The sequence below is a fragment of the Salmo salar genome, chromosome 26 (genome assembly GCF_965601325.2).
Source record: "Salmo salar chromosome 26, fSalSal1, whole genome shotgun sequence".
NCBI classification, from domain to species: Eukaryota; Metazoa; Chordata; class Actinopteri; order Salmoniformes; family Salmonidae; genus Salmo; species Salmo salar.
Window position 1 is genome coordinate 174,064 of NC_138316.1, and position 144,179 is coordinate 318,242.

The 144,179-nt window shown below is 40.6% G+C and overlaps 1 protein-coding gene across 1 annotated transcript; it reads left to right on the forward strand.

Annotated features, from left to right (window-relative positions):
* The first annotated feature begins 13,178 nt into the window (after positions 1-13,178).
* Positions 13,179-118,504, forward strand: LOC106603686 (HIC ZBTB transcriptional repressor 2). The gene is made up of 2 exons (XM_045708259.2): positions 13,179-13,463; positions 110,373-118,504. Exon 2 carries the CDS (start codon positions 110,413-110,415, stop codon positions 112,147-112,149), a length of 1,737 nt encoding a protein of 578 aa, XP_045564215.1. The 5' UTR covers positions 13,179-13,463; positions 110,373-110,412; the 3' UTR covers positions 112,150-118,504.
* Positions 118,505-144,179: the final 25,675 nt, after the last annotated feature.

Here is a 144,179-nt window from a genome sequence, read left to right on the forward strand (position 1 = left end):
ATGTTGTTACGTTCTAGCTGCGGGTCCAGCTCTGACACTATGTGTAGGCCTATGTGACGCGACCCCGAATCCCAAGTTTTGGCTCGATAGGTCATTCGGTGCCCGAGCAACGACCTTAATTGGTGCTGACAATCCACTTTTTCAGGGCATTGCTACGGGGTCCTTGAATGAGCTATCAGACAGAAACGTTGGGGTCCGTCTCTATAGGCCGAGGCGGTTTCAAAGCACCTAGTCTTGCGACTCTGGGAAATTTCTAAATGTCGTCATTTTCGTGATGAATCAAAATGAATTGAACATATTGCAAATGTACGAGGCTGTTTCTCATTCTGAGAACCTTCTAGAGCCACATAACTCACCATGCACTATCGACTTGAGCTCTAGAACAGGTTTCTACAGTTTCAGAGCTCTAGGTCTGATGGTTCTTTGATTGTTCGAACGAAGGTAACTATTGCAGGTACTGTATGTCTCTAAGCCCCACACTGTATTACTATGTCCTAGCTGTGTGTGTGTGTGTGAGTTTTTTGCAAATCTGATGGGATAAATGACTGATTTACAGTTCATGAGGGTTATCTAGTCACACATATGAAGTTTTGAAATGATCTGACTTTTTTAACCCTTCGAAACAGCCCCTTTGACCCATATTTAAGGCACTTCCGGTTAGCACAGGAAGCTATAAGTAAACACATATCCTTATTGGGGTATGCTCTTACAGAATCCCGAGTTTAACCTCTATGGGCTAGGTGGGACGCTAGCGTGCCACCCGTGGTGCACTCCATCAACAGCAGGTGCATTTCAAGAGCGGCAAATTTGAATCCAAATAAATGTCAAAATTCAAATTTTTCAAACATACAACTATTTTACACCCTTTGAAAGATAAACATCTCCTTAATCTAACCACGTTTTACGATTTCAAAAAGGTTTTACGGCGAAAGCATAAATTTAGAGTATGTTAGGACAGTACATTTACAAGAGTTGTGTGTAATGTTTTGTCAATTCAAAGACTGGGTCACCAAAACCATAAAACCAGCTAAAATGATGCACTAACCTTTTACAATCTCCATCAGATGACACTCCTAGGACATTATGTTAGACAATGCATGCATTTTTAGTTCTATCAAGTTCATATTTATATCCAAAAACAGCGTTTTACTATGGCATTGATGTTGAGGAAATCGTTTCCCTCCAATAACCGGCAGTCAAGTCAGCGTCACAAATTAAATAATTAAAATTAGAAAACAATGGTAAAATATTATATTGTCATTTAAAGAATTATAGATTTAAATCTCTTGAACGCAATCAACTTGCCAGATTTAAAAAGAACCTTACTGGGAAATCACACTTTGCAATAATCTGAGCACTGCGCCCAGAAAAATACGCGTTGCGATACAGACTAGACGTCATGTTGGGGAGATCTAAAATCGAAAATACTATGTAAATAATCCATTACCTTTGATTCTCTTCATCAGATGTCACTTCCAGGTATCACAGGTCCATAACGAATGTAGTTTTGTTCAAAAAAGCTCATCATTTATGTCCAAAAATCTCCGTCTTGTTAGCACATGATCTAAGCCAGCCGGACTTCTCGTCATGAATTAGGGGAAAAAAATATATTTACGTTCGTTCAAACATGTCAAACGTTGTATAGCATAAATCATTAGGGCCTTTTTTAACCAGAACATGAATAATATTCAAGGTGGACGAATGCATACTCTTTTATAACGTATTGGAACGAGGGTACCCAACATGAACTTGCGTGCCAGGTGTCTAATGGGACATCATCGTTCCATGGCTCTTGTTCGGTCAGATCTCCCTCCAGAAGACTCAAAACACTTTGTAAAGGCTGGTGACATCTAGTGGAAGCAATAGGAAGTGCCAAAATATTCCTCAGCCCCTGTGTTTTTCAATGGGATAGGTTTAAAGGCAATACAACACATCAGGTATCCACTTCCTGTCAGAAAATGTCTCAGGGTTTTGCCTGCCAAATGAGTTCTGTTATACTCACAGACACCATTCAAACAGTTTTAGAAAATTGAGGGTGTTTTCTATCCATATGTAATAAGTATATGCATATTCTAGTTACTGGGTAGGAGTGGTAACCAGATTAAATCGGGTATGTTTTTTTATCCAGCCGTGTCAATACTGCCCCCTAGCCCTAACAGGTTAACCTCTATGGGCTAGGTGGGACGCTGGCGTCCCACCTACGTAACAGCCACTTGCAGCCTGTGGCGCGATTTTCAAAATCTTAAAAATCCTATTACTTCAATTTCTCAAACATATGACTATTTTACAGCTATTTAAAGACAAGACTCTCGTTAATTTAACCACACTGTCCGATTTCAAAAAGGCTTTACAACGAAAGCAAAACATTAGATTATGTCAGCAGAGTACCAAGCCAGAAATAATCAGACACCCATTTTTCAAGCCAGCATATAATGTCACCAAAACCCAGAAGACAGCTAAATGCAGCACTCACCTTTGATGATCTTCATCAGATGACAACCCTAGGACATTATGTTATACAATACATGCATGTTTTGTTCAATCAAGTTCATATTTATATCAAAAACCAGCTTTTTACATTAGCATGTGACGTTCAGAACTAGCAACTTCCGGGGAATTCGCTAACATTTTACTAAATTACTCACGATAAACGTTCACAAAAAGCATAACAATTATTTTAAGAATTATAGATACATTACTCCTCTATGCACTCGATATGTCCGATTTTAAAATAGCTTTTTGGTGAAAGCACATTTTGCAATATTCTAAGTACATAGCCCAGGCATCACGGGCTCGCTATTTAGACACCCGGCAAGTTTAGCACTCACCAGAATCATATTTACTATTATAAAAGTTTGATTACCTTTTGTTGTCTTCGTCAGAATGCACTCCCAGGACGTCTACTTCAATAACAAATGTTGGTTTGGTCCAAAATAATCCATTGTTAAATCCGAATAGCGGCGTTTTGTTCGTGCGTTCCAGACACTATCCGAAATGGTAAAGAAGTGTCGCGCGCATGGCGCAATTCGTTACAATAAAATAATAAATATTCCATTACCGTACTTAGAAGCATGACAACCGCTTTTTATAATCAATTTTTACGCCATTTTTCTCGTAGAAAAGCGATAATATTCCGACAGGGAATCTCCTTTTCGGCAAACAGAGGAAAAAATCACAAAGGCGGGGGCGGTCGGGTCACGCGCATAAGGCTAGAGTCCCTTGATCGGCCACTTGAGAAAGGCGATAATGTGTTTCAGCCTGGGGCTGGAATGACGACATTCTGTTTTTTCCCGGGCTCTGAGCGCCTATGGACGACGTGGGAAGTGTCACGTTAGCCTGTTTGGGCTAGGGGGCAGTATTGAGAATTTTGGAAAAAATATGTGCCCATTTTTAACTGCCTCCTACACCAACTCAGAAGCTAGAATATGCATATTATTGTTCAGGTTTGGATAGAAAACACCCTGAAGTTTCTAAAACTGTTTGAATGGTGTCTGTGAGTATAACAGAACTCCTATGGCAGGCAAAAACCTGACAAGGTTTCATGCAGGAAGAGGCCTGTCTGACAAGGAGTTGTGCGTCTTGCATCTGTTTATTGAAAAGTAAGGATCTTAGCTGTAACGTGACAATTCCCAGGGCTCCAATAGGCTCTCAGGACGCGGGAAAATCATGAAGGTTGACGAGGCAGCCTCAGGCTGAAACAGATTATCATCTTATTCAAGTGTCCCATTAGGTGACAATGGAGTGAGGCGCGTGCGCGATTAGCCCCCGTGGAGTATTTTAATTCGGCTGTTTAGTTTATTGCAGATTCCCGGTCGGAATATTATCGCTTTTCTAAAAATCATTGTCATCCACTGGATGGAACTGGCCATGACCTGACTGCCTTGACCTTTCATACAAGAAGGGAACTCACGTGCGTAAGCCATATGGTCAGTGAGAAAGTCCATATTGCAAATGTACGCTCCCTTACTAGACGTCCGACTACGTCCGATAAATCTGCGGACGGCGTCGGGCCGCTCACAGGGGCCGGATCTTCCAGGAAGTCATCGAACGGAGTCTCTCGGTTTCCGTTTAATAAAATTTTCAAATTTTGGTCATTTCTTTGCAGTTCCGGATAATTCCACGGGAGGGCGAACGGAATGATATTGCAAACGTAACGTATATCACCGACCACGACACGGCTTTTTCTCCTAAACGGAAAAGAATTCGAAGACGAAACTCGGTCAGCGTGGGTTTGGCATAATGGGCAGTTGGCCCCGAACAGGATGGAGTCGAGGCCTTGACGCTTTTCGAGTTAAGGCTATTTTTCTGGGATTGAAAGTCAAACAGGAAAATAGAGTGCTGATTTGACCGCTTCACATCAAACTACATGAGCCTACGGTGTCAGGAGAAAAGGAACCATGCATTTACCAATGTTCATTTCAGAGAAATTGTACAATGGCACATTGGTGATATTCAACAATAGGAGTTATTTTTTCTCAAAAAAGTCACAGATTCAGTTGCAGCGTGTTCAGATGAGTCCGTTAAGGCGGGTTTCGGAGCTCTGTGAGATTTCTGTGATTTTCTGAAACAACACACACTTGTTCAACCCTCTGTAAATAAGTCAGTTCTTAACAGAAAGACCTAAAACTCAATATTCTATAAGAGCCTAACGTTCAGCTTCCTGTGTCAACCAGAAGTGCCTTAACCTCTCTGGGCTAGGCGGGACGAATTCGTCCCACCTACTCAACAGCCAGTTGAATCCTGTGGCGCGTTATTCAAATACCTTAGAAATGCTATTACTTCAATTTCTCAAACATATGACTATTTTACACCATTTTAGAGCAGAGATCCTTAGTAAAAGATAGAGATGGAAAAGAAGTTCAAGAAATGGTCAGAGAGGCCACTTCCTGTAAAGGAATCTCTCAGGTTTTGACCTGCTATTTGAGTTCTGTTATACTCACAGACACCATTCAAACAGTTTTAGAAACTTTAGGGTGTTTTCTATCCATATGTAATAAGTATATGCATATTCTAGTTACTGGGTAGGAGTGGTAACCAGATTAAATCGGGTATGTTTTTTATCCAGCCGTGTCAATACTGCCCCCTAGCCCTAACAGGTTTTTAAAGACAAGACTCTCGTTAATCTAACCACACTGTCCGATTTCAAAAAGGCTTTACAGCGAAAGCAAAACATTAGATTATGTCAGCAGAGTACCCAGCCAGAAATAATCAGACACCCATTTTTCAAGCTAGCATATAATGTCACAAAAACCCAGAAGACAGCTAAATGCAGCACTAACCTTTGATGATCTTCATCAGATGACACACCTAGGACATTATGTTATACAATACATGCATGTTTTGTTCAATCAAGTTCATATTTATATTAAAAACAGCTTTTTACATTAGCATGTGACGTTCAGAACTAGCATACCCCCGCAAACTTCCGGGGAATTTACTAACAATTTACTAAATTACTCACGATAAATGTTCACAAAAAGCATAACAATTATTTAAAGAATTATAGATACAGAACTCCTCTATGCACTCGATATGTTCGATTTTAAAATAGCTTTTTGGTGAAAGCACATTTTGCAATATTCTAAATACATAGCCCAGCCATCACGGGCTAGCTATTTAGACACCCGGCAAGTTTAGCCTTCACCAAAATCAGATTTACTATAAGAAAAATGTTATTACCTTTCCTGTTCTTAGTCAGAATGCACTCCCAGGACTTCTACTTCAATAACAAATGTTGGTTTGGTCCAAAATAATCCATCGTTATATCCAAATAGCGGCGTTTTGTTCGTGCGTTCTAGACACTATCCGAAATGGTAAATCAGGGTCGCGCGCATGGCGCATTTCGTGACAAAAAATGTCTAAATATTCCATTACCGTACAATCTTCATCAGATGACACTCCTAGGACATCATGTTACACAATACATGCATTTTTTGTTCGATAAAGTTCATATTTATATATAAAAACAGCAATTTACATCGGCGCGTGACTTTCAGAAAATATTTTCCCTCAAATGCTTCCGGTGAATCAGCGCCACAATTTACAAAATTACTATTCGAAAACATTTTTAAAATGTAATATTGTCATTCAAAGAATTATAGATTAACAACCTCTCCCTCAACGTGATCAAGACAACGGAGATACACTGGGGCCAAGTTTCATGCCTGCAAGGACCTCTAACCAGGTGGTGTCAGAGGAAGGCCCTAACAATTGACAAAGACTCCCTAGGAATAGACTTTTCTTTCTGCTACCACACGGCAAGCGGTACCAGAGTGCAAAGTCTAGGTCCAAAAGGCTTCTTCACAGCTTCTACCCCCAAACCATGACTCCTGACCCCACTCACATTGTTACACTGCTGCTTCTCTCTGTTTATTTCCTATACATAGTCACTTTACCTCTACCTACATGTACATATTACCTCAATTATCTCTGCTTAACCTGTGCCCCAGCACATTGACTCTGTACCGGTAGCCTCGTTACTGTAATTTTATTGTTATTATTTGTTATTTTTCTACTTTCTTATTTTTTTTCAATTTTCATTTGTATTTATTCATTATTTACTTCAGTTTATTTAGTAAATACTTTCTTAACACTTATTTTTTCTTAAAACTGCATTGTTGGTTAAGGGCTTGTAAGTAAGCATTTCACTGTAAGGTTGTATTCGGCGCATGTGAAAAATAACATTTGATTTGATTTGAACTACTGCTCTAGAGTACATATCAGAATATACATTGTTTTAAAAAGGAAATCCTGATACATTTTTAACTTTGTTTGACCAGTGGTTCTGAAAAGTCAAAAAATATTCATAATATAACCAACTTTGAAAGCATTAGTTACAACTACTGTTCAAAAATCACGCATACTGTGCCATTGCCATTAGAATTTTAGAAGCTTACCATGCAATGGGGCAGCTATGTTTTTGGATTCAGAATTTGGTTAGATAGAGGCACCACATTTCACTCACACCACATTTCACTCACAGCTAGAACAGGATTTTAAAAGGATGTGTATATACAGGGACATCACAGAACTCAAGCATCAACCCCACAGAAGCCTTTATCCAATATGGCCGCCAAACAACTCAATGGGTCTTATTGGACAATTTCACATGATCATACCTGTATGAAATATAATTGTATTATTCTCAAAAATATCTTAAAATAGTGATGTAGAATACACAACCAAATGAGCCAGGTGTGCCAGATATATAGAGATGTTAAATTATTCACAGAATTGTGGTACGAATGTGCCCAAAAAGCTGTCCGAATCACTAATTTGTGAAGTTGATATGATTTGCTATATTTCATCTTCAAACATGTACAATGGATGTGAGCTGATTTAACATGATATTAACAGTTAATAGGATAACACTGTATAAAACAGAGAACTAGAAATGTACAATGTAAAATTCCATAAGAATGGCAATACGTTTTGACCTAATGATGAGAGTAGCAAACCATTACACATAGGCCTATAAGGACACAAGGCAAGACCCAAATGTAGACACAGGAGGCAGATGGTAGCGCTCCAATATTTATTATAACAAAGAGAGTAGGCAAAGGCAGGTCAGTGACAGGCCAGAGTTCATAAACCAGGCCAGAGTCCAAACAGTACCAGACGAAAGTCTCGAGGTCAGGCCAGGCAGGGGTCAGAAACCAGATCCGAGTCCAAAAACAGTAGAAGGGGATAGGCAGGCTGGTAGTCAGAACAGGCAGAGTGGTCAGGCAGGCGGGTTCGGAGTAAGGACAGGCAGGGTCGAAAACAGGAGGACTAGAAACAAACAGAGACTGGGAAAAATAGGAGCAAGGAAAACCGCTGGTTGACTTGGAAAACAAGACGAACCTGCACAGAGAGACAGGAAACACAGGGATATATACACCGGGGATAATAACTGACACCTGGAGGGGGTGGAGGCAATCACAAGGACAGGTGAACCAGATGAGGGTGTGATAAGGCCTAGTTAATCTAAATGAAGATCTATTCTTACTATGGGGCCATAGCAGATTGGTCTGTTACTAGAATACTAAAAGTAATATAATTGGCCTCAAACGGCCCAACATTTGTTTTTACTACATTGTAATTGGGCAGGTTTATCGTTCCCATAATGACAACGGCTACAAGGATAACATTGTATATCATTTTAATCAGCCCACTTATATAACTATTTTCATGTGCATATCTATTTTACATGATTGAAGATGAAATATTGCAATTATTGAACATATAATTCCTCTTATCATAGTCTATAAGTGAAATGGGTTTAGCATAGGCTATCTAAAAATGAAGATAGGCCAATTGATAATATTGAGACTGTGATTTTGCAATCCTCTTTGTGTCTGCATGTTTTAGGCCTATCAGCTTCTCAGAGTAGGAGTGCTGATCTCCCCTTTACAATTTTTTAAATTGTGATCTAAAAGGCTAATCTGATCGTGGATCAGCACTCTTAGTTAGGGACCTCAATTGAGAATGGCGCTCAAGACCAAAAATGTAAAAGTAGGCTATAAAAAAGTAGACTAAAAACATTCCAATCCCGATTAAAATGCAACAGCTATTTAGGGTATTGGTTGAATGGCTTGCTGTAGGACCATGTGGAGCATCGCTCTGAGAGGAGCTGCCAGCCTGCCTGCCTTTCTCTCACTTTAAGAAAGCAGAGAGCAGAGACAGTGCCAGGCAGTTTGCTTTGCAGGTCAGTCGTTTAGGCAGTGCGCCGATTGCTTTGAATTTGATGTCTGGATTTGAACTCGGCCTTGTAAGCCTCACAGCTAGCAGTTTTATGCACCGGTTACTTTCACATTGATGTCGGCATAGGCGGCGCGTCCAATAGGCTAAAGGAAGATAAGCTTCCCCTAAAGTAAATGTAATTAAATTTGCCAAAATGAACTATTTGATTACTTGTGCCTATGCATAAATAAATACAATCATTCAAAATACTACACCAGAGAACATGATTTGGCCACAGAGGACATTAGCTTCTTTTAAAAAATGAGCAGTGGATTGTTTTAAACATGCAATTTGAGACGTGCTTGCGGCAAATAACCTACCCAGTGGTGTAAGGTACTTAAGTAAAAATTGTTTAAAGTACCACATAAGTAGGTTTTTTTGGGTATCTGTATTTTACTTTACTATTTATATTTTTGACAACTTTTACTTTTACTTCACTACATTCCTAAGTAAAATAGTGTACTTTTTAATCCATACATGTCACTCAAAAGTACTCGTTAGATTTGAATGCTTAGCAGGACAGGAAAATGGTCCAATTCACACACTTATCAAGAGAACATTCCTGGTCATCCCTACTGCCTCTGATCTAATGTCTGTGTGTTGCCCCTGGCTATCCATAAGTAAATAATATATATATATATATATATATATATTGTGCCTTCTGGTATGCTTAATATAAGGAATTTGAAATGAATAATAATTTTACTTTTGATACTTTGATACTTACGTATATTTAAAAACAAATACCTTTAGACTTATACTCAAGTAGTATTTTACTGAGTGACTTTCACTTTTACTTGAGTCATTTCTACTAAGGTATCTTTACTTTTACTCAAGTATGACAATTTGGTAGTTTTTCGACTACTGAGCCCCAGGGGCGAAAATCTGATATCAACTTTGGAGGGGACAATTACATTAAATTTTCTCAAGAGCAATTCCTGAGGGGGACACCAAAAGTAGTGCTGTAACACATAGCCTACATTGTAATATGGTAAATGTATATTGAGGAACCAAAGAAATAAGGTGTTTGCCGTACTCCTAACTACCGGTACCAAAAACTACACAACTAATCACAACAGCAATACCATTGCCTTTAACAAATCTTAGTTCAGTCACCAGTTTAAGTTGAGAGTGGGGGTATCCATGGCATCTTCCAATTATGTTCCTATTTTAAAAGTAAAAAAAATGGAGAACCTTTCATAATGTTGCCAAACAAAGACTCAACAAACTTACCTGAGACTCCCTGTCTCTGCCAGTCTGTCCCTGCATATCTGTCCCCAACTCTGCTGTCTGTGTGCCATCTGTTGCCTGCTCTGCCTAATGACATCATTGTGAAACATTTCCATTAGAATTTCATTTCTTTCTTATGAACATTTTATCAACTAGTCTTTGAGATATTAGGCTACTAGGGTTCTTACTATGCGTTTTGGTGTATTGAAAAATACTCTGATGTCCGTCTTTTATTTTTCTGCCATTTTTCTACCTGGCTGGCTACACACACTGTGTGTAGGTTATTTACAGTAGGAGATGGGCTTCTATCATCTTCAATCATTCTATTTGGGCTTCGATCTAAAAGGTAGCTAGCAAATGTGAAACGGTTAAAATGACAAGAGTTGACAGCTGTATGAGTTCCCCATTTACACAACATATGCTGCAACCTTTTGTAATTTTAATAGTTTGTTTCATATTGGCTGGCTTCCAACAATAGCTGAATTTGCAAAGCTAGCGAGCACCAATTCAGTTTCAGTGGTGTTTGCTATAATCTTTGCTACCCGGGTTAAATAAAGGTGAAATAAAATAAATAAATAAAAGTTCACTTGCGACAATTTAGCTTTTGCAACGAGACCATTAAATATATTTAAGACAATGGTAGAAGAGAGTGTAGTTCTGTTCAGTTTGGATTTCAGTTTATCGTTAACCTTATCACAGGGACTTTCAAGCACTAACTTACATCAGCTGCATGCTGATTCCATCTTTGACGACACCACATAAATGGAATAGGTACTAGCTAGCTTAATAGTTAATATTTGCGTGATAGCGCTGCATATTCAGCTAGTGTGTGTGCGCGATTGACTGGATTAACCTCACGTCAGTTACGTGCATTGAGTGCCTTTCAGACAGTAGATACGACCTCTCTGTTACCTAGCAAGCTAAGGAACTGGCAGTGGATCAAACCATTGTGAGGCAAAGGGTGGGGGGGTTGCAATCTTTTGAAACTTAAAAACACGCTATTAAGTGTCTATAATCAGCACAATTGCTTTCATTGCGTATTATTAATATTATTTAAATTACATAGTTATGTTTCAGTGATATATTGGGGGGGACAAATCATATTTTTCCCAGGATGGGGGGGTCGTGCCCCCCCCGTCCCCCCCGGGATTTCCGCCCCTGCTGAGCCCACCAAGTAGCTAATTATTGCATTGCAGTGGTCAGTGAAAAACAGTTAAATACTGTAGGTCTAGGTCTATCGCAATATTTCAAAATACAATCGTAGGAAAAACAGTTTAGAAAGCAAATGGCTATTGATAAAAAGAGAAGACAAAGAAAACACTCTAAACTGTTTCTAGTTATCAGAATTCTCAACTCCCAGTTGAGAAAACAGTAGCCTATCATATTGGCACCAGAGGAGTCCATCCACCGTATCCCGGTGAATGCAATCATATTCACGGTATTTATCATCATTATCTTCCTCAGTTGTTTTAGGAAACTACTCCGACAGGAGGTCGTGTCCTGTCATCAGTGCTTCGTTCGTGGGACTATATAGTTGGATGCAGTTTTAATGGCAACCGTAGAGTGTCAGGAGAGCTTATTGCCTCCGAGCCATAAAATGGGCTAGGCCTGCATGAAAGGCCCTGTTCACTAGGCTACTCCCAAAATGACATTATTGCGGCACCTTCCAAACTTAAAGTCCTTTAAAGTAGCCAATTTTTTCTTTAGGCTACAATACCTATACAGGTCATAAACCAGGACTAAAATTATGAAATGTCTGCAGCTATTCTAAGCAATCACTTATTTCAAACAGCAATGCCACTTTTGGTTTCAGTGTGGCGCAAGACATGTTTTTTCAGGGTGCTTCAGTAATCTGAAGTGGCCATTTGATGTTTTATTTTTCTTTATTTAAAAAAAAAAAACACTTTCAAATTACAATACAATAACAAACAAAAAACATAGGACATCACTACACATATATATTTCTCTAAAGAAACATAAAATAACATTAAAATAAACAAAATCAAGAAATGTTTAAAGTTTCAAAAGTTAAAGTACCTAAAATAATATAAAATCAGGTCAAGGGTTGCAATTGTATAAAACTATGATAGAGTTGTAGTTATTTTTTTGTTATTGACTAATTCTAGAGATTATATATATATTTTACATATATTGCATTTGGGGACAGATTAAAAATATTTGTTTTTGTGTATGTAAACTTTACCAGAGAGAAATTAACGACTAATTCAGTAGTTTTGTTTTCATTTGAATAATAACATATTACATATACATGGGTCTTATTAACGAAAAAAAAAGATTAAGTCACAGTCATTTGATGGCCATTTGATGTGTGCTATGAGGTGAGGCCAATAGATTACCTCACTTCCGTTCAGAACATCTGGTGTCAGGGATTTCCATTGTTGGCTAAAATATTATGTAAGGGACCCTTTACAGACTAAATACTCAATGCGCACGCTATTAAAAAAAACATGCAAAATCAAGGCAAAGTGTCACAATGTTAGAGTAGGCGTAAACTTTGCCTATTGCAATGGCCATTACTATTATATTGGATTATAGGCCTATTTCGGCCATAGTTATGTTATTCTTGGTTTTGTATAATTGCAGGCTATTCTCTGGGTGCTGAAATTTGTGAGCAGTTTGTGATAAAACATAATTTCATGTGACGTTGGAGCTCCAGTCCGCCCACACTAGTGACGCTCAACTCCATTTTAAATCGTGGAGTTGAGTTTAGTCGGCTATCGTTATGTTGGCCTACTATACGAGCTGATATTATTATTGTCTGCAGGCCTACAATATCTCAATAGTGATAAAGAAATTAAACCACACACTCACCAGAGCGGTCTCCTAATCCCAAGCATTCATTCGCTTTTGTCTTGCTGTGTGAAATTGCCCACAAAGCCTGCCACGTTTCCCCTGAAATTGAAAATAACCTAATTTAAACCAACCATGATGACAATATGCATTGATCTATTGGAGACGTTATAGGCCACTAGTCATGCCCTGTCAATATAACACTATTAACGTCTTAATACACATGTACGTTAATTTGCAATTAGGCCTACAAACTATTGCAAAACACAAAAGTATGAAATTGCTTAATGTAAATTGTCTACGGCCTTAGTGTGAGAAATAGAAGACTTGTATTGCTAATCAAGGTGACTACAAGTCGACAGATGTGATACAAAGAAGCGCTGCACCATGGTGGGTGATATGCCTAGACCAGGTTCACAGTATCTTATCGCATGCATATCGGAAACAATTATTAGGCTACGCCGAGCTGCACTGCGAAGGGGCTTCGTGTTGAAAAATCCGACACTCCGCAAACCGCCATGTAACACCGAAGAGGAAAGAGCCCGATGTTGTCTCCTTTCCTCCGCTCTTATTTGGCTTCTATTCAAATTTGGGTCAGGGGTGAGAAAGCCCAACGTCACAAGCTTGCAACATGGCGTCCCGAAGGCTGTGAGATGAGCAAGAGGATGGTAAATTGAGAACGATTCTACCGATGTAAAAAGGTATCTAAGCGTTATTTATCTTATTATCCGATGCGTGGGATAGCATGCTAGTGCAGGTTTATTTTCTGTTGTGAACGGATTGATTGATTGCGCACAGGGGGATGAATCACAAATGATCTTCGCTGTGGTGGTGGCTTTCTATCGCGTGCCAACAAAAAGGGCTTCGCTTATGGTGCCTATACTGGCTCTACCAGCTTGGCAAGATGTCAGCTCCCTTTTTGTCTGCATGAACATCTTTGAAAACCCGCTGTCGATCACAGCATGCATTTTATAACGTTTTTGGTTTTGTAGATACGATAACATTGTTTATATTTATGTTATTTCGCAATGTTGGTTGCACCCGATGATAGCCTGCCACTGTTTAATGCTTGGGTAAACTAGCTGGCAACCTGAAAGAAAGGAGCGATCTCAATGCAATTAGTTTAGCTTGCGCACTACGATTCTCCCTCATTTTAAAAAACATTTGTCTTTATTTAATAATTAAAGGATTTCGATTGTACATGCCATTTAATAGGCATTGGGTTTCTCATGGGAATGCCTTTTTCATATTTGGACTTCGAGTCTATGTTGATCACAACACATTTTATGGTTGCAATTATTTGATTAAGGTAGGCTTCAGTATACATTCATGGTCACGTTCATTTCCTAAATCTTACAATATCGAATTTGGCCAAAATCGAATTGGGGGCAGATTTTTATTTTGACGAGCTTTCTCATTCCTGTTTACATTGTACATTTTATGTAGGCGCATGCCTTACATGATGCTAAACACAGCATTGTTTACCGTATCTATCTTATAGCGCATTTATAGATACAACATTGCACTTTAATTGATGAACGAGAACACATAGTACTCGCAGTGTTGTCTATATAAATAGGCTACACTAGTGAAGCTTTTATGATGATGTGACGGCTCTACAGCTGCATACATCGACTAGCTTTGTGGCAGTCCGCGAATGTATATCGTTACATTGTAGCCAAGCAGGTTCAGTCGTTTTACCGTAGCCAGGCTTATGTTGCATAATGTGTAACCACCCTTTCAGTCAATTAAGTCATTTGAAAAAATGTAAAAAATAAGTAAACAAAACGGGTTGTTTACTTTTTAAATGTTGTTTAATCATAGCCAATGTATCTAGGCTATGTTACCAGTTCTTCTGAGCTGTTTTTGAGGTGAGTAGGCTAATACGTGTACACCGTGAGCCCTGCCTGCTCAGGTGACTTGTGTTGTTAAAGTACCAAGGGGCACAGAGATAATCAATAGCTGGAATGTCAGCTATTGAGTTCTGGTAGCTGTTTTCATTTTAAGCAAACTAAGATTTTGCCTGTCCCAGGTAGACTATACATGGTGTATAGTTGCAACGAGGTATACATGATGTGATCATCTAAAGCTGCATTTTCTGAACAAGAAAATACAATGTAGCTGATGATGCATCTATTCTACAGGCTTACATGCTGATTCTTCATTGATAGTGAGTGGACAGGAAGTTAGGTCATCTCTCCTGAGTAACATAGGGTTATTACTGTGTAGTTATACAGAGGCCCATGAAGTGGCTTTGGTGGGTGGGTGTTGCGTGCGCAAACTCTTCTTGACCTGCTACTGCTGCTAGTACTTTCTGTTTTACCTTACCTTACCTTACCTTACCTTACCTTACCTTACCTTACCTTACCTTACCACAGACAGACAGACAGACAGACAGACAGACAGACAGACAGACAGACAGACAGACAGACAGACAGACAGACAGACAGACAGACAGACAGACAGACAGACAGACAGAGTGTTCGGTGTACATTGTGGTCATGGTTTACAGTGTGGGGGCTATAAGAAGGGGACTTAGGCTATATGTTCTGCTGACATGTTGGCCTGGGACTTATGGATTGTGCTTAGCTGGTGCGTGCAGCACTGTATTTGTTCCTGGCTGGGTCGTGTGGTTTGTTCAGTGGCTAAACCTCCTCAGGGAAGGGTTGTTGTTTAAGGAGAGGAAACAGTCCTTGGAATGTTGTGCTGATTGCCTGCAGGGTGTGCAGTCTTTGAATGCAGGTGAAGGGGAGAGGAATCTGTTAGTGGGACCATAAGAATCTTTACCCTAACATGCCCTCTGTCCCTTACTGTGGATATATCGCAGCGCTGGTCATGCGGGTCAATACACACACACACACGCACACACACACACACACACACACACACACACACACACACACACACACACACACACACACACACACACACACACACACACACACACACACACACACACACACACACACACACACACACACACACATACACAGGCATTAATGTGTAGCGAATACACTGTAGGTATAACGTATGTGAGTAGGTGATCATCCTTTGTCAACTGATTGCAACACTGCATGGATACGCATCAGCTGTCCATTAAATGCATCTCTACTACCTGAATTATTTCTGACAAACTTAAAGGAATACTACACAAAAAGTATATGTTATACAATTCCTAAGAATTGTGTATGTCAGCAGTCAAGTTTTCAAGATAGAGTGAAAACCACCTCAATTATGTGTTTTGCATCATGTGCTATTTACTGTTCTGTGCTTTGTAATAAGTGCGATAGGGCTGAATCTGGCATTATGGTTTTCAGTCTGAGGGATGGCATTCTGCTGAAGACTGGATTCTGAAGCATCAATGTTTTAACTAAGGATTCAGACACACAGAAATCTGACTGCCGACAAGTACTTAGCACCTCTGCCCAGTGTCAGCAGTTAATTGTTGTTGTTCACAATGGTTTTACATCCGATTTGCTTCATTTAAATCAGAGATGTGCAACTGGCACAAAGTTGGAACCCAGACTGAGTTCCTAAAAAAATATTTAAAAAAAATATTTTTTAAAGATGTAAAAAGTGGCGATGTTAAGCGTTTAACCTGTTAGGGCTAGGGGGCAGTATTTACACGTCCGGATAAAAAACGTACCCGATTTAATCTGGTTATTACTACTGCCCAGAAACTAGAATATGCATATAATTATTGGCTTTGGATAGAAAACACCCTAAAGTTTCTAAAACTGTTTGAATGGTGTCTGTGAGTATAACAGAACTCATATGGCAGGCAAAAACCTGAGAAGATTCTGTACAGGAAGTACCCTCTCTGACCATTCCTTGGGCTTCTTGGCTCTGTTTATTGAAAATTTAGGATCTTTGCTGTAACGTGACACTTCCTACGGCTCCCATAGGCTCTCAGAACCCGGGAAAAAGCTGAATGATGTAATTCCAGCCGCTGGCTGAAAAACTTTAGTGCCTTTGGTAAGTGGTCTGTCAGAGGACAATCAGACTGAGGCTCGTGCACGAGGGGATCCCATGTTTTTATTTTCTCTCTCTTTGAACGTAAACACGCTTTCCCGGTCGGAATATTATCGCTTTTTTATGAGAAAAATGGCATAAAAATTGAAAAAAAAAAAAATGTCTGCTGACATAATCTAATGTTTTGCTTTCGTTGTAAAGCCTTTTTGAAATCGGACAGTGTGGTTAGATTAACGAGAGTCTTGTCTTTAAATTGGTGTAAAATAGTCATATGTTTGAGAAATTGAAGTAATAGCATTTCTAAGGTATTTGAAAAACGCGCCACAGTATTCCCCTGGCTGTTACATAGGTGGGACGAAATCGTCCCACTGGCCTTAGAGAAGTTAACTAACTGGCCCTGGCAGTATGGGCTAATGGAGAGTTAATTCAATTATTTCTTCATCTTGCTAGATAGCTAGCTTGGTAAAGCAATTAGTGTTGTGTGCATTGTGCTGCACTTAACACTCCAGTCGTTTCATATGAAGTGTGTGTGACTATCTGGCTCAGTTAGCAAGTTAACATTAACTAGCTAGAAAACTAAAGAGTAGGTGCACATGATCAAAGTGAACCTAACAAAAAAATCCTTCTTCATGAACAAAACTCCTTAGTGCCTTCAGAAAGTCCTCTTGACTTTTTCCAAATGTTGTGTTACAGCCTGAATTTAAAATTGATTAAATTGAGATGTTGTGTCACTGGCCTACACACAATATCCCACAATGTCAAAGTGGAATTATGTTTTTAGAAATGTTTTACAAATTAATTAAAAATGAAATGTCTTGAGTCAATAAGTATTCAAACAATTTGTTATGGTAAGCCTAAATATATTCAGAGGTAGAAATTAGCTTAACATGTCACATAATAAGTTGCATAGACTCACTCTGTGTTGACTAATAGTGTTTAACATGATTTTTTAATGACTACCTCATCTCTGTGCCCCACTTATAAAAATATCTGTAAGGCCCCTCAGTCGAGTAGTGAATTTCAAACCACGAAGACCAGGGAGGTTTAATGCCTCACAAAGAAGGGAACCTATTGGTAGATACCCCAGTATCTCTACTTGCACATTCATCTTCTGCACATCTACCATTCCAGTGTTTAATTGCTATATTGTAATTACTTCGCCACCATGGCCTATTTATTGCCTTAACTCCCTTATCTTACCTTATTTGCACTCACTGTATATAGACTTTTTGTGTTATTTATTTTCTACTGTATTATTATTATTATTATTGACTGTATGTTTTGTTTATTCCATGTGTAACTCTGTGTTGTTGTATGTGTCGAATTGCTATGCTTTATCTTGGCTAGGTCGCAGTTGCAAATGAGAACTTGTTCTCAACTAGCCTACCTGGTTAACCTGTCTGGGCTAGGGGGCAGTATTTTCATGGCCGGATGAAAATTGAAACAGGTTACTACTCTGGCCCAGAAACTAGAATATGCATAGTATTAGTAGATGTGGATAGAAAACACTCTGAAGTTTCTAAAACTGTTTGAATGGTGTCTGTGAGTATAACAGAACTCATATGGCAGGCAAAAACCTGAGAAAAATCCAAGCAGGAAGTGGAAAGTCTGAGAATTGTAGTTCTTCTTTTGATTCTCTATCGAAGCTACAGTGTCTGTGGGGTGACGTTGCACTTCCTAAGGCTTCCATTGGCTGTCAACAGCCTTCAGAAAGTGGTTTGAGCATTCTCCTGTTAATGGGCAGATAATAGGAGCTCAGTTACTGAGTGGTCTGCCTGGCAACAAAGGGATTGGATATGCGCGGTCACAAGAGTGCGCCGTTCCTTCTTTTTCTTCTTGAATGACTATGCTATTGTCCGGTTGGAATATTATCGCAAATTTATGTTAAAAATACCATAAAGATTGATTTTAAACAGCGTTTGACATGCTTCTAAGTACGGTAATGGAACATTTTGACTTTTCGTGTCTGGTTCCGCGCTCGCTCGGTATGCCTTTGGATAAGTGATCTGTACGCACGAACAAAACGGAGGTATTTGGACATAAATATGGATTATTTCGAACAAAAACAACATTTCTTGTGGAAGTAGCAGTCCTGGGAGTGCATTCTGACGAAGATCAGCAAAGGTAAGAGAATATTTCTAATACTAATTCTGAGTTTAGGTTGCCCCGAACTTGGCGGGTGTCTGAATAGCTCACCATGATGGCTGAGCTATGTACTTAGAATATTGAAAAATGTGCTTTCTCCGTAAAGCTATTTTAAAATCTGACACAGCGGTTGCATCCAGGAGGAGTCTATCTATATTTTTTTTAATAATTGTTATATATTTTGTCAACGTTTATGATATACATTTTCTGAACATCACGCGCCAATGTAAAATGCTGTTTTTGGATATAAATATGAACTTTATCGAACAAAACATACATGTATTGTGTAACTTAATGTCCTAGGAGGGTCATCTGATGAAGATCGTCAAAGGTTAGTGCTTCATTTAGCTGTGTTTTGGATTTTATTGACACATGTCCTTGCTTGGAAAATGGCAGTGTGATTATTTTTGTCTATGTACTCTCCTAACATAATCTAATGTTTTGCTTTCGCTGTAAAGCCTTTTTGAAATCGGACAATGTGGTTACATCAAGGAGAAGTGTATCTTTAAAATGATGTAAAATAGTTGTATGTTTGAGAAAGTTGAATTATGACATTTTGTTGTTTTGGAATTTGCCGCGCTGATATTTCACTGGCTGTGTCCCACAGGTGGGACGCTAGCGTCCCACGTAGCCCATAGAAGTTAAATATAGGTGAAATAAATAAAATTTAAAAAAGTAGATGGGTAAAATAAAAAAAGCAGACATTGAATATCCCTTTGAGCATGATGAAGTTATTCATTACACTTCGGATGGTGTATCAATACACCCAGTCACATCAAAGATACAGGCGTCGTTCCTAACTCAGTTTCCGGAGAGGAAGGAAACTGCTCAGGGATTTCACCATGAGGCCAATGGTGACTTTAAAACAGTTACAGAGTTGAATGGCTGTGATAGGAGAAAACTGAGGATGGATCAACAACATTGTAGTTACTCCACAATACTAACCTAATGTACAGAATAAAAATATTCCAAAATATGCATCCTGTTTGCAACAAGGCACTAAAGCAGGGTTTCCCAAACTCTGACCTCGGGACCCCAAGGGGTGCACATTTTGGTTTTTGCCCTAGCACTACATAGCTAATTCAAATAACCAGCTAATCATCAAGCTTTGATTATTTGAATCAGCTGTGGAGTCCTAGGGCAAAAACCCCTTGGGATCCCGGGGACCGAGTTTGGGAAAAACTGCACTAATGTAATACTGCAAAAAATGTGGGAAAGCAATTCACTTTTTGTCCTGAATACATGTTATGTTTGGAGCAAATCCAATAAAACACATTACTGAGTACCACTCTCCATATTTTCAAGCATAGTGGTGGCTGCATCATGTTATGGGTATGTTTGTAATCGTTGAGGACTGGGGAGTTCATCAGGATAAAAAACAAGCTGAATGGAGCTAAGCACAGGCATAATCCTAGAGGAAAATCTGGTTCAGTCTGCTGGGAGATAGGAGATGAATTCACCTTTCAACCGGACAATAACCTAAAACACAACGCAAAATCTACACTGGAGTTGTTTACCAGGAAGACTGGTAAACTGTTCCTGATTGGCCGAGTTAGATGTAGGCACATGCCTTTTTGAGGCATGAACATTTCTTCCAAACTGATTTTGGGGTCAATCAAACAGTCACATACCCCCACATCTCAGATCTGGGTCACCCCTCTGTGTGTGTGAGATAAAAATGGGAGGGGACACACATATTCTTTATTTTCTCGCTGAACCACGTGGCACATCTGTCTGGGGTTACTGATAAGCGGTGATGAAATGGATGGGGCTCTTTTCTTTGCCTGCTCCACCCCGGGCAAGGCTCTGTTTGTGGTGGGCTTCTCTCTATTTGTGTTCATCGTGGCTGACCATATTGAAAACGGGGGCTTAATTGGAGGGGTGTCACCCGGACCAGCGCAGGGGCACTGTAAATGAAGTGATCCCCCCCAGGAGTAAAACACTGAGGTCACTGCACCTGTTCACTAGTATTTATTCTCCCAAATTCTATACAATTCCTCTTAAGGATTTGGATTTTATGAGGGATTTTATAGCCCGTTTACAATAGCCCTCAAATCAAATCAGATTTCATTGGTCACATACACATATTTAGCAGATGTTATTGTAGGTGTAGCAAAATGCTTGTGTTTCTAGCTCCAACAGTGCAGTAGTATCTAACAATTCACAACAATACACACAAATCTAAAAGTAAAAGAATGGAATTAAGAAATATATAAATATTAGGATGAGCAATGTCAGAGTGGCATTGACTAGAATACAGTTGAATACAGTATATACATATGAAATGAGTAAAACAGTATGTAAACATTATTAAAGTGACCAGTATTCCATTATTAAAGTGACCAGGGGTTCTTCTGAACTGAGGTTCAGGACAAGAAGGAAACTGCTCAGGGATGTCACCATGTGGCCATTGGTGATTTTTAAAACAACTACAGAGTTTAATGGCTGTGATAGGAGAAAACTGAGGATGGATCAACAACATTGTAGTGATTCCACAATAATGACCTAAATGAAAAGAACAACACAATTTGGAATAAGTCAAGGGGAATGAATGCTTTCTGAAAGCACTGTATGTACAGTGCTGTGAAAAAGTATTTGCCCCCTTTCAAATTTTACATATTCTATAATAATAGTGAAGACATCAAAACTATGCAATAACACATATGGAATCATGTAGTAACCAAAAAAGTGTAAAACAAATCAAAATCTATTTTATATTTGAGATTCATCAAATAGCCAACCTTTCCCCGATGACATCTTTCTCTCAACCAGCTTCACCTGGAATGCTTTCCAACCATCTTGAAGGAGTTCCCACACAGAGTTGCACATTTTGGGGAATATTCAGAGGTGGAAACTTTCCGTGGGAATTAACAGGAATATATGGGAATTAACAGAAATATATGCTAATTAATATTAATACCATTTACATGCAGATGTTTTTTGCATTGGATATATTTACCATATCATATGGAGACAGAAACATAAACCTTTTACCTTATCATAAGTAGACATAATTGCAAATGATTAAATCCTTCAAATAGAAAAAAAATGTAGTAATGCATTTAACTTTAATTAAATGAGTTGACTCTTCACATGGGATGATTTCACTGAACAACAAAAGAAAGGGAAAATTAAATGATCCCCAATTATCCATCGCATCTCCCAAAAACTTTTTCTACATACATCTGTAAAATGATAGTCCAGAAACAAAAGCTTTGGTTGTCTTCCTCTCAGGCTTCCATGTCTTCTCCCTGGACCTCCTCAATGGCCACCTCTTGAACATCAGACTCTGAGGCCTCATCTTCACTGTCACTTTCCAACCTTGTTGAAGATTTAATTTTTTTATTTGTTATTTTTTTAACCTTTATTTAACAAGGTAGGCTAGTTGAGAACAAGTTCTCATTTGCAACTGCGACCTGGCCAAGGTAAAGCATAGCAATTCGACACATACAACAACACAGAGTTACACATGGAATAAACAAAACATACAGTAAATAATACAGTAGAAGAAAATAAAATAAAAAGTCTATATACAGTGAGTGCAAATGAGGTAAGTTAAGGCAATAAATAGGCCATGGTGGCAAAGTAATTACAATATAGCAATTAAACACAGGAATGGTAGATGTGCAGAAGATGAATGTGCAAGTAGAGATACTGGGGTGCAAAGGAGCAACATAAATAAATAAATAAATACAGTATGGGGATGAGGTAGGTAGATAGATGGGCTGTTTACAGATAGGCTATGTACAGGTGCAGTGATCTGTGAGCTGCTCTGACAGCTGGTGCTTAAAGCTAGTGAGGGAGATATGAGTCTCCAGCTTCAGTGATTTTTGCAGTTCGTTCCAGTCATTGGCAGCAGAGAACTGGAAGGAAAGACGACCAAAGGAGAAATTGGCTTTGGGGGTGACCAGCGAGATATACCTGCTGGAGCGCGTGCTACGAGTGGGTGCTGCTATGGTGACCAGTGAGCTGAGATAAGGAGGGGCTTTACCTAGCAGAGACTTCTAGATAACCTGTAGCCAGTGGGTTTGGCGACGAGTATGAAGTGAGGGCCAACCAACGAGAGCGTACAGGTTGCAATGGTGGGTAGTGTATGGGGCTTTGGTGACAAAATGGATGGCACTGTGATAGACTGCATGCGGTTTGTTGAGTAGAGTGTTGGAGGCTATTTTATAGATGACATCACCGAAGTCGAGGATTGGTAGGATGGTCAGTTTTACGAGGGTATGTTTGGCAGCATGAGTGAAGGATGCTTTGTTTTGCGATATAGGAAGCCGATTCTAGATTTAATTTTGGATTGGAGATACTTAATGTGAGTCTGGAAGGAGAGTTTACAGTCTAACCAGGCACCCAGGTATTTGTAGTTGTCCACGTATTCTAAGTCAGAGCCGTCCAGAGTAGTGATGCTGGACGGGCGAGCAGATGCGGGCAGTGATCGATTGAATAGCATGCATTTAGTTTTACTTGCGTTTAAGAGCAGTTGGAGGCCACGGAAGTAGAGTTGTATGGCATTGAAGCTCGTCTGGAGGTTAGTTAACACAGTGTCCAAAGAGGGGCCAGAAGTATACAGAATGGTGTCGTCTGCGTAGAGGTGGATCAGAGAATCACCAGCAGCAAGAGCAACATCATTGATGTATACAGAGAAGAGAATCGGTCCGAGAATTGAACCCTGTGGCTCACCCATAGAGACTGCCAGAGTTTGGACAACAGTCCCCTCCGATTTGACACACTGGACTCTATCAGAGAATTAGTTGGTGAACCAGGCGAGGCAATCATTTGAGAAACCAAGGCTGTCAGGTCTGCCAATAAGAATGTGGTGATTGACAGAGTCGAAAGCCTTGGCCAGGTCGATGAATACGGCTGCACAGTAATGTCTGTTATCGATGGCGGTTATGATGTCGTTTAGGACCTTGAGCGTGGCTGAGGTGCACCCATGACCAGCTCTGAAACCAGATTGCATAGCGGAGAAGGTACGGTGGGATTCGAAATGGTCGGTAATCTGTTTGTTAACTTGGCTTTCGATAACCTTAGAAAGACAGGGTATGTTTTTGTGCTGGTCAAGGGCAGACAGGTCTGGAGTGAACCAAGGACTATATCTATTCATAGTTCCAAATTTTTTGAGTGGGGCATGCTTATTTAAGATGGGGAGGAAGGCACTTTTAAAGAATAGCCAGGCATCATCTACTGACGGGATGAGGTCAATGTCATTCCAGGATACCTCGGCCAGGTCGATTAGAAAGGCCTGCTCGCAGAACTGTTTTAGGGAGCGTTTGACAGTGATGAGGGGTGGTCGTTTGGTCGCAGACCCATTACGGACGCAGGCAATGAGGCAGTGATCGCTGAGATCTTGATTGAAAACAGCAGAGGTGTATTTGGAGGGCGAGTTAGTTAGAATGACATCTATGAGGGTGCCCGTGTTTACAGATTTGGTGTTGTACCTGGTAGGTTCATTGATAATTTGTGTGAGATTGAGAGCATCAAGGTTAGATTGAAGGATGGCCGGGGTGTTAAGCATGTCCCAGTTTAGGTCACCTAGTAGCACGAGCTCAGAAGATAGATGGGGGGCAATCAATTCACATATGGTATCGAGGGCACAGCTGGGGGAAGAGGGTGGTCTATAGCAAGTGGCAACAGTTAGAGACTTGTTTCTGGAAAGGTGAGTTTTTAGAAGTAGAAGCTCAAATTGTTTGGGTACAGACTTGGATAGTAATACAGAACTCTGCAGGCTATCTTTGCAGTAGATTGCAACACCGCCCCCTTTGGCAGTTCTATCTTGGCGGAAAATGTTTTAGTTAGCAATGGAGATTTCAGGGTTTTTGGTGGTTTTCCTAAGCCAGGATTCAGACATGGCTAAGACATCCGGGTTGGCAGAGTGTGCTAAAGCAGTGAATAAAACAAACTTAGGGAGTAGGCTTCTAATGTTAACATGCATGAAACCAAGGTTTTTATGGTTACAGAAGTCAACAAATGAGAGCACCTGGGGAGTGGGAGTGGAGCTAGGCACTGCAGGACCTGGATTAAACTCCGCATCACCAGAGGAACAGAGGAGAAGTAGGATAAGGGTACGGCTAAAGGCTATAATACCTGGCCCCGTCTAGCACTTTCGGAACAGAGAGTAAAAGGAGCAGGTTTCTGGGCACGATAGCATAGATTCAAGGCATAGTGTACAGACAAAGGTAAGGCAGGATGTGAGTACATTGGAGGTAAACCTAGGCATTGAGTAATGATGAGAGAGATATAGTCTCTAGAGACGTTTAAACCAGGTGATATCATCGCATATGTAGGAGGTGGAACAACATTGTTGGTTAAGGCATATTGAGCAGGGCTAGAGGCTCTACAGTGAAATAAGACAGTAATCACTAACCAGGACAGTAATGGACGAGGCATATTGATATTAGAGAGAGGCATGCGTAGCCAAGTGAACATATGGGGATGGCTTGTTGTCAGGCTCAAAAAGCCTCAAATTTGCCCGGACGTCCACCAATTTTTCAACTCTTGTTCTGGTCAGGCTGTTGAGTGGTTTGGTGTGTGTTCCCAAACAAGGACCAGTTGCGCTCTGAGGCGGCTGGTATTGGTGAGATTTGGAGGATGATGGAGGCAACAGGGGAAAGAGCCTCAGATCCACAAAGTCCCTTCCAGATATGTTGGCACGACTGCCATATTGCATCTCCATCCCAAAGCTCTTGCTTGGAAGTGTACTTCCCTAGACTACCAAGAACCTTGCCCTCATCCAAGCCAAGGTGGCGAGACACAGTGGTGATGACACCATAGGCCTTGTTGATCTCTGCACCAGACAGGATGCTCTTGCCAGCATACTTGGAGTCCAACATGTACGCTGCGGCGTGTATGGGCTTCAGGCAGAAGTCTTCACGCTTTTTGATGTATTTCGGAACTGCAGTTTCCTCTGCTTGGAGCAACAGTGAAGTGGGCAGGGCAGTACAGATTTCTTCTCTTACATCTGTAAGCAGAGTCTGAACATCTGACAGGATTGCATTGTCTCCCTCAATCCGTGCAATGGCTGCTGCTATAGGTTTCAGGAATTTCATGCTGCTTACCACTCTCTCCCAAAATACATAATCCAGGAGGATCCTCTTGATGGGGCTGTTCATATCGGCAGACTGTGATATGGCCATTTCTTGGCGAGACTCCTTCCTCTCCAGGAGACTGTCAAACATGATGACAACGCCACCCCAATGGGTGTTGATGGGCAGCTTCAATGTTGTGCTCTTATTCTTCTCACCTTGCTTGGTGAGGTAGATTGCTGCTATAACTTGATGACCCTTCACATACCTAAACATTTCCTTGTCTCTCTTGTAGAGTGTATCCATTGTTTTCAGTGCCATGATGTCCTTGAGGAGCAGATTGAATGCATGAGCAGCACAGCCAATGGGTGTGATGTGAGGGTAGGACTCCTCCACTTTAGACCAAGCAGCCTTCATGTTCGCAGCATTGTCTGTCACCAGTGAAAATACCTTCTGTGGTCCAAGGTCATTGATGACTGCCTTCAGCTCATCTGCAGTGTAGAGACAGGTGTGTCTGTTGTCTCTTGTGTCTGTGCTCTTTTAGAATACTGGTTGAGATGTGGAGATGATGTAGTTAATTATTCCTTGCCCACGAACATTCGACCACCCATCAGAGATGTTTCCAATACAGTCTGCTTTCTCTATGATTTGCTTGACCTTCACTTGAACTCTGTTGAACTCTGCATCCAGCAAATTAGTAGATAAAGCAAGTCTGGTTGGAGGGGTGTATGCTGGGTGAAGAACATTCAGAAATCTCTTCCAATTAAGGGCTGGGCGATATAAAGAGGTTTTACGATAACGAGTTTGTGTTTTAAAATGCCTGTATCGCAGGAATCAAGGTTCTGTTATAATGTTGTAATGTTTTACATATGCAGCGTCTCACTGTCTCTTCTCTCTTAGCCAAATGTCGAATCATGTCCCAATTGCGTGCCAACACGTGCACAGAGGTTATCCACCAATCACAACCCTAGACAGCCTTTCACAAATTGTAACCATGGCAGAGAAGTGTAGCGGCGGTAAGAGTTTCACCAAAATGGAAAGTGAGGAAGCCAGCTCAAATCAAATCAAATTGTATTGGTCACATACACATGGTTAGCAGATGTTAATGCGAGTGTAGCGAAATGCTTGCAGCTCAGCCTCTCTTGAGGATGAAATCACCCACAAAAAGGGCAGCAATGTTTTTTCAGTAATATGGAAGTGGTTCGGGTTTAAGAGGTATGATGTTCAGCAAACGAATGTCATGTGCAAAATGTGTCGAAAGACAATTGCTATGAAAAGCAGCAGCACAACCAACCTCTTCCATCACCTGCAACTGAAACATGCGGTGGAAAGAGAGGAATGCATGAGACTGCCCGATTCCCAAAACGTCTGCTAAAAGATAAACTACCATAGCCGCGTCCTTTTCAAATGTAATCCCTTATGACAAGAAAAGTTTGAGGTGGAAGGAGCTAACGGATGCAGTGACCTATTACATAGCGAAAGGTATGGTCCCAATCTTTACAGTAGAAAAGCCAGGCTTTAAAGAGCTGCTAGGTACAGTTGACCACAAATATCAGCTGCCAAGCCGCAAGTATTTCACGGAGGAAGCCCTGCCGCGATTATACACTGCTACCCACAAAACAGTCCCAGAGAAGCTGGCAAGTGTTTCTTATTTTTCCACCACAGCCGATCTATGGTCTAGCAGAACGGCAGAGCCATACCTAAGTTTGACAGTCTACTACATAAATGAAGACTGGGAATTGCAAAATGTGTGCCTCCAGACGTCTTACTTCCCCGATGATCATACGGGTGAAGTAATAGCCCAGGGTCTCAATGACTCTCTGGCATCGTGGAAGATGAGGTGTGCATGACTACTGACAGCGGGAGCAACATGATAAAAGCATTGCACTTGAACAACTGGACCCGCCTGCAGTGCTTTGGGTACAGGCTTCACCTCGCCATCGGTAAGTGTGACATTGGATGAATAAAGTGCCTTCAAAAAAGTTATGTTCAGGCCAGCTGTAGACTAATGTGTTAGTAGTTGTGTCATTCTGCCAATCCAATAGCAAATAACCACAGGCAGTTTTAGTTATAATAACAAATTAACTAAATTAATACATTTTCAATCAAAATGATTACATATTCAAACAGCTAGTGGTCAAACATTCCTAAATAATAGAATAGACGTGTGGGTATGTGGTGTTCATTTGTGTTGTTCATATGTTTTGCACAAATAGGCCTCGAGGCCTTGTATATTTTTTTATTTAATAAAGAACATTCAATTAAGAATGACGTCCTAGCCTTTTTTTAATTTGTTTAGAGTAAAACAAGAAATTGAGATATATATATATATTGTGAATCGTCCAAACCCCTAACAATACACATTCCAATACACATTGCCCGAGGTGAACCAGTTGCATACACAGCTCGAGCAAGACATTAATCAGCATTTCTCTGACTACGTTCCTCCAAGAAAACTACTGATTCCAGGAGGACCAATACTTTATGCACTTGGCCAGATGATTCTGCATCGTTGCTATCGATAAGGTGTCTGATTCATCATTTTCACCTCAAATAGAAGTAGAGGGACTTTTGTCAGAGGTTGCTTGTTGTGAGCACTGAGGGAACTTTATGCACTTGGCCAGATGATTCTGCATCTTTGTTGAAATCTTCACATATGATTTGGCACAGTATTTTCAAATGTACACAGCTTTTCCTCCTACATTAGCTGCAGTGAAATATCTCCACACATCAGATAGTGCCCGTGGCATTATCCTGTAAAGATTAGATTTTTTTATTTTTTATAAACCAAATACAATTCCATGTACAGATAAATAGTTAAGCAGTTAGATTAAACACCTCCTTTGTAATATAGAATGTTTTAAAATGAAACATTTATGGAAACAGGTGAATTAACACTCCTCAGTTAGCAGGCTCAAGCAAGGTAAAACCCACATGGTAGCAAAAACTAACTAGTAGAAATTGTTAACAAGTTAGAGATGATTTATACACACTTTGCTGTAGGCTACTATTTACTAGTTAACCTGTTAGGGCTAGGGGGCAGTATTGACACAGCCGGATAAAAAACGTACCCGATTTAATCTGGTTACTACTCCTGCCCAGTAACTAGAATATGCATATAATTATTGGCTTTGGATAGAAAACACCCTAAAGTTTCTAAAACTGTTTGAATGGTGTCTGTGAGTATAACAGAACTCATATGGCAGGCCAAAACCTGAGAAGATTCCATGCAGGAAGTGGCCTGTCTGAGAAGTAGTGTTTCATCTTGGCTCTTTTTATTGAAAACTGAGGATCTGTGCAATAACGTGACACTTCCTACGGCTTCCATAGGCTCTCAGAGCCCGGGAAAAAGCTGAACGATATCGAGGCAGGCTCTGGCTGAAACACTTTATCGCTTTTGGCAAGTGGCCACTCAGAGTACTATGGGCTTAGGCGCGTGCCCGCGTCGACCGAATGCTTTCTTTTCTTTTGTCTGTTTACCTAAACGCAGATTCCTCTGTCGGAATATTATCGCTTTTTTATGAGAAAAATGGCATAAAAATTGATTTTAAACAGCGGTTGACATGCTTCGAAGTACGGTAATGGAATATTTCGAATTTTTTTGTCACGAATTGCGCCATGCTCGCCACCCTTATTTACCCTTTAGGATAGTGTCTTGAACGCACGAACAAACGCCGCTATTTAGATATAACGATGGATTATTTTGGACCAAACCAACATTTGTTATTGAAGTAGAAGTCCTGGGAGTGCATTCTGACGAAGACAACAAAGGTAATAACATTTTTCTTATAGTAAATCTGACTTTGATGAGTGCTAAACTTGCTGGGTGTCTAAATAGCTAGCCCTGTGATGCCGGGCTATCTACTGAGAATATTGCAAAATGTGCTTTCACCGAAAAGCTATTTTAAAATCGGACATATCGAGTGCATAGAGGAGTTCTGTATCTATAATTCTTAAAATAATTGTTATGCTTTTTGTGAACGTTTATCGTGAGTAATTTAGTAAATTCACCGGCAGTGTTCGGTGGGAATGCTAGTCACATGCTAGTCACATGCTAATGTAAAAAGCTGTTTTTTGATATAAATATGAACTTGATTGAACAAAACATGCATGTATTGTATAACATAATGTCCTAGGGTTGTCATCTGATGAAGATCATCAAAGGTTAGTGCTACATTTAGCTGTGGTTTGGGTTTATGTGACATTATATGCTAGCTTGAAAAATGGGTGTCTGATTATTTCTGGCTGGGTACTCTGCTGACATAATCTAATGTTTTGCTTTCGTTGTAAAGCCTTTTTGAAATCGGACAGTGTGGTTAGGTTAACGAGAGTCTTATCTTTAAAATGGTGTAAAATAGTCATATTTTTGAAAAATTGAAGTAATAGCATTTCTAAAGTATTTGAATAACGCGCCACAGGATTCAACTGGCTGTTGAGTAGGTGGGACGCAAGCGTCCCACCTAGCCCATAGAGGTTAACAAAAAATCATGTATGTCATATAAAATATATTCACCCCACCCAGTATTGTAATCAGAACTTACCAGGATGCATGTAGTCCTTGGCTAGTAGTAGTCCAGTGTAGTAGTGTGGGCTCAATAGCGTCTCATTAGTGTGCAAGATATTGAGAATCAGCTGTACATGTGATGGAAGAGTGCAATGCACATGTGATGGAAGAGTGCACTGCACATGTGATGGAAGAATGCACTGTGCATGCAGAGAGAGGGTTGCAATTCCATTGAATTGGGGATAGTTTAACCAAAATATGCCACAAGACCTAGAATTGCCTTATGTGTATCCCACAAAAAAAGTTTCACTGTTATAAGCTAACTTTTTTGATGAATTTAAGCCAAATTCCCCAAATTCCCGAGCTTAACTTCCCATGGAAAATTTCCGGAAAGTTTACGACCCTTTGCAGCCCTATTCCCACATATGCGGAGCACTTGTTGGCTGCTTTTCCTTCACTCTGCGGTCCAACTCATCCCAAACAATGTCAATTCGGTTGAGGTCGGCTGATTGTGGAGGCCAGGTCATCTGATGCAACACTCCATCACTCTCCTTCTTGCTCAAATAGCCCTTACACAGCCTGGATGTGTGTTGGGCCATTGTCCTGTTGAAAAACAAATAATATTCCCACTAATCGCAAACCAGATGGGATGGTGTATCACTGCAGAATGCAGTGGTAGCCATGCTGGTTACAGACAGTGTCACCAGCAAAGCACCCCCACATCATCACACCTCCTCCTCCATGCTTCACGGTGGGAACCACACATGCGAAGATCATCCGTTCACCTACTCTGCATCTCACAAAGGCACTGTGGTTGGAACCAAAAATCTGAAATTTGGACTCATCAGACCAAAGGACAGATTTCCACCGGTCTAATGTCCATTTCTTGTTTTTCTTGGCCCGAGAAAGTCTCTTCTTCTTATTGGTGTCCTTTATTCGTTTTTTGTTGTTGCAGCAATTTGACCATGAAGGCCTGATTCACGCAGTCTCCTCTGAACAGTTGATGTTGAGATGTGTCTTTTTCTTGAAGTCTGTGAAGCATTTATTTGAGTTGCAATTTTTGAGGCTGGTAACTTATCAACTTATCCTCTACAGCAGAGGTAACTATGGGTCTTCCTTTCCTCTGGCGATCCTCATGAGAGCCAGTTTCATCATAGCGCTTGATGGTTTTTGTGACTGGACTTGAAGAAACTTTAAAATGTCTTGAAACTTTCCGCATTGACTGACCTTTATGTCTTAAAGTAATGATGGACTGTCATTTCTCTTTGCTTATTTGAGCTGTTCTTTCCATAAAATGGACTTGGTCTTTTACCAAATAGGGCTATCTTCTGTATACCAACCCTACCTTGTCAAAACACAACTGATTGGCTTAAACGCATTAAGAAGGAAAGAAATTCCACAAATGAACTTTTAAGAAGGCACACCTGTTAATTGAAAAGCATTCCAGGTGACTGCCTCATGAAACTGGTTGATCATGTGTTTTTATGTATATGTTTATTTATTATTTTTTATTAACCCCTCCACCACCCCTCGTTGGAGAACAAAAATATATATTTTTTTACAGCTTTTCTGCTACATATAACATATATTTTACATATACATTTTACATATACATTTTGCATACACATTTTACATACATGGTACTTTTATAGAAAGCAGTCACATAACAATAATTCATTACAAAACATAAGCTCTTTAATTCCAACCCTTAGCCACTCACAGCCCATCCCACCTATCACCATAGACCACCCTTGTGTGGTTTCCATGTTCCATATACTTTTCAATTGTGCTGTTAAGTTTTACATAATTGTTTAACCTTTCTAATCATATAGCATCCACAGATTGTGAGCTAAAGATGAAAACCTTTCCTACGTGTATTATTATGTTATTTATTGACTGACTATGGCTTTCCAAATCGCCCAACACTGCTATTTGTAAGGTTAATTTGAAGTGCATGTTATGATTTTTTAATCCATTCCTGAACCTGTGACCAGAAACAAGCTACGTAGGGGCAATACCAGAATAAATGATCTATTGATTCTGTCTCTTCGCAGCAAAATCTACAGAGCTGAGATTGTTGTACGCCCCATATATATAGCATTCTGTTATTGGCAAGAATTTTATATAATAATTTAAATTTAAAACTGTAAGTGTTGAATTAAGTGTAGTTTTTTTGTACCAGTTCATAAACCTTGTGCCATGGAATTGTAGTGCTGCAATCAGTTGGTTGTAAGTTTGGATTGAGCAGATATTCCCATATATTTTCGATAGCTGCATATGTGACATAACTCCAAGGTTTCTATTCATAATATCATTAATAAATATAATACATTTTTTGTAAAATAAAAATTAGATAAATGTTTTTTTAAATTAATTAGTATATTTGAGTTGAACCATAACATTTGTTGTAATATTTGTTCTATCTTTTCTGAAATGAGAAGTTGTAATCTGTATAAAGACAAAAATGCATTTTTTTAACAAAGGATGAGCCTTTCTTAATAATCTACTGGAGAACCATTTTGGGTTTAAGTATAACTTATGTATGAGTGAAGGGAGAGGTTTAAAGCTTTAATATTTAATAATTTTAGCCCCCCCAATCTCATATTCATTATATAAATATGAGATTGGCTTAGCATTCCAAATAAAATGATTTGCTCATATGATTTAAAAAACGACTCATCTGGAGTAGGCAGTGCCATTAGTAAGTAAGTATACTGTGATTTTTCCCCATAAATAGACAAGTATTTATCTCTCCATGGTTGCAGAATCTTATCTATTTTTGCTAACTTTCTATTGAAATTGATTGTGGTTAGTTCATTTACATTTTTTGAGATGTGAATACCAAGTATGTCTACTTCACCATCCGCCCATTTTATTGGTAAACTACAAGGTAGTGTAAACACTATATTTTTTTACGATCCAATACGTAATATGGTACACTTTTCATAGTTAGGTTTAAGTCCAAGATCTTCAATGAGACTCTGCAGGGATCCAGATTGTGGACTTAAGAAAAAACTACAGTCATCGGCATACATTGACACTTTTGTTTTTATCCCCTGGATTTCTAACCCCTTGATGTTCTTGTTGGATCTATTTTTAATAGCTAACATTTCAATGGCCATATTAAGTAGATATAGAGACAACGGACAGCCTTGTTTTACTCCTCTTAATAGCTCAATACTTTCTGTGAAGTAACCCATTTTTACTATTTTACATCTGGGGTTGCTGTACATAACTTTGACCCATTGCATAAGAGATTCACCAAAATTAAATTAATCCAGGCATTTATATATAAATTCCAGTCGTACTTTATCAAACGCCTATTCAAAATCTGCTATGACGACCAGGCCTGGTATCTTTGATGTTTCATAACGTTCAATTGTTTCAAGTAATTGTCGTATATTATCTTCAATATATCGTCCATGTAAAAAACCTGTCTGATCAGGATGAACAATTTTGTGTATTTTTCACAATTTTACGTCCAATTCGCTTTATTTTTGTAATACATTACACTTCCGAGTCTCAATCTTGCTGGCATCAATAGTAAAAAAAGTATTAATAGGAGACAGAATGCGATTGGACCACCATCTAATTTAAAAAAAAAAAAAAAATATTTAACCTTTATTTAAACTGGGAGTCACACTGAGATTAAAAATCTATTTTACAAGAGAGTCCTGTACACATTACAATAACCTGTTGGGGATCTTATCCCGATATCGGGATTCATTGTCAAGAGACCACGGCGGGAAATTCAAAAACTGCAAGAATCTAATAATTTCAATTTCTCAAACAATCAACTATTTCTCACAATTTGAAAGATAAACATCTCCTAAATCCAACCACATTGTCCGATTTCAAAGAGGCTTTACGGCGAAAGCATAAAGTTAGGTTATGTTAGGAGAGTACATTGAAAATAGCTGTGTGTAATGTTTTGTCAATTCAAACACAGGCGTCACCATAAGCGGATAACCAGCTAGAATTATACACCAACCTTTGACAATCTTCCTCAGATGACACTCCTAAGACATTATGTTACACAATACATGCATTTTTTGTTCCATCAAGTTGATATTTATATCCAAAAACAGCATTTTACCGAAGCGGTGAAAATCAGATTTTTTTTTCTCTCAAATGCTTCCGGTGAACAACGTTACAAATCACAAAATTACTATTCGATAACATTGGTAAATTATATTATTGTCATTCAAATATTCATAGTTTAACATTTCGTAAATGCTACTGCAATGCCAGATTTCAAAATAACTTTACTGGGAAATCACAATTTGCAATAAACCGGGTGCTGTGCTAAGAACAATAGGCTAGGCTATACAGGTTAGCACCATATGTAACCATGTAATATCAAAATTACTATTGTCAATATTCCCTTACCTTTGATTATCTTCATCCATTGGCACTTCTAGAAATCCCAGGTCCACTACAAATGTGGTTTCTTTTGACAAAGTTCATAATTGATGTCCAAATAACTCCAAGTTGTTCCATGTTGTTAGCGCTTCGGTAGGCTACTAAAAAGTAGCGCGGGGGGGGGGGAGTCACGGCGAAAAGTAAAAAAAATAATCTATTTACATTGTTCAAACATGTCAAACGTTGTTTAGCATCAATCTTTAGAGCCATTTTTAACGTGAAACATCAGTAATGTTTCAACCCGACCTCTCCTGTGTCTTGAAAAACGTCTTTGAAAAATGTATCGCATCACATGATTGCGCAGGTGCAGCCAATAATGAAGTGACGACATCCCAGGGAGGTCAACTTCTCTTCATTGCCATCCGGTCTCTGTTCATCATAGACGCTTCAAACAACTTTATAAAGATCGTTGACATCTAGTGGAAGCCGTAGGAGTTGCGAAATGAATCCTTTCTCACTATGGTATCTATAAAACAATGACACTAAATAGTACAGTCACAAAATTCAATTTTTTTTTTTATCTATTTTTCACAGGTTTTTGCCTGCAATATGAGTTTTGTTATACTTACAGACACCATTCAAACTGTTTTAGAAAATTCAGAGTGTTTTCTATCCGAATGTGTTAATAATATGCATATCCTAGCTTCTGAGTTGGTGTAGGAGGCAGTTAAAAATGGGCACATATTTTTTTCAAAATTTCTCAATACTGCCCCCGAGCCTCAACAGGATAAAAACAGAATATTAAAACATACACGTGTATAAAACAATATAATTCAGCACACAATTAACAAAAATAAACATTTAATAAAAGCAATCACATTCAACTACATAGAGGTCCTCAATCAATAATTTAAACTGCCTGAGTGGCACCAGTACATCTAGCTGCAGTGAACTCTGCATATTGTTTCACAAACTGTGGGGCAAAAAAACTAAATGCAGATTTTCCTAAATCTGTGGGGACTGAAGGGATCTCTAGTGTTATCCATTCTTGTGAACGGGTTTGGTAACTAATTATTCTTATCTTAATTAAGGAAGTTACATATGGAGGGAGTTTCTGTAAGATTGCTTTGTAAACATATAAAACAGAATGCAGCTCTCTTCTTACAGACAGAGAGGTCCATCCCACATTTTTATACAGACTACAATGATGAGTCCTAAAATTGTCCCCTGTGATAAAACGTATTGCGGAATGGTAGACTGCGTCCAAGGGTTTTAAAACAGAGGTTGCCGCATGAATGTAAACAATTTCACCAAAATCCAATACAGGGAGAAGCATTGCTTGAACGATCTTTCTCCTATTTTTAATACTAAGGCGTGATTTATTTCGATATAAAAAACAATCTTGGATCTTAGCTTCTTAGTCAGATGTTGTATATGCATTACGAAGGATAACTTGCCATCAATCCAGACACCCAGGTACTTATATTGAGAAACAAGCTCAACTTGAGCTACATTTATAGCGCAAATATGCCGGTTCCCAGGGTCAACATTTTGTGACCTAGGGAACAGCATGAGCTTGTTTTTACTTGAATTTAACACTAATTCAATTCAGAAATCACTTACAGATCTTAAATTAAAGTCATGCTGAAGTTCACGAATGGCCTGCTGCGCTGAGGTGGCACAGAAATACAAAACAGTGTCATCTGCATAGAGATGAATGCTACAAGAATTGACAGTGTTTTCTATTTCATTAATATACAAAGTGAACAATAATGGACCCAAAATCGAACCCTGAGGAACACCTTTTTGAATCTCAAGAAATTCTGATTCAACCCCATCTATCAAGATGACCTGTGTTCTGTTGCTAAGATAATTCTGAAACCATAAAGAGGCTGTATATCCCAGGCCTACTCTTGATAATTTCTTCAGCCAAATAGAATGATCAACAGTGTTGAACGCCTTTGACAGATCAATAAACAAGGCAGCACAGCTCTTATTTAGCATCCAAGGCATTGACAAGATCATTAACAACTAGCGTGGTTGCTGTGGCAGTACTATGCCCAGGCCTAAACCCTGATTGGTTTATATTAAGAATACAATTATCAGATAAAAAGGAATGAAGTTGTACATTAACCAAGGATTCAAGAATTTTAGCTAAACAAGGTATTCTTGAAATGGGCCGATAGTTGTCAAGATCATTTGTATCCCCGCCCTTATGGATTGGCAGCACATATGCAGATTTCCAAGCTTTTGTAATACTTCCTGATAACAATGTTAAATAAAAAATGTGGGTTACTGAGCCAGTAATAAGGGGAGCTGTACACTTAATCTTACATCTAGACGTTCCGCTAGCGGAACACCTGCTCCAATATCCAATGATAGGCGTGGCGCGAATTACAAATTCCTCAAAAATACAAAAACTTCCATTTTTCAAACATATGACTATTTTACACCATTTTAAAGACAAGACTCTCCTTTATCTAACCACACTCTCTGATTTCAAAAAGGCTTTACAGCGAAAGCAAAACATTAGATTATGTCAGCAGAGTACCCAGCCAGAAATAATCAGACACCCATTTTTCAAGCTAGCATATAATGTCACAAAAAACAAAACCACAGCTAAATGCAGCACTAACCTTTGATGATCTTCATCAGATGACACGCCTAGGACATTATGTTATACAATACATGCATGTTTTGTTCAATCAAGTTCACATTTATATCAAAAAACAGCTTTTTACATTAGCATGTGACGTTCCGAACTAGCATTCCCACCGAACACTTCCGGTGAATTTACTAAATTACTCACGATAAACGTTCACAAAAAACATAACAATTATTTTAAGAATTATAGATACAGAACTCCTTTATGCACTCGCTATGTCCGATTTTAAAATAGCTTTTCGGTGAAAGCACATTTTGCAATATTCTGAGTAGATAGCACGCCATCACAGGCTAGCTATTTTGACACCCACCAAGTTTGACCCTCACCAAACTCCGATTTACTATTAGAAAAGTTTGATTACCTTTAACCTCTATGGGACCGGCGGGACGAATTCGTCCCACCTACGTAACAGCCACTGCCAGCCTGTGGCGCGATTTTCAAAATCTTCAAAATCCTATTACTTCAATTTCTCAAACATATGACTATTTTACAGCCATTTAAAGATAAGACTCTCGTTAATCTAACCACACTGTCCGATTTCAAAAAGGCTTTACAACGAAAGCAAAACATTAGATTATGTCAGCAGAGTACCAAGCCAGAAATAATCAGACACCCATTTTTCAAGCCAGCATATAATGTCACCAAAACCCAGAAGACAGCTAAATGCAGCACTCACCTTTGATGATCTTCATCAGATGACAACCCTAGGACATTATGTTATACAATACATGCATGTTTTGTTCAATCAAGTTCATATTTATATCAAAAACCAGCTTTTTACATTAGCATGTGACGTTCAGAACTAGCATACCCCCCGCAAACTTACGGGGAATTCGCTAACATTTTACTAAATTACTCACGATAAACGTTCACAAAAAGCATAACAATTATTTTAAGAATTATAGATACAGACCTCCTCTATGCACTCGATATGTCCGATTTTAAAATAGCTTTTTGGTGAAAGCACATTTTGCAATATTCTAAGTACATAGCCCAGGCATCACGGGCTCGCTATTTAGACACCCGGCAAGTTTAGCACTCACCATAATCATATTTACTATTATAAAAATGTCATTACCTTTTGTTGTCTTCGTCAGAATGCACACCCAGGACGTCTACTTCAATAACAAATGTTGGTTTGGTCCAAAATAATCCATCGTTATATCCGAATAGCGGCGTTTTGTTCGTGCGTTCCAGACACTATCCGAAATAGTAAAGAAGTGTCGCGCGCTTGGCGCAATTCCTGACAATAAAATTCAAAGTATTCCATTGCCGTACGTCGAAGCATGTCAACCGCTGTTTAAAATCAATTTTTACGTCATTTTTCTCGTAGAAAAGCGATAATATTCCGACAGGGAATCTCCTTTTCGGCAAACAGAGGAAAAAATCCCAAAGGCGGGGGCGGTCGGGGTCACGCGCATAAGCTAGTGTCTCTTGATGGGCCACTTGAGAAAGGCGATAATGTGTTTCAGCCTGGGGCTGGAATGACGACATTCTCTTTTTTCCCGGGCTATGAGAGCCTATGGAAGACGTGGGAAGTGTCACGTTAGAGCAGAGATCCTTAGTAAATGATAGAGATGGCAAAGAAGTTCCAGAAATGGTCAGACAGGCCACTTCCTGTAAAGGAATCTCTCAGGTTTTGACCTGCCATTTGAGTTCTGTTATACTCACAGACACCATTCAAACAGTTTTAGAAAATTTAGGGTGTTTTCTATCCATATGTAATAAGTATATGCATATTCTAGTTACTGAGTAGGAGTGGTAACCAGATTAAATCGGGTATGTTTTTTATCCAGCCGTGTCAATGCTGCCCCCTAGCCCTAACAGGTTAAAGTTCTTCATCAGAATGCACTCCCAGGACTTCTACTTCAATAACAAATCTTGTTTTGGTTCCAAATAATCCATAGTTATATCCAAATAGCGGCGTTTTGTTCGTGCGTTCAAGACACTATCCAAGGGTGACGAAGGGTTACACGCCCGAAGCGTTTCGTGACAAAAAAATTCTAAATATTCCATTACCGTACTTCGAAGCATGTCAACCGCTGTTTAAAATCAATTTTTATGCTATTTTTCTCGTAAAAAAGCCATAATTTTCCGACTAGGAGTCGTTGTTTTCGTTCAAAGACGAAATAATAAAAACATGGGGTCGCCTCGTGCACGCGCCTCCAGTCTCTGTTCTCTGATCGACCACTATCAAAATGAGCTAATGTTTTTCAGCCAGGGCCTGCAAAGCCACCATTCAGCTTTTTGCCGCCTTCTGAGAGCCTATGGGAGCCGTAGGAAGTGTCACGTAACAGCAGAGATCCCCTGTTTTGGATAGAGATGATCAAGAAGGCCAAGAAATGGTCAGACAGGGTACTTCCTGTACAGAATCTTCTCAGGTTTTGGCCTGCCAAATGAGTTCTGTTATACTCACAGACACCATTCAAACAGTTTTAGAAACTTTGGAGTGTTTTCTATCCAAAGCTAATAATTATATGCATATTCTAGTTTCTGGGCAGAAGTAATAATCAGATTAAATCGGGTACGTTTTTTATCCGGCCGTGAAAAAACTGCCCCCTATCCATAACAGGTTAAGCAGACCAGGATCCAAATGATCAGCCCCTGTGTATTTGTTTTGTCTAATGTTAACCTGTTATGGCTAGGGGGCAGTATTTTCACGGCTGGATAAAAAACGTACCTGATTTAATCTGGTTACTACTCCTGCCCAGTAACTAGAATATGCATATAATTATTGGCTTTGGATAGAAAACACTCCAAAGTTTCTAAAACTGTTTGAATGGTGTCTGTGAGTATAACAGAACTCAAATGGCAGGTCAAAACCTGAGAGATTCTGTACAGGAAGTGGCCTGTCTGACCATTTCTTGAACTTCTTTGCCATCTCTATATTTTACAAAGGATCTCTGCTGTTACGTGACACTTCCTACATCTTCCATCGGCGCTCAGAGCCCGGGAAAAAACAGAATGTCGTCATCCCAGCCCCAGGCTGAAACACATTATCGCCTTTCTCAAGTGGCCGATCAAGGGACTGTGGGCTTAGGCGCGTGACCTGGCCGCCCCCGTCTTTGTGATTTTTCCTCTGTTTGCCGAAAAGGAGATTCCCGGTCGGAATATTATCGCTTTTTTACGAGATAAATTGCATAAAAAATGATTTTAAACAGCGGTTGACATGCTTCGAAGTACGGTAATGGAATATTTAGACATTTTTTGTCACGAATTGCGCCATGCGCTCGACCCTTCTTTACCATTCGGATAGTGTCTGGGACGCACGAACAAAACGCCGCTATTCGGATATAACGATGGATTATTTTGGACCAAACCAACATTTGTTATTGAAGTAGCAGTCCTGGGAGTGCATTCTGACGAAGACAACAAAAGGTAATCAAACTTTTATAATAGTAAATCTGATATTGGTGAGTGCTAAACTTGCCGGGTGTCTAAATAGCTAGCCTGTGATGGCTGGGCTATGTACTTAGAATATTGCAAAATGTGCTTTCACCAAAAAGCTATTTTAAAATCGGACATATCGAGTGCATAGAGGAGTTCTGTATCTATAATTCTTAAAATAATTGTTATGCTTTTTGTGAACGTTTATCGTGAGTAATTTAGTAAATTGTTAGCTTGTTAGCAAATTCCCCGGAAGTTTGCGGGGGGTATGCTAGTTCTGAACGTCACATGCTAATGTAAAAAGCTGTTTTTTGATATAAATATGAACTTGATTGAACAAAACATGCATGTATTGTATAACATAATGTCCTAGGTGTGTCATCTGATGAAGATCATCAAAGGTTAGTGCTGCATTTAGCTGTCTTCTGGGTTTTTGTGACATTATATGCTAGCTTGAAAAATGGGTGTCTGATTATTTCTGGCTTGGTACTCTGCTGACATAATCTAATGTTTTGCTTTCGCTGTAAAGCCTTTTTGAAATCGGAGAGTGTGGTTAGATAAAGGAGAGTCTTGTCTTTAAAATGCTGTGAAATAGTCATATGTTTGAAAAATTGAAGTTTTTGTATTTTTGAGGAATTTGTAATTCGCGCCACGCCTATCATTGGATATTGGAGCAGGTGTTCCGCTAGCGGAACATCTAGATGTAAGAGGTTAACCTCTCTAGGGGAGGTGGGATGAAATCGTCCCACACTATTCAACAGCCAGTGACAATTCAGAGCGCCAAATTTAAAACCACAAAATGTCATAATTCAAAGTTCTCAAACATAGGACTATTTTACACCATTTTATAGATACACTTCTCTTGAATCAAACCACGTTGTCCGATTTCTAAAAGGCTTTAGAGCGAAAGCAAAACATTAGATTATGTTAGGAGAGTACATAGACACAAAAAACACAGCCATTTCCAAGCAACTAGCAAGCATCACAAATACCCAAAACACAGCTAAATGCAGCACTAACCTTTGATGACCTTCATCAGATGACACTCCTAGGACATTATGTTATACAATACATGCATGTTTTGTTCAATCAAGTTCATATTTATATAAAAAAACAGCTTTTAACATTAGCATGTGATGTTCAGAACTAGCATACCCACCGAAAACTTCCGGTGAATTTACTAAATTACTCACGATAAATGTTGACAAAATACATAACAATTATTTAAAGAATTATAGATACAGAACTCCTTTATGCAATCGCTATGTCCGATTTTAAAATAGCTTTTCGGCGAAAGCACATTTTGCAATATTCTGAGTACATAGCTCGGCCATCACGTCTAGCTAATTTGACACCCACCAAGTTTGGGACAACCTAAACTCATAATTACTATTAGAAAAATGTTATTACCTTTGCTGTTCTTCGTCAGAATGCACTCCCAGGTCTTCTACTTCAACAACAAATGTTGTTTTGGTTCCAAATAATCCATAGTTATATTCAAATAGCTCCATTTTGTTCGTGCGTTCAGGTCACTTTCCGGAGGGTGACGCGCGAGCGCATTTTGTGACAAAAAAATTCGAAATATTCCATTACCGTACTTAGAAGCATGTCAAACGCTGTTTAAAATCAATTTTTATGCGATTTTTCTCGTAAAATAGCGATAATATTCCGACCGGGCAACGTTGTATTCATTCAAATGCTGAAAGAAAAAAATTGAGTAGTCTCGTGACTGCGCATCTCAGTCTCACTGTCCCCAGGCTGACCACTAACAAATTCTGCTGCTGTTCTTTGCCCAGAGACAGCAGACACCCCATTCCACTTTCTGGCGGCTTTAGAGAGCCAATGGAAGCCTTAGAAAATGTCACGTTACAGCACAGATGCTGTATTTTCGATAGAGATGCAACAGAATGACAACAAATTGTCAGACAGGGCACTTCCTGTATGGAATCTTCTCAGGTTTTGGCCTTCCATATGAGTTATGTTATACTCACAGACACCATTCAAACAGTTTTAGAAACTTTAGAGTGTTTTTTATCCAAATCTACTAATTATATGCATATTCTAGTTTCTGGGCAGGAGTAGTAAGCAGATTAAATCGGTTACGTTTTTTATCCGGCCGAGAAAATACTGCCCCCTATCCCAAAGAAGTTAATGAAGCATCCAGGACTTCTTTATCAGTGAATTTCCAAAAAGAAAACACCTGACTAGCATTTTCAGGATCATTCAAAAGATTTTCACCATCTACATCTAAACTACTCTTTTCAGGAGCTGGCTTTGAAATTCATTTAAATATAAAGCCTGCAGAGATAAAATGGTGATTAAATGCATTAATGATATACATTTTGTCAGTAATAGGGTCATAATCTACATTTATTTATTGTGGGAGAGAAGAGGAGATACAACCCTTCAGTGATTTAACAGCTTTCCAAAATTCTGCTGGGTTCCCTGTACATTGTGTATTAACATAATAATCAGATTTTGCTTTTTTTAACTGGTTTTATACACATATTTCTAAACCACCTGAAAGACTGCCAGTCTGGGCCCGAGTCTGTGAATCTAGCTTTGGCCCAGGCAGCTTCTCTGTTGTGTATGCCTTCAGATAGCTCTGGACTGAACCAAGGGCAAGACCGATTTTTAATGGGAGCATGTTTATCTAGAATACACCTGACTAGTATGCCTAATACAATTGAAAACATTTGAGAAGTGGTTCAGAGCCAACTCTGGGTCAGGTATAGATGGAATACAATCAATGTCACCAAAATAAAGGTCACAAAAATAGGCTTGTTCATTGAAATGTTACAAATGTAAAGTGTTGATAAAACAAGGTTTGGATCGAGGCATCCGTATATCCCTGACACATGCAATGGGACAGTGGTCACTAATATCCAAAGCAAATACCCCACTCCCAGCATATTTCTCTAGAGTATTTGTAAATATGACGTCAATCAAAGTCGATTTTGTAGGGTCCTTTAAGTTTGGACGAGTGGGTTTGTAATCAGCTGGGTCACATTTAGTACAAAAATTATTTAGACAAACCAGCGTCCTGCATTCCCCATGTAAGATTAAAATCTCCAGCGATCAACACCTCTGTGGTAATAAAAATGGCAATTAAATCAGTGAGGTCGTTTAGTACACACTTCTTGGTGGAAGGTGCATGATAGATTCCTATAATTGTTATTCTTGAGTTTGAAAACAACTGAAGACTTAACGCCAACAATTCAAATGGTTTAGGACTGGAAGTAGCCTTTAACAGAGACACAGAAAGAGGATTCTTTGTGTAAATAGCAACACCACCAACTTTGCCTTTCCTATCAGCGCTTAACACATTGTAACCATCCATAACAACATTAGAGTCCAGGGTTTTATCATTTATCCAGGTCTCAGATACAATAACAATATCAGGGTCTGCTTGAGAGGCACATGATCAATTTTAGGTAATAAACTACAAATATTAAGAAGTAAAAATGTCAAAATATTTCTGCATTTAAAATCATACAGAGTTTCAATACTTTCAGATTGCAGAACAACAGGATACTCAAAGATTGGATTATACCTATTAGGAAAAGAAAACAAAGTAGGAATAGCAATGACATTTCTCCGGTTAGCACCACTAGTCATGTCACCACTTTCAGATACAACATGTGGAACTCTCACAGTGACCAAAGAGTAGATGGTAAAAATTGACTTACATGTAATACTAATATTGTCCTCATATCAATTTAGTTTACCAACAACCTTTCCAAAGTTTGATGACAACAGCCGGGAGCCATTTTCACCCAGGTGAATTCCGTCTTCCACAAAGTAGCCAGGCCTATTGCAGAAGGAGTCAAAATTGTTGACGAAGGACATGCCCAAGTCCTTGGTCAGACACATTAACCACTGGTCTAGACCAAAGATGGCTAAAACACTCCTTCTAATTTCTGAGCATTCTCCAAGAGTTGTAAAAAATTGTCTCTTAGCTTTACAGATTTCACACGCATAAAATCATTAGACCAAATATGCAACACAACTGTTTTCAGAGCAGGAATATGTTTCTTGATGGTGGACATGACTTCTAATAAATCCAATACCCTAGCTCCAGGAAAACAAAGTGTACAGGTATTTCGGACTTCCACCGATCTAACCATGGTGCTTCCCCTAATAATGGTTGATGGCTGCTGTCCATTTCGAGCCGGAGCCCTCAGCCAACCTTAGCCCCACTAGGGGCTCCTCTAACTCGCCTCCCACAAATGATAGGAATAGCAGAGCCCATTGTAGGCCCTGGTGAAGCAGAACCCACCTTAGTCCCCGGCGATACCATCACAATGTGCTAATACCGAAGGAACCTCCGATGCTTCATGAGAAGATGGGTCCGGGACATCTGGCTCCAGAACAGCGAAGCTATTCGATGTCAGCAGCCCATTCATGAAACCCGTCACCACAGAGGGCTCAGAAAGTGGAGGATGCCGCCCTCAACTTCCGTGATGAACGGCAACGTATCTCCCTGTCCAGCCAGCCAGGTCCAGGAGAGGATCATCCTGCGATTCAGCAACAAAGGTCCCGCGGACTCCATTTTCCATCGGTGAGCGATCACTTCTGAGCAGCGGCCAGTCCACCGAAGATAACCTGCCCGAAGGCGAGACTGCAATCAGCCCAGCGTGATGCATGGCCCTCAGAGTGGAGGAAAATGAGAAAATCGCAGGTCTTGGCTTTCCCAGTGGCCTGTGCATATCAGCTATTTGTATTCCCAGCGTAGCGACTTCTTCTCTGTAGCCCTCCGTGAGCAGGCAATTTTCGCACTGAAAGTCAGGGTGTTCGACTTCATCCCGGAACAAGGCAAAGTATATACAGCTCCTGCAGCGTTGATAGCACAACGAGTCCTCCATCTTACTATACAATTAAACAAATAACCTATTTTATGAAAACATTTTTTTTTAAACAACAAACTGAGTGAAGGCAGGTCACTGTTCTGTTGCAGGTCACTGTTCTGATAATGTCATCAATGATGAGCCTGGTTAGGGAGTGTGTTAGGGAGGGTGCATGCGACTGCCTGTTAGCAACCACAGCTAATTGGCCTTCATATAACTCTTACAGAATTTCCACGTGGACAGGGATATTGGAAATTTAATCAAAGCCTATTTGATGACAATTTGTTCTTAACTAAGACAAAATAATTCATAATTTACTTTTTTTTTGCACAACATAGGTACAGCAGATTCCCTCATTTTATAGGACACTTTTAAATGTACTTTTGGAGGCCATTCAATACAATACTCATCATTAAAACAAAAGCAGTTTAGGTCAAAAGAGACTAATAAAGGAAATAGCGGAAGTAATGACGCAGGTAGATGGTAATGGAAACAATGTTAGAATATTTGCCTACATTTACTTTTCCTCAGCCAACAAGACGAGTAACAAACAGCAAAATCACTAGCCTATTTGAATCTACTATCCCCCTATTCTATTGGTCAGCTTGTTGTTCTGGATGAGCCTATTCCAAACTGACTCTGGGACAGTTGTGGGATGATATATCCCAAATTCATACAACCATTAGGCTTAGGCTACATCCAAAAAACATTAAAAACCAATGAGGCTTATGTAACAGATCAGAACGTTTAGCATAAAATGTTGGTCAACTATTATTTCTTCACATTATAAGCGCAGCAATGCGCACAATGTAATTAGTGGGAAACCACCATTGTTGATTTCATCTGACAGAATGTTAGTTAGACATTTTGAAAAAGGGGAGATCTAAATACAGTGAGGGAAAAAAGTATTTGATCTCCTGCTGATTTTGTATGTTTGCCCACTGACAAAAAAATGATCAGTCTATAATTTTAATGGTAGGTTGATTAGAACAGTGAGAGACAAAATAACAACAAAAAAATCCAGAAAAACGCATGTCAAAAATGTTATAAATTAATGAGGGAAATAACTATTTGACCCCTCTGCAAAACATACTTGGTGGCAAAACCCTTGTTGGCAATCACAGAGGTCAGACGTTTCTTGTAGTTGGCCACCAGGTTTGCACACATCTCAGGAGGGATTTTGTACCACTCCTCTTTGCAAATCTTCTCCAAGTCATTAAGATTTCGAGGCTGACGTTTGGCAACTCAAACCTTCAGCTCCCTCCACAGATTTTCTATGGGATTAAGGTCTTGAGAGATGATTAAGAGATGATCAAGAAGGCCAAGAAATGGTCAGACAGGGTACTTCCTGTACAGAATCTTCTCAGGTTTTGGCCTGCCAAATGAGTTCTGTTATACTCACAGACACCATTCAAACAGTTTTAGAAACTTTGGAGTGTTTTCTATCCAAAGCTAATAATTATATGCATATTCTAGTTTCTGGGCAGAAGTAATAATCAGATTAAATCGGGTACGTTTTTTATCCGGCCGTGAAAAAACTGCCCCCTATCCATAACAGGTTAAGCAGACCAGGATCCAAATGATCAGCCCCTGTGTATTTGTTTTGTCTAATGTTAACCTGTTATGGCTAGGGGGCAGTATTTTCACGGCTGGATAAAAAACGTACCTGATTTAATCTGGTTACTACTCCTGCCCAGTAACTAGAATATGCATATAATTATTGGCTTTGGATAGAAAACACTCCAAAGTTTCTAAAACTGTTTGAATGGTGTCTGTGAGTATAACAGAACTCAAATGGCAGGTCAAAACCTGAGAGATTCTGTACAGGAAGTGGCCTGTCTGACCATTTCTTGAACTTCTTTGCCATCTCTATATTTTACAAAGGATCTCTGCTGTTACGTGACACTTCCTACATCTTCCATCGGCGCTCAGAGCCCGGGAAAAAACAGAATGTCGTCATCCCAGCCCCAGGCTGAAACACATTATCGCCTTTCTCAAGTGGCCGATCAAGGGACTGTGGGCTTAGGCGCGTGACCTGGCCGCCCCCGTCTTTGTGATTTTTCCTCTGTTTGCCGAAAAGGAGATTCCCGGTCGGAATATTATCGCTTTTTTACGAGATAAATTGCATAAAAAATGATTTTAAACAGCGGTTGACATGCTTCGAAGTACGGTAATGGAATATTTAGACATTTTTTGTCACGAATTGCGCCATGCGCTCGACCCTTCTTTACCATTCGGATAGTGTCTGGGACGCACGAACAAAACGCCGCTATTCGGATATAACGATGGATTATTTTGGACCAAACCAACATTTGTTATTGAAGTAGCAGTCCTGGGAGTGCATTCTGACGAAGACAACAAAAGGTAATCAAACTTTTATAATAGTAAATCTGATATTGGTGAGTGCTAAACTTGCCGGGTGTCTAAATAGCTAGCCTGTGATGGCTGGGCTATGTACTTAGAATATTGCAAAATGTGCTTTCACCAAAAAGCTATTTTAAAATCGGACATATCGAGTGCATAGAGGAGTTCTGTATCTATAATTCTTAAAATAATTGTTATGCTTTTTGTGAACGTTTATCGTGAGTAATTTAGTAAATTGTTAGCTTGTTAGCAAATTCCCCGGAAGTTTGCGGGGGGTATGCTAGTTCTGAACGTCACATGCTAATGTAAAAAGCTGTTTTTTGATATAAATATGAACTTGATTGAACAAAACATGCATGTATTGTATAACATAATGTCCTAGGTGTGTCATCTGATGAAGATCATCAAAGGTTAGTGCTGCATTTAGCTGTCTTCTGGGTTTTTGTGACATTATATGCTAGCTTGAAAAATGGGTGTCTGATTATTTCTGGCTTGGTACTCTGCTGACATAATCTAATGTTTTGCTTTCGCTGTAAAGCCTTTTTGAAATCGGAGAGTGTGGTTAGATAAAGGAGAGTCTTGTCTTTAAAATGCTGTGAAATAGTCATATGTTTGAAAAATTGAAGTTTTTGTATTTTTGAGGAATTTGTAATTCGCGCCACGCCTATCATTGGATATTGGAGCAGGTGTTCCGCTAGCGGAACATCTAGATGTAAGAGGTTAACCTCTCTAGGGGAGGTGGGATGAAATCGTCCCACACTATTCAACAGCCAGTGACAATTCAGAGCGCCAAATTTAAAACCACAAAATGTCATAATTCAAAGTTCTCAAACATAGGACTATTTTACACCATTTTATAGATACACTTCTCTTGAATCAAACCACGTTGTCCGATTTCTAAAAGGCTTTAGAGCGAAAGCAAAACATTAGATTATGTTAGGAGAGTACATAGACACAAAAAACACAGCCATTTCCAAGCAACTAGCAAGCATCACAAATACCCAAAACACAGCTAAATGCAGCACTAACCTTTGATGACCTTCATCAGATGACACTCCTAGGACATTATGTTATACAATACATGCATGTTTTGTTCAATCAAGTTCATATTTATATAAAAAAACAGCTTTTAACATTAGCATGTGATGTTCAGAACTAGCATACCCACCGAAAACTTCCGGTGAATTTACTAAATTACTCACGATAAATGTTGACAAAATACATAACAATTATTTAAAGAATTATAGATACAGAACTCCTTTATGCAATCGCTATGTCCGATTTTAAAATAGCTTTTCGGCGAAAGCACATTTTGCAATATTCTGAGTACATAGCTCGGCCATCACGTCTAGCTAATTTGACACCCACCAAGTTTGGGACAACCTAAACTCATAATTACTATTAGAAAAATGTTATTACCTTTGCTGTTCTTCGTCAGAATGCACTCCCAGGTCTTCTACTTCAACAACAAATGTTGTTTTGGTTCCAAATAATCCATAGTTATATTCAAATAGCTCCATTTTGTTCGTGCGTTCAGGTCACTTTCCGGAGGGTGACGCGCGAGCGCATTTTGTGACAAAAAAATTCGAAATATTCCATTACCGTACTTAGAAGCATGTCAAACGCTGTTTAAAATCAATTTTTATGCGATTTTTCTCGTAAAATAGCGATAATATTCCGACCGGGCAACGTTGTATTCATTCAAATGCTGAAAGAAAAAAATTGAGTAGTCTCGTGACTGCGCATCTCAGTCTCACTGTCCCCAGGCTGACCACTAACAAATTCTGCTGCTGTTCTTTGCCCAGAGACAGCAGACACCCCATTCCACTTTCTGGCGGCTTTAGAGAGCCAATGGAAGCCTTAGAAAATGTCACGTTACAGCACAGATGCTGTATTTTCGATAGAGATGCAACAGAATGACAACAAATTGTCAGACAGGGCACTTCCTGTATGGAATCTTCTCAGGTTTTGGCCTTCCATATGAGTTATGTTATACTCACAGACACCATTCAAACAGTTTTAGAAACTTTAGAGTGTTTTTTATCCAAATCTACTAATTATATGCATATTCTAGTTTCTGGGCAGGAGTAGTAAGCAGATTAAATCGGTTACGTTTTTTATCCGGCCGAGAAAATACTGCCCCCTATCCCAAAGAAGTTAATGAAGCATCCAGGACTTCTTTATCAGTGAATTTCCAAAAAGAAAACACCTGACTAGCATTTTCAGGATCATTCAAAAGATTTTCACCATCTACATCTAAACTACTCTTTTCAGGAGCTGGCTTTGAAATTCATTTAAATATAAAGCCTGCAGAGATAAAATGGTGATTAAATGCATTAATGATATACATTTTGTCAGTAATAGGGTCATAATCTACATTTATTTATTGTGGGAGAGAAGAGGAGATACAACCCTTCAGTGATTTAACAGCTTTCCAAAATTCTGCTGGGTTCCCTGTACATTGTGTATTAACATAATAATCAGATTTTGCTTTTTTTAACTGGTTTTATACACATATTTCTAAACCACCTGAAAGACTGCCAGTCTGGGCCCGAGTCTGTGAATCTAGCTTTGGCCCAGGCAGCTTCTCTGTTGTGTATGCCTTCAGATAGCTCTGGACTGAACCAAGGGCAAGACCGATTTTTAATGGGAGCATGTTTATCTAGAATACACCTGACTAGTATGCCTAATACAATTGAAAACATTTGAGAAGTGGTTCAGAGCCAACTCTGGGTCAGGTATAGATGGAATACAATCAATGTCACCAAAATAAAGGTCACAAAAATAGGCTTGTTCATTGAAATGTTACAAATGTAAAGTGTTGATAAAACAAGGTTTGGATCGAGGCATCCGTATATCCCTGACACATGCAATGGGACAGTGGTCACTAATATCCAAAGCAAATACCCCACTCCCAGCATATTTCTCTAGAGTATTTGTAAATATGACGTCAATCAAAGTCGATTTTGTAGGGTCCTTTAAGTTTGGACGAGTGGGTTTGTAATCAGCTGGGTCACATTTAGTACAAAAATTATTTAGACAAACCAGCGTCCTGCATTCCCCATGTAAGATTAAAATCTCCAGCGATCAACACCTCTGTGGTAATAAAAATGGCAATTAAATCAGTGAGGTCGTTTAGTACACACTTCTTGGTGGAAGGTGCATGATAGATTCCTATAATTGTTATTCTTGAGTTTGAAAACAACTGAAGACTTAACGCCAACAATTCAAATGGTTTAGGACTGGAAGTAGCCTTTAACAGAGACACAGAAAGAGGATTCTTTGTGTAAATAGCAACACCACCAACTTTGCCTTTCCTATCAGCGCTTAACACATTGTAACCATCCATAACAACATTAGAGTCCAGGGTTTTATCATTTATCCAGGTCTCAGATACAATAACAATATCAGGGTCTGCTTGAGAGGCACATGATCAATTTTAGGTAATAAACTACAAATATTAAGAAGTAAAAATGTCAAAATATTTCTGCATTTAAAATCATACAGAGTTTCAATACTTTCAGATTGCAGAACAACAGGATACTCAAAGATTGGATTATACCTATTAGGAAAAGAAAACAAAGTAGGAATAGCAATGACATTTCTCCGGTTAGCACCACTAGTCATGTCACCACTTTCAGATACAACATGTGGAACTCTCACAGTGACCAAAGAGTAGATGGTAAAAATTGACTTACATGTAATACTAATATTGTCCTCATATCAATTTAGTTTACCAACAACCTTTCCAAAGTTTGATGACAACAGCCGGGAGCCATTTTCACCCAGGTGAATTCCGTCTTCCACAAAGTAGCCAGGCCTATTGCAGAAGGAGTCAAAATTGTTGACGAAGGACATGCCCAAGTCCTTGGTCAGACACATTAACCACTGGTCTAGACCAAAGATGGCTAAAACACTCCTTCTAATTTCTGAGCATTCTCCAAGAGTTGTAAAAAATTGTCTCTTAGCTTTACAGATTTCACACGCATAAAATCATTAGACCAAATATGCAACACAACTGTTTTCAGAGCAGGAATATGTTTCTTGATGGTGGACATGACTTCTAATAAATCCAATACCCTAGCTCCAGGAAAACAAAGTGTACAGGTATTTCGGACTTCCACCGATCTAACCATGGTGCTTCCCCTAATAATGGTTGATGGCTGCTGTCCATTTCGAGCCGGAGCCCTCAGCCAACCTTAGCCCCACTAGGGGCTCCTCTAACTCGCCTCCCACAAATGATAGGAATAGCAGAGCCCATTGTAGGCCCTGGTGAAGCAGAACCCACCTTAGTCCCCGGCGATACCATCACAATGTGCTAATACCGAAGGAACCTCCGATGCTTCATGAGAAGATGGGTCCGGGACATCTGGCTCCAGAACAGCGAAGCTATTCGATGTCAGCAGCCCATTCATGAAACCCGTCACCACAGAGGGCTCAGAAAGTGGAGGATGCCGCCCTCAACTTCCGTGATGAACGGCAACGTATCTCCCTGTCCAGCCAGCCAGGTCCAGGAGAGGATCATCCTGCGATTCAGCAACAAAGGTCCCGCGGACTCCATTTTCCATCGGTGAGCGATCACTTCTGAGCAGCGGCCAGTCCACCGAAGATAACCTGCCCGAAGGCGAGACTGCAATCAGCCCAGCGTGATGCATGGCCCTCAGAGTGGAGGAAAATGAGAAAATCGCAGGTCTTGGCTTTCCCAGTGGCCTGTGCATATCAGCTATTTGTATTCCCAGCGTAGCGACTTCTTCTCTGTAGCCCTCCGTGAGCAGGCAATTTTCGCACTGAAAGTCAGGGTGTTCGACTTCATCCCGGAACAAGGCAAAGTATATACAGCTCCTGCAGCGTTGATAGCACAACGAGTCCTCCATCTTACTATACAATTAAACAAATAACCTATTTTATGAAAACATTTTTTTTTAAACAACAAACTGAGTGAAGGCAGGTCACTGTTCTGTTGCAGGTCACTGTTCTGATAATGTCATCAATGATGAGCCTGGTTAGGGAGTGTGTTAGGGAGGGTGCATGCGACTGCCTGTTAGCAACCACAGCTAATTGGCCTTCATATAACTCTTACAGAATTTCCACGTGGACAGGGATATTGGAAATTTAATCAAAGCCTATTTGATGACAATTTGTTCTTAACTAAGACAAAATAATTCATAATTTACTTTTTTTTTGCACAACATAGGTACAGCAGATTCCCTCATTTTATAGGACACTTTTAAATGTACTTTTGGAGGCCATTCAATACAATACTCATCATTAAAACAAAAGCAGTTTAGGTCAAAAGAGACTAATAAAGGAAATAGCGGAAGTAATGACGCAGGTAGATGGTAATGGAAACAATGTTAGAATATTTGCCTACATTTACTTTTCCTCAGCCAACAAGACGAGTAACAAACAGCAAAATCACTAGCCTATTTGAATCTACTATCCCCCTATTCTATTGGTCAGCTTGTTGTTCTGGATGAGCCTATTCCAAACTGACTCTGGGACAGTTGTGGGATGATATATCCCAAATTCATACAACCATTAGGCTTAGGCTACATCCAAAAAACATTAAAAACCAATGAGGCTTATGTAACAGATCAGAACGTTTAGCATAAAATGTTGGTCAACTATTATTTCTTCACATTATAAGCGCAGCAATGCGCACAATGTAATTAGTGGGAAACCACCATTGTTGATTTCATCTGACAGAATGTTAGTTAGACATTTTGAAAAAGGGGAGATCTAAATACAGTGAGGGAAAAAAGTATTTGATCTCCTGCTGATTTTGTATGTTTGCCCACTGACAAAAAAATGATCAGTCTATAATTTTAATGGTAGGTTGATTAGAACAGTGAGAGACAAAATAACAACAAAAAAATCCAGAAAAACGCATGTCAAAAATGTTATAAATTAATGAGGGAAATAACTATTTGACCCCTCTGCAAAACATACTTGGTGGCAAAACCCTTGTTGGCAATCACAGAGGTCAGACGTTTCTTGTAGTTGGCCACCAGGTTTGCACACATCTCAGGAGGGATTTTGTACCACTCCTCTTTGCAAATCTTCTCCAAGTCATTAAGATTTCGAGGCTGACGTTTGGCAACTCAAACCTTCAGCTCCCTCCACAGATTTTCTATGGGATTAAGGTCTGGAAACTGGCTAGGCCACTCCAGGACCTTAATGTGCTTCTTCTTGAGCCACTCCTTTGTTGCCTTGGCCATGTGTTTTGGGTCATTGTCATGCTGGAATACCCATGCACGACCCATTTTCAATGCCCTGGCTAAGGGAAGGAGGTTCTCACCCAAGATTTGACGGTACATGGCCCTGTCCATCGTCCCTTTGATGCGGTGAAGTTGTCATGTCCCCTTAGCAGAAAAACACACCCAAAGCATAATGTTTCCACCTCTATGTTTGATGGTGGGGATGGTGTTCTTGGGGCCATAGGAATCATTCCTCCTCCTACAAACACGACGAGTTGAGTTGATGTCAAAGAGCTCCATTTTGGTCTCATCTGACCACAACACTTTCATCCAGTTGTCCTCAATCATTCAGATGTTCATTGGAAAACTTCAGACGGGCATGCATATGTGCTTTCTTGAGCAGGGGGACCTTGTGGGCGCTGCGTGATTTCAGTCCTTCACGGCGTAGTGTGTTACCAATTGTTTTCTTGGTGACTATGGTCCCAGCTGCCTTGAGATCATTGACAAGATCCTCCCGTGTAGTTCTGGGCTGATTCCCCAACGTTCTCATGATCATTGCAACTCCACAAGGTGAGATCTTGCATGGAGCCCCAGGCCGAGGGAGAATGACAGTTCTTTTGTGTTTCTTCCATTTGCGAATAATCGCACCAACTGTTGTCACCTTCTCACCAAGCTGCTTGGCGATGGTCTTGTAGCCCATTCCAGCCTTGTGTAGGTCTACAATCTTGTCCCTGACATCCTTGGAGAGCTCTTTGGTCTTGGCCATGGTGGAGAGTTTGGAAACTGATTGATTGATTGCTTCTGTGGACAGGTGTCTTTTATACAGGTTACACGCTGAGATTAGGAGCACTCCCTTTAAGAGTGTGCTCCTAATCTCAGCTCGTCACCTGTATAAAAGACACCTGGGAGCCAGAAATCTTTCTGATTGAGAGGGGGTCAAATACTTATTTCCCTCATTAAAATGCAAATCGATTTATAACATTTTTGACATGCGTTTTTCTGGATATTTTTGTTGTTATTCTGTCTCTCACTGTTCAAATAAACCTACCATTAAAATTATATATTAATCATTTATTTGTCAGTGGGCAAATGTACAAAATCAGCAGGGGATGAAATACTTTTTTCCCTCACTGTATCCAACAACTAGCATGGGTTACTAATATGACTAGGATTGTGCCTTTGGCTACTGGACAATGAAAGAAATTTGATTTGAAAACCTCTTTATAAAATAGTTGCCTGCTACTTTGGTTGGATTTTGGCTAGGCTACTTTGAAGCAAGATAAGACATGCCTCATAATAAACTACATATACAAAAGTATGTGGACACCCCTTCAAATTAGTGGATTCGGCTATTTCAGCCACACCCGTTGCTGACAGGTGTATAAAATTGATGCCACCTTTCAAAACAAGTCAGTTCGTCACATTACTGCCCTGCTAGAGCTGCCCCGGTTAACTGTAAGTGCTGTTATTGCGAAGTGGAAACGTCTAGGAGCAAAAACGGCTCAGCTGCGAAGTGGTAGGACGCGAAAGATCACAGAACGGGAACAGCAAGTGCTGAAGCGTGTGGTGCGTAAAAATAGTCTGTCCTCAGTTTCAACACTCACTAATGAGTTCCAAACTGCCTCTGGAAGCAAAGTCAGCACAATAACTGTTCGTTGGGAGCTTCATGAAATGGGTTTCCATGGCCGAGCAGCCACACACAAGCCTAAGATCACCTTGCGCAATGCCAAGTGTCGGCTGGAGTGGTGTCAAGCTTGCTGCCATTGCAGTGGAAACACGTTATCTGGAGTGATGAATCACGCTTCACCATGTGGCAGTCTGACTGACAAATCTGGGTTTGGCGGATGCCAGGAGAACGCTACTTGCCCGAATGCATAGTGCCAACTGTAAAGATTTGTGGAGGAGGAATAATGGTCTGGGGCTGATTTTCATGGTTCGGGCTAAGCCCCTTAGTTCCAGTGAAGGGAAATCTTAACGCTACAGCATACAATGGCATTCTAGATGATTCTGTGCCTACGTCTTTGTGGCAACAGTTTGGGGAAGGCCCTTTCCTGTTTCAGCATGACAATGCCCCCGTGCACAAAGCGAGGTCCCTACATAAATGGTTTGTCGAGATTAGTGTGGAAGAACTTGACTGGCCTGCACAGAGCCCTGACCTCAACCCCATCGAACACCTTTGGGATGAATTGGAACGCTGACTGCGAGCCAGGCCTAATCTCCCAACATCAGTGCCCGACCTCACTAATGCTCTTGTGACCGAATGGAAGCAAGTCCCCGCAGGGGTAGACCAACTCAATATTAATTCCCATGATTTATTTATTAGATGTTCGACTAGCAGGTGTCCACATACTTTTGTTCATATAGTGTATATAATAAAACTTTCAGGTTTCAAACAATTAAGTATATGTTTATTTTTACCCCCTTTTTCATGTTATCCAATTGGTAGTTACAGTCTTGTCCCATCGCTGCAACTCCTGTACGGACTCGGGAGAGGCAACGCTTCCTCCGAAACACGACCCCGCCATGCTGCACTACTTCTTGACACACTGCTCGCTTAACCCGGAAGCCAGCCGCACCAATAGTCAGCATGCATGCGCCCGGCCAGTCTCAAGGAGTCGCTAGAGCACAATGGGACAAGGACATCCCGGCCGGCCAAACCCTCCCTTAACCCGGCCAATTGTGCACCACCTCATGGGTCTCCTGGTCGCGGCTGGCTGCGACACAGCCTAGGATATAACCAGGGACCTGTAGTGACGCCTCTAGCACTGTGATACAGTGCCTTAGACCGCTGAGCCACTCAGGAGGCCAAGTATATGTTTTCAAAGTGCATACTGCCTCCAGCTCATTGCAAAGTGGTTTGTAAAGCGCTGAAGACTACCTATTTGCCTATGCAATTTTTTATTTTATTTAATTTTTTATTTATTTCACCTTTATTTAACCAGGTAGGCTAGTTGAAAACAAGTTCTCATTTACAACTGCGACCTGGCCAAGACTAAAGCAAAGCAGTTTGACACATACAACAACACAGAGTTACACTTGGAATAAACAAACATACAGTCAATAATACAGTAGAAAAAGTCTATATACAGTGTGTGCAAATGAGGTAAGAAACGGGAGGTAAGGCAATAAATAGGCCATGGTGGCGACGTAATTACGATATACCAATTAAACACTGGAGTGATTGAACTGCAGAAGATGAATGTGCAAGTAGAGATACTGGGGTGCAAAGGAGCAAGATAAATAAATAAATATAGTATGGGGATGAAATAGTTGGAAGGACTATTTACAGATGGGCTATGTACAGGTGCAGTGATATGTGAGCTGCTCTGACAGCTGGTGCTTAAAGCTAGTGAGGGAAATATGAGTCTCCAGCTTCAGTGATTTTTGCAGTTCATTCCAGTCATTGGCAGCAGTGAACTGGAAGGAAAGGCGGCCAAAAGAGGAATTGGCTTTGGGGGTGACTAGTGAGATATACCTACTGGAGCGCATGCTACGGGAGGGTGCTGCTATGATGACCAGTGAGCTGAGATAAGGCGGGGGCTTTACCTAGCAAAGGCTTATAGATGACCTGGAGCCAGTGGGTTTGGCAACGAGTATGAAGTGAGGGCCAGCCAACGAGAGCGTACAGGCAGGGGCGAAAATCTGATATCAACTTTGGAGGGGACAATTACATTAAATTTTCTCAAGAGCAATTCCTGAGGGGGACACCAAAAGTAGTGCTGTAACACATAGCCTACATTGTAATATGGTAAATGTATATTGAGGAACCAAAGAAATAAGGTGTTTGCCGTACTCCTAACTACCGGTACCCAAAACTACACAACTAATCACATCAGCAATACCATTGCCTTTAACAAATCTTAGTTCAGTCACCAGTTTAAGTTGAGAGTGGGGGTATCCATGGCATTTTCCAATTATGTTCCTATTTTACAAGTAAAAAAATGGAGAACCTTTCATAATGTTGCCAAACAAAGACTCAACAAACTTACCTGAGACTCCCTGTCTCTGCCAGTCTGTCCCTCATATCTGTCCCCAACTCTGCTGTCTGTGTGCCATCTGTTGCCTGCTCTGCCTAATGACATCATTGTGAAACATTTCCATTAGAATTTCATTTCTTTCTTATGAACATTTTATCAACTAGTCTTTGAGATATTAGGGTACTAGGGTTCTTACTTTGCGTTTTGGTGTACTGAAAAATACTCTGATGTCTGTCTTTTATTTTTCTGCCATTTTTCTACCTGGCTGGCTGGCTACACACACACACACACACAGTGTGTAGGTTATTTACAGTAGGAGATGGGCTTCTATCATCTTATCTTTTATCATTCTATTTGGGCTTCGATCTAAAAGGTAGCTAGCAAATGTGAAACGGATTAAAATGACAAGAGTTGACAGCTGTATGAGTTCACCATTTATACAACATATGCTGCAACCTTTTGTAATTTTAATAGTTTGTTTCATATTGGCTGGCTTCCAACAATAGCTGAATTTGCAAAGCTAGCGAGCACCAATTCCGTTTCAGTGGTGTTTGCTATAATCTTTGCTACCCGGGTTAAATAAAGGTGAAATAAAATAAATAAATAAAAGTTCCCTTGCGACAATTTAGCTTTTGTACCGAGACCATTAAATATATTTAAGACAATGGTAGAAGAGAGTGTAGTTCTGTTCAGTTTGGACTTCAGTTTATCGCTAACCTTATCACAGGGACTTTGAAGCACTAATTTACATCATCTGCATGCTGATCTTGGAATACATTGACGATAGCAAAGATTTCACCTTTGACGAGGCCACATAAATGGAATAGGTACTAGCTAGCTTAATAGTTAATATTTGCGCGCTAGCTCTGCATATTCAGCTAGTGTGTGTGCGCGATTGACTGGATTAACCTCACGTCAGTTACGTTCATTGAGTGCCTTTCAGACAGTAGACACGACCCCTCTGTTACCTTGCCAACTAAGGAACTGGCAGTGGATCAAACCATGTTGAGGCAAAGGGTGGGGGGTGTCGCAATCTTTTGAAACTTAAAAACGCGTTATTAAGTGTCTATAATCAGCACAATTGCTTTCATTGCGTATTATTAATATTATTTAAATTACATAGTTATGTTTCAGTGATATATTGGGGGGGACAAATCATATTTTTCCCAGGATGGGGGGGGTCGTGTCCCCCCCGTCCCCCCCGGGATTTCCGCCCCTGCGTACAGGTCGCAATGGTGGGTGGTATATGGGGCTTTGGTGACAAAACAGATAGCACTGTGATAGACTGCATCCAATTTGTTGAGTAGAGTGTTGGAGGCTATTTTGTAAATGACATCGCCGAAGTCGAGGATCGGTAGGATGGTCAGTTTTACGAGGGTATGATTGGCAGCATGATTGAAGGATGCTTTGTTGCAAAATAGGAAGCCGATTCTAGATTTCATTTTGGATTGGAGATGCTTAATGTGAGTCTGGAAGGAGAGTTTACAGTCTAACCAGACATCAAGGTATTTGTAGTTGTCCACATATTCTAAGTCAGAACCGTCCAGAGTAGTGATGCTGGACGGGCAGGCTGGTGCAGGCAGCAATCGGTTGAAGAGCATGCATTTAGTTTTACTTGCATTTAAGAGCAGTTGGAGGCAAAAGAAGGAGAGTTGTATGGCATTGAAGCTTGTCTGGAGGTTAGTTAACACTGTGTCCAAAGAAGGGCCAGAGGTATACAGAATGGTGTCGTCTGCATAGAGGTGGATCAGAGAATCACTAGCAGCAAGAGCGACATCATTGATGTATACAGAGAAGAGAGCCGGCCCAAGAATTGAACCCTGTGGCACCCCCATTGAGACTGCCAGAGGTCCAGACAACAGGCCCTCCGATTTGACACACTGAACTCTCAGAGAAGTAGTTGGTGAACCAGGCGAGGCAGTCATTTGAGAAACCAAGGCTGTTTAGTCTGCCGATAAGAATGTGGTGATTGACAGAGTCGAAAGCTTTGGCCAGGCCGATGAATATGGCTGCAAAGTAATGTCTGTTATTGATGGCGGTTATGATATCGTTTAGGACCTTGAGGTACACCCATGACCAGCTCTGAAACCAGATTGCATAGAGGAGAAGGTGCGGTGGGATTGGAAATGGTCGGTAATCTGTTTGTTGACTTGGCCTTCGAAGACCTTAGAAAGGCAGGGTAGGATAGATATAGGTCTGTAGCAGTTTGGGTCAAGAGTGTCCCCCCCTTTGAAGAGGGGGATGATCGCGGAAGCTTTACAATCTTTGGGAATCTCAGACGACACGAAAGAGAGGTTGAACAGGCTAGTAATAGGGGTTGCAACAATTTCGGCAGATCATTTTAGAAAGAGAGAGTCTAGGTTGTCTAGCCCGGCTGATTTATAGGGGTCCAGATTTTGCAGCTCTTTCAGAACATCAGCTATCTGGATTTGGGTGAAGGAGAAATGGGGGAGGCTTGGGCGAGTTGCTGTGGGGGGTGCTGGGCAGTCGATCGGGGTAAGGGTAGCCAGGTGGAAAGCATGGCCAGCCATAGAAAAATGCTTATTGAAATCCTCAATTATAGTGGATTTATCGGTGGTGACAGTGTTTCCTAGCCTCAGTGCAGTGGGCAGCTGGGAGGAGGTGCTCTTATTCTCCATGGACTTTACAGTGTCCCAGAACAGGATATTTTAATGGCAAATGGGAAGCATTTTTCAATTACCAGTTGAGAAATACAAATAGTAGCTCTTTTTAATCAGGACCATTATTATGATTATTTATTTTATTATAATTTTTTTTTACAGGTGATTGCCTTTAGAATTATTGCTCAATGATTGGGCTTATGTAAGCACATGTATCACTCCAGCAGCAACAAACAGTTGTTTGAACTGTATCAGCTACGTCGACTGGTATTCCAATCAATGAATAGGGAAAAATGCATTTTTTTGCAATGTGATTTTTCTTTTCTCCCGGACATTTGGCTGGCTTTTCATTTTCGGCCAAATTCCATCTATTACCAGCTAACGGAAACCCTGCTTGACTGGTTGCAAGGCGCTAAAGAGGGTAATGAGTATGGCCCAGTGGGGTCAAGCTCCCTGCCATCCAGGACCTCTATAACAGGCAGTGTCAGAGGAAGTCCAAACATATTTTCAAGAACTCCATCCACTCAAGCCATTGACTGTTCTCTCTGCTACCACACGGCAAGTGGTACCAGTGCAAGGCTGGAACCGACAGGACCCTGAACAGCTTATACAAGGCTTGGGTGGTATATTATATATACTATATCCTGGGGTATTTGAAGTTTTTCAATACATTTTAATATTTGTAGCTATTCTTCAAGTAAATACCAGCAGTCAACTTGTGCAATGCGCTAGGAGATAAAGCAGATCACGTTGTTCATTTCCCCTGTCACATTAGTTTACATTATGAAGCTTAAGTACTTTTCCAGAACAGTTTAGCCAGTCACATGTTTGTTTGTAAATAGCACAATGGAAAAAAGCCAGAGCAGGTGAGTCCAGCTGTGTACGGACATGTTTTATATTAAAAATCAACAGGTTTTTTTCTTAAATCGAGTGGTCAGTGACGTGCAACTGTAGCTTTCCTTCACAGAAAATACATTAGTGCAACACATTCGACAGAAAATAGCTTAATTTTCATCAGATGACAGCAGAAATACAACACTATTTTGCTGGCAGCCACACAAGTAAATGAGCTTACAATGAAAAAGCAAGGTATTTTAAAATTAAAATTATCACGGTTAACAGTATTATCACGGTATTTTAAAAATGTGCTGGAAATGTTCAAAAAGTACTGATACACACACTGAAATCATTTCACCAAGTTTTATATCGAAAACCAACAAACAACAAATAAAATTAGCAGCACTATGCACTTTTTGTGTGCATGAACATTAAAATAATAACATTAACGTTAAAGTTGGCACCATGTGGCCATGAGAGGTAAAAGTTTCCCTAGTGCAGGTTTTAATGAACACAACCTTACCTTAAGTAAGCAAATCAAATGTGCATATAAAATCAACACAAGTAAAGCAATGTGCATGTAAGAACAATGCAACCATATGTAAACAATTCCAATGTGCAGGTGTTGACATTAAAATAACAACACAAAATATGTAAACAAATCCAATGAACAGCACTGATTCTATGTCCGCTCTCTCCTTCATAAAGAAATAAGATGCTGCTGGCCTAACATCCTGTATGTATGCATCTTTGTTTACTTGAGATTGAAATGTAAAAATGTCAGCATCTTTACTTTGTCTGAATTAAGTAGTGATATACTAGGGGAGACAATGTGCCCGCTGGCACTGAACACTCTCGCTGAAGGCACTCTGGTTGCTGGGATGCACAAAAGCTTCCTGGCAACCCTGGCAAGGTGAGGCAGCTCTGATGCATGGCCCCTCCACCACACCAGTAGATCCTCCTCTGCTGGAATGGGTGGCAGAGACAGGTAGACCTTGATCTCTTCTTTCACTCTGTCTTCTGGGGTGGTCGGAATCTGACCTTCTTCACCTTTCTGCTGCCTTGTTGAGGTAATCTTTCTCAGCAACCCAGCCAGGCCTTTCCCCACCGATGCCGCTGTGGGCTTGTTGGTGCTGCTGGTGCTTTGTGGTTCTTCCCTGTCTTGTGGAGCTGCCAGCTTTAAGGCCTCCTGGACACAGCTGTCAGTGTCAACCTTTGCAGCCTCAGGCTCATCTAAAAAGCTCCTTTTGAAGTGGGGGTCAATGAAACAAGCCATGTGCATGACTCTCTTTGCTTTCTCCGTGTATCTGTTGTTAAGGTCTTCTTTGATTTCCCTTTTCATCTCCTTTGTCAGGGATGGCTCCGTATCCTTTTCCACCAGAACATCACTGGTGATGAGGTCCAGGACAGGCTTGATGGCTGACAGTGTCACTCATGTCTCTGAGGCAAGTGCATCTGTAAAGTTGCTCAGAGGTTAAAGGAGCTGGCACAGTTTCTCCATGACACTTATGTCGGCATCCTTGAGCATCAGATGCCATGTTCCTCTTTCTCCAGCCAATGTCGCACAGACTGGCAGCTGTTGGCTGAGGAAATGCTCAAGTATCTTGTGTGTAGATCCCTATCGGGTCTCCACATCATGGATAAGAGCCTTTTGTGGCATGTTGAGAGCAGCTTGCTTTTCTCTCAGTTTTCTCCTTCTCTTCCAGCTCCGTGAGAAGCCTTGGACCAGATCACGGCAGGCCTTGACTGCTGTGTCAACTCTCTGAATTGTCAGAGCCTTTGAGATGGCCAGGTTAAAATGATGGCAAAGTACCCAAGCCACAGATCTGGGAACTCTTCAAAAGCCTTGATTTGTTTGTTGCGTTGTCTGTGGTTATGCAGACCAGGTCTTTCTTGTTGATCCCCCATTCTTCCATCATATTCTCAAAAAACTCTCTGGTGTTGTGAGCCGAGTGACCTTCTGGGAAGAACTGTGTTTCCAGGCAGTTTGATTCCAGTTGCCAGTCTGGGGTGAGATAATGGATAGTAAAGCTGTAGGGTTCGGTTGACCGCCCCCGCTTTCACTGGTCCAGAGGTCAGTACTTGCAACAAACCATGTGCCTTGAACCAAACTTTTTCCAACATCAGCTTTAACCTGGTTGTACAGGTTTGGGATTTCAGTCTTGAAAATAATATTTGCGATGGCACTTTGTAGTGAGGCACGGCAACCTTCACCAGCCTCAGAAAACCAGGCCTCTCAACAATTTGAAATGGAATCATGTCCTTTGCAATGTAATATGAAAAGGCTGCAGTGAGGTCTTGAGCATTTTTTGATGTGGGTGCAAAATCAGCCTGCCTTTTAAATGCTTGCTCGAGTGTCTGTGTCACAACTGTAAATGAGGAGGGACCAGTAGCATCACTGGGTTTGCCTGCTGCACGCCCACTCTGTAAACAAGAGAATAGCATATGTATTATTATTATTATTGGTGTTGTTACATTATAATAGAAATTATTCTCTCTCTCACTCACTTGCATGCACACACGCACGCACGCACGTGCACACACACACACACACACATACACACACACACACACACAGTCTATCTTCTGTGTTGCATTTGAGTATATGCAATGACCCCATGCACAATTTACATAAATACAAATGAGTCTTAAGAAGACAGTGATAGTAATTGCAATGAGCCCAACAATTGACATAAATACAGGAGACTTGTATCGCAGTCTATAGTGTTTCTCCTGTTGGAACACTTTTACAACCGGATTAACCTCCCTAGTCAACAGCCAGTGGAATCGCGTGGCACGAAATACAATTACCTCAAAAATGCTATAACTTCAATTTCTCAAACATATGATTATTTTACACCATTTTAAAGACAAGACTCTCGTTAATCTAACCACATGTCCGATTTCAAAAAGGCTTTACAGCGAAAGCAAAACATTAGATTATGTCAGGAGAGTACCCTGCCAAAAATAATCACACAGCCATTTTCAAAGCAAGCATATATGTCACAAAAACCAAAACCATAGCTAAATGCAGCACTAACCTTTGATGATCTTCATCAGATGACACTCCTAGGACATTATGTTATACAATACATGCATGTTTTGTTCAATCAAGTTCATATTTATATCAAAAAACAGCTTTTTACATTAGCATGTGATGTTTAGAACTAGCATATCCACAGCAAACTTCCAGTGAATTTACTAAATTACTCATGATTAACGTTGACAAAATACATAACAATTATTTTAAGAATTATAGATAAAGAACTCCTTTATGCAATCGCGGTGTCAGATTTTAAAATAGCTTTTCGGCGAAAGCACTTTTTGCAATATTCTGAGTACATAGCCCGGCCATCACGGCGAGCTACTTTGACACCCACCAAGTTTGGCACTCACCAAACTCAGATTTACTATAAGAAAAATTGGATTACCTTTGCTGTTCTTCATCAGAATGCACTCCCAGGACTTCTACTTCAACAACAAATGTTGTTTTGGTTCCAAATAATCCATAGTTATATTCAAATACCTTTTGTTTGTGCGTTCAGGTCACTATCCGAAGGGTGACGCGCGAGCGCATTTCGTGACAAAAAATGTAAAAATATTTCATTACCGTACTTCGAAGCATGTCAAACACTGTTTAAAATTACAAATTCTATGCTATTTTTCTCGTAAAATACCGATAATATTCCAACCGGGCGATGTTGTATTCATTCAAAGGCTGAAAGAATTTTTTTTAGAATTCTCATGAACGCGCTTCTCAGTCTCACTGTTCCCAGGCTGACCACTCACAAACAGAGCTGCTGTACTTCGCCCAGAGACTGCAGACACCCCATTACACTTTCTGGCGCCTTCTGAGAGCCAATGGAAGCCTTAGAAAATGTCATGTTACAGCAGAGATGCTGTATTTTCGATAGAGATGCAACAGAAGGACAACAAATTGTCAGAGAGGGCACTTCCTGTATGGGATCTCAGGTTTTGGCCTGCCATATGAGTTCTGTTATACTCACAGACACCATTCAAACAGTTTTAGAAACTTTAGAGTGTTTCCTATCCAAATCCACTAATTATATGCATATTCTCGTTTCTGGGCAGAAGTAGTAACCAGTTTAAATCGGGTACGTTTTTTATCCGGCCGTGCAAATACTGCCCCCTAGCCCCAACAGGTTAATATATTTAAAAATATATGTTGGCTGGGTGACTAAACTATATAATGTGTTATAGTGTGCAATGGGCAAATAGAGTCTGCAGACTAGAGGTTGACCGATTATGATTTTTCAACGCCGATACCGATTATTGGAGGGCCAAAAACCGTTACCGATTAATCGGCCGATTTTTTTGTATATATTATTTGTAATAATGACACTTACAACAATACTGAATGAACACTTATTTTAACTTAATTCAATACATCAATAAAATCAATTTAGCCTCAAATAAATAATTAAATATGTTCAATTTGGTTTAAATAATGCAAAAACTAAGTGTTGGAGAAGAAAGAAAAAGTGCATTATGTGCCATGTGAGAAAGCTAACGTTTAAGTTTCTTGCTCAGAACATGAGAACATATGAAAGCTGGTGGTTCCTTTTAACACGAGTCTTCAATATTCACAGGTAAGAAGTTTTAGGTTGTAGTTATTATAGGAATTTTAGGACTATTTCTCTCTATATGATTTGTATTTCATATACCTTTGACTATTGGATGTTCTTATAGGCACTTTAGTATTGCCAGTGTAACAGTATAGCTTCCGTCCCTCTCCTCGCTCCTACTTGGGCTCGAACCAGGAACACATCGACAACAGCTACCCTCGAAGCAGCGTTACCCATGTAGAGGAAGGGGAACAACTACTCCAAGTCTCAGAGCGAGTGACGTTTGAAACGCTATTAGCGCGCACCCGCTAACTAGCTAGCCATTTCACATCGGTTACACCAGACTAATCTTGTGAGTTGATAGGCTTGAAGTCATAAACAGCGCAATGCTTGAAGCACAGCGAAGAGCTGCTGGCAAAACGAAAGTGAGGTTTTGAATGAATGCTTACGAGCCTGATGCTGCCTACCACCGCTCAGTCAGACTACTCTATCAAATCATAGACTTGATTATAACATAATAACACACAGAAATACGAGCCTTAGGTCATTAATATGGGTGAATCTGGAAACTATCACGTTTATTCTTTCAGTGAAATACGGAACCGTTCTGTATTTTATCTAACGGGTGGCATCCCTAAATCTAAATATTCCTGTTACATTGCACAACCTTCAATGTTATGTCATAATTACTTAAAATTCTGGAAAATTAGTTTACAACGAGCCTGGCGGCCTAAACTGTTGCATATACCCTGACTCTGCATGCAATGAACGGAAGAGAAGTGACACAATTTCACCTGGTTAATATTGCCTGCTAACCTGGATTTCTTTTAGCTAAATATGCAGGTTTAAAAATATATACTTCTGTGTATTGATTTTAAGAAAGGCATTGATGTTTATGGTTAGGTACAGTCGTGCAACGATTGTGCTTTTTTCGCAAATGCGCTTTTGTTAAATCATCCCCCGTTTGGCGAAGTTGGCTGTCTTTGTTAGGTAAGAAATAGTCTTCACAGTTCGCAACGAGCCAGGCGGCCTAAACTGCTGCATATAGCCTGACTCTGTTGCAGAGGTGACACATTTTCCCTAGTTAAAAGAAATTCATGTTAGCAAGCAATTTTAACTAAATATGCAGGTTTAAAAATAAATACTTCTGTATTGATTTTAAGAAAGACATTGATGTTTATGTTTAGGTACAAGTTGGCGCAACGAGTGTCCTTTTTCGCGATTGCGCACCGCATCGATTATATGCAACGCAGGACAGGCTAGATAAACTAGTAATATCATCAACCATGTGTAGTTAACTAGTGATTATGAATGATTGATTGATTGTTTTTTATAAGATAAGTTTAATGCTAGCTAGCAACTTACCTTGGCTTCTTACTGCATTCGTGTAACAGGCAGGCTCCTCGTGGAGTGCAATGTAAAGCAGGTGGTTAGAGCATTGGACTAGTTAACCGTAAGGTTTGAAGATTAAATCCCCAAGCTGACAAGGTAAAAATCTGTCGTTCTGCCCCTGAACAAGGCAGTTAACCCACCGTTCCTAGGCCGTCATTGAAAGTAAGAATGTGTTAACTGACTTGCCTGGTTCAAAAATATTTATTTAAAAAAAAATATTAAATCGGCAAATCTGTGGCCCAAAATACCGATTACCGATTGTTATGGAAACTTGAAATCGGCCCTAATTAATCGGCCATTCCGATTAATCGGTCGACCTCTACTGCAGACACACGACGCATACAGCAGCAGAACAACATGTAGTGATTTTATTGACAAGCTATTAGCAAGTTAGACAGACAAACAATGACATTTCCCCCATTCCGATTTCACCACATCATGCATTGAGCTAAAAGTTAACTTACCTTGCATTCACTATAAAGTAGTTGGTGGTAGTCACGAAGATGACTCAAGAGTTTTGAAGTGTTGGGCCCTTTCGTAGCATTTTTTTTGCATGTTCTGCACACAGGGTGACCATCTTCGATTAAGTTTCCCTCAGAACTCTTATAAAACCCAAAATACAACCACACTTCAGATTTGATCCTCTTAGAAGGAGGCATGGCAACCTTCACCAGCCTCAGGCAACAGTCTGTCGCTGCCTTCCGCCATGTTTTCACACAATACAAAACCCACGTTGCATGCTGCGTCAGCGTCAGACTGTTGCTAACTTTGGTTGATGCTGGACAGTATTTACCGTGAGTAATCAAACGTGGTTTTAATGAAAGTTAAAATTTGAAACAGTAATACCAACCTTCGGGAATTTTACTGTGGTTTATCGTGAAACCGTTAACTTCTATGAGCTACGTGTCCCGCATAGTGCTGCGGGACACAGCCAGTGAAATATCAGGGCGGCAAATTCAAAAACAACAAAATGTCATAATTCAACTTTCTCAAACATACACTTCTCCTTGATGTAACCACATTGTCCGATTTCAAAAAGGCTTTACAGCGAAAGCAAAACATTAGATTATGTTAGGAGAGTACATAGACAAAAATAATCACACTGCCATTTTCCAAGCAAGGACATGTGTCAATAAAACCCAAAACACAGCTAAATGAAGCATTTTTTTTACATTTTAGTCATTTAGCAGACGCTCTTATCCAGAGCAACTTACAGTAGTGAATGCATACATTTCATTTCATAAATTTTTTTCTGTGCTGGCCCCCCATGGGAATCGAACCCACAACCCTGGTGTTGCAAACACCATGCTCTACCAACTGAGCTACAGGGAAGGCCTGACCTTTGACGATCTTCATCAGATGACACTCCTAGGACATTATATTACACAATACATGTATGTTTTGTTCGATAAAGTTCATATTTATATCCAAAAACAGCATTTTACATTGACGCGTGATGTTCAGAAAATGTATTCCCACCAAAACGTCCGGTGAATGTGCACATCAATTTACAAAAATTCTCATCACAAACGTTGACAAAATATATAACAATTATTTAAAGAATTATAGATAGACTACTCCTGGATGCAACCGCTGTGTCAGATTTTAAAATAGCTTTACGGAGAAAGCACATTTTTCAATATTCTGAGTACATAGTTCAGCCATCACAGCAAGCTATACAGACCCGCGCCAAGTTCAATCTTTATGGTATTTTTAACGTAAAATTGCGCTAATATTCCAACTGGACAATAGCATATTAATTCAAGAAGAAAAAGAAGGAACGGCGCGTTCGCGGGATCGAGCATATCCAATCCCTTTGTTGCCAGGCAATCCACTCAGTAACTGAGCTCCTATACTCTGCCCAGTGACAGGAGAATGCTCAAACCACTTTCTGAAGGCTGTTGACAGCCAATGGAAGCCTTAGGAAGTGCAACGTGACCCCACAGAAACTGTAGTTTTGATAGAGAATCAAAAGAAGAACTACAATTCTGACCTTCCACTTTCTCAGGATTTTTCTCAGGTTTCTGCCTGCCATATGAGTTCTGTTATACTCACAGACACCATTCAAACAGTTTTAGAAACTTCAGAGTGTTTTCTATCCAAATCTACTAATAATATGCATATTCTAGTTTCCTGGCAAGATTAGTAACCAGTTTAATTTGGGTATGTTTTTTCATCCGGCTGTGAAAATATTGCCCCCTACACCCCAACAGGTTAACCGTTTCATCCCTACTGGCTACACTGAGAAAAGTACTGGAGAAAAGTAGCTGCACATCAGTCAGAGCGCAGTCTGCTGATAGATTGCTCATTCTGATGCTGAGCAGAAATTACAATAAGAAGCATTTTAGATCTGTGTTTACAAAACGCAGCAAGATATTTCTAATGCGTTTTATCTGTTTTTCCTGCCTGAAAAACACAGAATTCTGCTTTAACTTGCTATCTAAGTAAGTCTGATAGCCTAGTGGGTAGAGCGTTGAGCCAGCAACTAAAAGGTTGGTGAATCAAATCCCCCAGCTGACAAGGTAAAAATCTGTTGCTCTACCTGTGAACAAGACATTTAACTCACTGTTCCTAGGCTGTCATTGTAAATAAGAATTTGTTCTTAACTTACTTGCCTAGTTAAATAAAAATGTATAAGGTATCATATGTGACCCGTTTCAGGAAACTAGGCGTTTGTTGCTGATCACTACTTCACAAGAGAGCCGTTTGAACCTAGACTTGTATTTTTTATCAAAATGCGTTTTTTTTGGCAGAATTGCCTTCTCGAACGTGTGAACTTTCATGTGCCTTAATAACAAACTTGTATGCAATCTGTAAATATTAATAAAATGGTTAAATTACGAGTGTAGTTGGTTTAGCCACAGAAAAAGCAGGCAACCTTCCCGCTAGCCATGATTGGTTGAGATAATGTGTTGGCTGGACGTGCCGAGAGATGAGTTTGGATTGGTCTGCCATATAGCACACTTCTGTCTATTTCAGCTGGTCAGTATGTGTTGGTAATCCTGTCTAACGCTGCTTTTTTTATGTATCGCGTAGTACAACTGCATAAGTGTTGCTCTCCACTTTCTGGAGGCCAGAGTTCAGTGGAATTTGAGTATGATAGCTAAGGAAATGGAAAAAACACCTGTCTCCAGATTACATCTTCAAACTAAGGGCAACCATGGCATCCATGACAGGAGACGCATCGATCTATGATGTACATGGGTAAGAAAGTGGTTTAATTTCAAGTTAAAGTGTACTGTTAGCTAGCTAACATTAGCTAGCTGGCTTGCTAGCTAACGTTACGTGTATGATCTCATTATTCGTATCTCAGAGCCATTTGCTTGCCTATCTTACATTGAGTTGTGATTATGGTTAATTGTTTCGCTAGCTCGTTACATGTCTTAACAAAAGACTCCACTTTGCAAGTATCCATTTCAATAGAATGTCACTTTGACAACTGTTGATCTGCAGGGTAGTAATGTCATGAGTTGTGAATATGGTTAGTTGTTTAGCTAGCTAGCTACATGTCTTAACAAAAGACTGCACTATGCAAGTAACCGTTTCGGGTGCGTTCGTAAATTCAGTCTGGCCATCTACACCGATTTCAGAGCACTCTCGTCTGAGTGTGCCAGAGCGCAGAATAACTGATGAATTTACAAATACTCAACACCAGTTGAATATGGCCGGTGTCAGCTCAACACCAGTTGAATATGGCCGGTGTCAGTAAACGTCGGCAAAAAAGCATAATGAAATTGTTGCCATTAGCACAGTTACAGTCACCAATGCTCTGGATAACATGAAAACATCCTAAACAGCTCTGCTAGGGCGAGTAAAATGGTCAGGGTGGGGTGTTCTCTCATTATGTGTCTGGAAGTAGCTAGCAAGCTAGCCTAGGGCTGGGCGATATGGCCAAAATATAACATTACGGTATTTAAAAAAAAATTGCGGTATGAAGGTATTTGACAGTATTTTTAGTTTTTGAATAATAAAAGTTCTACATTTGCTTTATGAGTAGTGAGTGATCCTAGGGTGGCAACACATACACATACATACTAAGTGATTTCAATGAGTCTTTCTCTGTTCTGATTGTTTTATACTGTTCAATTCAACTTCAACCAAAACAAATTTCAGCACTTTTATCATTTCTGCATTTCCTGCACTTAACTGCAGTGGTGGAAAAAGTACCCAATTGTTATACTTGGGTAAAAGTAAAGATAAGTTAATAGAAAATGACTCAAGTAAATGTGAAAGTCGCCCAGTAAAATACTACTTGAGTAAAATTCTAAAAGTATTTGGTTTTAAATATCCTTACGTATCAAAAGTAAATGTAAATGATCAAATGTACTTAAGTGTCAATAGTAAAAGTATAAATAATTTAAAATTCCTTATATTAAGCAAATCAGATGGCACCATTTTCTTGTTTTTTTATTTACAACTAGCCAGGGGCACACTCCAACACGCAGACATAATTTACAAACAAAGCACTTGTGTTTAGTGAGTCCACCAGATCAGAGGCAGTAGATGACCAGGGATGTTCTCTTGACAAGTGCGTGACTTGGACCATTTTCCTATCCTGCTAAGCATTCAAAATGTAACGAGTACTTTTAGGTGTCAGGGAAAAGTACAGTATTTTCTTTAGGAATTTAGTGTAGTAAAAGTAAAAGTTGTCAAAAATACAAATAGTAAAGTACAGATACCCAAAAAACGAGTAGTACTTGAAAGTATTTACACCACTGCTCAATTTAGATAATTTCCACACTGCCACGTAGGGCTGTATGATATGAGCAAATAATCTGGGACTTATTTTTGACCAAATGTTGCAATTGCGATTTGACTTGCAAATTAGAGCAAAACTGTTGGAATCATGGAAATAGAATGAATATTCTAATTCTGTAGTTAGAATATAATAGTGGGCACTTTGAATACAGTGTTGTTTGAGATGACAACGAATTAAAATGCCAGGGAGGAGTAATTGTCACATGGTAGGAACTAAATTGTTGATAAGTGTTTCCTAGGAGAACCTATAAGCTATGACTAAATTGCATGTTCTCTCTTATCTACTTCATGTAGCTAACATATTCTTGCTTTCCATATTCCTCTTTGATACTGAAGATACTGTTGCACAAACAACATGCTGATTTAGGTCTACACCAACACTGGTATTATCAGGCTGTATTAGCTTGCTACGTTTGCTCTTACTCAGTACATTTATTAGCTAGCTAGCTATTAGCATGAACGGCTAACAATTAGCGTCTCACAAGATTTAGGGCAACTTGCTAAGAAAAGACAAACTAGCTGTTTGCTGATGTAAGAAACACAAACTAATAGTGTCATTATTGAACGCTAGTGGATTTATATTAAGAAGCAAAGAGAACAGCATTGTTGTCATCAACATTGTTGCATGTGCTGCATTGACCATGCAGACTGAACGCAAGTGTCTCATGGTTGAAGAACATCAAATGCACTCCTTGAGTGAAAGGGGGCGTGGCTAGGTCTGTGTGGAAAGTGGCACGGAGAGAAAGAGCGGAGAGAGATGACTCAAGTAGTGAAGTAAACTATAAAAATTGACATTACACATGGCGTATCACATTTAACAAACCAAACATTCAAATACCGGTATAGAAGGTAAAGTAAAAACCCAAACCGGTCCCTGCATCAATACCGGTATATCATAAAATACGGTATACGGCCTAGCCCTAAGCTAGCCAATGTTAGCCAGTTAGCTTGGGTGCTTGACTGCCATTGTGAGGTCAGAACTTTCGGATCAACCAGTGAACGCTCCGAGAGCGAAACGCTCTGAATTTAAGAACGGACAATCTGACAGCACAGTTGCAGTCACCAACGCTCTGGATAGCATAACAGCCTAACCAGGTCTGTTAGGGCGAGTAATGCTCAGTGAGCTGTTCTCTCATTTGTGTCTGGAAGTAGTAGCTAGCAAGTTAGATTGGGTGCTTGACTGCTTTTTTAATGATTATTATTATTATATGAACAAATCAAATACAAAAACAGAAATATACAAACAAGAGTACATAAACCTAATAGACAGGGGTATTACATATCGAGATACATTTTCAATTTGTCAAAGTTTTATGGTACGTATTTCTTTTTTGTTTTTACAATTACTGATAATTTCAAAATAATATTTCAATTCTATCTTAAACAATGTGAAAAGGGGTTTGTTCTCCACCCACTTAATTTTATGGAAAAAGAATCTGCCATGAAAATAAACAAATTAACAATGAAAGTTAAATCAGGGTCCATATAATTTGGATCAAAATAAAACATAATATCAGAGTCTTTCAAATTAACATAAGAACAGTCCCAAAATAAATGGTCAAGAGTCCCTGGGTCACAACCACAAAATACACATTTGTTATCAAAAGCTATTTTGAATCTGTGTATAATAAAGGGGTGCTTAACTGTTGTTGTTAGGACAGAACGCTCAGATCAACCCTTAAAGAGATGGGTGGGGCTAAAGCTTAAGAGGGTATGAATGATGCTGAATGGGTGTAGACAAAGAAGGGCTCTGCAGTAGTAGTACCAAAACATTCAAAGGCAATTTTTTGAGTTTACAACTTTCAAAGCAAAATTACTTTCCCATTGTTCCTCAAATGCAGTGTATGATATACCATTATGTAGCTCTGAGTCCCTACTTTTATCCAATGTAAAAAACACAATTTGGTGAAGTAGACATACTTGGTATTCACATCTCAAAAAATATAAACTTACCACAATCAATTTCAATAGAAAGTTACCAAAAATAGACAAGTTTCTGCAACCATGGAGAGGTAAATACTTGTCTATTTATGTAAAAATCACATTGATTAACTCTTTGGTCCTATCACAGTTTACTTTCTAATGGCACTGCCTACTCCAGACGACAATTTTTTTTAATCATATGAGCAAAAAAGATTTCATTTTATTTGGAATGCTGAGCCAGACAAAATTAAACGTGCCTATTTATATAATGAATATGAGTTTGGGGGGCTAAAATTATTAAATATTAAAGCTTTAAACCTCTCACTAAAAGCGTCACTCATACTTAAACTCAAAATTGTTCTCCAGTAGATTTTTAAGAAAGCCGCATCCTTTGTTCAAAAATGGCATTTTTGCCTTTATACAGATTACAACTTCTAATTTCCGACTAATTGAAAATGAAATGTTGTTTAAAGTATCGCCCTTTCTTAAACAAGCCATACAAAGCTGGTTACATTTTTAGTTTTATCCTCCAGAAAAGATAGAACAAATAATAAAAAAAATGTATGGTTAAACTCAAATATTCTGATTAATAAAAAAAACTTTCTTTATGGATTTTTTTATTTTTTAAACTATATTTATTAATGAAATTATGAATAGAAACGGAGGAGTTATGTCACATACGCAGCTAGAGCTGGGTGATATGGCCAAAATCTCATATCCCAATATAGGTAATTTCATATCCCAATAACGATACATATCACAATATTAAGCATGTAACAAAATATAAAATATTAATGTATAAAATTTAAAAAGGTAAATAGAAAACATCTCAACTATAATGGAATACAAAATAAATATAGGCCTAATATATATATATAGATATCTATATATATATAGATACCAAATGCAAATTGATATGTGACACGTATTAATGTCAAAATAACATGCAAAACAGGCAAGCCCCCATATATATACATTGGGGAGAACAAGTATTTGATACACTGCCGATTTTGCAGGTTTTCCTACTTACAAAGCATGCAGAGGTCTGTAATTTCTATCATAGGTACACTTCAACTGTGAGAGACGGAATCTAAAACAAAAATCCAGAAAATCCATTGTATGATTTTTAAGTAATTAATTTGCATTTTATTGCATGACATAAGTATTTGATCACCTACCAACCAGTAAGAATTCCGGCTCTCACAGACCTGTTAGTTTTTCTTTAAGAAGCCCTCCTGTTCTCCACTCATTACCTGTATTAACTGCACCTGTTTGAACTCGTTACCTGTATAAAAGACACCTGTCCACACACTCACTCAGACTCCAACCTCTCCACAATGGCCAAGACCAGAGAGCTGTGTAAGGACATCAGGGATAAAATTGTAGACCTGCACAAGGCTGGGATGGGCTACAGGACAACAGGCAAGCAGCTTGGTGAGAAGGCAACAACTGTTGGCGCAATTATTAGAAAATGGAAGAAGTTCAAGATGATGGTCAATCACCCTCGGTCTGGGGCTCCATGCAAGATCTCACCTCGTGGGGCGTCAATGATCATGAGGAAGGTGCGGGATCAGCCCAGAACTACACGGCAGGACCTGGTCAATGACCTGAAGAGAGCTGGGACCACAGTCTCAAAGAAAACCATTAGTAACACACTACGCTGTCATGGATTAAAATCCTGCAGCGCACGCAATGTCCCCCTGCTCAAGCCAGCGCATGTCCAGGCCCGTCTGAAGTTTGCCAATGATCATCTGGATGGTCCAGAGGAGGAATGGGAGAAGGTCATGTGGTCTGATGAGACAAAAATAGAGCTTTTTGGTCTAAACTCCACTCGCCGTGTTTGGAGGAAGAAGGATGAGTACAACCCCAAGAACACCATCCCAACCGTAAAGCATGGAGGTGGAAACATCATTCTTTGGGGATGCTTTTCTGCAAAGGGGACAGGACGACTGCACCGTATTGAGGGTAGGATGGATGGGGCCATGTATCGCGAGATCTTGGCCAACAACCTCCTTCCCTCAGTAAGAGCATTGAAGATGGGTCGTGGCTGGGTCTTCCAGCATGACAACGACCCAAAACACACAGCCAGGGCAACTAAGGAGTGGCTCCGTAAGAAGCATCTCAAGGCCCTGGAGTGGCCTAGCCAGTCTCCAGACCTGAACCCAATAGAAAATCTTTGGAGGGAGCTGAAAGTCCGTATTGCCCAGCGACAGCCCCGAAACCTGAAGGATCTGGAGAAGGTCTATATGGAGGAGTGGGCCAAAATCCCTGCTGCAGTGTGTGCAAACCTGTGGTCAAGAACTACAGGAAACGTATGATCACAATAATTGCAAACAAAGGTTTCTGTACCAAATATTAAGTTCTGCTTTTCTGATGTATCAAATACTTATGTCATGCAATAAAATGCTAATTAATTACTTATAAATCATACAATGTGATTTTCTGGATTTTTGTTTTAGATTCCGTCTCTCACAGTTGAAGTGTACCTATGATAAAAATTACAGACCTCTACATGCTTTGTAAGTAGGAAAACCTGCAAAATCGGCAGTGTATCAAATACTTGTTCTCCCCACTGTATATATATGGGGGCTTGCCTGTTTTGCATGTTATTTTGACATTAATACGTGTCACATATCAATTTGCATTTGGTACCTTGGGTTGAGTGTTAGCACCAACTCACGAAACCCCCATTTCTCGACCATGTAAATTGGGGCCATGTTGTTGCAGATGTAAGTTGTAACGGCAGCTGTTATCTCCTTCCATCTTTGTGATTCTTTGCTATATGGTGTGCCACGGGCAAAAGCCTCTTGCAACGTCTGAGTCGGGGGTTTGTTTTGAGCACTCGACTGTACTTTTTTGGGTCTCATCCGTAGACTCTCTCTGTACTGTTTCACATGGTTCTTCCGTAGGTGGTGAAAGAGGTTAGTGGTGTTTGAGCCTGTTGTCAGGACAGGATGGCGGTATATTTTGCAGAGGACGGTTTTCTGGTCCGTGTCAGACTTTTCATAACCAAACCACGTCCATGCGACCTAAGTAGCCCCTCTTTTAGGTATGAGCTCTGTATCTCCGTGCTCTTTGTCATGTTCACTCTCCTCCATGTTTGTTTGTGTTGCAAATTTCCTTCCACATGGCATGTGTGCTCAATCCAAACTTACAACCAATTGATTGCAGAATTACCACAAAAATGGCATAGGCAAGTGGAAAATGGAGAAGGTAGGGAACTTGTTTGCCTGCCATATATCAAAGACACAAATTGGCTGAAAAAAACTGTCATGAATAGAAAAATATACCAGTTTCATTTGACGACAAAAATGTTGATAGCTGCGCCATACAGGTTGGAAAATAAATGGGAAAAGATTTTCAAAGTACCAATTCCATGGCACAAGATTTATGAAGACGGTACAAAAAAACGACACTTTATTCAACACTTAGAGTTTTTCAATTATTATATAAAATTCTTGCCACTAACAGAACATTATATATTTGGGGCATACAACAGTCTCAGCTCTGTAGATTTTTCTGCGAAGAGACAGAATCAATAGATAATTTATTCTGGTATTTCCCCTATGTAGCTTGTTTCTGGTCACAGGTTCAGGAAAGGTTAAAAAGTCACAACATGTACTTAAAATTAACCTTAATAATAGGAAGTGTTGGGCGATTTGGAAAGCCATAGTCAGTCAATAAATAAAATAATAATACTTGTAGGAAAGGTTTTCATCTTTAGCTCACAATCTGTGGATGCTATATGATTAGAAAGGTTAAAAAAGTATGTAAAACATCACAGCACAATTGAAATATTTATGGCACATGGAAACCAAACGAGGGTGGTCTATGGTGATAGGTGGGATGGGCATGAGAGTGGTTGAGGGTTGGGATTAAAGAGTTTATGTTTGGTAATGTATTATTGTTATGTGACTGCTTTATATAAAAGTAACATGTATGTAAAATTTGTATGCAAAATAGTACACTACCGTTCAAAGGTTTGGGGTCACTTAAAAATGTCCTTGTTTTTGAAAGAAAAGCACCTTTTTTGTCCATTAAAATAACATGAAATTCATCAGAAATACAGTAATACAGTGTAGACATTGTTAATGTTGTAAATGACTGTTGTATGATCACCCTGTCTAGCTCCTTGCCAACTTAGTAGTATTTCTGGGGTGTTATTTCTTACGGTATTTGCCCAGAACTTTTCTTTGTATTATTATCTAGAGCCGGACATAACTTTTGGATAGGGGATTGGCTCGTAATCCATGATCGGATCTTTTATTTCTGATGCTATTCATGAGTGTGCAAATTCTCTCTATCTTGCGGGAATTTGGGACTTCACTCATGTTCTTATGCCAGAACTGGATGACATACATATTGGTAGTTAAATCAAAGTCACTAAGCAAAAAAACAACAACCAAACATCAATAGCCATTACAATGTCAAAACATGATTTCAGTACCATTTGCTTGATTTTTTCAGGACCCATGACTATGATGTATCAACAATAGCTAGCTAACGCTTGCAATGCTAGTCAATATAGGCTGCTACCTAGCTAGCCAGCCTAGCAAGCTCTATTCTAAGAAACTGATGCAACCCTGTGGTCTAACAGCTACCTAGGTGACCAGTGGTGACAGTCCTGTCCCTATAAGATTCAAGGCTTTAATAAGTGCCTTTGTGCATAAATAGCAAATCAAATACTGATTGATAAGCTAGCTAAGTTAGCTAGCAAGATAGCTGTGACAGTTACCAGCGTGCATGCACAAATACATGCCGACACATTGTATCAAAGTCAGGAGGACATGCAGAATGAACTGCCTCTCTGGGACTGGACTGCCCTAGAGGGCTACAAAAATGCTGGTACACAGATTTATAGCTCATACAATTATATTTTGTTCTAGTCAATGACAGTCTATGTTGCAAATTAAATACCCGTGTCAAATGCCTTCAAAAAGTATCCACACCCCTTGACGTTTTCCACATTTTGTTGTGTTACAGACTGAAATTAAAATGGATTCAATTGAGATTGTGTGTCACTGGCCCACTCACAATAATGTCAAAGTGTAATTAAGTTTTTGGACAGTTTTTCAAATTATTTAAATTAAAAGCTGAAATGTCTTGAGTCAATAAGTATTTATGGCATGCCTAAATAAGTTCAGGAGTAAAAATGTGCTTAACAAGTTACATGGACTCACTCTGTGTGCAATAATAGTGTTTAACCCATAAGACTCTAAGCCTTGTCTAAGCCGGGGGAGGGGCGTTCTACTAAGCTATATGGAATTGTTTTTCTAAGGTCATACCAAGGATAATTTTGTTATTTAATTTAGAATATATATATATATATATAATTTTTTTTACATGCATTTAACCCTTTAATTTTTTACTATAAACAGCCTCCATATATATACTGAACAAAAATATAAACGCAACATGTAAAGTGTTTCATGTTTCATGAGCTGAAATAAAAGATCCCAGAAATGTTCCATATGCACAAAAAGCTTATTTTCTCTCAAATGTTGTGCACAAATTTGTTTACATCCCTGTTAGTGAGCATTTCTTCTTTGCCAAGATAATCCATCCACCTGACAGGTGTGGGATATCAAGAAGCTGATTAAACAGCATGATCATTACACAGGTGCACCTTGTGCTGGGGACAATAAAAGGCCACTCTAAAATATGCAGTTTTGTCACACACAACACAATGCCACCAATGTCTTAAGTTTTGAGAGAGCGTGCAATTGGCATGCTGACTGCATGAATGTCCACCAGACATGTTTCCAGATAATTGTTAATTTCTCTACCATAAGCCATCTCCAATGTCTTTTTAGAGGATTTGTCAGTACGTCCAACTGTGCTCACAACCGCAGACCCACGTGTATGGCGTTGTGTGGGCGAGCGGTTTGCTGATGTCAACATTGTGAACAGAGTGCCCCATGGTGGCGGTGGGGTTATGGTATGGGCAAGCAAGCATAAGCTATGGACAGCGAACACAATTGCATTTTATTGATGGTAATTTCAATGCACAGAGATACCATGACGAGGTCCTGAGGCTCAATGTCGTGTCATTAATTCGCCCTTGTCACCTCATGTTTCAGCATGATAATGCACAGGCCCATGTCGCAAGGATCTGTACACAATTCCTGGAAACTGAAAATGTCCCAGTTCTTCCATGGCCTGCATACTCACCAGACATGTCACCCTTTGAGCAAGTTTGGGATGCTCAGGACGGACATGTACAAAAGAGTTTTCCAGTTCCCACAAATATCCAGCAACTTCACACAGCCATTGAAGAGGAGTGGAACAGCATTGAATAGGCCACAATTAACAGCCTGATCAACTCTATGCGAAGGAAATGTGTAGCACTGCATGAGGCAAATGGTGGTCACACCAGATACTGACTAGGTTTTCTGATCCACACCCCTACCTTTTTTTTAAGGTATATGTGACCAACAGATGCATATCTGTTTTCCCAGTCATGTGAAATCTACAGATTATGACCTAATTTATTTATTTCAATTTACAGATTTCCTTATATGAACTGTAACTCAGTAAAATATTTGAAATTGTTGCATGTTGTGTGTATATTTTTGTTCTGTGAATATTTGAAGGGTTTAGTTCCTAACCAACATAAATTAAAATGTCAAACATTTACAGTGGGGGAAAAAAGTATTTGATCCCCTGCCGATTTTGTACGTTTTCCCACTGATAAAGAAAGGATCAGCCTATAATTTTAATGGTAGGTTTATTTGAAAAGTGAGAGACAGAATAATAACAAAAATATCCAGAAAAACGCATGTCAAAAATGTTATAAATTGATTTGCATTTTAATGAGGGAAATAAGTATTTGACCCCCTCTCAATCAGAAAGATTTCTGGCTCCCAGGTGTCTTTTATACAGGTAACGAGCTGAGATTAGGAGCACACTCTTAAAGGGAGTGCTCCTAACCGCAGCTTGTTACCTCTAAAAAAGACACCTGTCCACAGAAGCAATCAATCAATCAGATTCCAAACTCTCCACCATGGCCAAGACCAAAGAGCTCTCCAAGGATGTCAGGGACAAGATTGTAGACCTACACAAGGCTGGAATGGGCTACAAGACCATCACCAAGCAGCTTGGTGAGAAGGTGACAACATTTGGTGCGATTATTCGCAAATGGAAGAAACACAAAAGAACTGTCAATATCCCTCGGCCTGGGGCTCCATGCAAGATCTCACCTCGTGGGGTTGCAATGATCATGAGAACGGTGAGGAATCAGCCCAGAACTACACGGGAGGATCTTGTCAATGATCTCAAGGCAGCTGGGACCATAGTCACCAAGAAAACAATTGGTAACACACTACGCCGTGAAGGACTGAAATCCTGCAGTGCCCGCAAGGTCCCCCTGCACAAGAATACATATACATGCCCGTCTGAAGTTTGCCAATGAACATCTGAATGATTCAGAGGACAACTGGTGAAAGTGTTGTGGTCAGATGAGACCAAAATGGAGCTCTTTGGCATCAACTCAACTCGCCGTGTTTGGAGGAGGAGGAATGCTGCCTATGACCCCAAGAACACCATCTCCACCGTCAAACATGGAGGTGGAAACATTATGCTTTGGGGGTGTTTTTCTGCTAAGGGGACAGGACAACTTCACCGCATCAAAGGGACGATGGATGTACCATCAAATCTTGGGTGAGAACATCTTTCCCTCAGCCAGGGCATTGAAAATGGGTCGTGGATGGGTATTCCAGCATGACAATGACCCACGGCCAAGGCATCAAAGGAGTGGCTCAAGAAGAACCACATTAAGGTCCTGGAGTGGCCTAGCCAGTCTCCAGAACTTAATCCCATTGAATATCTGTGGAGGGAGCTGAAGGTTCGAGTTGCCAAATGTCAGCCTCGAAACCTTAATGACTTGGAGAAGATCTGCAAAGAGGAGTGGGACAAAATCCATCCTGAGATGTGTGCAAACCTGATGGCCAACTACAAGAAGCGTCTGACCTCTGTGATTGCCAACAAGGGTTTTGCTAAGTCATGTTTTGCAGAGGGGTCAAATACTTATTTCCCTCATTAAAATGCAAATTCTTTTATAACATTTTTGACATGCGTTTTTCTGGATTTATTTGTTGTTATTCTGTCTCTCACTGTTCAAATAAACCTACCATTAAAATTATAGACTGATCATTTCTTTGTAAGTGGGCAAACGTACGAAATCAGCAGGGGATTTAATACTTTTTCCCCCCACTGTAACTACTGATTCAAGGGTTTTTCTTTATTTTCTACATTGTAGAATAAAAGTGATGACTTTAAAACTATGAAATAACACATATGGAATCATTTAGTAACAAAAAAGTGTTGAACAAATCATAATTTTTTTTTATTTTAAATTCTTCAAAGGAGCCACCCTTTGCCTTGATGACAGTTTTGCACACCCTTGGCATTCTCTCAACCTGGAATGCTTTTCCAATAGTTTTGAAGAAGTTCCCACATATGCTGAACACTTTTTGGCTGCTTTTCCTTCCCTTTGCAGTCCAACCATCTCAATTGGTCGGGTGATTGTGGTCGGGTGATTGTGGAGGCCAGGTCATCTGATGCAGCACTCCCATCACTCTCCTTCATGGTCAAATTACCCTTACACAGCCTGGTGGTCTGTTGGGTCATTGTCCTGTTGAAAAACAAATGATAGTCCCACTAAACACAAACCAGATGGGATGGTGTATCGCTGCAGAATGTTGTGGTAGCCATGCTGGTTAAGTGTGCCTTGAATTCTAAATAAATCACAGACAGTGTCACCAGCAAAGCACCCCCACACCATCACACCTCCTCCTCCATGCTTCTCGGTGGGAACTACACATGCGGAGATCATCCATTCACCTACTCTGCGTCTCACAAAGACACGGCAGTTTGAACCAAAAATCTCAAATGTGCTCATCAGACCAAAGGACAGATTTCCACCGGTCTAATGTCATTTGCTCGTGTTTCTTGGTCCAAGTAAGTCTCTTCTTCTTATTGGTGTCTTTTAGTAGTGGTTTCTTTGCAGCAATTTCACTATGAAAGCCTTGATCGTGCAGTCTCCTCTGAACAGTTGATGTTGAGATATGTCTGTTAGAGGCAACTCTGGGTCTTCCATTCCCGTGGCGGTCCTCATGAGAGCCAGTTTCACATAGCACTTGATGGTTTTTGCGACTGCACTTAAAAAACTTTAGATATCCCAACAGACTTGCAAAAACTATAGTTTGTTAATTAACAAGAAATTTGTGGAGTGGTTGAAAAACGAGTTTTAATGACTCCAACCTAAGTGTATGTAAACTTCCGACTTGAACTGTATATAAATTACCGTTCAAAGTTTGGGGTCACTTAGAAATGTCCTTGTTTCTGAAAGAAAGGCAATTTTTTTTGTCCATTAACCTGTTATGGCTAGGGGGCAGTATTTTCACGGCCGGATAAAAAACGTACCCGATTTAATCTGATTATTACTCCTGCCCAGAAACTAGAATATGCATATAATTATTAGCTTTGGATAGAAAACACTCCAAAGTTTTTAAAACTGTTTGAATGGTGTCTGTGAGTATAACAGAACTCATTTGGCAGGCCAAAACCTGAGAAGATTCCATGTAGGAAGTGCCCTGTCTGACAATTTCTTGGCCTTCTTGATTATCTCTATCCATTACAGGGGATCTCTGCTGTTACGTGACACTTCCTACGGCTCCCATGGGCTCTCAGAAGGTGGCAAAAAGCTGAATCGTGGCTTTCCAGGCTCTGGCTGAAAAAAGTAGCGCGTTTGGATAGTGGCTGGTCACAGTACTGTGAGACTCAGGCGCGTGCCCGCGTCGACCCCATGCTTTGTTTTTTCTCGTCTGTTTACCTAAACGCAGATTCCCGGTCGGAATATTATCGCTTTTTTACGAGAAAAATTGCATAAAAATTGATTTTAAACAGCGGTTGACATGCTTCGAAGTACGGTAATGTAATATTTAGAAATCTTTTGTCACGAAATGCGCCATGCTCGTGACCCTTATTTACACTTCGGATAGTGTCTTGAACGCACGAACAAAACACCGCTATTTGGATATAACAATTGATTATTTTGAACCAAACCAACATTTGTTATTGAAGTAGCAGTCCTGGGAGTGCATTCTGACGAAGAACACCAAAGGTAATCAAACTTTTCTAGTAGTAAATCTGACTTTGGTCTGGGCTAAACTTGGTGGGTGTCTAAATAGCTAGCCGTGATGGCTGGGCTATCTACTCAGAATATTGCAAAATGTGCTTTCACCGAAAAGCTATTTTAAAATCGGACACCTCGATTGCACAAAGGAGTTCTGTATCCATAATTCTTAAAATAATTGTTATGTTTTTTGTGAACGTTTATCGTGAGTAATTTAGTAAATTCACCGGAGGTTTGCGGGGGTATGCTAGTTCTGAACGTCACATGCTAATGTAAAAAGCTGGTTTTTGATATAAATATGAACTTGATTGAACAAAACATGCATGTATTGTATAACATAATGTCCTAGGTGTGTCATCTGATGAAGATCATCAAAGGTTAGTGCTGCATTTAGCTGTGGTTTTGTTTTTTGTGACATTATATGCTAGCTTGAAAAATGGGTGTCTGATTATTTCTGGCTGGGTACTCTGCTGACATAATCTAATGTTTTGCTTTCGCTGTAAAGCCTTTTTGAAATCGGACAGTGTGGTTAGATAAAGGAGAGTCTTGTCTTTAAAATGCTGTGAAATAGTCATATGTTTGAAAAATTGAAGTTTTTGTATTTTTGAGGAATTTGTAATTCGCGCCACGCCTATCATTGGATATTGGTGCAGGTGTTCCGCTAGCGGAACATCTAGATGTAAGAGGTTATTAAAATAACATCAAATTGATCAGAAATACATTGTAGACATAGTTAATGTTGTAAATGACTATTGTAGCTGGAACTGGCTGATTTTTAATGGAATATCTACATAGGCGTAGAGGCCATTTATCAGCAACCATCACTCCTGTGATGAAATGGCATTTTGTGTTAGCCAATCCAAGTTTATCATTTTAAAAGGCTAATTGATCATTAGATAACCCTTTTGCAATTATGTTAGCACAGCTGAAAACTTGTGTTGCTGATTAAAGAAGCAATAAAACTGGCCTTTAGACTAGTTGAGTATCTGGAGCAACAGCTTTTGTGGGCTCGATTACAGGCTCAAAATTGCCAGAAAAAACGGACTTTCTTCTGAAACTCTTCAGTCTATTCTTGTTCTGAGAAATGATGGCTATTTCCATGCGAGAAATTACCAAGAAACTGAAGATCTCGTACAACGCTGTGTACTACTCCCTTTACAGAACAGAGCAAATTGGCTCTAACCAGAATAGAAAGAGGAGTGGGAGGCCCCGGTGCACAACTGAGCAAGAGGACAAGTATATTAAGTGTCTAGTTTGAGAAACAGATGCCTCACAAGTCCCCAACTGGCAGCTTCATTAACCTGTTATGGCTAGGGGGCAGTATTTTCACGGCTGGATAAAAAACGTACCCGATTTAATCTGATTATTAGTCCTGCCCAGAAACTAGAATATGCATATAATTATTAGCTTTGGATAGAAAACACTCCAAAGTTTCTAAACCTGTTTGAATGGTGTCTGTGAGTATAACAGAACTCATTTGGCAGGCCAAAACGTGAGAAGATTCTGTACAGGAAGTACCCTGTCTGACCATTTCTTGAACTTCTTTGCCATCTCTATCCATTACAAAGGATCTCTGCTCTAACGTGACACTTCCTACGTCTTCCATGGGCGCTCAGAGCCCGGGAAAAAGCTGAATGACGTAATTCAAAGCCCTGGCTGAAACACACGAGCGCTTTTGCTAAGTGGTCTATCAGAGGACAAAGGGCTTAGGCTCGTGCACTGTGCCGCCCCCGTCTTTGTGTTTTTCCCTCTATTTGCCGAAACACAGATTCCCGGTCGGAATATTATTGCTTTTTTACGAGAAAAATTGCATAAACATTTATTTTAAACAGCGGTTGACATGCTTCGAAGTACGGTAATGAAATATTTAGAAATCTTTTGTCACGAAATGCGCCATGCGCGCGACCCTTATTTACCATTCGGATAGTGTCTAGAACGCACGAACAAAACGCCGCTATTTGGATATAACAATGGATTATTTTGGACCAAACCAACATTTGTTATTGAAGTAGAAGTCCTGGGAGTGCATTCTGACGAAGAACAGGAAAGGTAATAACATTTTTGTTACAGTAAATCTGATTTTGGTGAAGGCTAAACTTGCCGGGTGTCTAAATAGCTAGCCCTGTGATGCCGGGCTATCTACTGAGAATATTGTAAAATGTGCTTTCACCCGAAAAGCTATTTTAAAATCGGACATATCGAGTGCATAGAGGAGTTCTGTATCTATAATTCTTAAAATAATTGTTCTGTTTTTTGTGAACGTTTATCGTGAGTAATTTAGTAAATTCACATGAGGTTTGCTAGTTCTGAATGTCACATGCTAATGTAAAAAAGCTGGTTTTTGATAGAAATATGAACTTGATTGAACAAAACATGCATGTATTGTATAACATAATGTCCTAGGGTTGTCATCTGATGAAGATCATCAAAGGTTAGTGCTGCATTTAGCTGTGGTTTTGTTTTTTGTGACATTATATGCTAGCTTGAAAAATGGGTAGTCTGATTATTTCTGTCTGGGTACTCTGCTGACATAATCTAATGTTTTGCTTTCGCTGTAAAGCCTTTTTGAAATCGGACAGTGTGGTTAGATTAACGAGAGTCTTGTCTTTAAAATGCTGTAAAATAGTCATATGTTTGAAAAATGGAAGTTTTCGGATTTTAGAGGAATTTGTATTTCGCGCCACGCCCATCATTGGATATTGGAGCAGGTGTTCCGCTAGCGGAACGTCTAGATGTAAGAGGTTAAGGTGCCCCAAAGCTTTTTACTATCATTCTTTATATCATTTATCTTTGTTTCATAGTGTAGTTTCTTTTTATTTAGTTAAGTCACATGATTTCTTCATTTGCAGTACGTTTGCCAATCAGTTGGGCTGCCAGACTTAATTGCCATACCCTTTGCCTCATCCCTCTCAAACATAACATTTTTCAATTCCTCATCAATCCAAGGGGATTTAACCTTTTTTACAGTCATTTTACAGCTGTTTTTACAGTTCTTATTAGTAACTGGAATAAGTAGTTTCATAAATGCATCAAGTGCAGCGTCTGGTTGCTCGTCCTTACACACCACAGACCAGCAAATATTCTTTACATCATCAACATGTGAATCACTACAAAACACTTGTATGACCTCTTATACACTATATTAGGACCAGCCTTTGGAACTTTGGTTTTCCTAGAAATGGCGATTATATTGTGATCACTACATCCTATGGATTTGGATACTGCTTTAAAGCAAATATCTGCAGCATTAGTAAAAATGTGATAATAGATGTTGATGATTTCATTCCTGTGCTGTTTGTAACTACCCTGGTAGGTTGACTGACAACCTGATCCAGGTTGCAGGCACTGGTTACAGTTTGAAGTTTTAAAAATATACTTGTCTGTTGATATCACATACATTATCAAGCATTTCACAGGCCAGGTCATCTGATGATGCACTCTATTACTTTCCTTGGTCAAATAGACCTTACACAGCCTGGAGGTGTGCTTTGGGTCATTGTCCTGTCTGACCTTTAGAGTCTCTAGTACTGAGATGCAATGCGTTAGACCACTGCGCCACTCAGGAGCCTCACATCTTTGAAGTGCGCCTTGGAATTCAATAAGGTAATAGAATAGGTAAACTTTTCTACTTTGGGGGTAGTAGATTAACATAAACTAGTTGCATCTACAATATCGGCGTTGCATCTACAATGTGTCTGTCTTTACTTGTACTTCGCCATTGTGAGGCCTGTGAGAAGGACCCAATCACGTGACTGGCATTGGTTAAAAAGAATTCAGATCGTTGTGAGAGTCTCACCTTTACACGGAGGGGTCATATTAGTGTGTAGCCCAAACTGTTCGGATGCTACAGACAGAAGTTGGCAGATCGGCTGTACCGACTTCAGACGAGTCCCAAGGCTCTTCTAGGGTCGTAGAGCAAAACGGAGAACACTACCGTGTTTGTGAGCGTCTCATCTTTCCATAGAGGGGTTGTTCATAATAGTTTGTAGGCCAAACCGTTCGGACGCTACAGACAATTTTGTGAGCAGACCGATTTTCAGGATGTCTCATGGTCTGACAAACACTGCTCTAGCTCTGTCTCCTTTCACTGCAGATGCGGAAGGTTGACATAGGTTTATGCGGTGGATTGAGACACATCCAATGCAAAAAAAAAACAGTCACAGTATCTCTAGCTTAAAATAGCAGCTTTTTGTGGGGATTTTTTTTATTATTATGCTAATTAGATTTTCCCTGGCAGCAGGTAGCCTAGTGGTTAGAGCGTTGGGTCAGTAATCAAAATGTTGGTGGATCGAATCCCCGAGCTGAAAAGGTAAGAATCTGTCGTTCTGCCCCTGAACAAAGCAGTAACCCACTGTTCCCCGGTAGGCTGTCATTGTAAATAATATTTTTTCTTAACTGACTTGCCCAGTTAAATAAAGGTAACATTTAAAACTGTAAAAATGGTGTAACTGCCTAGTTTTTCCCTCTGATGGCTACAGGAAAAAAAGCGCGTGATGATGTAGCTTATTCAATTTGTTTTATTCGGTGGGTAATGAGCACATAACATAGCAGTAGTGTTAGTTGACTTGAAGGATTCTCTCCAGCAACATAAAACAGTCTGAGGAGAAAAGTCAAGGGGTGCAATACTGCTGCAATACAAGATGTCACTAAACACACATGAATGTAAATCCAGGTCAACATGAATTCAAACATCATTTCAATAGCTAGCTATGTAGCTATGAAATCCACCTTGGGGAACTCTGTTACACTGGGTCAAAAGACAGGAGCCCTGTACCAAATAACTGGAGTAGAGAAATGTGATTCATGTAGCTAGGTAGCAACCGATGTTGGCTGTGGAAATAAGGGCTCCTTTCTGCTGGTAGTGGCTTGCCTATGCGTTTGCCTACTCCTAGCTGTCTACGACACAGTTGCCTGATGAATGTTAGCCAAGGTCTTAGCTAGCTAGTTAGCTAGCTATCTAGCTAGCTGGCTGGGGTTGTTAATTACTAGCTAGCTAGCTGGGGTTGTTAACTACTAGCTTACTCGCCAGCCATCTAGCTAATGTAAACTCACTCACTTTTGTACATCGCCTTGGTCCGTACAATTGACCTTATTTTAGCGCCCCAAAAATGTAATACTTCCAGATCAACTGTAATGTCAATACCGTTGTAAAGCACAATTTCTCCCCTTTCCAACAGAATTCATGCCGAGACCTCCACGCTGCCCATTTCATCATGATTCAAGAAGGCAATGATCTCCGTCAGATCGTTTTAAAAATGGCGGGTGGGGATGCAAAACTAATGCGTGGTAGTGAGAAGGAGAGATGTGTGGGAAAACTGTTTTTTTCACTCGATCTGTCCAACTTATCATCTTATCGCCTCTAAAAATTTAAATAAAACACTATAAAGTGTTTATATAATGTGTCATTACATACCTATTTGAAGGTTTGTGTCAAATTTGAATCGGGTTTTTAGGGCGGTGCTGAAGTGATCTTCAGTGATGATGCAAAAAAAGACTAGGTATCCCCCCCTTACCCCCGTCGCTGTCCATTTCTTGTTTTTAAATTATGAGAGAAGTGCTACACCTGGTGGAGAGAAATTGTAAGACAGAAATAGTTGCTTTATACGTGCTGTACGTTACGGCATGACACGTCACGATGTAACAGAGGGTCAGTTTTTTCAACTTTTCTCCAATACTATAGAGCCATTACCATGTCGATCAACGCTTGAATAGAAACGTAGTTCACACCCCAGATTTTGAAGTCAACACAGTCGCTACAGTCCCATTAGTTTTCTTTGCAGCCTCGTTTGGATGTTGCGATTGCGCACATTTGTACGGAATGGGGTGAGTTTACGTTAGCTAGCTTCATCAACAAATGGAACTCCCAGACAAACACTAGTTAACTAGCTAGCAACAACCCTAAACTCCTGCTAGCTATAAATACCTTTTATTCATCCCTGCTGGTTAGCTGATATTAGCTAACGTTAACTAAATCAGTAGCTAGCCAAAAGTTAGCTGGCTAGCTAGCTAGCTCTCTACATTCAGATGGAGTGCAAAACATGTAAATGTACAACAAACATTAGATGTTCAGACATTAGACTTACTGTATACATTGTTAGCTTACCTTATCAAACCATGCTGCCTGCTAATTATCTATAAGCTATGTTTCAACTTTATTTTTAAAGATTTTTTTTCATTGAACAGTTTGAAATGATGTGCGTTCTGGCTCATTAATTCACATAGAAGTAGCCCATATCACTGTGGCGAACAATTTACGTTTGAGTCATGCTATGCTATTGTACGGCGTGGATTCGCTAGATGAGCAGGAAAATCTTCGATGAGAGCCCAACCATTTTTTACATTTACATTTTAGTCATTTAGCAGACACTCTTATCCAGAGCGACTTACAGTAGTGAATGCATACATTTTTTTTTGTACTGGCCCCCCCGTGGGAATCAAACACACAACCATGGCATTGCACACACCATGCTGGCATTGCAAACACCATGCTCTACCAACTGAGCCACAGGGAAGCACTCCCCCAGTGTTTCCCAAGGTCAAGTATGCAGACATTTGCCCATCTCCAGTCAGAACAGAACAGAACAGATACTAATAATGACTTTGTACATGTGTGCGTTCCTATCAAAATAGGTGCTTTATTACCTTATCATAATACAGTTTCTGTATATCGTGTAATGTCATTTCTACTGTAGCACACCGTATTTATGGAGCCTAATGTATTTTGTGTGGCTGCCTTTACAACCACGGACACGCAAGGTACTAATTTCATAACCTTTATGGTGTTATACACAATTGTTCTTATGTAGCTACATTCTTCTATTAGTTCTGTAAAACAATGCTAATGGTGTTAGCTTGTGTTATATCTTTTGAAGCTGCCCTGGCATTATCATGATCATTGCATTAGCCTGTGTATTCATTTGGCCTGTTTAGCATACTTCTGCCCCCTTGTGGAGCTCTTCAGTTATCATTCACAAGTGTCATATTGTCAATGCAACGTATTATTTTATGTTACTTCCTTATACTATTGTTTTATTGCTATATACTGATTGTATTTTAATTACTAATAGTTTTTCTTATGTCTGTACTTTCAGATACCACACACACAAACAATATTGAACATAATTTGCCCACATCATAACTGGAACTGGATACCTTTCTTGCTGAAGATTGAAGCCATGTTTTGTATGCTAGCAACATACTGTGAGAGGGATTGGGGAGGATGAGGGAGTGGAGAGGATGATGAGGCAGTGGGGAGGTGGGTGATATATTGTCAATATAATTGCATATTGGAGCTGTATTTGATTTGTATGTAAACTGTATGTCAAATTACAAAACACCTAGTTCAGTAATCATCTCACTTGTTAGCTGGCAGTGAACTATGCGGTCATTGAGGGCAGCAGTGTTGATCAGATGGAAAAATATTTTCTTATACCACTTGGTGGTTTTCCGAGCACATACAGTTGAAGTCAGAAGTTTACATACACCTTAGCCAAATACATTTAAACTCAGTTTTTCACAATTCCTGACATTTAATCCAGTTAGGATCACCACTTTATTTTAAGAATGTGAAATGTCGGAATAATAGTAGAGAGAATGATTTATTTCAGCTTTTATTTCTTTCATCACATTCCCAGTGGGTCAGAAGTTTACATACACTCTATTAGTATTTGGTAGCATTGCCTTTAAATTGTTTAATTAACTTGGGTCAAATGTTTCGGGTAGCCTTCCACAAGCTTCCCACAATACGTTGAGTGAATTTTGGCCCATTCCTCCTGACAGTGCTGGTGTAACTGACTCAGGTTTGTAGGCCTCCTTGCTCGCACACGCTTTTTCAATTCTGCCCACAAGTTCGGCCACTCCAATACGTTTACTTTGTATCCCTTAAGCCATTTTGCCACAACTTTGGAAGTATGCTTGGGGTCATTGTCCATTTGAAAGACTCATTTGCGACCAATCGTTAACTTCCTGACTGCTGTATTGGGATGTTGCTTCAATATATCCACATAATTGTCTTGCCTCATGATGCTATCTATTTTGTGAAGTGCACCAGTTGTGAAGTGCAGCAAAGCACACCCACAACATGATGCTGCCATCCCCGTGCTTCACGGTTGGGATGGTGTTCTTCGGCTTGCAAGCATCCCCCTTTTTCCTCCAAACATAATGAAGGTCATTATGGCCAAACAGTTCTATTTTTGTTTCATCAGACCAGAGAACATTTCTCCAAAAAGTATGATCTTTGTCCCCATGTGCAGTTGCAAACCGTAGTCTGTCTTTTTTATGGCGTTTTTGAAGCAGTGACTTCTTCCTTGCTGAGCGGCCTTTCAGGTTATGTCGATATAGGACTCGTTTTTACTGTGGATATAGATACATTTGTACTTGTTTCCTCTAGCATCTTGACAAGGTCCTTTGCTGTTTTTCTAGGATTGATTTGCAATTTTCGCACCAAAGTACATTCATCTCTAAGAGACAGAACGCGTCTCCTTCCTGAGCGGAATGACGGCTGCATGGTCCCATGGTGGTTATACTTGCGTACTATTGTTTGTACAGATGAACGTGGTACCTTCAGGGTTTGGAAATTTCTCCCAAGGATGAACCAGACCTGTGGAGGTCTACAATTAATTTCTGAGGTCTTGGCTGATTTCTTTTGATTTTCCCATGATGTCAAGCAGAGGCACTGAGTTTGAAGGTAGGCCTTGCAATACATCCACAGGTACACTTCCAAGTGACTCAAATGATGTCAATTAGCCTATCAGAAGCTTCTAAAGCCATGACATAATTTTCTGGAATTTTCCATGCTGTTTAAATTCACAGTCAACTTAGTGTATTTAAACTTCTGACCCACTGGAATTGTGGTACAGTGAATTATAAGTGAAATAATTTGTCTGTAAACAATTGTTAGAAAAATTACTTGTGTCATGCACGAAGTAGATGTCCTAACCAACTTGCGAAAATTCTAGTTTGTTAACAAGAAATTTGTGGAGTGGTTGAAAAACGAGTTTTAATGACTCCAACCTAATTGTGTGTAAACTTCCGACTTCAACTGTACCATAAAGCTGTTAGTCATGTCTGCCATATCCACTGCCCCCACCAGCATCTTCAGAGGGACCTGGGACTTCGTCGGTGGGCAAGGGGTCCTCAGATTCAGGGTTCTCAATATCCACAAATTTGGAGGCAGCTCCACTGTCACTTTCAGAATCGGATTCCTCACTTTCGTATTTAGACTCATTCAGAATTTACAAAAATCTCCAGATTTTTCTGCATTTCCACTATCTACACACAGTACCAGTCAAATGTTTGGACACACCTAATCATCCCAGGTTTTTTCTTAATTTTTACTATTTTCCTCATTGTAGAATAATAGTGAAGACATCAACACAATGAAATAACACATATGGAATCATGTAGTAACCAAAAAAGTGTTAAACAAATATAAATATATTTTATCTTTGAGATTCTTTAAAGTAACCACAGCTTTGATGACAGCTTTGCACACACTTGGCATTCTCTCAACCAGCATGAGGTAGTCACCTGGAATGCAATTCCATTAACAGGTGTGCCTTGCTAAAAATTAATTTGTGGAATTTCTTTCCTTCTTAACCTGTTATGGCTAGGGGGCAGTATTTTCACATCCGGATAAAAAAACATACCCGATTTAATCTGATTATTACTCCTGCCCAGAAACTAGAATATGCATATAATTATTAGCTTTGGATAGAAAACACTCCAAAGTTTCTAAAACTGTTTGAATGGTGTCTGTGAGTATAACAGAACTCATTTGGCAGGCCAAAACCTGAGAAAATTCCATGCAGGAAGTGCCCTGTCTGACAATTTCTTGGCCTTCTTGATTATCTCTATCCATTACAGGGGATCTCTGCTGTTACGTGACACTTCCTACGGCTCCCATGGGCTCTCAGAAGGCGGCAAAAAGCTGAATCGTGCTGCATTTAGCTGTGGTTTGGGTTTATGTGACATTATATGCTAGCTTGAAAAATGGGTGTCTGATTATTTCTGGCTGGGTAGTCTGCTGACATAATCTAATGTTTTGCTTTCATTGTAAAGCCTTTTTGAAATCGGACAGTGTGGTTAGATTAACAAGAGTATGTCTTTAAAATGCTGTAAAATAGTCATATGTTTGAGAAATTGAAGTAACAGCATTTCTAAGGTATTTGAATAACGCGCCACGGGATTCCACTGGCTGTTGAGTAGCCCATAGAGGTTAATGCATTTATAGCCAATCAGTTGTGTTGTGACAAGGTAGGGGGTACACAGAAGATAGCCCTATTTGGTAAAAGACCAAGTCCATATTATGGCAAGAACAGCTCAAATAAGCAAAAAGAAATTACTGTCCATCATTAATTTAAACTCTACAGGATCAGTGTCCCCCCCCCCACGGGACGATTAAGCTAACGTTGGCTAATGTGACAAGTAACATGATTATTTCCCAGGACAGACATATCTGATATGGAGACTGGCTAGGCCACTCCAGGACCTTAATGTGCTTCTTCTTGAGCCACTCCTTTGATGCCTTGGCCGTGTGTTTTGGGTCATTGTCATGCTGGAATACCCATCCACGACCCATTTTCAATGCCCTGGCTGAGGGAAAGATGTTCTCACCCAAGATTAGATGGTACATCCATCGTCCCTTTGATGCGGTGAAGTTGTCCTGTCCCCTTAGCAGAAAAACACCCCCAAAGCATAATGTTTCCACCTCCATGTTTGACGGTGGAGATGGTATTCTTGGGGTCATAGGCAGCATTCCTCCTCCTCCAAACACGGCGAGTTGAGTTGATGTCAAAGAGCTCCATTTTGGTCTCATCTGACCACAACACTTTCACCAGTTGTCCTCTGAGTCTCTGAGATGTTCATTGGCAAACTTCAGACGGGCATGTATATGTATTCTTGAGCAGGGGGACCTTGCGGGCGCTATGGTCCCAGCTGCCTTGAGATCATTGACAAGATCCTCCCGTGTAGTTCTGGGCTGATTCCTCACCGTTCTCATAATCATTGCAACTCCACAAGGTTCTTTTGTGTTTCTTCTATTTGCAAATAATCGTACCAAATGTTGTCACCTTCTCACCAAGCTGCTTGGCGATGGTCTTGTAGCCCATTCCAGCCTTGTGTAGGTCTACAATCTTGTCCCTGACATCCTTGGAGAGCTCTTTGGTCTTGGCCATGGTGGAGAGTTTGGAATCTGATTGACTGATTGCTTCTGTGGACAGGTGTCTTTTATACAGACATTTACATTTACATTTTAGTCATTTAGCAGACGCTCTTATCCAGAGCGACTTACAGTAGTGAATGCATACATTTCATACAATTTCATAAATTTTTTTCTCCCTTTAAGAGTGTGCTCCTAATCTCAGCTCGTTACCTGTATAAAAGACACCTGGGAGCCAGAAATCTTTCTGATTGAGAGGGGGTCAAATACTTATTTCCCTCATTATAATGCAAATCTATTTATAACATTTTTGACATGCGTTTTTCTGGATTTTTTTTGTTATTCTGTCTCTCACTGTTCAAATAAAACTACCATTAAAATTATAGACTGATCCTTTCTTTGTCACTGGGCAAACGTACAAAATCAGCAGGGGATCAAATACTTTTATCCCCCACTGTATATTCAAATAGCTCCGTTTTGTTCGTGCGTTCAGGTCACTATTCGAAGGGTGAGTGCATTTCGTGACAAATAAATTCAAAATATTCCATTACCGTACTTAGAAGCATGTCAAACGCTGTTTAAAATCAATTTTATTGCTATTTTTCTCATAAAACCGGGCAACGTTGTGTTCATTCAAAGGCTGAAAGAAAAAAATGGAGAATTCTCGTGAACACGCATCTCAGTCTCACTGTCCCCAGGCTGACCACTCACAAACAGAGCTGTTGTACTTTGCCAAGAGACAGCAGACACCCCATTCCACTTTCTGGCAGCTTTAGAGAGCCAATGGAAGCCTTAGAAAGTGTCACGTTGCTGTATTTTCGATAGAGATGCAACAGAAGGACAACAAATTGTCAGACAGGGTACTTCCTGTATGGAATGTTCTCAGGTTTTGGCCTTCCATGTGAGTTCTGTTATACTCACAGACACCATTCAAACATTTTTAGAACCTTTAGAGTGTTTTCTATCCAAATCTACTAATTATTTGCATATTCTCATTTCTGGGCAAGAGTAGTAACCAGTTTAAATCGGGTACGTTTTTTATCCGGTCGTGCAAATACTGCCCCCTAGCCCCAACAGGTTAATCTAGTAGGCATTGATTACCTTTCCAATATCCTCTCCCTCGCGGAAATTCTGGAAGAGTAATGTGTTTGATGGTCCGACCGCATTCTGTCCGCTATCAACACTCTTAACTTTTGCTGCCAGCAAAAAAGGACATAAGAAAGTAGTCAAGACGACTAGCTTGATTGAGCCTCCGCCATGTATATTTCACTAGGCCAGGAAATTTAAGTCTCCATATACCCATAATATTCTGAATTTCCGTAAGTGCATGAGGGTGATCATTTGAAGCACAATTTCCTTTACTTACAACTGTATTATAATCTATCACCATAATAATTGAGTCATGTATTGCCTAAAAACTTTTCAAAGAAGCATGGATCATCATTATTTGGACCGTATATGTTAATGAGCCAATTCTGTTTATGGTTCAATAGCATATTTAAAAGGATCCACTTTTCTTGCGGATCTGTTTGAACAGTTTGCACATTCGGATGAAAATTAGTATTAATATCAGCACTCCTTTTGAGTTTCTTTGCCCATACAACTTTGTCTAAAGGTGTAGAATTAATTGCTATGTTATATTCCTTCTCTTTTAGCCAGGTAAAGACTGATCATCTTTTCTAATGATCCCCTAAGCCATTACAACTAACTATACTTATTTCACCACTACCACTATACTTATTTCGCAATACCGGCGGTCACAAGTCATGCTGTCAGTCAAATTTCACCTGACTGTTTAGTCATGGTAATTAGGCTTCTCCAAGCTCCGATGCTGCTGATGGTCATTAGTAGCCTACCAAACTTGCTAACTGCACAGTACTCAGCACCTTGTTGTCCCTCTAATCACTCTGGCATCAATGCATGTGTAATCGAAAATCTAATCAAACACTTCATGAGAGCCCATGAGCTTATGTTGAGCAACATTTCTATAAGCTATGCAATTGCGTGAGAAAACAGAGTGACGTCCTCTATTAAAAAGAGGAGGATCCCATCAGCTTTCTGTAGGCCTGGCCTACTATATTTATTTCTCAATTTTCCTAATATTAAGCACATTGCTTATCTTTACAACAGGAGTATAGCCTACCTGTCCGGCATGAAAATGAACCATGGGAAAAGTGCCGTCCATTCGCTGTTTAAGTGCATAGATGACATCTATTTTTTCCCGTTGCCCCTGTTTCCAGACAGGTGCATGATAATGGTCCATTCTAAATCAAAACAAATTTCACACATATATTATTTAGTTTATGTAAAGACAAGATTCAATTAAGAATAGTCTGATGGGTGACAATATTAGCCTATCACTTGTGAATGATATATTTTCACTTGTGAATGATGCTCAGCGTAAGGCAAGAAACAATGCCTGTTTTGTTTTACTTTTTCGAATCATAGTCGCGCACCTCATGTAAATTAGCCCATAGGTTTATATGTTTTGATAAGATTTGTATCACCACTAAAGTTCCCAAATAATTTCTTAAAATTAAGCACTTTAATCCACTTTACAAGGGGTGTAGAGCCTAAATGGCATAAATAAGCAGCACATGAGTTTCAAGTTTGGGGAAGATAATTTTCGCCATTAAAATGCACCTTTATAATAAAAGCATCACATGCATAATCGCATTTGTGAAATGCTCTGAATTTACGAAATGACAATCTGACAGCACGGTTGCAGTGTGGATAACATAACAGCCTAACCAGCTCTGCTAGGGCGAGTAATGTACAGTGAGCGGTTCTCTCATTTGTGTCTGGAAGTAGCTAGCAAGTTAGTTTGGGTGCTTGGCTACTCTCCTTTGTACAGAACGCTCGTATCTCCCCTTAATGAGATGGGTGGGGCTAAAGCTTAAGAGGGTGTGAACGATGCTGAATGGGCGCTCCAGTAGTAGTACTAAAACATTCAAAGGCTATTTTCTCAAAAGTGAGTTTACAAGTTTATCAACATTCAAAGCAGAATTACTTTCCCATTGTTCCTCAACTGTAGTGTAGGATATACCATTTTCTATCTCAGTCTCTACTTTTATCCAATGTAAAAAACACATTTTAAAATGTTCTACATAAGACCGATTTGAGCCGGTCGGTCACATATTACATGGATTTATTTGACTTTTTAAAATGTAAATGTTCCAAAGGTCTGCATCAGTGGATTGTAGTCTATGTGTGGAAGCCAGGAGAAGCCAAATGTGTTTATTTTAATTTCTGGTCAATTACCGTGAGACCGACAGTTATTTGCTTGACAATCACCGGCTGACTAAATTTCGTGACCGCCACAGCCCTAGCTACGACTAAGGAAACCTCTAATTGTCCTCCAATATTCCACCCGCTAAAACCTCCCCCCATCCCAAGTTGTTTTGTCATTCCAGTTACTGGATAACCATCCCTGTACACATGGATCCTAGGGCCTTTAAGAGATAGTAGCCCCTTTAAAAAGAGTCCATGGTGCCACCTACAGTACAGAACCAGATCCGCATCCAACATCATTTAGAGCGCTTTCGCCTCAGTTTTACTGCATCTAGTTATAAAACAAATATGCAGTACCAGTCAAAAGTTTGGGGACACATATTCATACGAGGGTTTTTCTTTAATTTTACTATTTTCCACATTGTAGATTAATAGTGAAGACATAAACTATGAAATAACACACATGGAATCATGTAGTAACCAAAAAAGTGTTAATCAAATCAAAATATATTTTATATTTTGGATTCTTCAAAGCATCCACCCTTTGCCTTGATGACAGCTTTGCACAATCTTGGTATTCTCTCAACCAGCTTCATGATGAATGCTTTTCCAGCAGTCTTGAAGGAGTTCCCACATATGCTGAGCACTTGTTGGCTGCTTTTCCTTCCCTCTGCGGTCCAACTCATCCCAATCCATTTATATTGGGTTGAGGTCTGGTGATTGTGGAGGCCAGGTCATCTGATGCAGCACTCCATCACTCTCCTTCTTGGTCAAATAGCCCTTACACAGCCTGGATGTGTGTTGGGTCATTGTCCTGTTAAAACTAATGATTGTCCCACAAAGCTCAAACCAGATGGGATGGCGTATCGCTGCAGAATGCTGTGGTAGCCATGCTGGTTAAGTGTGCCTTGAATTCTAAATACATCACAGACAGTGTCACCAGGACAGCACCCTCATGCCAGCACACCTCCACCTCCATGCTTCACAATGAGAACCACACATGCAGAGATCATCCAGATCATCCATCTCACAAAGACACAGCGGTTGGAACCAAAAATCGCAAATTTCGACTCATCAGACCGAAAGGGCAGATTTCCACTGGTCTAATGTTAATTTAAATGTTTTTTTTCTTATAATTTGTAATACAAAAATAAATAAAGGTTACATTTAAAATAATGTCCATTGCTCGTGTTTCTTGGCCCTAGCAAGTCTCTTCTTATTATTGGTGTCCTTTAGTAGTGGTTTGTTTTCAGCAATTCGACCATGAAGGCCTGATACACGCAGTCTCCTCTGAACAGTTTATGTTGAGATGTGTCTGTTACTTGAACTCTGTGAAGCATTTATTTGGGCTGCAATCTGAGGTGCAGTTAATTCTAATGAGCTTATCCTCTGCAGCAGAGATAACTCTGGGTCTTCCTTTCCTGTGACGGTCCTTGTGAGAGGAAGTTTCATCATAACACTTGATGGTTTTTGTGACTGCACTTGAAGAAACTTTCTAAGTTCTTGAAATTTTGCGGATTGACTGACCTTCATGTCTTAAAGTAATGATGGACTGTCGTTTCTCTTTGCTTATTTGAGCTGTTCTTGCCATATTATGGACTTTTACTAAATAGGGCTATCTTCTGTATACCACCCCTTCCTTGTCAAAACACAACTGATTGGCTCAAACGCATTAAGAAGGAAGGAAATTCCACAAATTAACTTTTAACATGGCACACCTGGTAATTGAAATGCATTCCAGGTGACTACCTCATGAACCTGGTTGAGAGAATGCCCCGAGTGTGCAAAGCTGTCATCAAGGCAAAGGGTGGTTAATTTGAAGAATCTCAAATGTAAAATACACTGCTCAAAAAAATAAAGGGAACACTAAAATAACACATCCTAGATCTGAATGAATGAAATAATCTTATTAAATACTTTTTTCTTTACATAGTTGAATGTGCTGACAACAAAATCACACAAAAATAATCAATGGAAATCCAATTTATCAACCCATGGAGGTCTGGATTTGGATTCACACTCAAAATTAAAGTGGAAAACCACACTACAGGCTGATCCAACTTTGATGTAATGTCCTTAAAACAAGTCAAAATGAGGCTCAGTAGTGTGTGTGGCCTCCACATGCCTGTATGACCTCCCTACAACGCCTGGGCATGCTCCTGATGAGGTGGCAGATGGTCTCCTGAGGGATCTCCTCCCAGACCTGGACTAAAGCATCCGCCAACTCCTGGACAGTCTGTGGTGCAACGTGGCATTGGTGGATGGAGCGAGACATGATGTCCCAGATGTGCTCAATTGGATTCAGGTCTGGGGAACGGGCGGGCCAGTCCATAGCATCAATGCCTTCCTCTTGCAGGAACTGCTGACACACTCCAGCCACATGAGGTCTAGCATTGTCTTGCATTAGGAGGAACCCAGGGCCAACCGCACCAGCATATGGTCTCACAAGGGGTCTGAGGATCTCATCTCGGTACCTAATGGCAGTCGGGCTACCTCTGGCGAGCACATGGAGGGCTGTGCGGCCCCCCAAAGAAATGCCACCCCACACCATGACTGACCCACCTCCAAACAGGTCATGTTGGAGGATGTTGCAGGCAGCAGAACGTTCTACACGGCGTCTCCAGACTCTGTCACGTCTGTCACATGTGCTCAGTGTGAACCTGCTTTCATCTGTGAAGAGCACAGGGCACCAGTGGCGAATTTGCCAATCTTGGTGTTCTCTGGCAAATGCCAAACGTCCTGCACGGTGTTGGGCTGTAAGCACAACCCCCACCTGTGGACGTCGGGCCCTCATACCACCCTCATGGAGTCTGTTTCTGACCGTTTGAGCAGACACATGCACATTTGTGGCCTGCTGGAGGTCATTTTGCAGGGCTCTGGCAGTGCTCCTCCTGCTCCTCCTTGCACAAAGGCGGAGGTAGCAGTCCTGCTGCTGGGTTGTTGCCCTCCTACGGCCTCCTCCACGTCTCCTGATGTACTGGCCTGTTTCCTGGTAGCGCCTCCATGCTCTGGACACTACGCTGACAGACACAGCAAACCTTCTTGCCACAGCTCGCATTGATGTGCCATCCTGGATGACCTGCACTACCTGAGCCACTTGTGTGGGTTGTAGACTCCGTCTCATGCTACCACTATAGTGAAAGCACCGCCAGCATTCAAAAGTGACCAAAACATCAGCCAGGAAGCATAGGAACTGAGAAGTGGTCTGTGGTCACCACCTGCAGAACCACTCCTTTATTGGGTGTGTCTTGCTAATTGCCTATAATTTCCACCTGTTGTCTATTCCATTTGCACAACAGCATGTGAAATTTATTGTCAATCAGTGTTGCTTCCTAAGTGGACAGTTTGATTTCACAGAAGTTTGATTGACTTGGAGTTACATTGTGTTGTTTAAGTGTTCCCTTTATTTTTTTGAGCAGTGTATATTTTGATTACTCCATGATTCCATGTGTGTTATTTCATAGTTTTGATGTCATCACTATTATTGTAGAAAATAGTAAAAATAAAGTAAATCCCTTGAATGAGTTGGTATGTCCAAACTTTTGACTGGTACTGTATGTAAATGTGATATTTCAGTTTATGTTTTAATAAATTAGCAAAAATATCTAAAAAGCTGTTTTTGCTTTGTCATTATGGGTTATTGTGTGTAGATTGATGAGGATTTTTTTTTAATCAATTTTATAATAAGGCTGTAAAGTAACAAAGACACTGTATATACATAAAAACTCTTGCATATCTTCATTTATTCCCAGAATTGACAGATAATATGTGTAATAATATAAGCACTTCTACAAGGGATTGTTACCCATAACAATGTCCGGTAGTAGGAATTCTACATTTTCTCAACATATGTGGGATGCATACGCTCACTCACCCCACCCCTGACACACACACATGCACGCACAAGCACAAGCTTAAATTTCCAACAGTTGTTCCGTCCCCGAGCCCAAGTCAAGAGAAGACTTGTTGTGTGAATGCGTATATTTTGGCTGTTTAACCTGTTGGGGGTAGGGGGCAGTATTTACACAAGGCCGGATAAAAAACCTACCCGATTTAATCTGGTTATTACTACTGCCCAGAAACTAGAATATGCATATAATTATTGGCTTTGGATAGAAAACACCCTAAAGTTTCTAAAACTGTTTGAATGGTGTCTGTGAGTATAACAGAACTCATATGGCAGGCAAAAACCTGAGAAGATTCCTTACAGGAAGTGCCCTCTCTGACCATTCCTTGAGCTTCTTGTCTCTGTTTATTGAAGACTGAGGATCTTTGCTGTAACGTGACACTTCCTACGGCTCCCATATGCTCTCAGAGCCCGGGAAAAAGCTGAATGATGTAATTCCAGCCCCTGACTGAAAAACATTATCACCTTTGGCAAGTGGCCGATCAGAGGACAATGGGCTTAGGCGCGTGCACGAGTCGCGCCATGCTTTATTTTCTTTCGTCTTTTTACCTAAACGCAGATTCCCGGTCGGAATATTATCGCTTTTTTACGAGAAAAATGGCATAAAAATAGATTTTAAACAGCGGTTGACATGCTTCGAAGTACGGTAATGGAATATTTACAATTTTTTTGTCACGAAATGCATCGTGCTCGTCACCCTTCTTTACCATTCGGATAGTGTCTTGAACGCACGAACAAAACGCCGCTATTTAGATATAACTATGGATTATTTTGAACCAAACCAACATTTGTTATTGAAGTAGAAGTCCTGGGAGTGCATTCTGACGAAGAACACCAAAGGTAATAACATTTTTCTTATAGTAAATTGGACTTTGGTGAGTGCTAAACTTGCTGGGTGTCTAAATAGCTAGCCCTGTGATGCCGGGCTATCTACTGAGAATATTGCAAAATGTGCTTTCACCGAAAAGCTATTTTAAAATCGGACATATCGAGTGCATAGAGGAGTTCTGTATCTATAATTCTTAAAATAATTGTTATGCTTTTTGTGAACGTTTATCATGAGTAATTTAGTAAATTTTTTGTAAATTCACCGGAAGTTTGCTGTATGCTAGTTCTGAACGTCACATGCTAATGTAAAAAGCTGGTTTTTGATATAAATATGAACTTGATTGAACAAAACATGCATGTATTGTATAACATAATGTCCTAGGGTTGTCATCTGATGAAGATCATCAAAGGTTAGTGCTGCATTTAGCTGTCTTCTGGGTTTATTTGAAATTATATGCTAGCTTGAAAAATGGGTGTCTGATTATTTCTGGCTGGGTACTCTGCTGACATAATCTAATGTTTTGCTTTCGTTGTAAAGCCTTTTTGAAATCGGACAGTGTGGTTAGATTAACGAGAGTCTTGTCTTTAAAATGCTGTAAAATAGTCATATGTTTGAGAAATTGAAGTAATAGCATTTCTAAGGTATTTGAGTAACGCGCCACAGGATTCCACTGGCTGTTACGTAGGTGGGACGATTTCGTCCCACCGACCCTAGAGAGGTTAAGAAGGCATGCCAAATTACCAAATTGAGCAGGAATGTGAAGATTTGATTAACCAATATCTAGTACTAGCTGATGGAGCTCCGATAACCCTCTTCACCCTAACACCCACACACGCTGGTCCCCCATTGAGACCCATCTTCCCAAGACCTCTGTGCAGTCAGACCGTTTGATTATTCTGTGCTGCCAGGGCCACAATAATATGATATGCCCCCTCTCTGATTGTCAGAGTGTGACCTCCTCCCCATGGGTTACTGCAGCCAGTGTTACCAGCACTGCCACTACCTGGGTGGGATACTCCACCGGAACTCCTACCGGCTAGGTACGAGGTCATCAAGGTTCTCATTAGCAGCTTTGAGAAAATCCTTGTATATTATGCTCACCCATCTGGGGGCTTTGGCTTTTGGACCAACCTTGCCAGGCAGGCGGTGCTGCTTTGTGGGTCCTGACCACGTTCACCTTTCTGTCATGGATGCGTAGACTACTTGCAGTAGACCTATAAAACAAACTTCTCCTTAATAGGTAGGTCGCTCAGATCGGTGTCTAGGATATGGGGTTGGCACCGTTCCATCATGATAGGACAAAAATAAACAAACTATATATTTGTATTTTAATCTGAAAATGTAATTCGCGCCGGCGCGTATCGTGACAAAAAAATTCTAAATATTCCATTACCGTACTTCGAAGCATGTCAAACGCTGTTTAAAATCAATTTTTATGCGATTGTTCTCGTAAAATAGCGATAATATTCCAACCGGGAGACGTTGTATCCGTTTTAACACTGAAAGAAGTAAAATGGAGTCGTCACATGCACGCGCGCACCAGTGTCATTGTGCTCAGAACGACCACTTTCCAAAACCCCTACTGTTTTTCGCCCAGGGACTGCAGAGTTATCATTCCACATTGTGGCGCCTTCTGAGAGCCTATGGGAGCCTTAGAAAATGTCACGTTACAGCAGAGATCCTGTATTTTCGATAAAGAGGCTATAGAAGGACAAGAAATGGTCAGACAGGGCACTTCCCATATAGAATCTTCTCAGATTTTGGCCTGCCATATGAGTTCTGTTATACTCACAGACACCATTCAAACAGTTTTAGAAACTTTAGGGTGTTTTCTATCCAAAGCCAATAATTATATGCATGTTCTAGGTTTTGGGCAGGAGTAATAACCAGATTAAATCGGGAACGTTTTTATCCGGCCGTGAAAATACTGCCCCCTATCCTAAACAAGTTAACCTCTATGGGCTAGGTGGGACGCTTGCGTCCCACCTACGTAACAGCCACTTGCAGCCTGTGGCGCGATTTTCAAAACCTTAAAAATCCTATTACTTCAATTTCTCAAACATATGACTATTTTACAGCTATTTAAAGACAAGACTCTCGTTAATCTAACCACACTGTCCGATTTCAAAAAGGCTTTACAACGAAAGCAAAACATTAGATTATGTCAGCAGAGTACCAAGCCAGAAATAATCAGACACCCATTTTTCAAGCCAGCATATAATGTCACCAAAACCCAGAAGACAGCTAAATGCAGCACTCACCTTTGATGATCTTCATCAGATGACAACCCTAGGACATTATGTTATACAATACATGCATGTTTTGTTCAATCAAGTTCATATTTATATCAAAAACCAGCTTTTTACATTAGCATGTGACGTTTAGAACTAGCATACCCCCCGCAAACTTCCGGGGAATTCGCTAACATTTTACCAAATTACTCACGATAAACGTTCACAAAAAGCATAACAATTATTTTAAGAATTATAGATACAGACCTCCTCTATGCACTCGATATGTCCGATTTTAAAATAGCTTTTTGGTGAAAGCACATTTTGCAATATTCTAAGTACATAGCCCAGGCATCACGGGCTCGCTATTTAGACACCCTGCAAGTTTAGCACTCACCATAATCATATTTACTATTATAAAAGTTTGATTACCTTTTGTTGTCTTCGTCAGAATGCACTCCCAGGACTGCTACTTCAATAACAAATGTTGGTTTGGTCCAAAATAATCCATCGTTATATCCGAATAGCGGCGTTTTGTTCGTGCGTTCCAGACACTATCCGAAATGGTAAAGAAGTGTCGCGCGCATGGCGCAATTCGTGACAATAAAATTCTAAATATTACATTACCGTACTTCGAAGCATGTCAACCGCTGTTTAAAATCAATTTTTACGCCATTTTTCTCGTAGAAAAGCGATAATATTCCGACAGGGAATCTCCTTTTTGGCAAACAGAGGAAAAAATCACAAAGGCGGGGGCGGTCGGGTCACGCGCATAAGCCCAGAGTCCCTTGATCGGCCACTTGAGAAAGGCGATAATGTGTTTCAGCCTGGGGCTGGAATGACGACATTCTGTTTTTTCCCGGGCTCTGAGAGCCTATGGAAGACGTGGGAAGTGTCACGTTAGAGCAGAGATCCTTAGTAAAAGATAGAGATGGAAAAGAAGTTCAAGAAATGGTCAGACAGGCCACTTCCTGTAAAGGAATCTCTCAGGTTTCTACCTGCCATTTGAGTTCTGTTATACTCACAGACACCATTCAAACAGTTTTAGAAACTTTAGGGTGTTTTCTATCCATATGTAATAAGTATATGCATATTCTAGTTACTGGGTAGGAGTGGTAACCAGATTAAATCGGGTATGTTTTTTATCCAGCCGTGTCAATACTGCCCCCTAGCCCTAACAGGTTAAAGGATGCAAATGTGTCAATGATTGGGCACTCGTATCGCTGTCCTCTCTGTCCAAAACAATGTATGCATTCAAGTTTAATTTGGTCAACAGTGTCGCCTGGAATCTGTAGTGCTTTAACCATGAATACTTTCACCACTCTCTCTGGATCTTCATCCTCTTTAATTCTGGAAAGCACCAGATTTTTTTTGCATTGATCTAGTCTGTATATCAAATAGGTATTCTCTTAACAACTTGTTCTCTCCTTTAACCTTTCTGGGCCCGGGGGCAGTATTGAGTAGTTTGGTGCCCAAATTAAATTGCCTATTACTCGGGCTCAGAACGTAGGATATGCATATCATTAGCAGATTTGATAGAAAACACTCTGAAGTTTTTAAAACTGTTTGAATGATGTCTGTGCGTATAACAGAACTCATATGGCAGGCAAAAACCTGAGAAAAGAATCCTACCAGGAAGTGGATTGTAGTTTTTCAAGACTGGGCCTATTCAGTATACAGTGACGTAGGGTTCAATTTGCACTTCCTAAGGCTTCCACTAGATGTCAACAGTCTTTAGAAAGTGTTTCAGGCTTTTGCAGTCACGTGAGGGGTAGCGCGTTCACGTGAGGGGTAGCTGTGTTCCATAACGTTTTTCAAGACATTGGAATCGTCCGGTTGGAATATTACTGAAGTTTTACGTTAAAAAGGCCCTAAAGATTGATGCTTTACAATGTTTGACATGTTTCAACGAACATAAATATAACTTTTTGTCTTGACATTTTCGGCGCGCTTCCTAGATTTGGAGTAGCTTACTGAACGCGCAAACAACAAGGAGGTATTTGGACATAAATTATGGACGTTTTCGAACAAAACAACATTTATTGTGGACCTGGGATACCTGGAAGTGCCTTCTGATGAAGATCATCAAAGGTAAGTGAATATTTCTAATGCTATTTATGATTTTAGATGACTCCAAAATGGCGGGTATCTGTATTGCTTGATGTCTTTTTCTGAGCGCCGTACTCAGATTATTGCAAAGTGTGCTTTCCCCGTGAAGCTTTTTTTTAAATCTGTCGTCACAGCGGTTGCATAAAGGAGATGTTCATCTATAATTCTTTGAATAACAGTTTAATATTTTATCAACGTTTATGATGAGTATTTTTGTAAATTGTTGTGCTAATTCACCGGCAGTATTGGAGGCCAAATATTTTCTGAACATCACCCGCCAATGTAAAATGGGGTTTTTGGATATAAATATGAACTTTATCGAACAAAACATACATGTATTGTGTAACATTGAGTCCTAGGAGTGTCATCTGATGAAGATCGTCAAAGGTTGGTGCTCTATTTTAGCTGTATTTCTGGTTTTTGTGAACCTTCTCCTGCTTGGAAAATGGCTGTGTGGTTTTTCTTGTGTTGGCACTGTCCTAACATAATCTAACTTTATGCTTTCGCCGTAAAGCCTTTTTGAAATCGGACAATGTGGTTGGATTAAGGACAGGTGTATCTTTAAAATGGTGTAAAATAGTTGTATGTTTGAGAAATTTGAATTATGACATTTTGTTGTTTTGAATTTGCCGCCCTGATATTTCACTGGCTGTGTCCCGCAGCTAGCGTCCCACGTAGCCCATAGAAGTTAAGTTCATTAACGTCAGTGTCGATTACATTGACTGTACCCTTCAGCTTTATTGTTTATTTTTCCTGTGTCGCGGCTTTCTCATCACTCATTTCAAGGCTTACCTTCATCTTATCTTTAAGGTCTAACTCAAGCATGCCTAAATTATAATTTATAGATTTTAGCAGTTCGGTTTCCACGCTTACTGTACAGGGTGGAGAAAATAGGTAATCCGTGTCAATCGAAAAGTCTTCGTTTTCTTTTAGAGTTCGGTTCTTCATTCTTTCTGTGTTTATTCTCTGCCATATTTTTTTTTACTGCATTGGTAGTGGTCATCTATAAAAATCTCTAGCCTTACAAGTTGTTTTGAGTTATTATCCAGTTTGAATGTTGTTGCCCACGAGTGAGCAGATCAGCGTAAATGTGCTATTATTTGGACATGTTTTGGGGACATAAATGTCTACCCTTTTTCACGAGGCATTCTGCACTGCCATTTTGTTGTTAGTGTACATGGATTTTATAATGTAATATGTTTTTATAATGTACGCCTTAATGGCATCCGAAATTATATCAGGTGTCGGCTTTTTTTTCTGTCCTCTGTCTACATTTGTAATGGTAAAGGTTTTATTTTTTCATTTACGTATTTAATACATTTTGGGTCCAGAAGATGTACTCTGTTCATTCCCCAAATTCTGTTGCTAAGTGTATTTTCTATTGGTGTAATAAAGTAATCTAATCACAGCCGTTTGAGTAGACGCTGCAGGGACCACTGTAGAATGATCACACCCATGTTCTTGTACGCGTCAAAGGGTTAAATCAGAACATGCGTAGAAGCACCTTTAGCCTTTTCTGGTTAAGTCTCTAAGAGATTTCCACGCCTGGATTGTGCAACATTTACCCGATATTCTTTAAAACATTCTTCCAGCTCTGTCAAATTGGTTGTTGATCATTGCTTGACAATCATTTTCATGTCTTGCCGTTTTCAAGTAGATTTAAGTCAAAACTGTAACTTGGCTACTCAGGGACATTCACTGTATTCTTGGTAAGTAACTCCAGTGTAGATTTGGCCTTGTCTTTAAGGTTATTGTCCTGCTGAAAGGTGAATTAATCTCCCAGTGTCTGGTGGAAAGCAAACTCAACCAGGTTTTCCTCTAGGATTTTGCCTGTGCTTAGCTTCATTCCTTTTATTGTTTATCATGAAAAACTCCCCAGTCCTTAAAGATTACAAGCAACACCCATAACAAGATGCAGTCACCACTATGAAAATATGGAGAGTGGTACTCAGTAATGTGTTGTATTAGATTTGCCCTAAACATAACACTTTGTATTCAGGATAAAAAGTTAATTCCTTTGCCACATTTTTTTCAGTATGTGCCTTGTTGCAAACAGGATGCGTTTTGGAATTGTTTTATTCTGTACAGGCTTCCTTCTTTTCTCTCTGTCATTTAGGCTATTATTGTTGAGTAACTACAATGTTGTTGATCCATCCTCAGTTTTCTCCTATTACCGCCATTAAACTCTGTAACTATTTTAAAGGGACCATTCCTCTCCGGCAACTGAGTTATGAAGGACGCCTGTATCTTTGTAGCGACTGGGTCTATTTATACACCATCCAAAGTGTAATTGATAACTTTACCATGCTCAAAGGGATATTCCATGTGTGCTTTTTTTGTTCTGTTTCTTTGGCATTGGAAAACCTCCCTGGTCTTAGGCCTATTTTTGATAACACTAACACGCCTCTCTCTCTCTCTCTCTCTCTCTCTCTCTCTCTCTCTCTACTTCAGGTGTTGCTTGTGTAGGAAGAGAGAGAAAAGGAAGGTGGAAATGGAACTGCCAAATCATGCCAAACAAATACTACTGCAACTCAACCAGCAGAGGGCTAAGGGCTTCCTGTGTGACGTCATCATCGTGGTGGAGAACGCTCTGTTCCGAGCCCACAAGAACATCCTAGCAGCCAGCAGTATCTACTTCAAGTCCCTGGTTCTCCACGACAACCTCATCAACCTGGACACAGAGATGGTGAATCCCTCTGTTTTCCGACAAGTCCTGGACTTCATCTACACGGGGAAGCTTCTGTCCTCATTGGACCAGAGTAGTGAGCAGAACTACAGTGCCCTCTTGACCGCAGCCAGCTACCTCCAGCTCCATGACCTCGCCGCGCTGTGCAGGAAGAAGCTCAAGCGAAGCGGTGGCAAGCCTCTGCCGGGTAAACTCTCTACCTCGGGTCCCCTCAGCCGACTGCGCCACAACAACGAGCGCCTCTCATCCTCCACCCTCACCGCCTCCCACAACCACTACATCCTCGCCCCCTCCGACGCAGACCAGCCCGATGACGGCCTCCGGGACAAGCTCTCGGATGATGAGATGTTCATCGGGAGCACCGCTGGGAAGAATGGGACCTGCGGGAGTGGTAGTAATGGAAACCTCAGTAATGGTTTGAGCGGCAGGGAGACAGATCTCGGGCTGGACCTGTCCAAGAAGAGCCCTCCATCGGCAGGCACCACAACAGACGCACTCAGCCCTCACAGCAACTCCCAGGGCTCCCCTCAATCTGCCTCAGTATCCACAACCAACAGTGCCTCACTGGATGATTCCACCACCACTCTGCCCAGTCTGGACACCACCGGCCCAGAGCCCATGGAGCTCATACCCACCCCCAAAGCCCCTGAAGACAGTCAGGCCCATCCAGACGCTCCCCCGCCCCGCAAGAGCTCCCGCCAGGTAGCCCGCAAGAAGGAGTGGCCCAAGAGAGAGGCCTCTGGCCTGAAGGCTGAGGATCATGACCCGCCCCTGGTCAATGGTGTGATCATGGGACCTAAAGAGGGCTGCTCATCCAGTGGCGTAGGCGGGGACAGCAGGTGCAGCTTTCCCTCAGACCAGTCCTTCCAGTGTAAAGAGGAGGAGGAAGTAGGGCAGAATGGGCAGGAGCACAGTGACCAGAGCGGGCATAGTGATGGAGAGAGTGGAGGAGGAGGGCACCACAGCGCCAACTATGTGTACCGGCAGGAAGGGTTTGAGCCAGCATTTGGGGACAACTTGTATGTGTGCATCCCCTGTGGGAAGGGCTTTCCCAGCTCGGAGCAGCTCAATGCCCATGTGGAGACGCACACAGAGGACGAGCTCTACATCAAAGAGGAGGTAGGGGCCTTTGTGAAAGAGGAAGAGGCTGAGGACCTCTCGGCCCCCGTGGCTCCCACCACATTCGGCATCTCCGAGCCACGGCCCTTCAAATGCACCGTATGCAGTAAGAGCTACAAAGACCCGGCGACCCTGAGACAGCACGAGAAGAGCCACTGGCTGACCCGACCCTTCCCATGTAACATCTGTGGGAAGATGTTCACCCAGAGAGGCACTATGACGCGCCACATGCGGAGCCACCTGGGCCTGAAACCGTTTGCATGCGATGAGTGTGGTATGCGCTTCACACGCCAGTACCGGCTGACGGAGCACATGCGTGTCCACTCGGGAGAGAAGCCGTACGAATGCCAGCTGTGCGGTGGAAAGTTCACCCAGCAACGCAACCTCATCAGCCACCTGAGAATGCACACCTCACCCTCCTAAAACACATCAAGCCAAAGAATGCTTTTTCATTTTTTCCCCACCTCACAACCAAACAAATGCACACTCATGCAGAAACACAGGTACACACTCTCTCTCTCACACACACACACACACACACACACACACACACACACACACACACACACCCACACACACACACACACACACACACACACACACACACACACACACACACACACACACACACGTAAACATAGATTTCTATACACAACCACCTGGCTTAATGTGTGTAGTGGTTGTCCAGAGTCAGCATGTGGCAGGATGGTCATGGAAAACAACCCCAGCTTGTCCACCACCTCTAGAAGTCTAGACGGGCAGTGTACCTCCCCTTCCGCCCCTCTCTCTGGAGTCACCTATGGTGGGTGTGAGGGCATGGACCGGTGGTTGTCTCTCTTATATCTTGTAAATGTGAATGGGGTACTGCTGTAACCTCAGGCCCACCTCATGCCTCTCAGTCCTAATACACCCTCAACACCTTTACTTGGTAGTATTTAGGCCTTTGACTTTTTCAAACTGATCCCTTCTGGGGGTATTCAGGGTTTCCTCTATACTCCAACCTCATTGGTCAAACAACTACGCCATTCCTCCTTTTAATTTAGACAGGTCTAATATTATTTACTCTGTCAATGATGTACACTACAGGCAATAATTTCAAAGAATGTGTTTTTGTTGTAACCAAACAGCAGCTACTGTATATGTCCAATGCTAATGTGAGTGAACTGGAGATAATGGGGATGTCTGCATTAGGGTGGAGGGATGTTGTTGGTCATATCCATGCTTTACCTAAAAGTTTGATGTCTGAGTTTCCAGATGAGGGGCTCAATTTAATTTACTCCAGATACACACTCACCTTATGGTCTCCACTCTACAGCTGGTCTCTGAGAAAGAGAAAGAGGGGAGGTGGGGTTAGTCATTTTGCCCACGAAAGCTCATCCTGGGATACAAAAAAACTAAATGGAGGTACTTGTTTTACTCAAAGAACTTGTAATGTTTCTGTGAATGTTTAAACTGGAAGGTCTTCGGATGTTTCTTCTTGGGGAAGGGGGATATGGGGTGAGGGTGGGGAAGTTAGTTGAACAGGGAAGAGACGGGAGGGAGGGGGGTCGGTGTAGGCTGAACTTCTCGTTTGGTGGGTACGTTTATGTTTTGTCAGTATAGCTCTCCTCCCCTTACAAAAAAGAAAAGCTTATTTTGATAGGCTTGTGAACTCGCTACCTCTGATTACTCTTACGAACTCTACATTGATTAGTTGAAAGTTACTAAATGTAATTAATTGTATAAAGTGTGTAGATAGTAACTTTTCCCCTAATGCTTTAACCTGCTTTAAGCTGCCCATCTCTCAACACAGGTTTTTCATGCATTTTAGATTTTTACATGTTAACATTATTTTAACTGTCTTTTTTTTTTTTTACTTCTTGTCATAAAGATAGCTTTCCGGGTGCTCTTCTCAATGAACAGGCCCCCACCTCACAATGTACTGTATTTTCTTGCAAATAGTGGTTAGTGAATTTAGATGCACAGTGTTCCAAAGATCTAATGAATGTTAAGGCGAACGGAGCTGACTAACACATTTTGCTAGACAAGTTCATAACCAAAGTTTAAAAAAAAGATGTACTTAAGATATATAGCATACTTAACTATTTCACTTTTGATTTGTCTTTTTACTGTATGAAAAAACAATTTAAGAATTGTATTCTAGGTCCAGACAATTGAAACCCACAGTTGTGTTGGACTATTGACCAATGACTCTTGAGACTCTTGAGTTTCTGTGTGGTTTGCAAGGAAAGCTTGTGCTGATTGGTGGGCTGGTGTTAACATAAACTTTACATGTAAAGTAACTGTAGAGTTTACAATGTTCCCTGAACTTTATTTTTATTTGTAACAAGGGTCCTTCTCATCACTTTATATTCCCTGACCTAAAAGCAGGACTTGATTACATTTTATGTGTTCTGTTCAGACCAAAAAAAGAAGAAAAAATGATAGAAATTATAATAATGACATTTTTTATGTGAAGTTCTAAGTTTGCTTGTTAGTTTATTGAGCCAGACTTGTGAAAGCTTGTATTGGAAGGGAGAGGCAAGGATGCACTGGACAGCTCAATTCTTCTCTCAATTGTATTCACTCATACCGCATGGTTATGAAAATGTAAATTTTAGTCATTTAGCAGTGCTCTTATCCAGAGCGAATTACAGTAGTGAGTGCATACATTTTAGTACTTTTTTTTGTACTCCCAGTTGCCTCCCATATGGGCCATTCTTATTGAATATTTATTTATTAGCATAGTACTACAAATTATAAACACTCTACAAGAGGGATGCATGTCCCTCTACTGTAATCATTCTCCACTGAAACCCAAGCTGTCTGTCTTAGCTTGTCCGGTGTGTCCCGACTCTTATGGTAAATTATGGGGAAGAGAAACCTTCAGTGCAAGTTTTTGGTATAGGCATTCCTCTATTATTTTGGTTTTACCTATCTTTTTTATTTCTATTCCTCCTTCATCCTCATGGTTGGTCTGTGAAATGTTTTGTCATCATACAGGGAGGCTGCTGCAGTCATACAAGCATCGTTATCGTTTCAAGGTAACTGCGTCTTGGACTCTGAGATGTTACTTTAAAAAAAATGTTTTGCTGTTCACGCCGAGGTAAAAGCAGTTACTGCTGAGTGAATGCATGGTACGTGTGTATTTTTAACCCCCACCACCACCACCACCACCCACCCTCCGACCTGAAATCCATCATGTAATGAATTTTTTCCTGTGACCTCTTCTTACTTATTATGGAGTCCACGATGCATTGCCTTCAGACGCTATTGTTCTTGTCAGCACTTAAGCAGTACAGCATAATGTTTGTGATGCTCAAAAGGTCTTTTTGTACAGCAAGATCTCTAGCCATCTCTGCAAATTCTTTGCAGCTGCAGCCGAACTAGCGTTTATTAGTTTGGCGAAAACAAAAAAATATTAACTTAAACTGCGATACTACTACTACTATTACTACTACTACTCAAATACTTCAGGGATTGTTCTGCATCTATGAATGTAGGACTCTCAGCTACATTTGTAAGACATAGTATTGTATCAATTTCTCTGTATTTTACTCATGGGAAAACCAAAACACTAGTTTCATATTTAAAAGATTTTAAAAAATGGGGGGTACTTTTTCAACTAACACAAAGAGCCTTAACAAAAGGCAGGGCAGCTCAATACAAAAGTCGACTTTTTAGTTAGGATCATAATATCTTTCGAAATAGTCGCAAAGTTGTACAAAGAACTAAGACCTAAAAAAAAGCTCATACCCAAATCCACGAACTATTTTTTAAACCAAAGCACATTTGAATGATTATGGAACAGTGTGTGGCAAAAAAAAATGATACATATGTATTTATCTCATTGTTTACATAAACTTTTACAGTTTTACAGACCTCAGTTGAGGCTCGGCCAGTCAGAGGTGTGGTTGTATGTGTTTTTTGCTTTTTCCACAGAGGTTTTGCTGCCAAAACAAAAGCTTCAGCATCAGCGTCAACCCTGCGGCAGACTACTTCATATTTAAATTGGGGAGGGGGTTGCAGTTTTAGGGGTGCATCGCCCCCCTCTGCCATCTGGCTTTGGGGTGACCTTGTCCCCCTGCCCTATGAACCATCTTCAGAAGATGGGACTGGGGGGATGGGATGGATGGGACAGGGGTTAGGGGGGGGGGGTGTTGCTGTTGCGCGAAGGGCTGGGATGACGTTAGAACTCTCTTAGGCTGCGTTTACACAGGGAGCCCAATTCAGTTTTTTTGGCCCAATTATTGGCAAAAGAGCTGATCTGATTGGTCAAAAGACAAATTAGTGGGAAAATTATTAGAATTGGGGTACCTGTGTAAATGCAGCTTTACTGTACCTAGGGACTTTAAAAACATGATTGAAAACTATAGTGACTGGGATTTGTTAATTGCATGTGAGCAGGTCTATTTGCTAGGAAAGATGAATCAATTTTCAATGTTATATTGTATTTGTGTACCTCTGACCGATATTCTATCGATTCCCGAGGTCATTTCATGTTTAATGTGTATCTGAGCTATTCACTGTTCAAGCAGGTAGAAATACTGCCGGTATGAATCGTTTTTCATCATATGATGCAAAACTTGAACGGCGAATAGGTCCGATACACATTAAATGACCCTGTAAATACATAGAACATTTCTCAGAGATGCACAAATATGATATAACATTCCAAATGAGTGAATCTTTCCTTTAACTGTGAATGTTCTTGATGCTTCTGCTTATTTGATGTTTGGAAAGGATGATGATGATTTCTTAGCTGCCTGTGTTCTGCCTATTTGTAAAAGCAACACAATCTTATGGCTGGCCTTGCCTCATACAAAGTTGGTGCAAACACTTATTGACAGTGTTCTTTTTTTAATCAAATGTCTATTGTTGTCAGTGATGAATGTATTTATTTCTCTGGTCCTGCATTTGCCTCCACTAAGACTTTTCTCAGTGTGTGAGACTGAGGTTCAGGCAGGACCCTTTTTGGTTGTATTTTATTTTGAGGATTTCAAGCGGAGAAACAAAAATGAGACAAAACATAGCCATCAACCACAATCTGTGAAGTTGTAGACTTTTTTGGGGTGAACAGATACATTTTTATGTCAAAATGACAACGACGTTCTCTGGCATTTTTGTATCTTCTCTCTCAGCTAAAACAAACAACATGTTTTGGGTGTCAAGAGGAGTTACTCACTGTTTGGCTGGACATAGGGGTTTAAACGATTAACTTTAACCCTCTGTGTACCTCTGTCGATGTCTGTCGGGCATCATGGCTCATCTGTGGGCCATATATTGTATCTCTTCACAAACATCCTCTGCCTGGGTGTTGCCAAGCCACTGCCATTTAGAAAATCTATTCCTCCTCATCAACCTCACCCCTTTCTTTCTCCAAACGATAGAGTCATCTCTATGATGTACATTTTTTTTGTCTTAAACCACTCGCCACTTATCATTTCTCTTGGACTTTTTTATTTGTTTGTGTCTCTGACAATTCTGTAGAGTGAGGGGGTATTAGGGCTGCTTTTTTAAAGCCCCTCGGAAGGTCCAGGCGCGCTCATATCGGTTCACATTAATTGCAGTTTACTCTTTCTCTTACCTCATCATTGTAGTGTTTCTGTGCGTTTCAAAAATATTATATCATTATGCAGTGTTACAAAGCTTTAAGAAACATTATACAAAGTTCTGGGAATTCAAACCATGATGTTTTCCCTACTCAAAGCTTGTCCGAGTTACCTCTCTTTGTATTACTGTAGTTACACCCATGCGATTGTCTAGTTTCACCTTTTTTCTCCCTGTTGTTGTTGTCCCCTGTCTATTCACCAGGTCTGGTCTGTGCTGTGTCTACGGAGTAGCTCCAATTTACTTAATCAAACTCAACCAAAGCTAGTTTTGAAATGGCGTCTGGCACACCACAGTGTGTTCTAAAGCCAAGGTGTATCTTTAACCGCTAAGCTTTACTACCACTCGCTATACCCACAATGTAGCTCACCCTACACCAACCACCCTTTGACCCCATCCTTAGCTTCCATGACTCTGCGGCTAACGAAGCTAGTGATCGTGATTTCTCCCCATATATCTGTGACTCCAGTGTGTTCCACATATTCGACATCAGTATTTACCTCCAGGGACAAAAAAAGTATTACCTCAACTCTGTGTTTACTTGCCATTTACATCTCAGCATTTCTGCAGATGCAAATGTATTTTTTACTCGTTTTTTTTTTTTTTACCGTCCAGTTGTAACCAAAATATCACTTATTTTTGAAATAGTGTTTGTTAGTCTTGTCAAATGACTCCATGTTGATGGAAAGACATTATTAGCTGCTAAACTAGTACTTGAAAACTTGATTAAAGAAGTTGTCCGTGAAGCAGGTATATCAAGCTTCTCTCGGATCCATGAATAGCCGCTGTTCAATAATGTATCAGGATCGAGGGGCTCACAGGTTCTGGAATGGACATGTAGGGTCTTTGACTATGAATAATTGAGGGCTAACATTCCCTCCCCCCTTATACACACACATACACACACTCTTCTACACTTGTTTACACACACACACACACACACGGCCTAATGCCATGACCTCCTCTTGCTAGCGGCAGCACCCAGGCTGAGCCCTTCTCTCCACTCCTCTGAGAGCTCGTATTCAGGTCAGAGCTGTCGCTACGGCGATGGGGCTCGCTAACTCAGTGTCATAAAAGTGTAATACAGCTGACCTCAGCACTCACAACCTTGCAGTCTTAATATACAGTGGTGTGAAAAATAAACTGTTATTTTATGATCTTTTCATTAAAAGCTTGATCGAAAAGCCAACCCTGTTGTTGTCGTCTGTCTTTAACTGTTGTTGTCTGTGGGCTTGTGTGTATGTGTGTGTATGTATTTTTGTGCACGTGTATGCACGCACATATCTGTGAAGTATGGACTAAACAAGTGATGGATATGTCCTATACAGTATATGTAAATCTTTCTGTTTACCTTGAAAATGATCGTTGCCTCAGGGTTTGAGGTTTGTGTGCAGTGGAAGAACCTGTGTGTATGTGTGTGTTCACTAGGAGCCATTTCTGAAAGCCCCATTATTGCTTTTGTCTATCTGACATGGAGAGAATGTTGAAATGACCTACATCTATGACAGTTATGACGTCTCCATGTCAGTTAAGAATAAGTGGCACATAAAGACCTAGTTTGCAATGGAAGCTGCTGCAGTATGTATACCTGGCCTATCTCCGTACACACACACACATTATACTTCCCAGGCAGGGTGTGGCTGTCATAGCTGAGGGCTATTGGCTGGTCTATCAGATAAAGCCAGTGGTAGGTTGATGGAAAAGGTGTGGCACATGCTCTTGACTGCCTGCATGGTGAAAAATAATGTGTATATATGTGTACGCGTATGTATCTCAGGCCATTCACTGAAGTCAAATACTCTCTTCTCTTCTACTCTTTCTGTCCCTTCCAGACTTTCATGTCTTCCTTTCTGGCTTTGGCTCTCACGTCTTTTGTTTCACTCTCTCTATCCCACTTTCCCTTCTTCCTCCCCCTTGTTCTCCTACCTTAATTTTTTCAGCTCTTTCTTTTTTCATCTCTCCTTCATCCTCTTTATTTTTTTTCTTCCCTCTTTTAATAAAAGAGGAGAGGAGGGAGCTGGCACTTTTACGGCTGTTGTATATGTGCCATTTGTAATGTGGTGCCCCTGGAGGTGTCATATGCTAAATAACCCTGAATGGGGTCAGGGAGGAACAATGACTCTGTCAATACCCCTGCACTGTCCTCCCAGCCTCCAGCCCTCTATTTTGCCCCCCCCCCCCCCCCCAGCACCAGCACCAAGCTAACACAATGTGTGTGAAGTGGAATGGGTGTGGGGAGGGGGTGGTCGGGCACTCAAGGCTTATACACAAATTATCCTCTGCATGGCAAGTGTGCGCACGTTTGGATCCCAGGCTTTTCATTTTGAGTCATGTTCCCAATTTTCAAGACGATTTCTGAAAACCGCGAAAAGCACCAAACTCTAAATGTTTTTCATTGAGTTTGGCTGAAGTGCAGGTCTAGGATCAGTATGCCCTACCTCCAATTCTGAACATGACCAATAGAGGCATCTAAAAATAACTGACTCAGTATCAGTGTTTGGGGGAAACAGGGCAACCTAATCTTCAACGTGTCTCACCAGTGTTCCCATTAGGAGGAAGCTGTGGGAATTAGTGGAATTTCCATGCCCTGCCCAGGTGGGTCAGGGCTTGCCTGTGCTCGTCTGGGAAGGCCTACAGAGGAGCTGCCAGACTGGGGAATGTGAGAGAGATGGCTGCCCTGGGTGGATAAGGAGATGGATGGCTGTTCAACACTACACTTATGCTGCTTTTTGACTATAACACCATTGCTACACTAGTGTATACACCCTTGTGTTATACTAGGGAAATTGTGTTTCCATAGCTAGGGCTGATAGTGAGGACCTGTGAAGAGCAGAATCAACAACCTTTGCATAATCAAAACAGTTGCTTTGAGAAAAAGTGTTAAAGTTCACTGTTATGTAAACTTCACTTTTTGGTAGCTGTTCAATAGACAACTTCCCAAGTCAAATAAGCTCTCATTGGTCCTGCATACAGTTACAAATGTTTTGTTGTTGATGATGTTGTGGCTATTGTAATCTCCAGTGGATTTGATATGTTTAGCCCCCCTTGCAATTATGTTCGGCCCTCCCTCAGGTTTGACTCCAAATCCAATATGGCATCTAATATGGCTGCCACATTACCATTAAATGGTGGTTTATTCACCTGTATATGTACAGGTTTTAAATTAGACATTTTTTTCAGATTTCTGGAATCCAATATGCCGACCATATACACTGAAACACCTTTGTATAGCCCGTATAAAAACTCAACAGACTGCTTGGCATGGAAACACCAAGTATTCCAAGTCACAAGCCTTTTTGAGTCTCAATGAGGCAACTGGGAGGCTCCAAAGAAAGGAAAAATAATCCAATCCTGGGCTCTGACACCTTCTCCATAGCTCTACAACTTGCTTCTCTAAGGTTGAGCTCTTAAGTAACCTCCTTATCATTTAGAAGTGAGCTTTGATTCATTGCTAGTACAATATGTCTGCCTGAATCCAACATGACCTTCATTTGTGATGAACATTCTTATCCTGTTCGGGTTGAGCTGGCACATTGCTTCTTCCAGACAATGTCCACTATCCTGGCTGTCTGCCCTGAAGTTGCTGTATATATTGACTTGGTGACAGTTATGGTGTATGGGTAGGATGCAACCACACATGACAAGTGCATAAGGCAGGTGTTCACTACAATGAACCAACACAACTTGACACTCATTGACAATAAATGCCATCAACTTAGTGGGCCTTCACATGTCAGAGGAATTGTACCTCTCCAATGTCAATGCCATCCTGAATCTCCCAGAACTGTCCTTGATAAGCCCACTCAGCCGTCAGTCCTCCCCTCAGGCAGTTACTAGAGACAGAGACACCATGGAACTAGACTGCCACATGTCAGGAGGCCAATTAACATCCAAAATGAAGTCTGGAAGGATCTAAAGGCAGGTCTGTTTGTGATAGCCCTTTCACAGACTCTCCTTCACGACCAGACAAACAACCATTCCACTACTGGAGCATCCCAAGCATAATTCAGGCTGGGATAACATTCCAGTTAGTCAATAGGTGTCTTTTGTATGCAACCTGCATCTGCTGACTTCCTGAAGTAAAAGATCCCAGAAATGTTCCATATGCACAAAATGCGTATTTCTAAATTTTTTGGGGCACAAATTTGTTTACATCCCTGTTAGTGAGCATTTCTCCTTTGCCAAGATAATCCATCCACCTGACAGGTGTGACATATCAATACGCTGATTAAACAGCACCTTGTGCTGGGGACTACAAAAGGCCACTCTAAAATTTGCTGTTTTGTCACACAACGCAATGCCACAGATGTCTGAAGTTTTGAGGGAGCATGCAGTTGGCATGCTGACTGGGTGGGCTATTTACAGATGAGCTGTGTACAGATGCATTGATCGGTAAGCTGCTATGACAGCTGATGCTTAAGTTTAGTGAGGGAGATATAAGACTCTAGCTTCAGTAATTTGTTTAATTCGTTCCAGCCACTGGCAGCAGCGAACTGGAAGGAAAGGCGGCCAAACGAGGAGTTGGCTTTGGGGATGACCAGTGAAATATACCTGCTGGAGCGGGTGCTATGGGTGGGTGCTTCTATGGTGACCAGTGAGCTTACATAAGGCAGGGCTTTACCTAGCAAAACTTATAGATGACCTGGAGCCAGTGGGTTTGGCAATGAATATGAAGCGAGGGCCATGCAACGAGAGCATACAGGTCGCAGTGGTGGGTAGTATATGGGCTTAGTGACAAAACGGATGGCACTGTGATAGACTACATCCAATTTGCTGAGTAGAGTGTTGGAGGCTATTTTGTAAATGACATTGCCGAAGTCAAGGATCGGTTGGATAGTCAGTTTTAGGGTATGTTTGGCAGGATGAGTGAAGGATGCTTTGTTTCGAAATAGGAAGCCGATTCTAGATTTAATTTTGGATTGGAGATGCTTAATGTGAGTCTGGAAGGAGGGTTTACAGTCTAACCAGACACCTAGGTATTTGTAGTTGTCCACATATACTAAGTCAGAACCATCCAGAGTAGTGATGCTGGACGGGCGGGAGGGGTGCGGGCAACGATCGGTTGAAGAGCATGCATTTAGTTTTACTTGCATTTACAGTGGGGGGAAAAAGTATTTGATCCCCTGCTGATTTTGTACATTTGCCCACTTACAAAGAAATTATCAGTCTATAATTTTAATAGTAGGTTTATTTGAACAGTGAGAGATAGAATAACAACAAAAACATCCAGAAAACATACGTCAAAAATGTGATAAAATGATTTGCATTTTAATGAGGGAAATAAGTATTTGACCCCTCTGCAAAACATGACTTAGTACTTGGTGGCAAAACCCTTGTTGGCAATCACAGAGGTCAGACGTTTCTTGTAGTTGGCCACCAGGTTTGCACACATCTCAGGACGGATTTTGTCCCACTCCTCTTTGCAGATCTTCTCCAAGTCATTAAGGTTTCGAGGCTGACGATTGGCAACTCGAACCTTCAACTCCCTCCACAGATTTTCTTTGGGATTAAGGTCTGGAGACTGGCTAGGCCACTCCGGGACCTTAATGTGCTTCTTCTTTTGATACTCCTTTGTTGCCTTAACCGTGTGTTTTGGGTCATTGTCATCCTGGAATACCCATCCACGACCCAATTTCAATGCCCTGGCTGAGGGAAGGAGGTTTTCACCCAAGATTTGACAGTACATGGCCCCGTCCATCGTCCCTTTGATGCAGTGAAGTTGTCCTGTCCCCTTAGCAGAAAAACACCCCCAAAGCATAATGTTTCCACCTCCATGTTTGACGGTGGAGATGGTGTTCTTGGGGTCATAGGCAGCATTCCTCCTCCTCCAAACACGGCGAGTTGAGTTGATGTCAAAGAGCTCCATTTTGGTCTCATCTGACCACAACACTTTCACCCAGTTGTCCTCTGAGTCATTCAGATGTTCATTGGCAGACTTCAGACGGGCCTGTATATGTATTCTTGAGCAGGGGGACCTTGCGGGCGCTGCAGGATTTCAGTCCTTCACGGCGTAGTGTGTTACCAATTGTTTTCTTGGTGACTATGGTCCCAGCTGCCTTGAGATCATTGACAAGATCCTCCCGTGCAGTTCTGGGCTGATTCCTCACAGTTCTCATGATCATTGCAACTCCACGAGGTGAGATCTTGCATGGAGCCCCAGGCCGAGGGAGATTGACAGTTCTTTTGTGTTTCTTCCATTTGTGAATAATCGCACCAACTGTTGTCACCTTCTCACCATGCTGCTTGGCGATGGTCTTGTAGCCCATTCCAGCCTTGTGTAGGTCTACAATCTTGTCCCTGACATCCTTGGAGAGCTCTTTGGTCTTGGCCATGGTGGAGAGTTTGGAATCTGATTGATTGATTGCTTCTGTGGACAGGTGTCTTTTTTAGAGGTAACAAGCTGCGGTTAGGAGCACTCCCTTTAAGAGTGTGCTCCTAATCTCAGCTCGTTACCTATATAAAAGACACCTGGGAGGCAGAAATCTTTCTGATTGAGAGGGGGTCAAATACTTATTTCCCTCATTAAAATGCAAATCATTTTATAACATTTTTGACATGCGTTTTTCTGGATATTTTTGTTATTCTGTCTCTCACTGTTCAAATATACCTACCACTACAATTATAGACTGATCCTTTCTTTGTCAGTGGGCAGATGTACAAAATCAGCAGGGGATCAAATACTTTTTTCCCCCACTGTAAGAGCAGTTGGAGGCCACGGAAGAAGTGTTGTATGGCATTGAAGCTCGTCTGGAGTTTTTTTTAACACAGTGTCCTTAGAAGGTCCAGAATTATACAGAATGGTGTCGTCTGCATAGAGGTGGATCAGAGAATCAACAGCAGCAAGAGCGACATCATTGATGTATACAGAGAAAAAAGGCGGCCCGAGAAATGAACCCTGTGGCACCCCTATAGAGACTGCCAGAGGTCCGGACAACAGGCCCTCCGATTTGACACACTGAACTCTATCTGAGAAGTAGTTGGTGAACCAGGCGAGGCAGTCATTTGAGAAACCAAGGCTGTTGAGTCTGCCGATAAGAATGCGGTGATTGACAGTCGAAAGCCTTGGCCAGGTCGATGAAGACGGCTGCACAGTATTGTCTTTAACTTCCCTGGGCTAGGTGGGATGCTTGCGTCCCACCTAGTCAACAGCTAGTGGAATCGCGTGGCGTGAAATACAATTACCTCAAAAATGCTAGAACTTCAATTTCTCAAACATATGACTATTTTACACCATTTTAAAGACAAGACTCTCGTTAATCTAACCACATTGTCCGATTTCAAAAAGGCTTTACAGCGAAAGCAAAACATTAGATTATGTCAGGAGAGTAGCCTGCCAAAAATAATCACAGCCATTTTCAAAGCAAGCATATATGTCACAAAAACCAAAACCACAGCTAAATGCAGCAGTAACCTTTGATGATCTTCATCAGATGACACTCCTAGGACATTATGTTATACAATACATGCATGTTTTGTTCAATCAAGTTAATATTTATATCAAAAACCAGCTTTTTACATTAGCATGTGATGTTCAGAACTAGTATACCCACCGCAAACTTCCAGTGAATTTACTAAATTAGTCATGATTAACGTTCACAAAATACATAACAATTATTTTAAGAATTATAGATACAGAACTCCTTTATGCAATCGCGGTGTCAGATTTTAAAATAGCTTTTTGGCGAAAGCATATTTTGCAATATTCTGAGTACATAGCCCGGCCATCACGGTTAGCTATTTTGACACCCACCAAGTTTGGCCCTCACCAAACTCAGAATTACTATTAGAAAAATTGGATTACCTTTGCTGTTCTTTGTCAGAATGCACTCCCAGGACTTCTACTTCAACAACAAATGTTGTTTTGGTTCCAAATAATCCATAGTTATATCCAAATACCTCGTGCGTTCAGGTCACTATCCGAAGGGTGACGCACGAGCGCATTTCGTGACAAAGAAATTCAAAATATTCCATTACCGTACTTTGAAGCATGTCAAACTCTGTTTAAAATCAATTTTTATGCTATTTTTCTCGTAAAATAGCGATAATATTCACATTTTTTAGAATTCTCATGAACTCGCATCTCCAGTGTCACGGTCCCCAGGCTGACCACTCACAAATTCTCCTGCTGTTCTTCGCCCAGAGACAGCAGACACCCCATTACACTTTCTGGCGCCTTCTGAGAGCCTATAGAAGCCTTAGAAAATGTCACGTTACAGCAGAGATGCTGTATTTTCGATAGAGATGCAACTGAAGGACAACAAATTGTCAGACAGGGCACTTCCTGTATGGAATCTTCTCAGGTTTTGGCCTGCCATATGAGTTCTGTTATACTCACAGACACCATTCAAACAGTTTTAGAAATGTTAGAGTGTTTTCTATCCAAATCTCCTAATCTCGTTTCTGGGCAAGAGTAGTAACCAGTTTAAATCGGGTATGTTTTTTATCCGGCCGTGCAAATACTGCCCCTTAGCCCCAACAGGTTAATTTATGGCGGTTATGATATTATTTAGGACCTTGAGCGTGGCTGAGGTGCACCCATGACCAGCTCAGAAACCAGATTGCATAGTGGATAAGGTACGGTGGGATTCGTAATGGTCCGTGATCTGTTTGTTAACTTGGCTTTCGAAGACCTTAGAAAGGCAGAATGGGATAGATATAGGTCTGTAACAGTTTGGGTCTAGAGTGTCTCCCCCTTTGAAGAGGGGGATGACCGCGGCAGCTTTCCATACATGAAGCGCACATTTCGGCACTTGCTGTATTACTGATGAGGAAGTCCATATTGCAAATGTACGGTCCCTTACTAGACGTCCGCGAATGTTTGTAAAATCAGAGGACGGTGGCGGGCCGTGCACCGGGGCCGGATCTTCCGGGAAGTCATCGAACGAAGTCTCTCGGACGTTCGGTTTCCGTTTAATAAAATGTTCACATTTTGGTCATTTTTCACCTGTCCCGGAAAATAACAGCAGAGGGCGAATGGATCATATTGTAAATGTACAAAACATCACGATTCACGACGTGGCCTTTTCTACTAAATGGAAAAGACTTCGATGACGAAACTTGGCGAGCATAGGTTTTGCATAATGGGCAGTTGGCCCCGAACAAGATGGAGTCGAGGCCTCAACACTTTTTGAGTTAAGACCATTTTTCTGGGATTAAAGGTCAAAAATGAAAATAAAGCACTAATTTGACCGCTTCACGTCAAAGTACATGAGCCTACGGTGTCAGGAAAAAAGGCCACGTCGTGAATCGTGATGTTTTGCGTTGGATTGTTCACCCACTAATAGGGAACGTGAGCTGGGTTTAGACCGTCGTGAGACAGGTTAGTTTTACCCTACTGATGATGTGTTGTTGCAATAGTAATTCTGTTCAATAGTAATAGTAATTCAATAGTAATTACTATTGCAACAACACATCATCAGTAGGGTAAACTAAAATAGATTTATCTATCGTCATTTAAGAGAAATCGTACAATGTACATTTGGTGATGTTCAACAAAATGATTTTTTTTCCCAGAAAAGTTACAGATCCAGTTGCAGCGTGTTCAGATGAATCCGTTAAGGCGGGATTTGGAGCCCTGCGAGATTTCTGTGATTTTCTGAAATAACACAAACTCATTCAACCCTCTGTAAATAAGTCAGTTCTTAACCTCTTGGGGCTATGTGGGACGCAGGTGCATTTCAAGAGCGGCAAATTTGAAACCAAATAAATGTCAAAATTCAAATTTTTCAAACATACAACTATCTTACACCCTTTGAAAGATAAACATCTCCTTAATCTAACCACGTTGTCCGATTTCAAAAAGGTTTTACGGCGAAAGCATAAAGTTAGATTATGTTAGGAGAGTACATTGACAATAGCTGTGTGTAATGTTTTGTCAATTCAAAGACAGGCGTCACCAAAACCATAAAACCAGCTAAAATGATGCACTAACCTTTGACAATCTCCATCAGATGACACTCCTAGGACATTATGTTAGACAATGCATGCATTTTTAGTTCTATCAAGTTCATATTTATATCCAAAAACAGCGTTTTACTATGGCGTTGATGTTCAGGAAATCGTTTCCCTTCAATAACCGGCAGTCAAGTCAGCACCACAAATTAAATAATTAAAATTAGAAAACATTGGTAAAATATTATATTGTCATTTAAAGAATTATAGATTTACATCTCTTGAACGCAATCGACTTGCCAGATTTAAAAATAACCTTACTGGGAAATCACACTTTGCAATAATCTGAGCACTGCGCCCAGAAAAATACGCTTTGCGATACAGACAAACGGCCATGTTGGAGAGATCTAAAATCGAAAATACTATGTAAATAATCCATTACCTTTGATTCTCTTCATCAGATGTCACTTCCAGGAATCCCAGGTCCATAACGAATGTAGTTTTGTTCAAAAAAGCTCATCATTTATGTCCAAAAAGCTCCGTGTTGTTAGCACATGATCTAAGCCCGCCGGACTTCACTTCATGAACGAGGGGAAAAAAATATATTTACGTTCGTTCAAACATGTCAAACGTTGTATAGCATAAATCATTAGTGCCTTTTTTAACCAGAACATGAATAATATTCAAGGTGGACGAATGCATTCTCTTTTAAAACGTATTGGAACGAGGGAACCCAACATGACCTCGCGCGCCAGAGTCTAATCGGCCATCACCGTTCCAAGGCTCTTGTTCGGTCAGATCTCATAGTAGAAGACTCAAAACACTTTGTAAAGGCTGGTGACATCTAGTGGAAGCAATAGGAAGTGCCAAAACATTAATCAGCCCCTGTGTGTTTCAATGGCATAGGCTTAAAGGTAATTCAACACATCAGGTATCCACTTCCTGTCAGAAAATGTCTCAGGGTTTTGCCTGCCAAATGAGTTCTGTTATACTCACAGACACCATTCAAACAGTTTTAGAAACTTTAGGGTGTTTTCTATCCATATATAATAAGTATATGCATATTATAGTTACTGGGTAGGATTAGTAACCAGATTAAATCGTGTACGTTTTTTTATCCAGCCGTGAAAATACTGCCCCCTAGCCCCAACAGGTTAACGTAAAGACTTAAACCTCAATATTCTATAAGTGCCTAACCTCAGGAGGATATGTGTTCACTTTCAGCTTCCTGTGTCAACCAGAAGTGCCTTAAAATGGTGTCATAAGGGCTGTTTTGAAGGGTTAAAAAGGTCAGATCTTTTCACAACTTCATATGTGTGACTAGGCAACCCTCATGAACTGTAAATCAGTCATTTATCCCATCAGATGTCAAAGAAAAGCTCACACACACACACACACACACACACACACACACACACACACACACACACACACACACACACACACACACACACACACACACACACACACACACACACACACACACACACACACACACACAGCAAGGATGGAGTGAAACAGTGCGGTGCTTAAAGACACACAGAGCCTGCAATGGCATTACCATTATCTCTAGGCTGTGCTGAGTTCAACGAGATGCCCCGCTTGACCGTAGCTCACTCGGTCTGAGCGCAGCAACCTTGATAAAAAGTAGGCCCAAAATGAAGCCTGGACCTAAATTTCAAGTGCTTTTGGGTGACAGCGAGAGAACCGTTAGGGTTAGAAGCACAATTCAACCCCAGGAACGTTCCTGAGGTCCTTCCGATCTGTGCAAGCCTAACATTGACCATGTGGCATTAACCCTTAACAGTGAAAAGAAGGTGTTTACATCACACAGTTTGCAAACAGTTCCCCATAGGAATACATTGCCTATTCCCCTTAATTCAACCTGAAGCCTATGTGGGTTATGAATGCCTTATGAACCTGTCTTCAATGACAATCCATCAGGCTACTGTGAGGTCTACCTGTGTCGATTCCAAGCTTCCTGGAGCAACTGGAAGGTGTTTTGATATAACCAACCTGCAGATTGTGAAAATCCCTCTATTCAACCCTGTGTAAATCAGTCAATTCTTAACGTAAAAACTTAACCTGTTGGGGCTAGGGGGCAGTATTTGCACGGCCGGATAAAAAACGTACCCAATTTAAACTGGTTACTACTCTTGCCCAGAAACGAGAATATGCATGTAATTAGTAGATTTGGATGGAAAACACTCTAAAGTTTCTAAAACTGTTTGAATGGTGTCTGTGAGTATAACAGAACTCATATGGAAGGCCAAAACCTGAGAACATTCCATACAGGAAGTACCCTGTCTGACAATTTGTTGTCCTTCTGTTGCATCTCTATCGAAAATACAGCATCTGTGCTGTAACATCAAATTTTCTAAGGCTTCCATTGGCTCTCAGAAGGCGCCAGAAAGTGGAATGACGTCTCTCCAGTCTCTGGGCGAAAAACAGCAGGAGATTTTGTGAGTGGTCAGGCTGAGAAAAGTGACACTGGAGATGCGCGTTCATGAGAATTCAAATTTTTTTTTTCAGCCTTTGGATGAATACAACATCGCCCGGTTGGAATATTATCGCTATTTTACGAGAAAAATTGCATAAAAATTGATTTTAAACAGCGTTTGACATGCTTCGAAGTACGGTAATGAAATATTTTTGCCACGAAATGCGCTCGCTCGTCACCCGTCGGATACTGACCTGAACGCACAAACAAAACGGAGGTATTTGAATATAACTATGGATTATTTGGAACAAAAACAACATTTGTTGTTGAAGTAGAAGTCCTGGGAGTGCATTCTGATGAAGAACAGCAAAGGTAATCCAATTTTTCTAATAGTAATTCTGAGTTTAGGTTGTCCCAAACTTGATGGGTGTCAAATTAGCTAGCCGTGATGGCCGAGCTATGTACTCAGAATATTGCAAAATTTGCTTTCGCCAAAAAGCTATTTTAAAATCTGACACCGCGATTGCATAAAGGAGTTCTGTATCTATAATTCTTAAAATAATTGTTATGTATTTTGTGAACGTTAATCGTGAGTAATTTAGTAAATTCACCGGAAGTTTGCGGTGGGTATACTAGTTCTGAACATCACATGCTAATGTAAAAAGCTGATTTTTGATGTAAATATTAACTTGATTGAACAAAACATACATGTATTGTATAACATGTCCTAGGAGTGTCATCTGATGAAGATCATCAAAGGTTACTGCTGCATTTAGCTGTGGTTTTGGTTTTTGTGACATATATGCTTGCTTTGAAAATGGCTGTGTGATTATTTTTGGCAGGGTACTCTCCTGACATAATCTAATGTTTTGCTTTTGCTGTAAAGCCTTTTTGAAATCGGACAATGTGGTTAGATTAACAAGAGTCTTGTCTTTAAAATGGTGTAAAATAGACATATGTTTGAGAAATTGAAGTTATAGAATTTTTGAGGTATTTGTATTTTGCACCACGCGATCCCACCTTGCCCAGGGAGGTTAAAACTTAGGATTCTGTAAAAGCCTACCCCAATGACAACATGTGTTGATTCTAAGCTTCTGTTGCCAACCGGAAGTGCCTTAAATTGGGGTCACAGCGGCTGTTTTGAAGGGTTAAAAAAGTCACATCTTTCCAAAACTTCATATGTGTGACTAGGTAACCCTCATGAACTGTAAATCAGTCATTTATCCCATCAGATTTCCAAGAAAAACTCACACACACACACAGCTAGGATGGAGTGACACAGTGTGGGGCTTAGAGACACACAGAGTGCGCAATAGTTACCTATGTTCAAACTATCAAAGAACCGTCAGGCCTAGAGCTCTGATTCTTTAGAAACCTGTTCTAGAGCTCAAGTCGATAGTGCACGGTGAGTTATGAGGCTCTAGAAGGTTCTCAGACCGAGAAACAGCCTCATACATTTGCAATATTTTCAATTCATTTTGACCATCACGAAAATGACGACATTTAGAAATGTCCCAAGGCTAGGTGCATTGAAACCACCTCAGCCCATAGAGACGGACTCCAATGTTTCTGTCCGATAGCTCATTCAAGGACCCCGTAGCAACGCCCTGAAAAATAGGATTTTCAGCACCAATTAAGGTTGCTGCTCGGGTTCCAAATGACCTATCGAGCTGAAACTTGGTATTCGGGGTCACCTCAGCTAGGCCTACACATAAAGTCAGAGCTGGACCCGCAGCTAGAACGTAACTACATGTTTTACATTTTTATTATGGTTTAATCTGAAGGCGCTGTGAATTATGGGCCTGCTCTGATATATGTGATAGTTGGCTTCTAAACGAGTTGGAAAAAGTGGGTTTGGTGTCAGAGTGATATCAAATTGACTGATGGAGTCCCACTTCTCTCATGTCACCATCGAGCGATGGAGAGGAACCACAGCATTAGCATCTCGAGTTCATCGGGCCAGTCAATTTTGCATTTCTGCAGTATTTTTGAGCATGTCAAATTTGTGATGTAATGGTCATTTTGGACGTTTTTCAAGAAATCGTTAAAAAACAAGAGTCCCACTTCTCCCTCATCATACATGACAAATAGACCATCTAGGTTGATTCATGGCTAGGGGGCAGTATTGAGAATTTTCTAAAAAATATGTGCCCATCTTTAACTGCCTCCTACAGAAGCTAGGATATGCATATTATTAATAGATTTGGATAGAAAACACTCTGAATTTTCTAAAACTGTTTGAATGGTGTCTGTAAGTATAACAGAACTCATATGGCAGTCAAAACTCTGAGACAAATTCTAACAGGAAGTGGATATCTGATGTGTTGAATTACTTTTAAGCCTATGCCATTGAAACACACAGGGACTTATTAATCATTTAGCACATCCTAGGCCCTAATGATTTATGCTATACAACGTTTAACCTGTTAGGGCTAGGGGGCAGTATTGAAACGGCTGGATAAAAAACATACCCGATTTAATCTGGTTACCACTCCTACCCAGTAACTAGAATATGCATATACTTATTACATATGGATAGAAAACACCCTAAAGTTTCTAAAACTGTTTGAATGGTGTCTGTGAGTAAAACAGAACTCAAATGGCAGGTCAAAACCTGAGAGATTCCTTTACAGGAAGTGGCCTGTCTGACCATTTCTTGAACTTCTTTTCCATCTCTATCATTTACTAAGGATCTCTGCTCTAACGTGACACTTCCCACGTCGTCCATAGGCGCTCAGAGCCCGGGAAAAAACAGAATGTCGTCATTCCAGCCCCAGGCTGAAACACATTATCGCCTTTCTCAAGTGGCCGATCAAGGGACACTGGGCTTATGCGCGTGACCCGACCGCCCCCGCCTTTGGGATTTTTTCCTCTGTTTGCCGAAAAGGAGATTCCCTGTCGGAATATTATCGCTTTTCTACGAGAAAAATGTCGTAAAAATTGATTTTAAACAGCGGTTGACATGCTTCGAAGAACGGTAATGGAATATTTAGAATTTTATTGTCACGAATTGCGCCATGCGCGCGACACTTCTTTACTATTTCGGATAGTGTCTGGAACGCACGAACAAAACGCCGCTATTCGGATATAACGATGGATTATTTTGGACCAAACCAACATTTGTTATTGAAGTAGCAGTCCTGGGTGTGCATTCTGACGAAGACAACAAAAGGTAATCAAACTTTTATAATAGTAAATATGATTATGGTGAGTGCTAAACTTGCCGGGTGTCTAAATAGCGAGCCGGTGATGCCTGGGCTATGTACTTAGAATATTGCAAAATGTGCTTTCACCAAAAAGCTATTTTAAAATCGGACATATCGAGTGCATAGAGGAGGTCTGTATCTATAATTCTTAAAATAATTGTTATGCTTTTTGTGAACGTTTATCGTGAGTAATTTAGTAAAATGTTAGCGAATTCCCCGGAAGTTTGCTAGTTCTGAACGTCACATGCTAATGTAAAAAGCTGGTTTTTGATATAAATATGAACTTGATTGAACAAAACATGCATGTATTGTATAACATAATGTCCTAGGGTTGTCATCTGATGAAGATCATCAAAGGTGAGTGCTGCATTTAGCTGTCTTCTGGGTTTTGGTGACATTATATGCTGGCTTGAAAAATGGGTGTCTGATTATTTCTGGCTTGGTACTCTGCTGACATAATCTAATGTTTTGCTTTCGTTGTAACGCCTTTTTGAAATCGGACAGTGTGGTTAGATTAACCTCTTGGGGCTAGGTGGGACGCTAGCGTGCCACCCGTTGTGCACTCCATCAACAGCAGGTGCATTTCAAGAGCGGCAAATTTGAATCCAAATAAATGTCAAAATTCAAATTTTTCAAATATACAACTATTTTACACCATTTGAAAGATAAACATCTCCTTAATCTAACCACGTTTTACGATTTCAAAAAGGTTTTACGGCGAAAGCATAAATTTAGAGTATGTTAGGACAGTACATTTACAAGAGTTGTGTGTAATGTTTTGTCAAGTCAAAGACAGGGTCACCAAAACCATAAAACCAGCTAAAATGATGCACTAACCTTTTACAATCTCCATCAGATGACACTCCTAGGACATTATGTTAGATAATGCATGCATTTTTAGTTCTATCAAGTTCATATTTATATCCAAAAACAGCGTTTTACTATGGCATTGATGTTGAGGAAATCGTTTCCCTCCAATAACCGGCAGTCAAGTCAGCGTAACAAATTAAATAATTAAAATTAGAAAACATTGGTAAAATATTATATTGTCATTTAAAGAATTATAGATTTACATCTCTTGAACGCAATCAACTTGCCAGATTTAAAAATAACCTTACTGGGAAATCACACTTTGCAATAATCTGAGCACTGCGCCCAGAAAAATACGCGTTGCGATACAGACTAGACGTCATGTTGGGGAGATCTAAAATCGAAAATACTATGTAAATAATCCATTACCTTTGATTCTCTTCATCAGATGTCACTTCCAGGTATCACAGGTCCATAACGAATGTAGTTTTGTTCAAAAAAGCTCATCATTTATGTCCAAAAATCTCCGTCTCGTTAGCACATGATGTAAGCCAGCCGGACTTCTCGTCATGAACGAGGGGAAAAAATATATTTCCGTTCGTTCAAACATGTCAAACGTTGTATAGCATAAATCATTAGGGCCTTTTTTAACCAGAACATGAATAATATTGAAGGTGGACGAATGCATACTCTTTTATAACGTATTGGAACGAGGGTACCCAACATGAACTCGCGCGCCAGGTGTCTAATGGGACATCATCGTTCCATGGCTCTTGTTCGGTCAGATCTCCCTCCAGAAGACTCAAAACACTTTGTAAAGGCTGGTGACATCTAGTGGAAGCAATAGGAAGTGCCAAAATATTCCTAAACCCCTGTGTTTTTCAATGGGATAGGTTTAAAGTCAATACAACACATCAGGTATCCACTTCCTGTCAGAAAATGTCTCAGGGTTTTGCCTGCCAAATGAGTTCTGTTATACTCACAGACACCATTCAAACAGTTTTGGAAACTTTAGAGTGTTTTCTATCCATATATAATAAGTATATGCATATTCTAGTTACTGGGTAGGATTAGTAACCAGATTAAATCAGGTACATTTTTTTTATCCAGACGTGCAAATGCTGCCCCCTAGACCCAACAGGTTAACGAGAGTCTTGTCTTTAAATAGCTGTAAAATAGTCATATGTTTGAGAAATTGAAGTAATAGGATTTTTAAGGTTTTGAAAATCGTGCCACAGGCTGCCAGTGGCTGTTACGTAGGTGGGACGCAAGCGTCCCACCTAGCCCATAGAGGTTAACATGTTTGAACGAACGTAAATCTTTTTTTCCCCCTCTTTGGTGAAGACAAGTCCGGCGGGCGATGTTCATGTTTTTGAGTAGCCTACAGGACGCGCTAACACCACGGAGCTTTTTGGACATAAATTATGAGCTTTGTCGAACAAAACTACATTTGTTATGGACCTGTGATTCCTGGAAGTGCCTTCTGATGAAGATAATCAAAGGTAAGGGAATATTTACATAGTATTTTTGATTTCAGATCTCTCCAACATGGCGCCTAGTCTGTATCGCCAAGCCTATTTTTCTGAGCACAGCACCTCGTTTATTGCAAAGTGTGATTTCCCAGTAAAGTTATTTTTAAATCTGGCAATGCGGTTGCGTTCACGAGATGTTAATCTATAATTCTTTGAATGACAATATAATATTTTACCAATGGTTTCGAATAGTAATTATTTAATTTGTTGTGCTGATTGAAAGGCGGTATTGGAGAGAAAATATTTTCTCAACATCAACGCCATTGTAAAATGCTGTTTTTGGATATAAATATGAACTTGATAGAACAAAAAATGCATGTATTGTCTAACATAATGTCCTAGGAGTGTCATCTGATGAAGATTGTCAAAGGTTAGTGCATAATTTTAGATGGTTTTCTGCTTTTGGTGACGCCTGTCTTTGCATTGACAAAACATTATACACAGCTATTTTCAATGTACTGTCCTAACATAATCTAACTTTATGCTTTCGCCGTAAAGCCTTTTTGAAATCGGACAACGTGGTTAGATTAAGGAGATGTTTATCTTTCAAAGGGTGTAAGATAGTTGTATGTTTGAGAAATTTGAATTATGACATCTAATTGTTTTCAAATTTGGCGCCCTTGATATTTCACCTGCTGTTGATAGGGTGTACCAGGGGTGGGAACACTTTTGACTTCCTATGAAATCATATTGCAAATGGACAAAACATATGCCTTATGTACAAGCAAAAAAAATAAAAAATGATGTCAATAAAATATGTCAAAAGTATGTTCATACAGTTCTTATACATGTGTAATTGACAAAAAAATCGAAAGAATTTTGAAAAACGGTCCAAAGCATTTTTTTTCTCACTTTTTCTACATTTGACTCTTGACTCTTGCACTCGCCATCTATTGGATTTTTACGGTGTGACACTTGGCATTTGCAATATGATTTGGATGAAACGGCGTCCAAATGAGTGGTATTGTACATCATGTGTATGATTCGTACAGTGCCAATATGTTCCCATTCATTTTTGTCCATTTGGAGGGGGTCTTCCCTTACAAAATTGAGGGATCTCAAACGATACGAACGAGAGGTTGAACAGGCTAGTAATAGGGGTTGCAACAATTGCAGCAGATAATTTTAGAAAGAGAGGGTCCAGATTGTCTAGCCCAGCTGATTTGTAGGGGTCCAGATTTTGCAGCTCTTTCAGAACATCAGCTATCTGGAGTTGGGTGAAGGATAAATGGGGGATGCTTGGGCAAGTTGCTGTGGGGGGTGCAGAGCTGTTGACCGGGGTAGGGGTAGCCAGGCGGAAAGCATGGCCAGCCGTAGAAAAATGCTTATTGAAATTCTCGATTATCGGAGATTAATCGGTGGTGACAGTGTTTCCTAGCCTCAGTGCAGTGGGCAGCTGGGAGGAGGTGCTCTTATTCTCCATGGACTTTACAGTGTCCCAGAACTTTTTGGAGTGCTACTGGATGCAAATATCTGTTTGAAAAAGCTAGACTTTGCTTTCCTAACTCTGTGTATATTGGTTCCTAACTTCCCTGAAAAGTTGCATATCGCGGGGGCTATTCGATGCTAATGCAATACGCCACAGGATGTTTTTGTGCTGGTCAAGGGCAGTCAAGTCTGGTGTGAATCAAGGGCTATATCTGTTCCAGTTCTACATTTTTTGAATGGGGCATGCGTTTTTAAGATGGTGAGGAAAGCACCTTTAAAGAATATCCAGGCATCCTCTACTGACGGAATGAGGTCAATATCTTTCCAGGATACCAGGCCGATTAGAAAGGCCTAATCGCTGAAGTGTTTTAGGGAGCATTTGACAGTGATGAGTGGAGGTCGTTTGACGGCGGACACCTTATGGCCGCAGGTAATGAGGCAGTGATCGCTGAGATCCTGGTTGAAGACAGCAGAGGTGTATTTAAAGGGCAGGTTGGTCAGGATGATATCTATGAGGGTGCCCGTGTTTACGGAATTAGGTTTGTACATGGTATGTTCCATGATAATTTGTGTGAGAATGAGGGCATCTAGCTTAGAATGTAGGATGGCCGGGGTGTTAAGCATATCCTTGTTTAGGTCACCTAACAGTACAAATTCTGAAGATAAATGGGGGGAAATTCATTCACATATGGTGTCCAGGGCACAGCTGGGGGCTGAGGGGGGTCTATAACGAGCGGCCCACTTTGAGAGACTTATTTCTGGAAAGGTGGATTTTTAAAAGTAGAAGCTCGAACTGTTTGGGCACAGACCTGGATTGCATGACAGAACTCTGCAGGCTATCTCTGCAGTAGATTGCAACTCCACCCCCTTTGGCAGTTCTATCTTGGCAGAAAATGTTGTAGTTGGAGATGCAAATGTCAGAATTTTTGGTGGCCTTCCTAAGCTTGGATTCAGACATGGCTAGGACATCAGGTTTGGCAGAGTGTGCTAAAGCAGTCAATAAAACAAACTTAGGGAGGAGGCTTCTGATGTTAACATGCATGAAACCAAGGCTTTTACGGTTACAGAAGTCAACAAATGATAGCGCCTGGGGAATAGGAGTTGAACTGGGGGCTACATCACCAGAGGAACAGAGGAGGAGTAGGATAAGGGTACGGCTAAAGGCTATAAGAACTGGTTGTCTAGTGCGTTGGGGACAGAGAATAAAAGGAGAATATTTCTGGGCGTGGTAGAATAGATTCAAGGCATAATGTACAGACAAGGGTATGGTAGGATGTGAGTGCAGTGGAGGTAAACCTAGGCCTTGAGTGACGATGTGAGAGGTTTTGTCTCTGGAGGCACCAGTTAACCTCTATGGGCTAGGCGGGACGAATTCGTCCCACCTACGTAACAGCCACTTGAAGCCTGTGGCGCGATTTTCAAAACCTTAAAAATCCTATTACTTCAATTTCTCAAACATATGACTATTTTACAGCTATTTAAAGACAAGACTCTCGTTAATCTAACCACACTGTCCGATTTCAAAAAGGCTTTACAACGAAAGCAAAACATTAGATTATGTCAGCAGAGTACCAAGCCAGAAATAATCAGACACCCATTTTTCAAGCTAGCATATAATGTCACCAAAACCCAGAAGACAGCTAAATGCAGCACTCACCTTTGATGATCTTCATCAGATGACAACCCTAGGACATTATGTTATACAATACATGCATGTTTTGTTCAATCAAGTTCATATTTATATCAAAAACCAGCTTTTTACATTAGCATGTGACGTTCAGAACTAGCATACCCCCCGCAAACTTCCGGGGAATTCGCTAACATTTTACTAAATTACTCACGATAAACGTTCACAAAAAGCATAACAATTATTTTAAGAATTATAGATACAGACCTCCTCTATGCACTCGATATGTCCGATTTTAAAATAGCTTTTTGGTGAAAGCACATTTTGCAATATTCTAAGTACATAGCCCAGGCATCACAGGCTCGCTATTTAGACACCCTGCAAGTTTAGCACTCACCATAATCATATTTTCTATTATAAAAGTTTGATTACCTTTTGTTGTCTTCGTCAGAATGCACTCCCAGGACTGCTACTTCAATAACAAATGTTGGTTTGGTCCAAATTAATCCATCGTTATATCCGAATAGCGGCGTTTTGTTCGTGCGTTCCAGACACTATCCGAAATGGTAAAGAAGGGTCGCCCGCATGGCCCAATTTGTGACAAAAAAATTCTAAATATTCCATTACCGTACTTCGAAGCATGTCAACCGCTGTTTAAAATCAATTTTTACGCCATTTTTCTCGTAGAAAAGCGATAATATTCCGACAGGGAATCTCCTTTTCGGCAAACAGAGGAAAAAATCCCAAAGGCGGGGGCGGTCGGGGTCACGCGCATAAGCTAGTGTCTCTTGATGGGCCACTTGAGAAAGGCGATAATGTGTTTCAGCCTGGGGCTGGAATGACGACATTCTCTTTTTTCCCGGGCTCTGAGAGCCTATGGAAGACGTAGGAAGTGTCACGTTAGAGCAGAGATCCTTAGTAAAAGATAGAGATGGAAAAGAAGTTCAAGAAATGGTCAGACAGGCCACTTCCTGTAAAGGAATCTCTCAGGTTTTGACCTGCCATTTGAGTTCTGTTATACTCACAGACACCATTCAAACAGTTTTAGAAACTTTAGGGTGTTTTCTATCCATATGTAATAAGTATATGCATATTCTAGTTACTGGGTAGGAGTGGTAACCAGATTAAATCGGGTATGTTTTTTATCCAGCCGTGTCAATACTGCCCCCTAGCCCTAACAGGTTAAGCCAGGTGAGGTCTCTGCATGTGTGTGTGGTGGGACAAAAGAGCTATCTAAGGCATTTTGAGCGGGACTGAGGGCTCTACAGTGAAATAAAACAATAAGAACTAGTCAAGACAGCAGTACGTAGACAAGGCATATTGGCATTAGAGAGAGGCATAAAGCAATCACAGGTGTTGATCAGGAGAGCTAAGACAACATTGGGTAAATTGAGATGAATGGGCAGAGCGGGTCATTTAGGTACATACAGGACCTGAGTTCGAGGCTGCGCCCGACAAACAAAATGAGGTACCGTGTTATTGAAACTGTCCAGGGAGCATCAGCTGTGTAGCCGAGTGATCATAGGGTCAGAAAAGCAGTAATAGGTGAGTCAGGGTGCCGTTCGGTAGTTACTGCTACGCTAGACGAGCAGGGGACACAGCATTCAGAAAAGCTAGCTGGCTGCGGCTAGTAGATGGTTTTTTGGCGACATTGTAACAGAATAGCTTGTTGAGACCACATCGGGCGATCACGTCGGCAGTCCAGTTGTGATGGATCGGTGAGGCTTCGTATCAACAATGAAGGGTCCAGGCCAATTGGCAAAGGAGGTATTATAGCCCTAGAATTAGCTGGTATATGGGCCTAGCTCGAGGCTAGCTCAAGGTTAGCTGGTGCTTGCTTCGGGACAGAGGCGTTAGCTAACAGTAGCCACTCGTTTGCAGCTAGCTAGCTGCGATGATCCGGTGTAATGATCCAGAGAGGCAGGAATCCGGTGATATAGTAGAGAGAAGCAGTCCGATATGCTCTGGGTTGATATCGCGCTGTGCAGACTGGCAGGTGTTGTCCGAGCTAAGACTGGCTGATGTCCGGCAAAAAGGCGAAGACCGCTAGTCGTGGCTAAAAAAGACTAGTAGCTAGTTAGCTGGCTAGCTACTAATGGAAGTTCCAATTTTAAGGAATAAAAATAGCAGATCCGTACCACATTGGGTGAGGCGGGTTGTAGGAAAGTATATTTAGTACATAGATAGAAAATGAGATTAAGATATATACGAAAAAGACTGGCTATTTACACGGGATAAGACACAGGATAAGACGAAGACAAATACACACGTCCTACTGCAACGCCATCTTGGATAATGGGCCTAATGAAATTATTTCAATTGACTGATTTACTTCTACAGTATGAACTGTAACTCAGTAAAATCTTTGAAATTGTTGCATGCTGCGTTTATATTTTTTTGTTCAGTATACATTTTGTTCAGTATACACTCTTTTCATTGGCCTATGCCATTGGTTGCATTTAAGACATGGGCCATTCGTTTTATTGATCTCAGTATGTCAATGTCGGAGCATCCTGTCATTTGGGGAATTTGTGTGGTATTAAAAAATATTCTTGTAATGTCTCCAGCCATGTAAAATGACTTAGAATTGCAGGAAATTATGTTAGAAAAGGCATTTCTGGTCTTCAGTGCTGAGACTCAAATGTTATGAAACTCTGGTGGCGTCCCTGCCTCAGAACAGCCTCAATTCAGCCACGGCATTTAACCACGGTAAGGTGACTGAGAATATGGTTGCATACAAACAGTCCATTTATGCCCTCTGTAAGGCAATCAAACAGGCAAAACATCAGTACAGAGAAGAAGTGGAGTCACAATTCAATGGCTCAGATGCGAGACGTATGTGGCAAGGACTCCAGACAATAACGGATTTCAAAGGGAAAACCAGCCACACCGATATCTTGTTCCCGGACAAGCTAAACACCTTCTTCACCCGCTTTGAGGATGACACAGTGCCGCCGACGTGGGCCGCTCCCGAGGACTACTCTTGTTCTCTGTGGCCGACATGAGTGAGACATTTAAGAGTGTTAACCCTCTCAAGGCTGCCAGCCCATATGGCATCCTTAGCCTCGCCCTCAGAGCATGCGCAAACCAGCTGACTGGAGTGTTTACTCAGCCCCCTCCTGTACTCGCTGCTCACCCAGGACTACATGGCCACACACCCCTCCAACTCAATCATCAAGTTAGCAGATGGCACAACAGTGGTAGGCCTGACTATCAACAATGACGAGACAGCCTATAGGGAGGAGGTGAGGGCTCTGGCAGAGTGGTGCCAGGAAAATAACCTCTCCCTGAGCGTCAACAAAATGAAGGAGCTGATTGTGGACTTCAGGAGACAGCAGAGGGAGCACACCCCATATCCACAGTGTGGTGAAGAAGGTGCAGCAATGCCTCTTCAACCTCAGGAGGCTGAAGAAATTTGGCTAAGACCCTCACACATTTTTACAGATGCACCGTTGAGAGCATCCTGTGGGGCGGTATCACCTTCTTGGCATTCTCTCAACCAGCTTCATGAGGTAGCCACCTAGAATGCATTAAAAGTTCATTTCCTTCTTAATGCGTTTGAGCCAATCAGTTGTGTTGTGACAAGGTAGGGGTGGTATACAGAAGATAGCCCTATTTGGTAAAAGACCAAGTCCATATTATGGCAAGAACAGCTCAAATAAGCAAAGAGAAATGACATTCCATCATTACTTTAAGACATGAAGGTCAGTCAATCCGGAAAATTTCAAGAACTTTGATAGTTTTTTCAAGTGCAGTCACAAAAACCACCAAGCGCTATGATGAAACCGCCACAGGAAAGGAAGACCCAGAGTTACCTCTACTACTGTTCATTAGAGTTACCAGCCTTAGAAATTGCAGCCCAAATAAATGCTTCACAGAGTTCAAGTAACAGACACATTTCAACATCAACTGTTCAGAGGAGACTACATTAATAAGGCCTTCATGGTCAAATTGTTGCAAAGAAACCACTACTAAAGGACACCAATAAGAAAAAGACACTTGCTTGGGCCAAGAAACACGAGCAATGGATATTAGACCGGTGAAAATCTGTCCTTTGGCCTGATGAGTCCAAATTTGAGATTTCTGGTTCCATCCCTCGTGTCTTTGTGAGATGCAGAGTAGGTGAATGGATAATCTCCGCATGTGTGGTTCCCAGGAGGATGATTTGTGATGGTGTGCTTTGCTGGTGACACTGTCTGTGATTTATTTAAAATTCAAGCCACACTTAACCAGCATGGCTACCACGGCATTCTGCAGCGATACGCCATCCCATCTGGTGCCAAGAATGTGCAAAGCTGTCATCAAGGCAAAGGGTGGCTACTTTGAAGAACCTCAAATATAAAATATATTTTGATTTGTTAAGCACTTTTTTGGTTACTACATGATTCCTTAGGTGTTATTTTATAGTTTTGATGTCTTCACTATTATTCTACAATGTAGAAAATAGTAAAAGTAAAGGAACACTCGAGTGAGTAGGTGTGTCCAAACTTTTGACTGGTACTATATATACATATGTAGGGTAGTGTAACTGTAGGCTTTGTATAGAAGTGTCTGATAATATTTAAATCCCTTACATTTTCCCAAGTACAGTTTGTTTTTGTGGACAAGAACAGCCTCAATTCGTTGGGGCATGGACTCTACAAGGTGGCGAAAGCGTTCCACAGGATGCTGGCCCATGTTGACTCCAATGCTTCCCACAGTTGTGTCAAGTTGGCTGGATGTCCTTTGAGTGGTGAACCATTCTTGATACACACAGGAAACTATTGAGTGTGAAAAACCCAGCAGGGTTGCAGTTCATGACACAAACGGGTGCACCTGGCACCTACTACCATACGCTGTTCAAGGGCACTTAAATCTTATGTCTTGCCCATTCACCCACTGAATGGCTTACATACACAATCCATGTCTCAATTGTCTCAAGGCTTAAAAATCCTTCTTTAACCTGTCTCCTCCCCTTCATCTTCAGTGATGGAAGTAGATTTAACAAGTGCCATCAATAAGGGATCATGGCTTTCACCTGGATTAATCTAAGTCATGCAAAGAGCATATAATGTTTTGTACACTCAGTGTATAGAGATCGCAAGGTTTTATCTGTCCCATTATGGCGTCTGTGACCACATGGACAGCGCCATTGAGGACATTTCCATTTTGAAGTAGTTCTTCTACTACGAGTTGGTAAACAAACTGAAAGGGTGCATACTGCCACCTGTAATATGTTGTTTGAACAGGTAAAAAGCCAAGGTTGTTTTCTGCCACTTGCAGTTATGGAATGTTTGCTCACGAGTAGACTACCATTCATTGGCTGATTCCTCCTGATGACGCGGATGGAATTATGTGATCATTCCTTAACCCATTGGAAGTCCCACCCGGATGACTACTTCAAAATGGTGAAGGTACTCAATGGCGCTGCCCATGCTAAAACGGGCTTTCGGGCACTAGAGTCCTCTGTACATCTCTATGGTCAACACAGGCTGAGTGGTCAGTAAGATGGTTCACTATTGGTTAACAGACTGAGCTGTCAGTAAGATGGTTCACTATTGGTTAACTAAGGCTGAGTCAGTTTGAGCCAGTTGCCTTTATAACTGAAGGAAAACTACTCGACAGCACCAGTCATTCACAAGTAGATGTTTGATATTCTGCTCTTGAGTACATCTTTTATGTTGTACTCTTCATCAATTATTGATTGCGGCACAAAGATGAAGCACTGCAGGCGGTGTGTTTATCTCCAGCTGGATGATATTTCATTGATTGTGTGTGTGTGTCTGTTGTGGCATTGCACAGTGTTAATTATGTAGCAGTTGAGTCTCCTCATACAGGCCTGATCTTGTGAGATTATTATATAAAAGTTGAGTCCCTCATCAATAAACCAGAGGCATGGATGGGCGGTCACAAAAATTCACTGGGTTCTCAGTCCGGAGCTGAGGGTGGAT

Excerpts from the sequence above, each read along its gene's own strand:
- LOC106603686 (XM_045708259.2), top strand. The coding sequence starts at position 110,413 with ATGGAACTGCCAAATCATGCCAAACAAATACTACTGCAACTCAACCAG.